General features: G+C 36.9%; 1 protein-coding gene across 1 annotated transcript; it reads left to right on the forward strand.

Annotated features, from left to right (window-relative positions):
• Positions 1–1,049: 1,049 nt before the first annotated feature.
• LOC149802931 (uncharacterized) lies at positions 1,050–117,545 on the forward strand. Its single transcript, XM_089952425.1, has 6 exons — positions 1,050–1,183; positions 23,455–23,659; positions 87,335–87,486; positions 91,731–92,989; positions 102,586–103,437; positions 112,809–117,545. Exons 2-6 carry the CDS (start codon positions 23,561–23,563, stop codon positions 113,090–113,092), a joined length of 2,646 nt encoding a protein of 881 aa, XP_089808551.1. The 5' UTR covers positions 1,050–1,183; positions 23,455–23,560; the 3' UTR covers positions 113,093–117,545.
• Positions 117,546–144,179: the final 26,634 nt, after the last annotated feature.

Raw genomic sequence — 144,179 nt, forward strand, 5'->3', positions numbered from 1 at the left:
GATTACAACCTAATGGCTATATGAAGGTGATTGCACCTAATGGCTATATCAAGATGATTACAACCTAATGGCTATATCAAGATGATTACAACCTAATGGCTATATAAAGGTGATTGTAACCTAATGGCTATATGAAGGTGATTTATTCGAAATATTACAAAAAGATGCATCCTTTACAATTGTTTCGTCAAAGACGGAGTTTTACTGTAGTGTCAGTTATATTTGTTAATTTTGTAACCACGTTATTTAACATTGTTCACATACTATCTAATTTAGATTTCAAATTGACACACATTCCTTACTATATTATTTTTGTCAATGTATATACTATTACAAAAATAAAACAAACTGCATTTGGGGGGTTGTTGTTTTGTATTCAGTCCGGGTTTCATATTTAGCTTAACTTATCAGTGTAGACAGAGGAGATCGGCAAATAATACAGATTTAGGTGGTTAGTAATTGGCAAGTAAATATCACTTCACCAGGGTGAGTGAGGGGAGCAAGATTATTTTCCCTCCTATAGTTTTGAGTAGGGAATCTATTTATTTGACAGGGCACGTATATTAGAATAAACACTGTAGCTGCTGACAGCTTTTCGTACAAGCACATAGTTGGGTTTTGTTGTTGTTGTTGTTGTTGTATTTTTTATAGTTTTTTTTATAGTTTTCTTTCGAACATGGTTTGACAAATATATCAGAAAAATAAATTTAAAGGAGAAATATCACTGCATGTCTCAATTTCGACAAATTTGGGAATACAATAATAAAATACGTTTTTAACTTATATCTTGTCTTCGACTTTTGTGTGAGATCCTAATGGCTGGCATTATGTCCCCACTTGCCTTTGTCTAGGGTGAAATAAAATCATTATCGACCACCAAATTAGTTGTACTTCCTTTCCTACAGTATAATTCTCGAATGCAACCAGAATGCCGACATATTGTTGTAATAAAGTTTTCTTCAAGATTGCGCATGTTCTGATTGTATGCGAGATAGCCTTCATCTCATAACCGCCACAGCCGCTGTGGATTATGTCTATTAATAACTTCACCAATCTCATGTTTCCATATTCGCACCAGTGCTTTCTCTACGAAAAGTACATCATTTCAGAGATTCACCTTCACCGTTTGAGTAGCGCCCGGTTTTCCAGAAAAGAGTGCGCGGAAGGATAGATTCAAAGAGAGGTAAGTCGCTTCGGTATAAAACTTTTAAAAAAATATCATTTCGCGTTCAACTGACGAGCTACTTGATTATCTTTGTTTTCAATGTGGGGCTATCATTGTGCAAAACGCGGCATATTTGAAGGAGTATCACAACGTATCTGGAACATGCGGTAGTCAGGCATGTACACAATTTCTCTGCTGTATCTTCATGTGTGGAAAATAAGCAATATAATAAACTTTGATTTTATATATATATATATATATATATATATATATATATATATATATATATATATATATATATATATATATACTTTCGGTACTTTGCTGCATTTTGTTATCTTTCGATTATTTACCGGATAAAGCATTTTTACAGCAGAGATTGCAGTTGTACACCAGCCTCTAAACTTATAGAAACCCCAACAACAACAACAACAACAGCATCATCTTGCTGATTCTCTTTGACGTTACAAGCCCTGCATAGTTTTAAATGTGACAACCCGTTACTATCACTAATCTTACGATGCACACGATATGCTCATAAAATCGGGAAAATGTACTACAAACTGCTGGATACCTATTGACATTACTGGAAGCGAAAGTGCAACTAACGAAGCCAAAGCTACTTTGCAGTTACCTGTATCCATATAGACTCCATTTAGTGATTTACAATATTATACAATCTTCATGGTGTATATACTTGAAAAATATGTGGAATGATAACTCCACAAACTTCGAAACTTTCGACCGGCATCCCGCATGCGTAACAAATATCATGGGCACCATGTAGTAGCCATCATTGTGCTGAAGTGTCGTTAACTCTCTCTGTCTGTCTGTCTCTCTCTCTGTCTCTCTCTCCATATATGTATGGCAAGAGGGTTTTCCTTTATTATGATGACAATAAGTGTTTTCGACATTATCAACGTATTTCCGAAATGGGTAAACCAAAGATTGTGGTTATTAATTCGGGATATTTCCTTATTTAAATAAACCCAATAGTGCATTAAAAGAAAATACTGCAAAATCTGATTTCGCTTGTATAACATTTATTTTCTCGAAAGAAAGCATACGTACACTTTCACATCCTTTTGAAATAGTATATATTTCTCATTGCACGTGTACAGTTTTTCATCCATTTGAAACATCATAGATTTCCAATAGTATATATACAGTTTCTCATCCTTTTGAAACAGGATACATTTCCCATAGCATGTGTATAGTCTCACATCCGTTTGAAACAAGATACATTTCCCATAGCATATGTATAGTTTCTCATCTTTTTGAAACAGGATACATTTCCCATAGCATATGTATAGTTTCTCACCCTTTTGAAATATGATACATTTCCCATTGCATGTGTATAGTTTCTCATCTTTTTGAAACAGGATACTTCTCTCTTAGCATATGTTTAGTTTCTCACCCTTTTGAAAAGGATACATTTCCCATAGCATGTGTATAGTTTCTCACCCTTTTGAAACAGGATACATTTATCATAGCATATGTATAGTTTCTCACCCTTTTAAAACAGGATACATTTCCCATAGCATGTATATAGTTTCTCATCCTTTTGAAACAGGATACATTTCCCATAGCGTGTGTATATTTTCTCACCCTTTTGAAACAGGATACATTTCTCATAGTATGTGTATAGTTTCTCACCCTTTTGAAACAGGATACATTTCTCATAGCATATGTATACCATTTTGAAACAGGATACATTTCTCATAGTATGTGCATAGTTTCTCACCCTTTTGAAACAGGATACATTTCTCATAGTATATGTATAGTTTCTCATCCTTTTGAAACATGATACATTTCTCATAGCATATGTATAGTTTCTCATCCTTTTGAAAAAAGTATATATTTCTCAATGCATGAGATACGTACGATTTATACACCAATGGTCGATCTTTAACCTCACCACGAAAACTACAATGTAAACATCTATCTGTTCTTTTTTTCTTTCCTTATATCTCAATTATACATTGTAATACTTTCAGACATAATAAGAAAGATATTTTGTGATTAAAATGTATCACATGTAAATTCATCATTTTCTTGTTGCCATCATCGTATGCCATCATCGTGTGCCATCATCGTATGACATCATCGTATGCCATCATCGTATGCCCATCAGATAAGATTCAGGGTGTCAATGCATGCAACATTTATTACTCTTGATGCATAAGCGCATTATTGGCAGGTATACATATACAGCGACGGCATCGTATATGTAAATCTTACTATACATGTCCGCTATTTCTAGGCCCGAAAAGTTAAATATTCGACAGTTATTTGAACAATGCACATCGGCATGTATCACAACAAAACATCCCAACGCGATAATGTATGTATGTATGTATGTATGTATGTATGGATGGATGGATGGATGGATGGATGGATGGATGGATGGGATGTATGTATGTATGTATGTATGGATGGATGGATGGATGGATGGATGAATGTGTGTGTGTGTGTGTATGTATGTATGTATTTATGTATGTATGTATGTGTGTGTATGTATGTATGTATGTATGTATGTATGTATGTATGCATGTATGTATGTATGTATGTATGTGTGTGTATGGATGGATGGATGAATGTATGTATGTATGTGTGTATATATACATATGCAATTCTGTGTGTCTGTATATATCATGGGAAATAAATTCACGGATTAATCGGGTTCAAACCCGAGATACCCCTTACTCGAGAGGCGGTCTCTAATCAAATGAGCGATCCGAGCTGATGCACGAGATCCGTATCTGTGACATATTAAATATGATCACGTGACCTACAGTCTGAAACTCACATTATTGTCGAGTACGGCAGGTCTATAGCGTGATCCCACATCTTCCACCAAATGTCACATTAGAAAAATGCGCTGTCTGACTGGAGCTCGAAAACGGGATCGTTATAACTGTAGTCATACAGTCTGACCACCGTAGCTCTCCAAGCAGGTTCATACAGTCCGTTCCGTATGTATGTATGTATGGATGTATGGATGGATGGATGAATAGATGTCATGTTTGTGTGTTTCAGGGGTCGAGCTTTACTTTATCTTAATATCTTTTTTGAATTCTCGTCAAAACCGTTCTCATCAAAACCATTCTCGTCAAAATACAAGTACTCAAGCGATTGTGAAAGAATTAAGAACGACGGCGATGGTAGTTAAACAGTAATCGTATAGTACGTTAATCCAATCAAGCTTTTTCAATGCACACTACAGTAATCGTAGTACGTTAATACAATGAAGCATTTTCAATGCACACTACAGTAATCGTAGTACGTTAATCCAATGGAGCATTTTCAATGCACACTACATTAATCGTAGTACGTTAATCAAATGAAGCAATTTCAATGCACACTACAGTAATCGTAGTACGTTAATCCAATGAAGCATTTTCAATGCACACTACTATCATATCAGTAGGATAGAACTGCTAGATAATTATAAATTAATATATACGAAAATTTGCAGCAATAAAACTCATCGCCCTATACTTGCCAAGCTTTTACATTACCTGTTTCAGCATCAGTCGTACATACAAATTTTAAACATTCTTTTCTCGTGCACATTTCGTTTCATACTAATGTTGTACCAAGTCTGTATAATTTTTGTCAGCGGTAAGTGTAAGACTTCAGCAGGTTCGCTAGGTCCAATGGGATGGAATTTGTAGTGACCTATATTGTCAGTTAACTTTGACTTGGATAAACACCTTACGGCTAATAGAATGTCTGTCATCGCACAAGTTGTGTCCATATTCTACGGTTCATAACCCGATGGACTAAAAAATAGGCCAAAGAAATGAAATTACTATTATTATTATTACTAGTACTAGTAGTAGTTGTAGTACTAGTGCGTTTTATCAGGCTCAAGTAGAATGTCACAAAACCAGGATACATGAGAGTAGAGGTTTAATAGACATTTGGGAGGGACCAGTTCCGGTTTGCAGTCCCGTAAAACCCTTGCAATTCCCTTAGACTTTTTCTCCGTTAATGTTTTGAACACGTGTGCATCGGTTACTGTAACCCGAGCGTGGATGGTAAAGTCCTATGCCGATTGTTATACGCTGACAACTGTTTTGTCAGGGGTTTTTTTATGGCTGTAATTCACTTACGTGTTTTGGATTCCGTCTTTGTACGTGGAGTCGTCGAAAGGTTTCCATCTCAAACAACACTGTTTCAAATTTCTGCCAAGCAAATACTTTTATCTTTGATAAACATAGAATACAGATTTGAAATTGTACTGAGACTATTTAGTGATTAGATATTTATTCGTTTGTGCAGTCGTAATGAAAAACATCTCCCGTTGTCGCCAGATACACCGGTTACCATCCATATGGCCCTGACAAAAATTCAGAATGGTGTGCCTATGCTAGTCGACATAGTCGTGATTCCTACCACGCCAAAACTAGTAGTTGTCGCGGTAGCGAGTCCACATATTATGAGGCGCCGTAGCGGACAAAAGCTGGTCCAATTAGAAAGTTGCAGTTGAAATTTCAATGTCGTATGTTGAGAAATCCACTATCACGTGTTGTATCAAATTGCATGTCCTTAAATTTCCATTTTCTAGATCGAGATTTTAGATTTTTATGATGAATTATGGAGTGGAAGTTTAAAGTTGTGTTTCCTATGACGACGTTTTACAGCGTACATTTTGAATTACACAGCAGTGGTTGAAATTCCAATATCATATGTCGATAATCCCCATTCACACGTTGTATTTAACTGTTTGTGATGAAAGTTCCATTTCATATGTCCAGTATTTAGATTTCACGTGTTGAATTAAACCGCAACGAGAAGCAGCCTCCTTGTTTGAAAATATCGCGGTCCGGTCGCGAGAGCGACCTATAGCGAAGACATTCATAGTAATTCTCGACCTGTGAATGGTAACTTTCAAACTGTAAATGCGTGAAATGTAATGGCGAATACACGAATGATGTATCTTAATATTCAATACTATTCTGAATTGTTAAATGGGATTTTGTGTAATGTTACTTTTAACACCAACACATCATTTCACCATATTAAAATAACAATTCTGACAAGCACAATTAAATATCCAATCACCGCTGTGTAATTCAACACATACAATCTAAAAACTCAACATACAAAATGGAACTTTCAGCAAAATCAATGTGATTCAACATGTTAAATTGAAACTCTCGACATATGACATCAGAATTTCAACAACCGTCATGTAATTTCGAATATACAATATAAAAACTCTACATTGGACTCAGAATTTTTAACCAGTGCTGTGTAATTCAATAGATGAAATCTAAATACTCATCATGTGAAATGGAACTTTCAACATAAACTCTTTGAACCAGTACGTAAATTATGAATTCTCAAAGTATGATATTAAAATTTCATCCACTGCCGTGTACTTCAAACGACACAATCTAAAACCTCGCCTTAGAAAATATAACTTTCAGCTACTGTTGTTTAATTCAACATGTACAATCTAAAATATCGACCTAGAAAATTGAACTTTAAAGACAAGCATTTTTGATACAACACGTGAAATTGGAATTCTGGACATATGACCTTAAAATTTAAACGGCAACGTTCTGATTGTACCACCTTTTGTCCGCTACGTTGCCTCATACACAGATAGCATCCACGATAACACACGTGTTTATATTTCGCGAGTAGAACGGTTTTCTTGGCGATTTCATCTCGCAGTTGTTCCGCGTCGATAATCCTCTCGCGTAGTAAATTTGCTCAACATATTGGCTTTGTCCAGGTGCAACAAGCACACACAATTCTAACCAATTACCCTTTTTAACTGGTACAATATTCGTGCAATCATAGAAAAATATCTTGCTGCGGAATATTTAAGTCTCTGGCGATAGTTCTTTCTGCGGGCCTGACACCACACCACATTTACTTGATTACACCCTTGACTGGTGTCTGAAGCAATTGTTCTGTTTTTATCCACGAACTGTAAAACGGAAACATGTTTGTTTGTTGAATATCAGTCGATATTGTTCTCGTCTCGGTTGAGTCAATGTCGGTTCAGCATAATTGACGAGGAATATAACCGGCTTGAACTTGTCGGTAAATTCCACTACATCGTTGTAGAAACATTCTCTGGGTGTTTTACGTCTAGTGATGTAGTCTGCGACCGGGTGTTTGAGAATGCCAATACAATGATTTAATGTTGGATTCAGGTTGATATTGGCATATCACTAGTTTCAGCGGTTTATTTCTACTTGGCCAATGACAACTTTATATATGAGTGTATGTGCGTGTCTGGTAACAACGTTTTCACGAAGATACTGATCAACAAGCGTCATTATCTCTCCATCTATGTTAGCATCCACTATCTGTGGATCCTACATGTCGTTTATAAATTCCGCAACATCGTCATCGCGTAGCTGTTCAGAATCCGTCACTTAAATATAATAATTGATATTAAACACAAACGTCAAAGATGGTTAACTACCCGTTTGGATAGACGTTGAGTCAACCGAACTGAATTTCACCTCCTCGGACTAATGCTATGTTTCCACGAAGTTACTACGCGTGGGGGTGTGGGCACCTTTGAGACCTTTGCATCCACGAATTATTTTGTCGCAGCCATGGCAACATTAATATAGCTTTCGATAAAGGTAGCCAACACACTGGAGTATCTAATTCACTCGACTTAGTTAGACGTTTGCAGCTTTAAATTTCGATCTGAAAAATCACAAGCATTTTGGGGTCGACGCAAACAACAACCCAGTTGTTCAACTGTACCAAATCTTCTTTGGTGGCAAATCGGGTCAGATACACCTCAGCGAAGAGTGGTGTCGCTGCGCGTCCCAGAAAATGTTGACAACCGTTTCATATACTATCAATTGTAGCTTCGAGGTGATAATATAAAGTCAATAAGCGCGTGTGGTGTCGGTCTTACCACGAGTACATGCAGTATTTCATCGACAAGATGTCCACACATTGGGCCGCTGAATAAAACAGCGGTTGTCCAAAGCTGGTACCCATAGGAAACGTTTGTGTAAATAATCAACGACTTCACTTGGCGGTGCAAGTCCATAGGGGTCAAATAGAACAGATGTCGAGGCGTCATCACGTATGCTACCCACTGAATTCCGAGCCCTATTGACGAATCCTGATTAAAGATTTCGTTTTCCTTCAAACGAGGTATCATTAACGCAAGTTCATCATGCATAAAGACACATCGGAAATGCTTGACTGCTTTTGTCATTGTGAATAAATCAAATTTAGTTAATGGATGTGCTTTGGTGACCGTCAGCGGCAAGGCTACAACAAGACCTTTGCCTAAGGGTATTTTGCAAGTGGTCCCGGATATTAAAAAACCTCTTCCCTTTTTTGAGTTGTCCCCGGTTGCCGAAGACCTTTTCCTTTCTTTATTCGTCTAGAAGATGCAATGTAGAACCATCCCGCAACCGCTAACAGTGTTTGAATTGCCACTAAATTTGAAAATATTCCACCGTTCTGTATTCTGTGTCAATGTCATCAATCGCAGGGACTTCATCGATCGTATGAAAAAATCCATAGTGGACGACGTTATAACACAGCTGATCTGCCTCGGATGGTGCAGACATTTAGAACCGATTCCATGTTAACCATCGTTTAGTTAGATTCAGCAACAACCGTTTTTTTTTTTTTGACAGAGCTGGCTCGGCCAAAACATAACGCACGAACTGAGTTTGGAAAGCCACGCACCATGTTTTGGTGGTTTGGACTTTGCCAATGCAGAGAAAACCATGACGGAAAAAATATTTTCTTTTATGTGATTTCTTGTAAAATGTCAGTTGCTATTTAAGTTACTAGTATGCCTTCATAGTGTGTGCGATGCCGAAATAAAACATGTACCGCAAATGAAACTCGGATTATGTTACGCAATAACAGAGTTGCAATCGCTGAAACTTGTTTCCATTTTGCAGCAAAGAATTTTCTATTTGCAAAATAAAAACTTAGCGGTGATATCGCTGCTTAGTTAACGAAGCTACCTGTGATACTGTTGAGTAAAGCATATTTGGATCCCCTCGGGACCTTGCTACAATTACCACCAGCCTGAAGCACGGTTAGATATACGACTGAATTTTAATAACCGAACAAAGCCCGGAGAAGAATGTGTAAAACGCCTCGATCCTTCATGTTGCAGACATGGTCTCGAGTATAAAATATCAAAAGACATAGGTGCGCGTCAAAAAATGCGATCCGTTCTACACTCTAAGAAGTATCCGCTAGATGGATCGTCAAGGAGGCATAAAGACCAAGATCAGACTTAAAGGCAAAAGCGCACTAATATAATAAATATAAATTATAAACTGTCCGCGATATGCTACATTCCCCACGATTATTCGAGGGGCGAAGCAGCCGTAGAAAAGTTTACGAATGTGGGAATAGTTACCTCGAACGTCGCCAGAGCGTGGCGCGCTAAACAAGCGTTGTGACAGATTAACCTACTTGATCCAAGGAATATTTCCCTAGAAGAGTTTAATTTTAGAAGCCCAATGAAGTTCACCAGACGTTCACGAACATTACAATACACACTAACCATAGCAAATGTTGCTATCAGATTCAAGGAAGTTAAGCCATTAACTTCCAATGATTCAGCAATTGTCTCAGACACGTTCAAAACGTATATACTCACGTTGACCGCTAACAAGGCTGGAAGTTCTGCAGGTGGATCCAGGAAAATACATGTTTGGAGCCGTTGCTGTGCAGCAGGCGAAACATATGCTGGTCTGCTGTGGACATGTCAGCATGGGAGACACGGCTTCGGTCGGTCATAACGGGGTTGAATGAGAAAACCACACGTATGATTGCGTTAAAATCCGCTAACGCGCGACAGAAAGCCGTCGTTTCCAACAGCGAAGCGGTTTTCAGACACCCGAGATAAAGACTCACTTGGAAACAAAATGGCTAGGTATCTGCATGTCTCGGCGGAATTGGAAGGTGCATAACGTCGTGCTACTTACCCTGTATGGTCCTTCAATATGCTTACGATCTCATATCGAATCAAAGCATGTTCTCCTGAAGCTTACCAAACGTCTCTTCATAGTTTGTATAGTCTTGGGATGACTTGAAGAAAGATCACGAGAGGGCTTGGTCACTTTGAATTCTTGAAAATTTATTAGCTGCGGACCATATATAATAACTTCGTCGGCAATAATTGATTCGATACAGCGACCGTTTTCCTCCTCGGTGACCCTACACGCAATTTCAGCCCGGCTGGGCCGTGGAGGAATTTTAATATTAAACTGCTGCATGATGACTAAAGCTGCTTCTCAGTCGGATGCGGCTCCTCTGAAGGAGGTACTACTAGCGCAAATATACTTGCTTTTGCATTAGTTCTCTGAATCTTCATTCCACGTTTTGCGCCGTTTGTTTGAGTTGATTTACAGTTTTGTTCTGACAAAATTCATCACGCGTCTCGACTCCGATTCACATTTAAAACAGGTCGAGCTCCCGGGCCAGCAAGTAAGAGAGAGCAAGTGGGCTCTTCACTAGTCGTAATGACATGTTCTGTTGCAAAATACTCATTCTCCTATGCATTGTTCTTTACACTGATTGCATCACAGTGACATTATATATATATATATATATATATATATATATATATATATATATATATATATATATATATATATATATATATATATATATATATATATATATATATATATAAACAGATTCTTTAATCTGAAATCATTTTCTTCAATCCTTGAGGAAATATTCTAGATGACTGGTTACATTTTCACGGAGTCCATTAAGTGACATACAATATTATTGTATTATAACGATGTCGACTTATATATTAAGTTTTGTAAATAAGCAGGCTAGTTCATTCCACAATTGTAAAATTCGAGTACAAGACTGGATAAAATTTCCCCTAAGTCGGTCTCAGCCCAGATGAGCTCAGATGATCCATCAACGAGTATTGCACGAACTCGAACACGGCCAGGCTTTATAAGTTTGTATCCAACAATATTAAACATCTCTGAATAAGGAATACATGATTTATATCGAGATATCTTTCATCATCAGATCGATCTGGTCTTGCCATTTCCGGTAGAATTTAAATGAAGGGACACCGTGCATTTTTAATGCGGTTGCAGACTTTATATTTTGTTTAATCGGCTGAAACCATTCTTGTTCTTGTAATGTGAATTTGTCCCTTTTCGTTTTCAGCAATATGATAGCATTGATTCTTATACTGTTTTATAAATCTATTGTAATGATTCTCTATTTTCTTCTTTCCGATTCTTCTTTAACTCGGGTGTTCATTTCCAGTATTCTCTGTTGTGTTCTTTCTATGTCTTGCTGTGGTCCTATCTCCTCCTACCTGTGGTCCTATTTCCTCCTTGCTGTGGCCTTATCTCCTCCTACATGGGTTGCAGTAATAACTGCTTCTGCTGAATTCAATTATGTAATTTTCTATTTCTTATTTTGAGCAATGCTCCATTAATTTTGTACTAAGTGTTTTCAGAGTTTTCAGCTATTTTATTCCACAAAAACTTATGCTATACACACTTGTATGAAGAGTGTAATTCCATGTCAAGTTTATTAAGACTTAGACTTGAATAATTTGCAATTACCCTTAAAATCATGTTTAAAAAAATATTGCAATATAAGTCGAAGGTGGTAACCTACGAAATCGTTAAGGTTGACAAACCGTCAGAAAACGTAACGTTACAAACGAAGAAAGGTCCACATACAGTTGAACTTGGAAAACTACCTATTGAATGTTAGTAAGATTTAAAAGGCAAAAAATAAACACGTTTAAACAAGAGCAATATGAAACTAAGATTGTGAGTGAGACAACTCATGATAGTACATCTTGTTCAAATAAAACGTATTACTTACGGTGCGGCGGGTGTAATTGTTGTATTAGGATTACGTGTAAATCGAGTGTTTTAAAAGTGCTCAACATGCCAAATCGTCTAGTAAAAAGAACCAGTTAACGTAGGCCAAGAACGAGTAACGAAATAGAAACGATGTGATGAAAGCAAATATTTTTTTTTGGTTATAAATTGTAAATGAGACAACAAAATTAACATTGTTTATTATGGAACATTGAAATGCGTTTATAATGTTATTTGCAGCGTGATTTACTGAATATGTTTAAGATGTCGAGTGGTTCACCAGCAACATGCAATTTTAAAAGGTTACATAAAGGTTATTATTCTGATTTATTCGAGTTTACGATTGATTATGAAGGGGTATTACCAGAAACTCAATGGGATAAGTAATTAAGTAATTAAATAGGATTACAACCATTGAGCGAAGCGTATAAATGACAGATAAACCTGACACAGCTCCTGCTGTTAGTTGTCTATTTCTTATCCAAATTGGAGAGAAACTATCAAGTACAAACTAGTGTATCCAATAGTACCTACCGATAATATCGTTTTGTTTCAGTTGATGAAATTTAACGAAATTAAGAATGATTTCCTTAATGAAATCGAATATTCCTAAGGTGTCAGAAAAATCTCTGCTACAAAACAGCATAATTAAACTGAATACAGATGAGCATGGCTGCTTCAGGTGCAAAAAGGTATTGCAGCTGTTTGTATAGGAGTCTCTGGAAAGCAACAGGATTTGTAATCTCTTTGGCTTTTTGCGAGCTTGGTGCAACTTTGCCAAGGTTTTATTTTAATTTTTCATTGAAACGTTGATATACAAAAAACACAATGAGATAGAAACCTCTGCCATAAGTAAATTGAACAAGTTTGATAATATGGTCAGTGAGGCAATATGCGATAATGAAACAAGGCGTGAAGAATTTAAGCTGACATCTAAGCAAAAGAAATCAAATGAAATACCAAAATTGCAATAAAGAAAAAAATCGGTTTAAAAGAAAGCCAAGATAATAGTGACTTAAGGAAGACTATTTTAGAGGCGAGAAAGAAAATAAAGCAGAAGATTTTTAAAAAAAAATTACGGTCAGACCAAAATAGGAACATACAAAATGATAGAAAAGCTGTATAAGCTGGTTGTTTTTAATTTTAACTGTTTTAATTTATCACCTTAGAATGGCAACCTGAAAACGAACCCCATTTTACAAATCTGAATGAAAACAATGACGTTAAAATCTCAATTTCATTACATAGAATATAATTAGTTGTCCAATATTACAGTAATTACAAAGAGAAAAATAATATAATTTGATTATATCAGCAATAAGAATGAAACAATAACTTTTTAATTTATTATGGTTTCTATAACCATGAAATGTTTATGAAAAAAAGTCAAATAGGGAACGACTGCTAGTAATGACAACGAAGAAAGCGTTTATCTAAGTGAATAAAACAAGATTCAAACGTTTAACTAACCCCGAGCAACAATTACACAATGTACATAACCAACTGCAACTGTGAATTGTTAAGATTAATTGGATACAATTTGTAGAGGTTTTAAAACTAAAAATTTACACATTGTCGTCGACCAGATCAATAATACCAAATATTACTCTAACGGACGTTATTCGTCTCCTCCTATTGAAAATGTTTTTCATTGTGTTTTTTTTTACAAATATATAGCCTTAAAATAAATAACATAAAAAGAAATACTATCAAGTTTATTAAAATTCAACAAATAACCTAATTCACTTTTAAAATGAAGATTTAAGAGGAAATTACAGTATTGTGAATTAAATCTCATTTACTTCTAAAAGTTCTTTCACAAAGTCCAAAGGTATATAGTTTTCTGAATGGATCCCAGTGGTTTTCCGAATAAATTCAAAATTGAATATGCTGATGTGCTTATGGTTTTGAATGTCCCGATATACCATTAGTCATGATGAATCGCAATGATATGCTCAAGAATGTCTTTGAATGAGTTCTCAATAATCCCAGAGCAGTGTTTTAGTAAAAATATTAATTAGCGCTTTGTAATTCCAATTAATAATTTTAATGTAAAGTATTCCTTTAAAATTATATCTGAGCACAACAGTGAATACTTTTACAGACTGAAATTAAAGAACGAAGGAATAATCTTGTAGATGTCAACCTGATATAAATACCCACTTTATGTTGCATTTGCATTTTCTGAAGAAGCAAAAAAAAAAAGCTCAATCATCTCATTGGAAAATTACCCAAAACTATAAATAAGTTAGTTTCTAGAACTTATAAGGCCATAATCAATGCTACATCTTGAACTCAAACCCAAGTAAACATCTATTTATAACTTGCAAACAAGACAAAAAACAGGTACGCACTAAAACTCTAGCATCAGTCATGGACAAAGGTCAAGTGCACAATACTTACTAAATATACATAACAACGGTGACATTGTTTTCATACAGTGATATGGAAATTACGAGCTTTTACATACAGTTACAATTACTAGATTAAATATCAACATTAAATACGAAGACGGAAAAGTAAACGATGTCCATGATATGTTCGTAATGTATGTATTTTCGCGTAACAAAAATAAACTGAAGAAAGATATTAAGCTGTCTTTGTGATTGTAGTACAATAAATGAAGAAAGTGTGAACAGAGAACTTAAGTAGCCACCATATTACTAATTTAGCTGATCCGGTACAATACATGATGCAGCTAGTAAAAATTATACAAGAAACGAATTCGCCATCGGATACCTAAACCTAATTTAGACAATAATTTGAAAGATATTAAAATATGTCGAGAACGCACATATAATAAATTAATAGTTGTGAATCAGAGTGGAATTGAAAGAGCTAGTAAAATTGAAAACCTACTAAAAATATACTGTCGAAGACAAACTCACTAATTTTGGATGCACATGACTTTTGTAAGCAGAAATGTACTATCATGTCTAAGTGCTGTAATAAAAGTATAAAAGAAGATATTTGCTAGCACTGCTATATTATCAAAAGTCACTAAAGAAGAATGATTCTAGAGGAATAAAAAGATAGATACTAGCAAAACAAATGTAAGTGATATTATGACTGGATCTATGAGAACAACGTACGATTTATCCATTACTTATTTAATTAAAAAAATCAAATAATAAGTTATCAGACATTACCAATTCTTTAAAATAAACTTACTGCTGGAATAAAGAAAGTCACAAATTGAAAGAAAAGAATTAACAACTGATAAGAACTGGTCAAACATATCAGAGTGGAATAAGGAGGTATGATAAATTAGACAGAAAGGTGAAGCAAATAAGGAAGGATCTAACGATATGGAAAATATTAAAACAAAAACAAATACATTTTAAATCTAAAGGAGATAAAGCTCGTGTATTATGCAGAAGAATAGATACACATAGGTTAAAAATAGAAACAAACGTAAAAACAAAATAAAGATCTAAATACAGGAATTGGTATAAACAGTTTTGCAATCAATTCTGCAGATGAGGGGATTAAAAACATGTTGAATTAATTGGGTGAATTAATTGGGTGAACAACTAATACCTGGATTGAGAGTACTTTGTGACTTTCGCTTTATACGAGTTGAATTTATAACGATTAATAGTGATTTCCCATTTGTATGTATAAATCTAATAGATACACGCATTTTCTTGGATATATTTCATGCTCAAAATTACACCTAAGACAATGGCTACTTCTTATGGATTTGACTATGCTCTGTCACATTTCGCTGAATACAAGTTAGCCACATTAGGTTCCAAATAACATATACCATTCAAATAAAACAATAAGGTTTAGATAAAACTATTAAAAAAACTTAAACATTTTAATTGTCAATAATGTTGCGTTGTTTTACCTTGGATTGTTGGTGGACTAAGTACCTGTTGTTTAATTATTAAAGCTTATTCAAGAACCTAGTGATGATCTATATTTAAATGGTAAATATTACAGTAATAAAGAAACACCTACATATTATCTGGTAAATAAACGTATTTTATTATGCATGATCAATGAAGTTTCATGTACTTAAAATGAGTCTGCATAAAAATCTGGCGGCAGCATGAACATTTGCGACCGTTAGCTGAATGAGTTTGGCAACTTCGCGAAAATCGCACGTTTCGGAGCCCGTAACTTCAGTTTGGTACAACGCAGAAAAGTCAATGATGGCTTGATGGATAGAAAAATATCTCAGAAGTAAAACAAGCCATATAGTATGGTCGCGTGCCTTTAAAGACGGAAATAGCAGAAGGAAATCGAGGGTCATGGGTGGAGCGAAGTATTTGGAAGTTCCGTACCTTCTCTCTTATATATTATGATAGAGAGGGTCCTATGTCAGAACTGGTCATGGGGGTAATCTAAGGTATTTGTGTCACTCGGTATGATTTTTTCCTTTAGATGATTGTTTTTTTTTTCTTAACATCAAGCTCGCGTCGAGCACCTGTGTTTTTGACTAGCCTCTTGCTATTAAAGGCCATTTTTCGCTTCCCAAACGTGGATGCCTATGATATAATTGACAGCCACAGATGCAGACTGACGAAGACTTCAAAACAGATGATTCGCATGACGAAATTATAAACAATGAAAAACATGAAACACAACTTCCTCACAGAAGGAGTTCAAGACCCGAAACTAACGCATTACTTCCTTGATCTAGGACTGTATTCTCACACTTTTCGTTTGTTTGTGCCCACCTCGCTGCACACACACACACACACACACACACCGATTTTAAAAACGGAAGGCATCAAGGATTAAAAAAGCAAACAATTTAGTCACTAGATTCATTGATTTATAATTTCTAGTCTGATTGTCGCCAGGATGCCAAACACTGTCAACTTGTTGGCGTTTCGACTCAAACGGGAGTTTCTTTAGCAACACGGTCGCCATATTTGCTTAGGACAGTCTATCTTTTCATACAACAAATTAGATGTAGTTCACCGTCTTTGAAAATCTCATTAATTCCGTACATTTGGGATTTACATCTTTTTTAAACACATTTAATCAAGAGTTCCTCCTATATCTTTGTTCAATTTGATCTTGAAATATTAAAACTAGATATTGCAAATATTGGTTGCAAAAGACACATTATTTACTGAAATACACTATTCTAGAAACCAGAAACGGACAGAAAGCAGTCTATTTGCTTGTTTACATCAGGAGCTTCCGTCTGCGTTGAAACGCCAGTACTTCGACAGTGTTGGGGACTCCTTGGCGCCAATCATGTTAGAAATTATAAATCAATGAATGAAATGAACAAGTTTTATGCATTGTTATATTCTTGATGCTTTTCGTTTTTAAAATGGGGGTGGGGGTTTACAAAAAAGAGGGTGTGATAGTCTTGTGACATCAGTGTATTGAACTAATTCGGTTCGTTTTATGATAATGTTTTATTTTGAAAAAAGCTATTGAACTGTACACTTGGAGTCTGAATTACGTTTCTGTGCTAAAGTACGCTTCCTGACGACGGGATGATGCAGTCTAAACTAGCTATTGTACCAGACATCAATGGTATCGTTGTGTTTCAAGACTGGGAGTAGCCCTTCACAGCGCAATGTAAGCTTTTGGCGTTATCTTCAGCAAACAGATATTGATATCAACGTATGGTTTCCAGTGATAAACGTCATTGCTCATTGCTAGTTGATTGAACAGACTTGTATAAAAACTTTCCGCCTTTCTGAAAATCTTACTTTAGTTGTTTTATATATATATATATATATATATATATATATATATATATATATATATATATATATATATATATATATATATATATATATATATAATTTTTTTTATTTATTACTTTAACTTCGAACAAGAACGCGCACTTCTCTACATGATTTGAAACAGATACATTTTTCTCGCGCTTTCTCGAAGGAAATGCGGAGATTACGTGGTCCTGTCCGTCATGCATGCTTATGTCGGTGCGTGCAAAAGTGTGTACTTAATGTCGTGAAACTCGTTTTACATCATGTACAGATTCAGAATACGTCTGGGAATAACACGACGATATGTACACGCATAACTTCGATCCACCTCTGGGGGTGTTAAAACGGAGGGTGAAAAGTGGTGCTGGGAAAAGTGACAGATGGGGGATATATATATATATATATATATATATATATATATATATATATATATATATATATATATATATATAGTATTTAGATGTAATAATAATACGTACTCAACCAGTGGCGTACTAACGGGGGCGGGAGCACCAGAGGTCTTGGGGCGCCCAAATCCCTTTGGGCCATCATCGTCGTCCCGGGCGCCATTTAGCCTTAGTACGCCACTGCACTCAACTGCGGTCAGCACAGAAAAGGATCTGTCGTCGCCTTATGTTTTGGCATATCAGCGTCTCTGCTCTTTGTTTGGAATAACAACTAAAACAAACTGCGTAGACACTGATCTCGTAGAATGGGTATAGCAGATATGGCCTGGAGATCATAAAACCCTGACCTTGAGTTTCCACTTTGTTCCAATTTGAAACGACCTTCAAAAAGTAACGTAATTTATGATGGTAGAATTGCACAGTCAAACTGAAGCTAAACATTTTGTTTTCCGCTGACCACACCTGGATTTGTAGCCACACCTGCATGATTCATTATCTTGGCTGGTCGGTTTTATTAGTGATTGTGATAATTTATGTTCAGGAGATCTACTTTCCAGTGACATCAAGGGTATAAAATGTACAAGACTTGGCTTAACAGGTAGCGTTAACATTATCATAAAAAAGCCTTTCAGATTTGTACAAATGATAAAAAAAACTTTCAACGACGTTTTATCAGAAACCGCGGAACAGAATTTATCAAAGATGACAGAGTTCTCTCGGCTTGTTGGATTTGTACAAATTATACCGATCAGCAGTCCGATATGTGTACCGTTGCTAAAATGTATTCACCTGAACTTAATTTCACCTCTAAATCTGCTCAACAGCATTTAAATGTTATATCAATGAAAAGCCTACTAAATTAGACGCTTTATAATTTTGTACAAATAATATCAATCGGCTGTCAAACATGGCCGCCGGTTCTAATAATTTAATATTCAATAAATTTTATGTTTGAAAAGAGGTCTTCATAATTTGATCCAAGTTTTACAGAAAGCATCATAGTATAAAGCCCTTCAAACTTATGCAGAATCAAGGTCAAATATTTCAACCGTTAATTTAAACCATTTTAACTTGTATTCGTCTAAAAAAATCCCTCGACAAACGTTGACTAAATTTGTCAGAAGGTATCTTGGCATAAAGGCCTTTCAACGTTATACAAAAGATGTTGGTTTGACACTGTATATCAACTTTGCACAAACGACGCTGATTTGACAATGTATATCAAATCTGCACAAACGACGCTGATTTGACAATGTATATCAACATTACACATACGACGCTGATTTGATAATGCCCACGGCTGCAGATAGTAAAAATAGAAACACCGTCAAAAATGTTTATCAAAATCAATCGAGGCATTTTGAACCCATTCCGACGCAAAGTATCTAACGGAGATCACTTTGCCGAATTTTCGTACAATGTTCTTACAGAACGGATATCAGGCAGTCGAACGATCTCAGGTCCAATAAACCCTCTCTAAAATGCCTAATCGGCGAGTAAATCGTGTTTACATGTTGCTGTTATTTCTAATTCTTTAAAGAGTTTTCCCTGAATATCATACACTTAAATCGAGGGGGCCCGGAGTGGCCTAGTGGTCTAAAGCGTTCACCGTTACGGATCATTTCCGTCTCACTTCTGTCTGCGTGTTGTCGAGTCTCGGGTTCGGCCAATGTGGGTATGTGATAAAACAATATTCAGGGACAAAAGAAAATATATCCTACTCTATCCAAAGAAATAGTCTGACGAGGATATGGCATGTACACGACGGACACGTTTATCAACTTCCTCATGTTGTGTTACATCTGGGTTTTTTTTTTGTTGTCCTTACGCGTTTTCGAGTCAGTTTGATGAAGAGAATACAGAAAAGAGAACACGTACAAGCATTTGTCTGTGTGACGTTATTAGCGTATCTACTTTTCAATGCTGATATAATAAAATGCTTGCTTATCTTTGTGCAATTATATATATATATATATATATATATATATATATATATATATATATAGAGAGAGAGAGAGAGAGAGAGAGAGAGAGAGAGAGAGAGAGGCAGACAGACAGAGATATCGCTAATAAAATTCATTATGTGACGCAAACATCTTCGAAGCCGGCTGAGTCTTACCAGAGACTTGTACAAATTATACTAGCAACTGCCTCAGTAGGGGCTCGGCATTAAGAGGTTAGTGTTAGGACTGGTCAGTCTGGTGTCAGGATAATGTAACTGGGTGGGACATGATGCTATTTGTCTGCGGCATGATACATCAGTGCTAGACATCACTATAAATTGTCATATCGTAGCGATATGACTGAAAAATTGTTAAAGCTACGTTAAAAATCCATACACACACACATACACACACACACACACACAGAGAACAGTTTTGTTAGGGTTTAATGTTTTTTTTTTAAAAAAAAAAATTCAGTTGTTATTATTTCCTATATCCCATGATATATTTTGTTCATATTTTGGATGAATCATTGTGAAGCTATGAAATTTAATTCAGCCACACGCTTGCTCGTCCCCTTCATCTTGTGGCGCAATGTCATAGTTGTAGAAAATTTACATTTAGGTTATTGTTAATGTTTTTCATTTGCTTATATTTCCTAAATCTTTTGATAGTTTCTGTTGATAGTTGCGAAGAATAATTCGGTAGCAAGACTTGATTTTCCTGCTGAATCACGGATTACGATCACACATGCTGGCAATAGCATGTTTGTTGTTGTTATTGTCTCGGTTTATCATCTTCATCATTATTATTATTATTATTATTATTATTATTATTGTTTCTGTTGCTGAACAATTCATAATAAAAACTCTTCGGTTTGGACCGAAATCGGATAGGTCGGAATTGACAGAATTATGTTTTTTTTCTTCTCCCGATGCTGGGAAACTGGTTGATTTACACAGAAGTTCGGAAATTGTTACGGTACGCTGCATCTACAAGAATGTACAATAAATTGTTCATCAGAAAATAATCCGTTGATAATAAAACGGAGATATTCCAACCACTGCTTTAATTATGTTTTGTAATAAAACACGATTTTATTTTTAAAAATCGTAAGTTTGCGAGTGTTAAATCGGACCGTCGACTATTAAAGCATATGGAAAGTATCTGCTCTCTAATTAATCATGGTAATGATTCGTTGCTTCCTCAACCTCCCCTGCGCTTTATCGTGGAAAGATTTTTGTTCAACAGCTTGTTATAACTGAACGACATGCCAAGATAAACTTTGTTCCAAAAGATGCCTCGTACAATATTCAGTCTGCAGTTGCTATTATGCAAGACGTGCATGGCGTGTCGTCCGTATTTCTGTTCGAAGGGTACTTGCTGAGCACATGTAGTGCTTGAGACCATGTGCAAAACAGATCCATGATTTTGAATGGTGGGCCCAGTGTCAGAAGGTAAATTCCCAGCCACCCACTCTTTTTTCCCCCTGTGGATATGGAGGAGGGGATATTTCTTTAGCAACATTTACTTTCTAACCTACTTCAGGTTTTCTACTTGGGAGGGGGTAGGTAATCTAGAGCCAATTTCCTCTACATGTTTTAAACACAGACAGATTTGCCTCCACCCCAAACAGCTCTCGAAAAATTGACTTAGAATAGACTCATACAACCCTCGAATTTCAACTTCTGTAGTCGTTTTTCCCGGGGGGGGGGAATTACCTTGGAGTGTACTTTCCCACGAGGAAAAGTTTCTTTGAGATAATTTTTCCCCATACAAGATTTTATTGAGATATAATTGTGTGCTGTAGGAAAAATATGAACTGCACAAAGAGATTAAGGCCTAACATTACAGAATTCCATAGATACGTCAGTACACACAAATGTACTTGCACTATCCTTCCTTGCCATTTTTATGACAACTGCTTGATAAATTTCAAGGAAATAATTGGCGCGGTGAGGAAGGGGATGGCAAACAATTGACACTAGAGTAAAACTGACCATGGGCAAGAAATTCTGCTTTTGCGAGGGATATAATCATCATAAAACGAGTTTTCCCGACGTCAAAATAGACTCCAGAATAGTTCTTTTTCCCCGGGGAAAATTACATTTTTTCGGGGAGTGGAGGTGGGGAAGGAAAGCTACCATTAGAGACTGGACACTAACAACTGTGCTTCTATTTTGACTACTACTTAGTATCCATCCATCCATGTATGACCTCTCTCTCTCTCGTTATGCCCTGGAGAAATAAATAACTACAGTTCATGACAGGAAGCAACCTTTTAAGGAAACGCGCGAGTCTGCGAGTTTATTTGTCAGCAACTACACACTAACATATACACTGTCTTCATTACTAATCTCTCGTCCTTTGTCCTCGGGGTCAAGGTTATAGTCAGATAAGTTTTGCTTGAATTGTTGGTTATATCTTCTTATTTGCTTATATTTCCTAAACTGGTGAAGGATTCTACTTAGTGTTGTGATATCTCATTATACAGCAAATACTGTTCAATCTGTGACAAACTCGCCCACCCATTTAACTTTAGGACCAAGGTTACAGTACGAACCAAATTGTATCAAGGTGTTTGGTTACATTTTCTTTTATTTGTTATGTTTCCTTTACCGCTTAATTGATTCTTTCATTCCGTTTTTTATACGTATCATGATGAAGCAAAAACAATGCTCTTCTTCATCCTTTAGGCCTTGGGGCCTTGACCTTTTAGGCCTTGAGGTCAAGGACTAAAAGTCACAAAGTGTATAACAATATATTAATGATAGACCCGACATGCAAACCCTGATCTATAGGTCAATCAAGATAAATGTTATCACAGTTTGCATTTTTTTTTACATAAAAAGTTCACAATAACGTGGACAAACTTACCTCTGTCATGGAAGTATTTAACATCCATCATCCATGCTTACACACATATGAACACATATTTATTCATGCATGCGTACATAGGTACTTATTAGCTATAATGTTTTCTTACTTGTTTTTAACTTCAATTACTATTGTTTATTTTCATTCTTGAGTGTGATACTTGAAGTAGGGTTTTCGTACCTTTTTACATCAGTATTCTAATAATGGTTCTGTCGTTGAAAAACGCGTTTGAAGAAAACAAGTTCCTAATCTTGCCAGCTAGATCGTAAAGCCTTTCCAATCTTGACATGCCGAAATATGCTTTCTTTTCTTTTCTTCCCTTGTCTTCAGCCTAGCCGATAAGAAAGGGCGAAAGGCGCATATCTTCAGGATCGTCCGCAGCAAACGTATAGCACCCATACAGCCTGCTAAAGGGAATTACATACATTGTTTACAATATGTAGGCATGGTATATGGTATATGTGGGATGTATACGTACGATGCCGCCTGCTGTAGACAAGCTTTTTACCTCTATTGCAGGGACGCAAACTATGTGAATCTATTCTTCTCAAGTCGCGTGTTCGCCTGTAAGGCGGAGGAAGGTTAGAGTGAGTAGCTCATCTTGGTATTTTCGGAATCGGTGAGAATGGATAACGGAAACCGGGTGACCATTACCCTTACCGGGGGCGTACCTTGGGGATTCCGTCTGCAAGGGGGTGGAAACTTTCCTTTGGAAGTGGCAAAGGTAAGTTACATATCCTTTTCTAGTGCCACACAAGATGCATGGATAAACATGATTACCTCAACCTACCAACATTTATTTGTATGATAATTGGAACTATTGAATCGTGCACGAAATCTCATCCTTAGTGATGGCGAATTGTTAGCTTATCGTGTAGATAATTCATTATTTTATCCAATAAAACTTTAACACTGACAATACATCTATAAGGTTTTGAACATTTATTTTTGTTCTAACTGCATGCACCATTGGCTTGGTAAAATACATGTTTTCATTTTGTATATATTCTTTCCGAGTTAAAAAAAAATACCTCTTATAATGCCGTTTTATCAAAATCATAAGTGTTATACCACAAGGGAGGATTATCATATGATGCAAGATTACGCCATTAACCAATATGATTGACAATATTGTTTCCTTATTAACGCTTTGAACTATTTTGAATTATATATGCATATATGAGTATGTTTCTACCTCGATTCAGACTTATTTCTCTCAGTCACAACCAACATTTGAATAATAGTTATTTGAATCAAACTGGTATACAATAATAAATTCAAAACACTTTATTGCCATTTCCCAAATACATGATGTCACTGATGTCACCAAATAGGCGCAACATATTGCTATGTTTGTAGTCTGAGTTTCCTCCCACCCTTTTTTAAAGAGTTTTGGACGGTCATGTTTGGATGGAAGTTCAGAACATATTCACTTTTATATGCTTGGAATTCGACTAAACTGAGTGGTTGCGGCATGGGTAGCCATTTACTACCGAGCCGAGCAATCGGTCTTATATCAAGTCCTACCTGCACGGTATTGGTAGGAAGATTGTTCATTTCATTAGACATAACAATTAAAATATATTTTGAATATATAATAAGCCGCCACTAGAGCGCAGAATAGTGTTTACAAACTTTACATCGTATCGGGCCATACATCTTTACTACTTGCTCACGTGATCTAAAATCTTGCGGCCTATATTTTCCTTGCCGTCAGAAGTAAAACGATCACGTTATACAAATTATCCTGCAGGGAAAATGCAAATGGTATTTCGATTGCTTTGAAATTACCAGGCCACAAGAATTGGTTATCATGTGACTGAGTAAATTGTTGCATGTCGGAACGAAATCTTCTCAATACTTGTAATTGGCTGACGGTATGTACTGGCTTAAAAGTTGTCAAACTGTATAAATGCACCCCCCAAATCTGGATCTATGCAGTGAGTAATCAGTAGAACAACCAACATATACCTTTTTCTGCAGGCTCATTATGACATGGCAAATCAAGGTCATTTCTTTGCAGTTTGATTCGACTTAATAGCGAGTACAAATTATATAAATTGACTTATTAAGGTAAGAAAGTCGGTTAGAACTGGTGTGTCTAAAAAGCTAAATACAATGGAAAGTGATGTCAAGCAGGTAGTGTTCGAGTCTCGACATAATATCGCTTATTTATCGAAGCTCCTGCGTAAAACCACCATTCCATTCTGCTACAACGACTGTTTCGGAGACTGCCAACTTTGTTGACCTCCCACCCCGGCATAACTGTCCAGATATCTAACAGTACTGGGAAAAGTTTAGAGAAAGGTCAACTACTATGCAGCAAGTTTGTTAAAGAAAATGCAGCAAGAAATACTATCACAGAGTATGACTTTAAGAAGATGTCTACATGGTTTACTGACGAAATCAAGGTTGAACAATCTTTCGAAAGTTTCAGACAGGCTCCATCAGACTGACGTTTCCTTGGTTGTTTGCAAACCCATGAAAACAGGTTTAGTTATTTAGACGCAGATCTATGTATGGCGTAGAACAGAATGTGCCAAAACTTTGCATTATAGCTTTTGTCATGTTTTTATACTTGCGTGTATGTACTAGTGAAAGGTCATCTGTAATAACCTAAATCACCCCAACCCCCCTTTCTATCGGTGACTTTTGCATTGTTCAGGCAGTTATCAAGAAATAACTTGAGATGAATTCTCTCCAATACCTCTTTTGTTAACTTTTTCTTGGATTCATTAATTAGTTGGAAAATGATTTAATTGTCCAAGAGATGGTGCTTTAACAACAAACAAACAAACAAGTCAACAAATAAGAATGATAACAACCAGAGCTAACAACTTTATCTTCCATATCCCGTTGAAATACTCCTGAATTATATAGTACAAAGTGCATTTATTTCCTTAGAAAGAAATCCGCAGTCGTATAAAAAATGACGGTGTCTTCTTACTTGCTTTTCCTAACAGTTTTAATGAAAAGTTAATTTCATATGCAAATCTTGGAACCTATATAAAGGGGATATTATTTCCCTCCAGTTAGACACTATGGTCTCTGAGATTGCAAATATTGAATAATTTAACTTCAATTCAACCGCCATTTTGACGAACATAGTCTAAAGATGGTATTTTACAAGAAGAGCTAAACATTTTAAACTAAAATTTCGAACCAAACGAGGATCAGATCGGTCATATTTACAGTCATTGTGCTTTTATCTTTTATCATTTTTTTTGTTAAACGATTGAATATTCCTATGTGTTTTAGGTGTTGTCTTGGAAGGTTGCTTGCTTAATTTAGCACAACTGAAACCACCAACATCCATTGCTGTTATCACGGGCGTTTTCAAACACAAATAAGACGAAGTTGGTAGAAAAATTTAAAATCCGTACTTTTATTGGCAAAGAGGGGGCATTTACATAGTTTCGTATCTTTTTATCAGATGTTTGCAACGCAGTTATGACTAAACAACAGTAGCTTCCTGATAACAACCTTGGAGAATTCTTGTTCCAGCGGTGCTCGAGTGTTGATTTAGATGTGTGCCGAGAAAAAAAATCTGCTGTGTGCTCCGCAGGGGTACGGTATAGGAATGATTGTTATTACAGATTTCGCGATGTTCTAAAACAGAAATCTTGAGAATTGTATACCTAGTCCATCATTGCACAATTCCATTGTACATCATTGTCCGCGAAGCCTGAGCATTTTACACGATGCAGAACGGTTGTCACATTCCCTTTGCGGCGCGTCTATTTGTTTTTCCCTTTAGTAGGTTGACCATTGGGTCGCGGAACATTCCATTGCTAACCTACGATCAAATGTTTTGAGTTTTCAGGCAATGTTGGAACGATAAAATACGATATATAGAAAAAAGAAAAGAAAGAACATGCAAACAAACACCTGCAGCATGCATTCTCATTAGGTACACAATTTAAATACACAAACTCAGGTATACAAAGTCTGTCGGGTGATATAGACTTTTGGGACATTACAATGTTTTGTCCCTGTTTTTCATCAAATCAGACCCAAACAAAACAATAATTAAACTTATATCAAGAAGAAAAAAAGGTTTCTTACACGAGTTATCCTTTTATGACTTTCGTACATTTTTGAAAAATTTTGTCCCTTGTATCTTTCACACATCTGTTTAGAAACACACATGGAAGGATTTTTAATATTCAGTCTACAAGTATAAATGTAAAATTTGTCAAGTATAAACAATACATATCACACAAAATATCCAATCGTTCACTTCTGTCTTGGTCAAGTATGCGATATTTGGACAATAAAGTAAAAAATGTTCAAATACTATGTGCCAAAAATGTGAACAAATATCGTAATCATAGAATACATGTTCATTACTTAATTCTCACTCCTACTAAAACTACATTATTCATTATCTAATATGGAAATTCTTTGCAATAATAATTAGTAACGATTTTGTATGAAACAATTGAAAATTAAAAGATATCAGCTTTGTAAATTTCGTATACGTTTTCGCCCGACTATAAATATCAGACCACCCCTAGGTTATTTTATTAGAATTTAATACTTGTACCCAAGTTTCTTGCTTAGAAGTATGCTACTTGTTTGCCTTTTCCTGAAAGATAATTATAAATACATGTATGTGCAATGTATTTTTCCAAGTACTTTGTCCTGGTTTTCAAAATTATTGTGTAATAAATGCTTTGTGATGGCGTCTTTCCATAATTTTGGGATATGGGCAATATAAGAGAAGTATCCCCCCCCCCAAAAAAAAAACACACCCCAAACTCCTGCATCAAGTTTTTAGTTTTATCATTTCAAACGGTATAAAACGTGTATGGTAACATGTCAAGTCATTTTGATTTCGATTCTGATTCTATACAAGATTTGTAAGGATAAAATAGTCTAAGACGGACACAATTTTATTTTCAATTATAGTTATATTGGCTACATTTTGACACTATTAATTGTTTTCTCCAGAACTCTTTTAACTCGTCTTATTTAACGTATTTAATGAAAGAATAAATGCAAGTCATGTTTAACGTATTTAATGAAAGAATAAATGCAAGTCATGTTTAGTCCTTCAATCTCAGGAAATTCTTGGGTGTAATTTTTCGGCTTTACGACCCTTTTACAAACTGAAATAAAGTGCGATTAAGTCCAGTTCCTACTTTTGTAACTGAATTTAAAAGTGCTGAAAAAAGATGCATTCATATGGGCAAGCTATCGGTTTCTTTTACAACAATTACCTTGACAGCTATTATAAGATGTCTTTGACTCCATCTGGACAATATTCTTTATACAGTCGTTAATTTTGACAGGGATGAAATAATAGGTCTGTTTTTATTAAAGTGTATGTATGAACTCGTGCGTGCGATTGTGTGTGTGTGAAATTCAAAATCTATTATTTTTCATCAGCCCATTCACCTTCCACCCATCGAGTGCTTTCAGAGTCATCACGCCTATTGTCGTCGCTTTGTAAAGCCTGAGAGTCAGCTAGCAGCCTTTTTGTTCCTCTTTCTCAATAGTCTCACGGTCATTTCTTCCGGCTGTGTTTACTCGCCATCGTGGAAGGCAATCAGGCCGCTGTCTTAAACTTGTTAGGAGCAAGTCCCGTTCGTCAGACGCATATGACTTACTTTTTATTACTAGCGAACCATTAAATTTATAATTAATTCCATGTGAATGTTTGTTTCTTTAATCTGGGCTTCTGGCAGTCGTGATAGACTGCTCTAGCTACTTTTCCAAGACGGAATCTTTTGCACTTTTATATATACGCATTCTTGCTTTGTAGCAGGAATGACTCCGTTCTGAACAGCTTTCCTACATAAAAGTTAATGTAATATCTATCTTTAAGTACTGCTACATGCCAGAAGAAAGGATACCGTCAAAACCGAAACATTTTTACCGTTGATGCGGAATAATGCCTTGCAAGGGACTTATCAACTAATGATTTTCGACCCGTTTTTTGGGATGGGGTGGGGTTGATGGTTGGAATTGGGAGAAAACACTGTCCGGCCCCACAAATAACATGAACGTAATAATACTGCTCAGATTTGTAGAGAAAAAGAAATAATTATGTCCGTGATATTAATATGCATTTTTTTATATTGAGGCAAAAGACAAAACACACAAAAAAATGTGATTGCAAAGAAAATCTCAGAATCTATTTCCCATCCTCACCTCAGAAATTAAATATCGGTTCCTTATTATACCAAAGTCGTCACATCTACTCAATGCCATCGATGGGTTCGTGTACAGGTCTGCTTTACGACTAATACGACGGTTTTACGAAGCATGCCACTTTTATCATGCAGGTTCACATCTGCTAACCCTTCACACACTGTAGCTATAATTATTCAGTAGACGTTACCCTGTGCATTAGGCTATAATAAAGCACTGTTCCGTTATTTCTACGGTCGATCACCTCGACATTTCTCCATCTAGCTCCTTTCAGCTTGACAGTATATACCAGCATCAAACTGCTCACATTTTGTTTTCATAGAAATATGTATCATTGTATAACATGATATAATTAATTCTCCAAATTGTTCCTGTTTTACCTGTCGCTAAAAAATGTGTCTAACTGGGGTTTAAAGTTCTAACATGGGAATGGAGATAAGGTGCGAATGAACCGAATGCTTGTACTGCCGAGAAAAGAATTTTTACCCGTATAGTAGTCATAGATCATCCCTCACATACTGTTCATGGAAGCCATACAACAACAACAACAACAACAGTAATAATAATAATACAGTGGATTCACTGAATATCGAAAAGTTGGAATTCGCCGACACCATTTGGTGTCGGCATAGGGTTGCAACTTACTAGCCGGCCTAGCAAACTTTAACAACCTTTCATCGAGATACACCTGCATGAAATCGATTGGAATATTATTTATTTTCTCAGAAATTGCGAGTATAGCATTCGCTATATCTTGAATCCGCTGATAGACGAAATCAAATTACAGCGTTGATGAAATTTGACCTGGAACTCGTCATTTGCATTCCGAGTCACATGACTAAGCAAATCTCGCAACCTACATGTCAATGCCATCAGAGGTCCAATAGTCACGTGATATTGACAAGAAACCATTTCCAAAGTTGCTGAACATAGAATTCGAAAATATTTATTAAAAGTCACGTAGTGTTTGTACATAAATATAATGCACACTTAATTCTCAGCATATTTATTCTGAGAACAACGACCAGAAACCTGTCGGTATCGCAGCAAGGTGGAGAAAACCAGATTCATCAAGTACTAAGCACGTTTCAGCGATATATTTTGTTGGTATCACGTGACTACCGCATTGGCATGTGCTCTCCGCTTGGTGAATGTTTTTTTCTCTTCAATTTGCTACAACATTTGCAGATTTCTCATCGTTGTCTTCAGAATAAATATTTTTAGAAGTTCATGTTCTTTAATTTTCTTTAAATATTACGTGACTTTCATTTATATGTTCCATTTGTTTTCCTTTAGCAACATTAAAAATGGTTTATTATTGATATAATGTGACTATTTGAACTCTGTTGGCACTGACATGTAGGTCGCGAGATTTGTGTAGTCATGTGACTCAGAATGCAAATGGCGAATTCCATGTCAATTTTCATCAACGCTTTAGTTTCGGCTAGACTGTCAGTGGATTAAAGATATAATGAATGCTGTACTAGCAAGTTCTGAGAAAATAAATCATATTCCTATCAATTTCATGCAGGCATATATCGATGAAAGGTCGTTAAAGTTTGCTAGGCCGCCTAGTAAGTTGCTACCCTATACCGACACCAAATGTCGGCGAATTTCAGCTTTTTTAATGGCAGTAGACTCAGACCCTACACCCCAACATAAATGTCCAGATATCAAAAATGGCTGGCAAGGGTCAGAGGAAACTCGGACTATACAGCACAGGGGCTCGTATCGTTATTTACAATTTACCTGTCATAGGTGCACTATATAATAACTACAAGGGAGCACTCTTCTCTACTTTCTCGCGCGACCCATTTAAGAATAAACGTCGATCTTATAAGCTACTTTTTGCGTAGCGTAATATATTTGGTACCGATTTTTAGCTTAGGCATTCAACTTTGTATGCATATCCAAAGTTTGGCTTACTATCATGACTTTAAGGAATGCCAGACCATTTTCCCAAGCTACTGCTCGACATGGCTGTGATAGCGCCCGCTTAATATGCAAGTGAAATCTCGGTGAATGGAATACTGTCCTCTCATTGGTTACAAGAAAATGACGTCCTGCATTTATTTATAACTTATTTTCAGTTGGCCAATGAGAAGGTAGTCTTCCATTCAGCGTGTTGTTCTTGCATATTAAGCGGGCGAGATCACGGCCATGTCGAGCAGTGTGACAGAGAGAAATTCATGGTCACAAGAAAGTGCGAGTAAACGAATGGCCTCAGAATTTTCAGTGCTACAACACAGATTTCACAAAAGTATTCTTACTTTTATCCGCATTAAAGGAATTAGATATTAATTTGAATAAAGCATTAGGAAAAGCAGCATAAGATATATCCGCCATTTTCACGATATTTTGCTATAACTGATTTGTTGTCTTTGGTGTTTCCAATATCAGAGATATTTTGAAAATTATGTCAAGGAGTAGAATAATAAAAAAAGATAGAAAAGGTCAATTTGTTCAGGTACTGTTCAATTCGGGGGGAAAATTAAACTTGGTTGGCGTATTAATTTTGGATGGCACTTGTCCCCTCAGGCAACAATTAGGTAATTTTTGCATTTAGTACAATCACGAAACTTTATGGGTGTGTTCCTTTCTGGATGGTACTACTCACAATGGACAACAGTATATCAAGTTGTGATCCACTTTTCACACTCCAGCGATTACGGTTTATTTTGCATTTATCTTTGTTCCTAGGACAATTTTTTAATGTACATTCATGCAATTTCAGCAGTGTATGTATGCTATGAATATTAATCACCTAAATGATCTACTGTTTCAGTCACAGTGATCAACTACTATTCTTGCAATCGAGAAGCAACATTCTCCAGAATTCATGTTCTTAATTATTTTGCGACCGCCTTCTGACAGAATTCAAACTGACCCATCCCAGCTTTGTTTGGAATATGGGACAACCATTCCCTGGTTGTTTCACATACTTTGTGGACGGTTTAATTTATGTGCGGTTAATGAAAAATACATCAGTTTATTTACACATCGGTTTATTTATATCCTATCACTTAAATGCATCATTCTTCTAGCCGTGTCGTCCATTTCATGACACAAGACATATTAAAGTAAATGTGTCTGGCAGTAATTATTGTTAATTACTGTGACCTCAATTTCTCTCTCTAACCTGTCTTACCTTACAATTAGTTTATTCCATTTTGTTATGGACTTTCCACCTTGTCTTCCGCATTTACACTGCTCCTCCTCTAATTATGTACTGTCCACCATGTATTCTACATCCTCAACTTTTTACGTTCTCTCCATCGTGTCTTACCTATATCTACACTGATCGTCAGCTTGAGAGTGTGGTCATACTGAATATTAGACAGCTCAGAATGAAAACAATGATAAACATGATAATAAATCTATAAATATTGTACCCTTGTCCATCCCTTTGAAGATTTCTGGTTTGTTCATTTGCAAATGCAAATTATTCAATTTGTGAACTTGACCAAAGAGCCATCATTTCACCTTGAGTGCAGATTCTAGTTGTGGTATAATGTTTATCCGCTACTTTTTGGATAGTTTCTAAATCTATCTACATTACATCATTTCTAACAAAAATAATGAAGGTGTCTGTCACTTCAGCTTTCCATTTATTCACCACTTTTTCACAAGGGAAATAAGTACAAAAATAACGACAAAGAGTTATATGTCAGTAAATAAAAACCTCTTCCATGTTTTAACTTTTCATACTAACCAAGTATGTCAGCTCAAAGGCATCTTTTAAAATGTGTTGATATTTGATGCATGCATTTCTCGCTTGAATCATTTTTGTTCCGCCCACATTAGTGGCAAGCGAAATTAAGCGGCTACTTTTTCGACGGCGGCGGTGTTATGCACGGTGAAGGTTTTGGTTAGAGTTCTTCATTTCCGAAACTCTTTCATCGAACCTCATCATACTTGGCACGAATCATTTATACCCGAGACAATTATTTCTTCGAAATAACCTCTCCTCTTCTACCTTGGGGGTCAAGGTATTTGTCATAAAACATTTGCAATAAGGTTTTGGTTACATTTTTCCAGTTTGCTATTTTTTTTTATACTCTCCTTATACTTTGCATTGGTCATCATGAAGATTAGTCAATACATTCTACTGTACGCTTACAATTATTTACGAAAGTTCCTCTCTGCGCACGGTAAAGACAATTTATTTCGACTCGTCTACGGTGTTTGGTGCTGGCACATGCACAGAAAAGCGATCGCTCATCCAGATCAGTAAATCTTTTCGGCCACTGTGGCTTTTTTCTCTTTGATTTTAAGGACCAGACGATATATTAACGCTAATATCTTTCTTAAATTGTGTTTTATTTGAATATATCGTTAATTAAAAGTGCAACAATTGTAATTAAAGAAGTACACCTTATTTTTTTTCTCAGCCGGCCCGTTTCGGCTTTCGTCGCCTTATAATGAAAAGCCGAACCAGGGGCTGGCAGACATATGCAAATTATCAATGCAGATACAGTCTGGGTAGGCCAAGACTATTTTATATCGATTGTACAACAAGTTAAAAAAGCGCATGCTGAGCGTTTTGTTTCTCGGTTGGTAGCGTGTGTGCGTTATTTATTTGAAAGGAATCAAATATCCCAGAGGTTTTACCATCTTATATGGTTTTGGGATGGAACCCGAGACTGTACATGTCTCGGAAGAGCATTATTCTGCTGTGCTTTACACGACTTCTTCAGGATTTTCGGGGGGAGGGGGGAGGCTGCACCAGTTGCTACAGTGAACCGGTTGCCGCACGATTAGTACTTATTCTTAATAGTACACAATATTTTTGGTAGTAGCATATATATAAATAATCCTTGGCTGTAAGAAACGTTTTCTCTGCAACTAATTAAAACACCCCACAGACTCAAGAATAAGCAACCAGTGCAGGCTTACAGTAAGTTAGAATTCATAAAAAGTCTATCTATCATGTTTTCGAATAAACCTGAAGTTAGTCATCTTATGGAAACAGCAGTAAAAAAAAAAAAACATCAACAAATGGAACGAGTCGTAACTTTATATGACTTGTATGGGAAACTGAAAGAAGTGAATGACTTGACCTTTTGTTCGGACACATGATTTATTAACAATTGCGATAACTTGTTGTCATATCTTTTGTTTCAAAAGTAAAACAAGAAAATACTTGATCTTAAAATATGAATAAACATTTTCTCTTACGTATATCAAATTCCTAGAGCACTTTAAACAATGATAGATCTCACAAAACAGTGGGTATTAAAAGTTGTCGTTGGAACCCACGTAATGAAGTCCAAAGAAACAAGCCACGTAATGAAGTCCAAAGAAACAAGCCATGTAATGAAGTCCAAAGAAACAAGCCACGTAATGAAGTCCAAAGAAACAAGCCACGTAATGAAGTCCAAAGAAACAAGCCACGTAATGAAGTCCAAAGAAACAAGTCACGTAATGAAGTCCAAAGAAACAAGCCACGTAATGAAGCCCAAAGAAACAAGCCACGTAATGAAGCCCAAAGAAACAAGCCACGTAATGAAGTCCAAAGAAACAAGCCACGTAATGAAGTCCAAAGAAACAAGCCACGTAATGAAGTCCAAAGAAACAAGCCACGTAATGAAGTCCAAAGAATCAAGCCACGCAATGAAGCCCGAAGAATCAAGCCACGAATCAGGATATTCTTCACCTGGTGTACAAACAGTGACACAACAATCAATCAATCAGTGTAATAATTAAAAAATTCAATGAATGCATTAATAGTTCAATAAATTAATGGACAAAAGAATAATTTATTAGTTGAATGTTAAAATGAATAAAGGACTGAATACATTGGTAAATAAACAAAACCGAACGAGCAAGCAATTTAAAATAAATATATAAATAAATATCTGTACTGATGTAAGATATTGTTGAATAATCTGTCTGTAGTATATTGTCTAAATGTTTTCTTTCGTGTGGTCAGTGTGGCACATAAACATTAAGACTGGTGTATTGTCTAATCCCGCAATAAATTGCTTGAGGCATGAACTGAGTTTTAATTAGGATTCGCTCGTTAACAGTTTTGAATAGAAAAAGGTGTAATGTTAATGTAGGGTCATAATGGTAAAATGTCCAGAATTTATATAAACCAGGGGTGAATTGTAGGAAATTGTGGTCCATTTGAAACAGGTGTCATAAAATAATATTTGCGAGAGTAGTTGTTAATAAAAGCACAATAGGGAATTATTCTGACTTCGTTGAGAGTGATCGAGGTTTTGGCGGGTAAAGTAGTGATCCTGAATGGTTACACTAAACGAGAGTTTGTGCTCCCAGACGGTATTCATGGATTTTAGAATAGAGAACTAACTAGTCTAAGTTTCTGCAATTAGGCAAGAAGTTGACTCCGGGAAATAATAAGTATTTCTCGTTAGATGTCCTAAAACGGCGGGTGTCGGAAAGTGAGAGACAAAAAATGGGAGAGATCCAACTTCATAGGGAGGTGCGAATCTCAGATAAAGCATAAGGGGGAAATACAGGAAATATTTAACACCCACACCTGGCTGCACAGTGGGAAAGAGAGCGCAGTCAGCAACTTAGATCTGATGACCCGAAGATGCTAGTAAAAAGAGAGAGAGAGAGGCCGACCGATCACCAGCAGTGATTTGGGAAAGGACCGGAAGCACCAGGTGATGATGTCATGCCGGCAATTTGAGTCGATCCGTCAGTCACTCGATCAGATGGTTAAATTTGTTCTATCAGTAACAGAACGACTCAGTGAATTTAGCATAATTTTGTAACTTTCTGACAGAATGCGAATTATTCACACGTCATTTTGTTTATGTAATTGATTTAATTTTTGTACTTTACATATCGGAGCTCGTGTTGTTCTATTCTACATCTCTGCTCAGTTCCCAGTATTCCATCCCTTAATTTCATATTTTATGTTATTAATTACTCGATCCGGGCGATGACACCGTGGTCAATCATATCCAAGATAACGATAACCAAAACCATACACACACCACGTATCAATACATATTTCGCTTTTTTTCTTCTTAAAACATACAACCGTCATAAGTATATACACAGCGGGAGAGCTATCTCAAATAGGTACACTGCTCATCTGTTAAAACTAAGTAGTTTTTTTTTTTTTTTTTTTTTTTTTTTTTTGCGGTATTCCGTGGTGTTGGTACAGTGTTGCTTCCCTTCTTCTCCGCAATAGGTGATTGTATTGATGGCTATGTAACGTGATCTACCACTCGTTGCCCACAGCGCTAGGTAAACATCATCAACCAACCTCGCTCTTAATCTTTATGCCGTCTAAATGGTGATAATTTCTAATCAGACGAATCGCCATAAACAAGGGGATCTTTTGGGATATTTGACTCATTATTAAATGTCCTTATTAGATAACAAAGGGAAATGTGCTCACTTTAAGACCAAAGATAGCAAACTGCACTCATTATTTGTTCCGTGTACCGTTTGACACGTAAAATTGTGTATTATCCATTCCTTGTAAATGTTCATAAAATAAAACACGTATAATGTCCAAAAGTTGTTCAAGTCAATAAAAAAAATGTGTATTGTCCAAAAGTGGTTCAAGTTCAGAAGAACTCGAGTATTGTCCAAAAGTTGTTCAAGTTTTTAAAAAAAAACGAAAACTAGTGTATTGCTGAAAGTGGTTAAAGTTTATAAAAATCACGTGTATTGTCAAAAAGTAGTTCAAGTTCATAAAAAAACACGTGTATTTTCTAAAAGTGGTTCAAGTTTTTAAAAAAAAACACGTGTATTGTCCAAAAGTGGTTCAAGTTCATAAAAACACGTGTATTGTCTAAAAGTGGTTCAAGTTCATAAAAACACGTGTATAGTCTAAAAGTGGTTCCAGTTCATAAAAACACGTGTATTGTCTAAAAGTGGTTCAAGTTCAGAAAAAAAAACACGTGTATTGCATACGAGTGGTTCAAGTTCATAAAAACACGTGTATTGTCTAAGAGTGGCTCAAGTTCATAAAAACACGTGTATTGTCTAAAAGTGGTTAAAGTTAATCAAAGAAAAACTACTGTATTGCATAAAAGTGGTTCAAGTTCATTAAAAAACACGTGTATTGTCCAAAAGTTGTTCAAGTTCATATTTCCTAATTTTCTCTTCACAGATGAAACTTAGGCTGAATATTTGATAGACAATATTTATAAGAAAGAAGTTTTTATTTTTTAAATTAATTTGAAAAGACGTTTGATTATTTGTTGACGAATATTTGAATGTTATTATTCCTCCAGTTTGAGGAATCACCCATTCTTGGAAGATGTAACATGCGCCATTACTTACCAGTCAGCCTTCTTAATACTCGTTTCATTCTTTAGATCAGCTATATTTATGTATGTATGTATGTATGTATGTATGTATGTATGTATGCATGTATGTATGTATGTATGTATGTAAGTATGTATGTATGTATGTATTGAGAACATTGCTGAATTTGTGATAGTGCTACCAGACAAACACTTATACAGCGCAGGCGCGAGAATATTCTCTGCAATCATACTCTAAAGAGCATAGTTCTATGTGCTTAACTTTGATGCAAGCATCTGTTTAAAAGGACATATCCAGTCTTTGAATGGTTTCACCTTGTTTACAATGGACAGAAGTTAAATTAATGAACAAGTTGATATTCCTTCGTGAAACATCCAACAGCAGCAAAGCAAACATGAAATTGTAACCTGATAATAAAGTAAACCGTTTTGAAACATTTCCTGAAATATTTAATGAACTTTAGTCATTATAACATAAAATGATAATGCTTTGATTTCAGTTTATATTGTATTTGAACCCTTTGAACAGTAGTCATTTTGAGGTTTCAGAAATTGCTTAGTTGTTTCAGAAGTCAAGTAAAACAACAAAAGGACATTCGGGGATTCGTGTTTACCTTTTTTCATTACTATATGTAATTAGGAAACATACAGCATATATCTGTCTGGGTGGAGCTGCAAGATGCATTGGTAAGTAATAGTCGGTTTTTGCAAGGTAAACTGAACCTGTAGCTAGTTCTGTAAATATATCAACACCATATGATTTATGGCTTAAGTGTCTTTGAAAACAGCTGATTTTGGGCAAGGTGAAGGAGTGCTAAGATCTGGAGTGAAATGAAGACTATCCTACGGATCAACTAGACTTACGTAGAGAGAAGGAAAAAATGCATCATAGAGATTATTTCATGTTGATTTTCATACAGTTTAGTAGATATTTAGGTCAATTAGACATGAACCTTGAGTCAAGTATTTGCATGTGCAAATGGCAGTACGTATATCTTTCTAATCTGAAATCGTGGTCAAATAGGCATAAAATATTTCTTATAAACAAGTTATTACACCTCTTTCCAACCAATAAATCAACACGATAGTATGCGTGTTCCCCGCGTCAAAATCTGTGGTATCATTGTTTGTGTCTGCAGGTAAACTTAAGCATCAAAGTTCATGCTTTTTTAAATATCTTTTTTAATTATATTTTTATTTGTTTTAGCCCAGAGTGACAGTTATAAGTACATTTAGTGTTGCCCTTTTATAGCCCAGAGTGACAGTCATAGGTACATTTATTGCTGCCCTTTTATAGCCCAGAGCGACAGTCATAGGTATATTTAGTGTTGCCCTTTTATAGCCCAGAGTGAAAGTCATAGGTATATTTATTGTTGCCCTTTTATAGTTCAGAGTGACAGTCATATATACATTTATTGCTGCCCTTTTATAGCCCAGAGTGACAGTCATAGGTATATTTAGTGTTGCTCTTTTATAGCCCAGAGTCACAGTCATAGGTACATTTAGTGTTGCCCTTTTATACCCCAGAGTGATAGTCATAGGTACATTTATTGTTGCCTTTTTATAGCCCAAAGTGACAGACATAGAGACATTTAGTGTTGCCTTTTTTTTAAGCCCAGTGTGACAGTTATAGGTAAATTTAGTGTTACCCTTTTATAGCCCAGAGTGACAGTCATATGTACATTTAGTGTTGCCCTTTTATAGCCCAGAGTAACAGTCACAGGTACATTTAGCATTACCCTTTTATCAGTCAATCCATCCATCACTGCTTGGTTAATTTTTGGATTTAGGACAATTTTCATACGGTATGATGGGAGTACGCCATGTTCCATGAACATATTCATTTTAGTTTATTTATTGTTTGTGTGTGCGTCTTGTTAACATTGCATAAATGCACTTACAGCCACATTCACAAACCACAGTCATTGTGGGTGGGGTTCAAAATTTATTTCCAAGGTAAAAGGGTTTCTTTTTTGTTGTTTTTTTTTTTAATGGCAGCCCGTCGTGTGTGGCTCAAACCCAAAAGTCAGCCTCAAGAATCCTTTAGAGTGTGTGCACATTCAAAATTACAGTCACATCACTTAATTACGAAATAGCTATATGAAATGGTAATACGTATCGTTTCTCTGTTTTGTCCATGCCATGTAGGTAGGTATTTAATACGTTGGATTATTTCTATTTTGCGATTGACCGATTATGTGAATCCCTTTCATTTCGTGTAAATTTTTCCATTCTGTCACGCCAAAGACGATGAAAAGCAGTCCTAGTGTGCCAAAATTTATTGATTACATCATGCAAATTTTTGAAAATAGTGCTTCACATGATCCATAATGCAACATTATTGAAATGATACAGTTTTACAAATTTTTACACAGTTATGTCCTCAATAACATTGATGATTTTTTTAGACAATGGCGGGTGAAGGGCAGTCTATTTTCAGCAGTGTAAAACAATAAAGTTTTATCCATGTTATTGTACTCACTATTTTCATCGAAATTGGACGCAAAAATGGCACTGACAATATGAAACGAGGCTTGTCTCTGGATCAAACACTATGTACAGATAATGTACTTTAGCAAAGACATCCGGGAGCAGTTTGAAACTTGTCAGGTTCATCAACAGCAAGCGCGTATGGGTTACTTCCTTTTGAAACGCATTACAACATCAGTGGTTAACCGTATTTTGGATTCTTGGCTTAATTAGCATCGCGTGTCGAACAACTTTTCTTTGTTGGGGGTGGGTGTAATTTGCATTATAAGGTTAGTGTTAGGACTGGTCGGCCTGGTGTCAGAATAATGTGGCTGGGCTGGACATGATGCCATATCTCTGCAGCTTGATGCCCGAGTGCTAGACATCACTTTAAACTGCCATACTGCAGACGTCGTAGCGATATGATTGAAAAATTGTTAAAGTTACGTTAAAACTCCAATCACACACACACACACACACACACGCACATCATTCATGGAGGACGTGCTTATGAGCGATGACTTAAAAGTACGGGTTGGTCAGCACTGAGTTCAAACTACCTACGCTGTACAGCACCTAACAGTGTGGTGTGTGTGTGTGTGTGTGTGTGTGTGTGTGTGTGTGTGTGTGATTAGGATTTTTAACGTAGCTTTAACAATTTTTCAGTCATATCGCTACCATGACTGCAGTGTGGCAGTTTATAGTGATGTTTATTTAGTACTGGGGCATCTAGTACTAATATTAGTACCTTTACTCGTACCTCGTGGACAGGGTACTAACATGAGCATATACGTGTTAATGGAGCAAACCGGGTGTGATTCACACCCGGCGCTCTTTTAGCCTAATAATAACACTTTAATCATATTCCTTGCATATATTTCCAATAAATTGAGTAGTCCTCTTATTTAATACCGGAAGTATCGAAAATCATTGTAGAAATAGTTGTAAAAGCTCGTTTACCTTTTTTAGCCGATATTTTCGTTTAGATCGTCCGCCATATTATTTCAAATAATGATTACTTCCGTTCTCAGCTCGTTTGTTTGTATGCCATATAAGGACATTGACGCCTTTTTTGAAATGTAAACAAATCGTAGTAAAAATTTGGCCCCTTTTGGGTCAGAAATTCTGCGCATTAAAAGTAAATACGGTTTATCGGCAACTTTGAAATTCCACCAAGAAGCGATTATTCACACTTGATTGATAATAATATAGCGTAGAATATCCAAAATATGGTCTGGCAAGCCTTACGTAGAAAAGGGGTCACGGCGAGAGTCTCGCGTTATCTGTCATGGCGGACAGAATAAGGTTAGAGTTACCATGCCAATTTATTTTACCGTGTAAGGGCTTAATAAATTCAAAATAAGCCAAACTTCTTTCACAACATGATTATACTTATGTAGTTGATTTCTACACTGTTTTTATCACTTTAGTGATGATTTTTTGTGTGCTCCGTTACATGATATGGGATCAGTTCGTAACCTCAACCACAACAAACCAAGATGAGGCTACGACATCGTAGCTATGGGGCATCATGCCGCAGACATGTAGCTTGATGTCCCATCCAGTCATATTATCCTGACACCAGGCCGACCAGTCCAAACACTAGCGAGGCAGCTGTTAGTACCATTTTTGTAAGACTTTGGTATGACTCGGCCGGGGTTCGAACCCAAAACCTCCCGCTTCCTAGGCTGACGCTCTAACCAATAGGCCATCGGAGCGGTTCCGTGTGTTGTGTACGATAATACCTAACTATAAAAACATGTTTGGAAACATTAATGCTCAAGTATGGCCCTTAATTATACTTGGTAACCCCCTATCCAGTTAAACCTAATAAGAGTCCGATTAATCTGCGCAATCACAATAGAATTAGTGTCTAAGAATGGCGTCCATGGAGCCAATAAGATCAATTATTTCAAGCAGATTATTTTTATTTTCTCTCAAGATCACGCATTTTGTTTTAAAACTTGTTTTATAATATTCTGCCGATCATCTCCCTCCTTTAACTATGCATGAACAGGAAACGGAGAGTTGACATGATATCAGAGAAAAACTGATTATCGTGTACAGTGTACAATGTTCAGATAGCTCTGTGAGTGTCGGGTAAACCATTCTCCTCTTTTATTAGTCACCCTTTTTCTTGACGGATGCTAAGAAATATATTATCGGGCACACTGTTCTCTTTAGATCGTTTGTGTCAGGTGCACCATTCTCCTATTATAGTTTAATATTTTTTTGTATTAAGTTGGGAAAGGCATTCCAAGAAGGAAATAATCTTATACTTTAAGTAATAGAAGCACCACCACCCCATATGCAGCAAAGCAAATCTAGTAAGTCCGTTGATATCATATAGTATAACTAATATGACACTCATTTTTCTGAAGAGATTTGTTCAACAATTAATGTCACCTTTAGCCGTACTTTGTCGGTGACGGAAAAGTCAAAACTTTTAATTGGTAATACAAAAAAATAACTTTCCTTTTCAAAAGAATTTTTAAAACTTTTATGACATGAGTAGGTAGTTATGCTTTGTTCGAAGTAATAAAAGCAGTTGTAATTCCAACAAAAATATCAGGCATGTGACCTATATAATATCAAACCCTTGTCACATGATAAACATTGGTCGCACATGACACCTTGTATTTAAATAGTATACTGGTCTTTTGAAATTCAAATTAGATTTTGTGTGGGTTGATCATTACATGTTCACAATATAAAAATTCGAAGGGGGGGGGGGGTCAGTAGCGTTCTCGACTCAGTCTGAACGGTACAAGATACAACCTTTTATTAACAGGGTTGATGATTCGATTATGTCCTTGCCAGATTGCTTCAGCGTTAATACCTTGGTTTCCTGTTTGGAGTAAATCTTGAAGTGGATTTCACAAAGAATTACTTCTTCTTACACTAGATTCAACGTATATTTTATTATTTTTTTATGTTTTATATTGGTCAGTTTCCTAAATCGAATTAAAAACGAATATTCTCAGATTCTGTTTTAAAAAATGGATCAAGAAGGACAACAAAATGGAATATGATACTAGAAACATTTGTTCAAATCTGCTCATCACTTGCAAACAGTTTTCGTGTACTTTCTAAATTTGTGTCATGTATCTACTTCTCTCTGTCGAAGCTCTTTTAAATGGAAGGAAGTAAATTCTATCACAGTCAGTCAGTCATAAAGATGAATCAGGTTCAATTAAATTCGATTAAATTTAGAAAATTACATCGAATGTTTATTTTTATTTTTTGCTGACCATAGTCCAGAAAGGATTAGATTATGACATAGAGTCAGTCGCCTTTCGTTCGTTTGTTAGCAAGAGTTTGTTATCGCTATTTCTCCTAAATTGTTTTGAGGATTACCAAGAAACTTTACATGCATTTTAATCAACAAAGTCTAATTTGTCCGAACTTAAAAGGCTCACGTTATTGCAGCCAGTATGTCTGCTACAGCGAAACTATTGCTATCTCTACTCCTTCTGAACGGACGGTCATATCACCGTTGGGGTTTCACTGAGAGGTTTTTCGTCATCTCTAGTTGCTCCTGTATGAAAATAGTGCCAATCCTACTTGTTATGTATGGTCATATCAACAGGGGGATTTCACATCTCTCTGGTTTTAAATGATCCAATATGGCCGTCATCGTCACCATCTTGAAAATATCGTTATCGCTACATCTCCAAAAGTCTTTTCGACGCGGTATTTTCGTCAGAAGACTTCACATGGTGTCTGGTACATGTGAGTTAGATGATGGGTGCGTTGCTTGAGGCGCGCTGTTTCAGTTCCTTCTTGGAACGAATTGTAAATAACTTATTTCATTATATTTGTGTCATTGTATATAAGTACTGCATTACTAAATATATACGTTATATATTGATTTAGCAAATTAAATACATTAAGTAACATTTCAGTTAAATGTTAAAGTACATGAAAAACTGCTGATTAGATTAAGCAATCAGTTAATATGCGACAAAAAGATCGAAGTACTAGATGGACAAAAAAGTGAGATTTGCAACTGAGTGAATAGCAAAGAACTGTATGACAAGTATCCATATATACTATAGCGACAGTTCTTATTTACTTGTTATGTATATTTAATTTGCTTTGTTTGTTAGTTATTTTTATTTTATTTTATTTCATTACATGCTATTGTAATGTAACATTGTATGTTGGAATTGACCTTGTCCAAATTTTAGTTAATTTCTGCTTGACCCAAATATACTTTTTTATTTTATTAATTATAAGCAACTAATACATAGCTAAATTATTCTCTCTATATATGGATTTAAAATTAGTATTATTATTATTAAAGAAGAAGTAAATATGTTTATTTGGGTCAAGGTTTGGAATTTCCTAAATTAATTACACATAATCCAGGTTATTGTTTTGTAAACATCAGGATCATTTTAGAAGGTTATTTTCCATTAGGTAATTTATTTTAGAAAATGATAATTGGGACCTGAGGTCAAGTAGAGAACTATATACTCTTGCAACGGTGTGGACTTGGTTATTCGTGTTTTAAGTTTTAGCAGAATTAAGTTGTATGTTGTGTCCAGTATTTATTTTATTTCGGGCAGGAATCTTTTTCTTCAAATTATTTAATTCAAGTGATTATTTTCTCTGGAAATACAAACGTGCTCTGAGAAAATTCTTTGGTAAAGATATTCAGTGGAATTTATAGTGTATTCAAACCTGGAATTATATTTATGTGATTCAACAAAAGACTATTGGCACATCAACACACTAGGAGCTACAATAGACACACCATCACCGTCAGTTTTTGAATTTATTCTGGACTTGTACTGAGTTTTATTCACGACTTTAAATTATTAGGACTTGTGTCAGTAATTCTTGGATTATTTTGGGATTTAATTCGTAATACTGTAAGTTCTTTTTTCTCATTTTCACTTTGTATTCTAGGGAAATTAATTATTTGTTAAACCTTGTTGTCTTTCACCCTTTTCTGTTACTTCTTTTAAGAGCATAGACTCGTAACCAAATAAATTATGGTTGAAATTAAAACAAAAATAGATCCTCTGCCAACTCATAACACTCTCAACGTGCTGGCGGCACAGGCATCACTCTCATAAATAATTTTGAGACTAACTACATTTTCTTGCAATCGAGTTTGACGGGATTAACCCTATCCCAGGGCATTTTAGGCTCAACGTTATTTTCATTCTCTCTTTAACGAGCCTGTCGTTGATAACGCCCAGATTTACGTAATCGAACGTGATGTGCTGTTTGGCAAACACATTTATACATCGTGACCTTCAGGGGGAAAAGTATGAAGCATTGATAGACCAAGGGCATCTGCCGTTGCCATATGGTTGATTGTACCCATGCTTTGAGATCGGAGCAGCCTATGGATAAGTATTTAACCACAGCTGTCAAGAAATTTTTGTTCAGTCCATGCGTACATGACATAGAACAATGATGCAGAGCAATCAAATAGCGTGAAGAAATGCGCCTAATTACGGCAGGTCCGTGTTTACTAACAATCAGAAACAGTTTTACAGAATTCGCAACCTTATATACAATTAAGGTTTGTCACTAGCAGATGTCTGCAATTAGCTTCAAGATTTCATTATGAACGGAATTACCTGTGGTCGACTGATCGGTGATATGTGGGGGTGGGAGAGCGGAGTGGGAACCATTTTATTTCTTTTGAAACATAAATTTATACTAGTACTCCACATTTACGTACTTTAGAACCCTTAAATACGCACAGTTACTTGGTATATTTTTTACTTACAGTGTAACTTTGTTTATAAATACTGAGTAGTACTGATACGTACCGAGCATTCCTTATTTTAACTTCTACGGCATTTTCGTTTTGCTTTTGTTTCCTTATCTCCGTAAGGCCAAGTGATATTGTGGCTCTGCATCCGTCATTTGTTCGTCAGCCAACAATTGCTCCACCTCTCAAACATGGCTGGACTAGTCTAAGGCAAACTTTACACGGACCCTTCTGGCATCAATCCCATTCAAAATTGTGCACATGATGTTAGTCATCCATGAAATATGACAGCCGTTACTAAAAACAGAAAACCTCAAAATGACTTTTCAAACATGATTGAGTTGAATTTGAAAAGGCACAGATTCTCATCAAGGCATTAGTTTTGTATAAATTACGCTAATCAGCCGTGAAATAAGGTCAACGGTTATTAAGTAATAACAAAAGTCTATAAACGACTTCTTAAAATTCACCAATCTGAATTCAACCAAACTGGACAGCATTATGACATCAGTGTCGTACCAATAATGTTCATTCACCACAAATATGGCCGTCGTGCCCCCCCCCCCGAAAAGATCATGTAAATGACTTCTTCTCTAAAACAGCTAATAGAGACCTTATTATACATGTATTTTGAGATCTTTTGCGACCTCATTTTGTTTATACAAATAATGCCGATCCACCATAAAATCGTGCCTCCAATTTCACGAACTAAAACTCTTAAACGACATCATCTCAGAAATCGTTGGTTAGAACTGGATGGCAACCTGAAATCAAGGCCTTTCAGCTTAATACAAATGATGCCAATTCTTCATCTAATGACCGCCCTTTCTAAAAATAGAAAATCTGTTAAGAACCGTTTTCTCAAAATCAGCTCATAAAAAACATCCAACAAATTATGAAAGGGGTCTTGGCATTAAGCCCTTTGTAGTCTATACATGTGATACCAATCCGCCGTCAAACATATACACCAATACTAATTCAAAATATCTTGCCATTGCATTTGGCTACTGTCCGCCAGGTAAGCTATCTCGGGTTTATTTGGGCCTCTTTTTGAAGACGACGAAGCGAGCCTATTCAACTGGGATCTTTCTTTAAAAAAAATAGTAAAATCAGGGATAAGTAGAGTAAACGTACCCATAATACCATTTCAACTCCTGGGAGTGCTAATTATCCCCTAAATGTTCCAGAGTTACCATCCTCAATGTTTCAAGCGACCTTACTTCTTCCTATTTATCCTACTGTTCCTCACTATTGATGACCTCCCTATTTTATTCTACTTTCGTGTCTAAAATGTATTTCACCTTGTGTACTCGCTTATGAGTCGAGTTCAACTGCCAACAACAAAGATCATGTTCTGTCAAAGCTTAATGCGTCTGCAGAGCGGGGTTTATGTTTGTACTACTGATTACTCCTAACAAATTGCTGTTTGGCTTGACCTATAAGCCAGTACATACGGAACTAATCTAGCTACCATTTTATAATGGCTAGCTCACCTGGTATAAATCTGCGTCCGTCGTAAGTCCCTCCCTCCGTCCCTATACACTTGACTATTACCACTCTGGAGGCCAAATTTCTGATCGGATTTTGATCAAACTTGGAACATAGGCATAATTCACCAAGATCTTCGAGGTTTCTATAACGAGAGAGATCCAAGCATAAAAATCAGAGGATCTTGCATCTGATTGTCTTAGTACACAGCCATCCTGGAGGGCATATTTCTTATCTTTTAGGTCAGACTTGAAATATGGACTTATATCGTCAATAATATAGATGTTGTCAATGACGAGTGAGATCCACATTTATTAATTCGTTGATCGTTTCATTTCCTGAGCCTGTTACCACTCTGGAGGCCATATTTATGGCCCGATTTTACTTAGACTAGAAATATAGGCTTATGTCATCAAGATCTTGGAACACTTTGCTAGTGATCGAGATCCTTGCATATTAATATCACCTGATACGGTCAAGTAGGGTCTTTTTTCAAGAGCTAATCAAACTTATGGATAAATAGAATAAATGAAGCAATAGAACTTATCGTAGACTTATAGCGCACAAACCTGTCCAACGCGTTACATTTATGTCTTTCCACCGGCCCTACATTTTTCCAGGTTATTGTACTTTTTTCTTACCTTTTTATTACTTCCCTAGTTTATCCTATCTTTCTGAAATAAGCACCCTACCACACCCCACCCCACCTCCCGGTCGATCTTGAATTATAAGATTGTATCATCAAGATCTGGGATTATTTTGATAGTCAGCGAAAGCAACTGATGTTAATGAGATTCTCTTTTATCTGAATGACTGAGTTTGTATACTTGAACTATCTTCTGTGTTGAAATTTCTTGCAATCCTGCCATTTTATAAGAACTAGCATTTTCTTCTTGCATAACAGTTTTAAAAACCTTTCTTGAGACTTGATTTCTGACGAATCCATGTAACAGTTTAAAAAGTGATCAAGTGTGCCATTCCATTGACGGCGCATCTACAGTTTGCTTGATACGGACCAATGTGGTTTATTCCTAAAGAGTACATAAGTATGCTGCACAGATCTAGTCAAGACGCGATCTTTGGCATCACTTCAAATCAGAAATATGCAGTTACAATGTATGGGGCCTGTTGTAGATAACAATAGAATTTGCATCGAAGCCGATATTAATAAATATATTAGCATTGGGTGAAAAAAAATCAGTTTGACGAACAGGTTGCAATGAATTTTACTGTCCATAATGTATTTGACAGTCCATGATTTGTGGGCGTTTCCGTTTCTTGTCAATACTAGCTTTCACATTTGTTATTTGATTTTAATAATATTAACTGTAAACTTAATCTTCAAAAGGTTTCATACGAGCTCAATGATCACCGGACGTTGGACATATTGATAACATTACATATTTCATTAGCTTGTCAGCCCACTAGCATCCACATTTTTAAGCTCACCCGCCCGTAAGGTCAAGCGGGCTTATGATATGTCCATGCGTCCTCGTACGTTATATGTCCTTAAACGATTTATATTTTCAACATCTTCTTGAAAGTCACTAACCTAATTTCAGCCTAGCTTGATGACAACATTCTGGCGCAAAGGTCTTTCGAGTTTCTACAAATGATGCCCATTCGCCTACAAATATGACCGCCGTTAATACAAGCAGATACATATTTAAAACTTCTTCTCAAAACCTGGTATACATTGTTTAACCAAATCCGTCAGAGAACAATCGGACTTAGAAGGCTTCCATTTTGAACAAATGACAACTATCTGCGATCAAATATGACCATCGTTACGAAAAATACACAAATCCTTCAACATCTTCTCAGAAACCGCTCAAGAGAATTTTACTACATTTGACAGAAGGCATTCTGGTGTAAAGTCCTTTCATATTTTTTGGGGGTGGGTGGGGTTTACAAACCATGCTGATCTACCATAAAACGCAGTTACTAAAATAAAAAATAAAAATAAAACAGATTATAAATTCCCTTGTAAAACATCTTTACACGACTTCTTAGAAACTACGTTGCTTAATCTCACTAAGTTTGCCATAATGCATTATGGCGTGAAGGCTTTAAAAGCTAAACACATATCTTCAAAAACTGATACAATTTGAAAGAAATCATCCTGGCATGACGTGCTTTCATGCAAATTACAAAAGCCTACCATCAAATATGGCTGCTGTGTTGCTAGAAATAGAAAGTTATTTTTAAGTTATTTCTTTCCAGTGCAAACAATAGTTCTTACACAGCCTATGGTGTCTTCTTGTACTAAAACTGTACGTATCTGCCAAGCTGTTATGGCTGCCGAGGTCCACTGAAAAAAATTAAACATGGAATATTCGCTTCATTAGTTCTGTCCTAAACTATTGATAGTGTTTCCTAGTTTAAATAATTTCAGTCCTACTTTATTTCTTGCCTTTTCTTTACAAAAGGGTCCTGGAAAGTTGTTATTGCTCCTTCGCCTTTCAATTTTGTTTCATTTCTGTGTATCATAAGACGAATTCTTTTGTCACACAGTTTGGATGGTCCATTATGTTGTACATTACAGATACGTATGCAGTTAGATTCGCATTTTTGTGTGGACGGTCGTAACTGTGTGTCCGTGCGTCTGTCCTTTACTTCACTGTCATTGGAATCTGATCATAATATTCATAGACTGAGAGAAGGTGATAATGTTTGATGTTATGTTTCACGAGTTGGTTAAACCCTACCAAGAAAGAATAGGGATGGAGGTCAACATTTATATAATATCATCTTGCATGTAATCTGAATTCCCTATTTAGTGGGTAGTACGTCTAACTCACAACCGGAATGTTGCAGATTCATTTGCTGCCATTGGGTCAACCCAGGTCGGCTACCTTGGCTTATTCTTGGGAAGGCAATTTATTCCGATTGCCTATGCACTAAAATGAATAGACTACTTGTGTTTCCGTGACGTAAAAACAGCAGATGAAACTAAACCGTATCCACTGCTTGAAGTAGGAGACGAGCATCGACTATGATGTTGCCCTGAGATGATTAGCAGAAAACAACAAAGGTGTACCACGGGGGGTGGGGGGTGGGGGTGCCGAGTGGTTTAAAGCGCTCGCCTTTGCCGATTACTGCCATCTAATCTCTCCGTGGGTTCGGCCAGTGTGGGTATGTGACAAAACTGCCAGTAGCTTCCTGTAGATCAGTGTTTTTTCCCAGGGATTTACCGTGTAGCAGGCCAAATTAACCCCTGCCCAGATTAAACCCGGGTATAGTTTGGCCCAGGCCAGAGTGTACTCCGGGGGATAAAGTGTCCTAGGCTAAACTATGCCCGGGGGTGTAAAATAGCCTGGGCCAGACCATACCCCTTCAGGCCAGAATATGCCCCACTTGTATATTAAATTAATATTTACTTATCGTTCTGATGTTTACTTGTAGCAGGAAAACATGAACAGCAATCATCAACGCCTTTTCTGAGTTTATTGAGGTATGTTTTAGCTTCAGCTTAAAGAAATAAGAATACCATTGTGATTTAAAAACTAGAACATATTGATGGGAGTGTTGGAAATATAATAGTTAATCAATACAATTGGACTGGAAGAATGTGAGGTATATATTGTATCATGATTCTTGATTCCTTCTTCAAGTTTTCCACAAAAAGCTCAAATTTTTGTGCATTGACACTACCAAGATAGTGTACCACATAATTAACACTGTCTCTGGACATGAAGAGTATATATATATATATATATATATATATATATATATATATATATATATATATATATATATATATATATATATATATATATATATATATATATATATATATATATATTCTTATCTTGTATGTATATACCTTGACAGACTACAAGTACGACTGAAACATGTCACTTAACTTACCTGACAAAGCTGAATCCTCAATAAAATGTTGAAAAATTAAGTAATTCTTGTGTATATCGCTCAACACTATTGATATCATAGGGGTATAATTTGGCCTGAGGGGTATGAATTGGCCTAGGCCATAATATATCACAGGGGTATAAATTGGCCCAGGCCATACTATTCCCGGGTATAATCTAGCCTAGGCCGCTTTAACCCCAGGTATACTCCGGAGTGGGGGTATACTATTGCCTGTTGCTACGGGTTCTTCCATCGCCAGTTATTCTGGCCGCCATATATAGCCTATATTGCGCTGAGAAATTGCTTAAAACCCGAAAACAACAACAACAATAACAAAGGTTTTGACTTCTTGATGCAGCACCAGATTCGGTAATGGGAGTTTAGAAGGAAGAGAAAAAGGAAACGAAAATCGTGTGTAAAAATACGAATGAAACAAAATGTTACAGTAATAGCGATTGCTTCAGTCTCTATTTTCAGTTACTTCTTCGTTTGTTCTACGCACCCATTTCTCTTCCTGTTGAGGGACCGTATTTGCTTTTCATAGAATATTTTATTATTTTCTATCACAATAAATCTTTTGCTATCACATTATTTAATTTATTTGTATGTTGTATTCACATGAAAGTTGTCGAGGACCTTCACTTCGATTAAAAATATATGGGCTGTTTGACGAGTATCATGTGTGCCGCTGTTGAATTGCTAAATATGTTGAAGGAGTTTCACAAAAGCGATATACTTGTCGATTCATTTTGCTTAATTTTGTTCTCAAACATGATATATATTTCAGCTATCCTGTCTTCACAGCTGTTATTAAACAGTTTATGAAAATATTTATGTTATTTCTTTTTCTGTAACGTTACATTTTATCATAACTACTCTCCAAAAGCACAGCCATAATTTGATAATCACTGTACAGAAAGAAAAAAAAATCAGCAAACTAGTCAGTCTGTACATAATCATGCCAGGTTTAGTTGTTTTTGAATCATGTAGTTGTTTGACCTCAGGCGTATTCGGATATAGGCGCGTGATGCTTAAGTAGTAATTTGTATCACATTTTTTAAAAATGTACTTGGTATGCAATTTACGTATTGAGCCATTAATCATACATGAATATCTATTTTTTAATTACATCCAGCTGAAAAAGAAATGCACTATATCAGTAGATCATCTAACTAGTAATAGGGGTTTCAGGGGTTCAATGCCCGTCCATACCAGCCTGGGTTCAGAGCGTCTTTAGAGAAAAAGCATTTAAAATCCTATTTCCTTGACTGATATAGCCCATAATGCACTCAATTTGCCGTTAAAACCCAGCCAGCAAACCAGCATCTTCGCGACGATGACAATAAATACTTACTGCATATGGAATATGTATTATTCTCATAATATTTAGTTCAAGGGCATCGACTTACTATGGTATTCAGTGCAGTTTGATTTAAGGTTATATAAATATTCGTTTGTTAACATTCATGTCTTGACACGAATGATTTTTGTGCATATAGTGTTTTCCGTATGCATTTGTCGAGTGAAAGGTTTTAAAGTTAGATCCGTTTTTACGCACTGTGGTGTAACATTTGTTTTTCTAGTTCTACTCCTAACACGAGCGCCTCTGTAATACTCCTATACTCGTGTTAATTCCAGTTATTTGAAAAAGATTTAGTCTTTCCTATAACATATTGGTATAAAGAGCAATGGGAAGGCTGATAAAGCAGCCAAAGCTGCCCTGCAGTCTTCCGTTTCCGACTGGACGATTGCATGAAATGAATTCAAATGCTGTGTAAATCAACATGTTCATCATTTTTTGGTCAAATATGTGGAATGAAAACTCCATAAGCAAATTTCATAACATCAAAACCCACTTAATGGAAAGCAACGTTCCTCGTATTGAACAAAATAACGGTGATCGAACACACATACCTGACTTATGCATACCTCTTGAAATGTGAATCCATAGCATTCCGTTGTCCTTACGTTGTAAGGATTTGATATGTGTTACCTTCATGTTTTCTTTTAGATGGATTGTACAGAGTTTTAAAATCCTTGCGGTGTATGTTATTTTGTTGTATGTAGATTTAGGTCAGGTTTACATTTATTTGGAATGATTTATCTTCCAAATTTTGATGCAGTGTATGTATGTATGTATGTATGTATGTATGTATGTATGTATGTATGTATGTATATCTTTGGTAGGACTCGACCGGGGTTCGAACCCGCAACCTCCCGCATTCGACGCGGACGCTCTAAACCACTTAGGCCACCGGGGCAGTCAACTCTATTCTATGTTGTTGTTTTCTTAAAGCATGCATTGTTTTTCTAAAATATTCTGGGACTAATTCTTTACAAGGAAACCTTTTTCCTCCTCAGTTTCTTTAAACTTGTCACCATTTACATTTGTAACACTTTTTCCCACATTATTATTATTATTATTATTATTATTCCAGGCATTTCATTTCCATGTCTACTCCGAGGTATAATTTTGCAAGTACACGTTTTTTATTATAGCTTTTTGTTTTATTATTGTTTTCTCAAGAGTCGGGAAATAACAATACTGTCTGGAGAGGAACAAGTGTATTCCATTGAGTGGCAGAGCATGCCCAATAGATAATGTTACAATGTTGGTGGTTGGTGTCGGCAGCAAACAGTTCAGCCCATTTTCGTCCGACAGGTTTCACTCTTGCCGCTTTTATAATGGTACATTTGTTATTGAGATTACCGACCTACGAAAACTACCGTTTTTTTCTACCATCGTCTTGCACAATTGGATTTGTGGGGTTGCTTGCTTGCTTTTTACAGTCACGCAGAGAAGGTTAACATAAATGCTTAGAAAAGTTCACAAGTGACGATTTGTATCGTACACATAAAAATATATATCGCCCCCCCCCCCCACCACCACCACCAATTACTGGACATGGCGGAACGAACATTCCCTTTTAATTCGAAATTTAAATTTAAATTCCATATTGTCATATTTTTCTCACAGTACAATTATCAGAAAAAAATCGAATTAGTTCTTGAGAATTTTAAATACCGTCTTCCATCATGATATCTAGATACGTACTTTTCGACGGTTATTAATGCCATCGGTTACCACAACACGTAGAGTGGTATAACTGAATCTCGAAATGCCAGAATTATATTTCTAATATTCTTGTTCTTTTTAATTTAACGCCATTCTTCAAAGCATTATAAGCTATACATAGCTGACAGTGTATATAAACATATAGAGTTCCTATTTCTGATTTTGGTATAAACGGCATGCCCAAATCGAAAATTGAGGGGTTTGTTTTTCTTTTTTTTTCTTCTTTTTTTTAAATTCATGTAAGGGATCGTTCTTTACCGTCGTACACAGATGTCAAACTATAATCATTCAACTTCATTTGAGTGTGTGTGTGTGTGTGTACGCGCGCGCGTACCATGTCACCTCTCTCCAAAGTCGTTTAAGTGATTCATCAGTGAAACTTGATATCAAGTGAAGTTTTCATTTTTCTTATTAATGCTCTTAATAATACTTTATAAAGAAGCAGTGATTGATAACAACGAACCTTCTGCACCTTTAACAAAGCGCGCCTGACCTAGGTGTATATAGATCAAATAATAGGTGACGGCATAATTAAAGGTGATTCGTATTCTGGACCTGTCAGTGAAAAGAATTAGTACCTGATGTATGTAGATAGTCTGGTATATTTTAAGTGCTTTGCGTCTAGCATGATTTATTATTGGAAATTTAATGTAAGATAATACGAAAACATTAAACTGAGTCTCATTTTATAGATAACAGTTTTGTTATAACATAAAACATGGCCTGTTTTCTTTATCAATCAGTGCACAGTAATGTAATGAACCCAGTACGAATGTGGCATTTAGTACATTCCTGGAGCTCTTTTACACAAATGTACGAATGTGGCATTTAGTACATTCCTGGAGCTCTTTTACACAAATGTACGAATGTGGCATTTAGTACATTCCTGGAGCTCTTTTACACAAATGTACGAATGTGGCATTTAGTACATTCCTGGAGCTCTTTTACACAAATGTACGAATGTGGCATTTAGTACATTCCTGGAGCTCTTTTACACAAATGTACGAATGTGGCATTTAGTACATTCCTGGAGCTCTTTTACACAAATGTACGAATGTGGCATTTAGTACATTCCTGGAGCTCTCTTACACAAATGTACGAATGTGGCATTTAGTACATTCCTGGAGCTCTCTTACACAAATGTACGAATGTGGCATTTAGTACATTCCTGGAGCTCTCTTACACAAATGTACGAATGTGGCATTTAGTACATTCCTGGAGCTCTCTTACACAAATGTACGAATGTGGCATTTAGTACATTCCTGGAGCTCTTTTACACAAATGTACGAATGTGGCATTTAGTACATTCCTGGAGCTCTTTTACACAAATGTACGAATGTGGCATTTAGTACTTTCCTGGAGCTCTTTTACACAAATGTACGAATGTGGCATTTAGTACTTTCCTGGAGCTCTTTTACACAAATGTACGAATGTGGCATTTAGTACAAAACATTCCTGGAACTCTTTTACACAAATGTACGAATGTGGCATTTAGTACATTCCTGGAGCTCTCTTACACAAATGTACGAATGTGGCATTTAGTACATTCCTGGAGCTCTCTTACACAAATGTACGAATGTGGCATTTAGTACATTCCTGGAGCTCTCTTACACAAATGTACGAATGTGGCATTTAGTACATTCCTGGAGCTCTCTTACACAAATGTACGAATGTGGCATTTAGTACATTCCTGGAGCTCTTTTACACAAATGTACGAATGTGGCATTTAGTACATTCCTGGAGCTCTTTTACACAAAATTTGCTTAGGATAAATGTTTCTACGATCCACATTCCAACAAAAACAAGGACAAATACAGCTTTCTTAGCAGCATTTTACTTGTATAGATTTCTTTATTATTATTATTATTATAATATATATATATATATATATATATATATATATATATATATATATATATATATATATATATATATATATATATATATATATATATATATATATATATATATACACTACATTGTGTACACTACATTGTGTCCAGAATAAATGTGAACTGAGGCACAGATTCATCATGGTTACGCGGGGCCCCCAGTGGCCGAGTGGTCTAAAGCGCTGTCCGTCACGGATTACTGCCATCTCACCTCTGTCTGCGTGGGTTCGAGTCTCGGGCTCGGCAAATGTGGATATGTGAGAAAGCTTGCCGGTAGCTTCTCGTGGGTCGGTGGTTCTTTCCGGGGTTTTCCCGGTTCTTCCTCCACCATTAATACTGGCCGCCATGTATAGCCTATCTTGTGCTGAAAAATGGCGTTAAACCCTATAACAACATATAACAACATCATGGTTACGGATCGGAAAAATGTATCTTCAGTGAACGAGAATAACACACAGGTTATAGACTTATCTTTGTGTTGCAACAGACTCAGTTTGGATTCATTATGGACCCACTACTTGTAGCGTCTATTATCAGATTAGAACAGGGATTTGTTCTCCATTTTTTCACATTTTCTCAGTTTTATACTTGTGCTTGTTTATAACACACACTTTGTTAAAACTATTAAAGGTCACCGGCCATACTCCAATATTTTTCTTTTTACATCATATTTGCACTACATGATTAAAAGTAGTTATACTCGCACAAAAAGAACAAAAACATTATCAACTGTAAAGAAGATGTGTCTGCCCTGAACAAGGCTCTCCAGGACCTGCCTGAGTGTGACGCTACAGCCAAGTGGAATGCCATGAAGGGTGCCATCTACAGTACGGCTATGTCAACGTTTGGCAAGAAGGAACGACCCAGCCAGGACTGGTTCAATGCACACCTATCAAAGATGAAACCACAAATCGAGGAGAAACGAAAAGCCTTCATAGCTTACAAAAAATGCCCTAATGAACGGACGCTTGCTGCTCTCAGAAGTGCCCGAAGTAACACCCAACGCATTGCTAGACAGTGTGCGAACGAGTACTGGCAACAACTGTGTGAAGGGATCCAGCGCAGTGCCGAGTCCGGACACATCCAAGGCATGTACAGTGGCATCAAGAAGGCTCTAGGCCCCACGGTGAAAAGGGTCGCTCCCCTGAAATCCCTGACGGGAGAGAAGATCACAGACCGTGGGCAACAGATGGCCAGATGGGTGGAGCACTACTCAGAACTATACTCCCGAGAAACATCAGTCACTGATGCAGCCCTCAGCAGCATAAAGAATCTGCCCACCATGGAAGAGCTCGACAAAGTGCCAACCTTAGAGGAGCTCAGCAAAGCAATCGACTGCCTTCCAAACGACAAAGCACCAGGTAGTGACAGCATCCCGCCCGAAGCTATCAAACGTGGAAAACCAGCATTGATTAAACCACTGCACGAGCTACTTTGCCGCTGCTGGGAGGAAGGAGTAGTCCCCCAAGACATGCGTGATGCCACAATTGTGACCCTCTACAAAAACAAGGGCGACCGCAGTGACTGTAATAATTACAGGGGGATCTCGCTCTTGAGTATTGTTGGTAAAGTGTACGCCCGCATCATACTCAACAGGCTGCAGTTGCTGGCAGACCGTGTGTACCCGGAATCACAGTGCGGCTTCAGAGCAGGCAGGTCGACGACAGACATGATCTTCTCCCTACGACAACTCCAAGAGAAGAGCAGAGAGCAAGGTCAACCACTCTACATGATGTTCATCGACCTCACCAAGGCCTTTGACTTGGTCAGCAGGAAGGGCCTTTTTGAACTTCTGAGTAAGATCGGTTGCCCCCCAAAACTCCTCAGCATGATAATCTCTTTCCATGCAGATATGAAGGGAACAGTCCTGTATGATGGATCATCCTCAACTTCCTTCCCAATTAACAGTGGTGTGAAGCAGGGCTGCGTGCTGGCACCAACACTTTTTGGGATCTTCTTCTCCCTGCTCCTGTCCTATGCCTTCGACACGTCCACGGATGGCATATATCTACACACCAGGTCCGATGGGAGGCTGTTCAACCTGGCACGACTGCGCTCAAAGACCAAAGTGAGAGCTGTGCTCATCAGGGAGATGCTTTTTGCAGATGACGCAGCTCTTGTGGCCCACACCGAGGAAGCCCTCCAGAGACTGGGAGACCGTTTTGCTGTTGCCTGCACGCAGTTTGGTCTCACAATCAGCTTGGAAAAAACAAATGTCAGCGTGCAAGATACCACCATTGCCCCTTCAATCAAAATCAACGGTGTCACCCTGGAAGCAGTCAACAACTTTACCTACCTAGGGTCAACCATCAGCAACACTCTCTCGATTGATATGGAGCTGGACAGAAGGCTTGGAAAGGCAAACACCATCATGGCTCGATTAACAAAGAGGGTTTGGGAAAACAACGCGCTGACAGAGCACACCAAGGTCCAAGTCTACCAGGCCTGCGTTCTCAGCACCCTTCTATATGGAAGTGAGACGTGGAGTACCTACATGAGGCAAGAACGCAGGCTCAACTCCTTCCATATACGGTGCCTAAAACGCATCCTGAAAATCAGCTGGCAAGACCGTGTTCCACACAGTGAGATCCTGCAGCGTGCAAGTACCCCCAGCATGTACTCCCTGCTAATTAAACGCCGCCTTCGATGGCTGGGTCACGTCCGACGCATGAAGGATGGAAGGCTGCCAAAGGACATCTTATATGGACAACTGGCCACTGGCACAAGAAGAGTCGGACGCCCCTCACTCCGTTTCAAAGATGTGTGCAAGAGGGACATGAAGGCATGCAACATTTCACCCGATGGCTGGGAAGAGCTGGCTGAGGACCGAGGCACCTGGAGACTGATGGTAAACAATGGCATATCAGTCGCTGATGTGAGGAGAGGCCAGTTGGCGGCAGAGAAACGTAAGAGAAAGAAGAACGCAACAGCAACCACAGTAACACAGACTTCCCAGTATGTCTGCACCAACTGCAGTAGGGACTGTCACTCACGTATAGGCCTGCACAGCCACAGCAAACGATGCCAACGGAGACAGACAACACCCCTAGGGCGCTATTCGCATGGTCTTTCGAGACCGAGTCGCCAATGATGACTCGCACAAAAAGAACAAAAACATTATCAACTGTAAAGAAGAAATAATAATTTAATTACTCGAAATAGAAGTAAACAACGTTGTTACTTCCCCTTAGTTACGTTTTCTCACCAATAGAGGACGCCAACAGGAAATGATGTTCATTTATCCCCACAGGACAAAGTACATGCTTCTTGTTGTCGAAAAATAAAACACTATAAACTATGGAAAGGGAGCATTTAGACGAAACTACTGAAAACTAATTTACTGTTTAGCCTTATATGTATGCACGACGCACTAGATTGTGTCACTGTTAAATTTATTTTGAACAAATTCCCGTTAATACAGGTAAAAAAGAATCAACGCTGGCCGACTTAATAAAAAAATAATGAAATCGGCACATTTAAAAGAAACCAAAGGAACCAAACTTGGCTTTCTTATGTCGGCCGACTTTATAAGAAAAAATTGGCACACTTAAAAGATACCAAAGTCAGTGTCCGGAGTTGATTTGCTCTGTAATAAAATAATCTTTATATTTGATATCCCGTCTGTAAGTTTAAGCAAGGAGTTTATTGCTGGCTGCCAGTTGTGTTTATTCATCACCAGGGCTTCTATTTGTTCGCTATATGCAAGCATAATTGTTGTTTGCAGGGCAAATACTATACACAACAATAACTTGCTTTATTATTACTTCTGTAACCCATGCTAGCGAAAAGATTATCAGTGAATGCATTTTAAAATAATGATTATTATTTGCGAAATACCATCGTATAGTTAACCTGTATACAATACAATCGTGGTCAGCTTGCACATTTTAGCTTATCGTGCTTGACTGACAGGTGTTTTCAAGCAGTCGGGTAATATTTTCGTCTCTTTTGCAATTTTGTCATCTGACATAACCAATACACACTACAGTAAGGATGCATACGTAAGCCGGCATCCGCTACATATACGAAGTTCGTGGATATATATTTTCTTTAATAAATTTCGCATGATGAAAAAGACGGAATAAAAGATAACAATGCAAGTGTTTGTTTATCAATCTTATTGTACCGTGCGGGGGTGGGGGAGGGGCACAAATTCAACACCAAATTATTTCCTTTCTTAATTGTATGGAATAATGGAGTAAATATGATTGACAATATTGACTAGTAATGACAAGCTTTCAATTTACGCGTGCACACACTAAGATAACTTGAAAAATAAAAACAAACAATAAAATTGACTGGTAAGAGCTTCATATTGCAGCAACTAAACACTGACAAAATGCTCAACATTATTCTCTCTCTCTCTCTCTCTCTCTCTCTCTCTCATGTGTAATCGAGTGTGTATTATACGTAGCAGTGTTACAACCTGGAGCCTAAAATTAAATATATTTGTTATAATATCTCATGTTCGCTACCCTTAGAAAAATGTGTACGTATTATGTCGAATATTATCTGCTAAGTATTATTGTCTTATAAATCAATATTGATAATTTGACCGGACGACTTAAATTGAGAATGTCGTTGTACAGATGTATATATTTTTTTTAGCATGAAAAAGAAATGTATATAAATATTTAATTATAACGGGCAATATAAGTCAGTTTGTGTTTTCTCTCATATATATGTACGTTGCGAAGTATGATTAATTATTTTCTTTTAAAGAATATCAAGATAGTTTCGTTTGTTTAAATGTAGTTTTCTCTTTCTTTCTAAAACCTATTTTAATTATAATCTACTTGTTGTTTGAAGAAAAAGAACTTTGTGAAGTGGCAAATTTTACGTCGATCTAACAAGAATACATTGGTTGAGACCAGAGAACCATTAATTAGATTTATGGAGACAAGCGCGTATCATATCGCCATACTACCGTGTACGGTAATGTCCTTTAGAGGGAGAATTCTGTTCCTAATTAAACATTTGTTTATACAGCAGCCGGGCGGACAATTTGGGACAAGGAAAACTTCATTTTCTTGGTAAAGTTGTCACAATTGAGAGATCGCAGAAACTCTGTTACTCAAACTACCAGGTCAAGCTGACCCTGACTTTGGCGCCTCTGGAAAAAGGCGGCAGAGATATTTGATTCTGATTGGTTACGTTAAATGAGAGGGCGTGTTCCAACACAAAATTTCATAGGTTTTAATATCGCCGGCATCGAATTTTAATCAGTCTAAGCTTTTCCTGCAAGAGGAGACCCAAAAAGTAGGACTCCGTGAATTTGCAAGAAATTTCCGTAAAACAACTGTTGTCCAAAAAGGGGACTATTGTCGAAAGGAACCGACGAACTAATTTACCGATTAGAGGGAGGAACGTTGAAAGCAAAGGGAGAAAATAGCTCCTGAGACGCATGAGACGTATGAGACGTATTATCCTGTGACGCAATCCTGCGACGTGTTAATTCCTGAAGACGTATTCTGAGAATATCCTGAGACGGATGGTAGAAAGTATCATCCTGAGATCCAAGAGTCTCAACAGCTACAGAGGGAGCAAGCCAAACTGAGGACGAGCAGGTTATGAAATCGTACAAGACGTTGACTTCGATTGTCCACTCGATCCTATGATGAACTAAATCTATCAGTAAATAGATCGACTATTTTATTTAAATCTATTTGCATTTTCTTTGTATTTCGGTGAAAGTTTAAATTCCTAAAAGCAGAGTACATTCCTGATGTAATGAATTTTCACAGTGTTTGTATGTAATTGATTAAATTGTTTGTTTACATGTACGGGGGCTCGTGTTGGTTTGTTCTATATACCTGCCCAGATCTCTATCTATTTCACCTATAAGTTTCACCACTTATATTTACAATTACTCGAACCGGGCAATAACATCGAGGGCGGTCAACCCCTAGATAACGAAAACCAAATACGGAGGGACAATCACTCCCCCCGTTTTAACAAGTTGGGAGCTTTTGTCCGGGATATCAGAACATTTTCATTCGAGTAAAAGAGTCTGAGCAAATATAGAACAAAATCAGTATCTAGATAGTGATAATTCCATTATTACTATAAGAAATAAGGATCAGAGTGAATCGAGTCATTGTCTGCTATTTTGTTTATATATATATATATATATATATATATATATATATATATATATATATATATATATATATATATATATATATATATATATATATATATATATATATATATATATTGTGCATGCTAATTTCTTGCCATTTCTTTTCATATTGTGATGAGAATATTGTAAGAATTGAGACACATACCTTTGCTATCAAGACGTATTCTAAATTTGTGGGGTAAAGTGGAAAATTTCCTTTGTATTCTCTTGTGAGAAGAGATATTTAGGCATATCCCGCAGTAATAAATTACGCCTTGTTAGTGGGTACGCGCTGCACTAATTTGGGGAGGCATTTCAGCTGCGTACTGCCCGTTTATTTATTGATTGATTGGTACAGGGACCGTCTGGTTTGAGTCAGGCATACAATAACTACGTGAGGGGCTATTTTCAAATAGGGAAGTAAAACTTAAGTTATAGGTAAAGGACTTAATTCTTGTGTCACCTTACAAGTAGACCAGGATGGCGACAGACAGACAATTAGTTAGGGAATTTAAGTCAATAGGAAAAGAGGAATTAGGTTACGACGGGACCCATTTAGCTGAATTTGTCGAACGAAGTGTTAGGGAACACAAGGAGCAATTAGCCGCGGAACGTGAGAAAGACAGACAAGCAGCTGAGCGTGAGCGAGAGCTTGAATTAGCCAGATTGCAGGCCGAGGAAAGGGAACGAGAGAAAGACAGAGAAGCAGCTGAGCGTGAACGTGAGAAAGACAGACAAGCAGCTGAGCGTGAACGAGAGCTCGAACTAGCCAGATTGCAGGTCGAGGAGAAAACTAGAAAACGCGAACATATGTTAGCCATGGAGAGACTGAGGATCGAAGCCGAGTTCAGGAGGGGTGAAGATCTGAACGAACGTCCAGGGTACACAAGTAGACGATCTGAAGACAGGCGACCAATACAGATCACCATGCCCATGTTCAATGACAAGGACGAAATTGTTGACAACTTTCTGACACAGTTCGAAAAGTTGGCACTGGTTCATCAGCTACCCAGAGACCAGTGGGCTATCAATGTTTCAGCATTCTTACAGGGAGCCGCGAAAGACGTCTACCACAATATGACACCGGAGGAGATAGACGACTACGACGCTCTGAAGAAAGCGCTACTAAGGGACTATAAGCTGTCGGCAGAAACATTCCGGAAACTCTTTAGAGAATCGTCGAAGAGAGCTACCGAAACGCACGCGCAATTTCATAGCCGAGTACGCGTAATTTTTGATAAATGGATGAAAGTGTCTGGCACCGCGCTAACGTATGAAGGCATACGCGAAGAAATTTTGAAAGAGCACGTCTTAAGTACGTACAGGAAGGATTTAATAGTATTTTTAGCGGAGCGTGAGTTCTCGACCTTGGATGACATAAGCGTGATGGCCGAGCGCTATGAGAGCGCGCACTCGCGTCCAACCACCTGGGGTGGCAGGGACCGACCTGGAATCGGCGAGCATAGAAAGACCACTGAGGTGGCACCCCAAAGACGGAATGGACAGAATGGTGGGAGGCCAGGGGCCGGAAATCTCAGCCGAGAACATTTCCGTGGGTCGGGGAAGACTCAGGGTGTAGAGAAAGATGCCACGGGGACGAAAGGTGAGCCGGTGTGTTACGGCTGCAACAGGCCAGGCCATGTCGTTAAGGGTTGTAGGAAGTATCGTCCGACAACGATTAATTCGGTAACTCCGAATACTGTTTAGAGACAAGAAACAGAGGGGTTGACTAATACAGCGGTAGCTACGGTTAACGGTGAGAGGGCAACCGTACTGTATGTTACTGGCTGCAATTATCCTGCCTTGGTGGATAGTAAGTATGTCAAGCCTGGGGATTATACAGGTGAGACGGTTGAAGTCCAGTTTGCTAACCGGACGAAGGATTCGCTTCCGGTCGTTAGCATTGATCTTGATTCGCCGTATGTAAAGGGACGAATTCAAGCAGCCTGTTTGTCGGGACTGTCTCATGATGTAATATTAGGGTGTAGGTATGTGTTGCCGCAACCTAACCCTATGACGTGTACGCCTGTATACGTCGGGTCTGTTGAGACGAGGGCTATGAAGCGAAGGTCAAGGTCAAAGCCGCTAAGACCCACGACTTCGCCCATAGACAATTTGCTACCTGGCGAGTTGAGGAAACTTCAAGAGGAAGATTTGTCTCTCAACAAGGTACGCAGGTACGCAAAAGATGGGTCTATACGGAGAATGCCAGACGGTGAGGTAAAGTTCGCGACGAAACGCGGTATTTTGTATCGGTACGCCAAGAAAGGGACCGATACGTTCAAGCAAGTTGTTGTGCCCAGAGCGAAGCGAGCAGAAGTGCTTAGGCTGGCACATGAGGGTCTACTTGGAAGCCACATGGGCGTGGCGAAGACCAGAGATAGGTTGGTGAGGGAGTTCTACTGGCCAGGTGTGTATGGGGATGTTCGGAAGTATTGTTTGTCGTGCGACAAGTGTCAGCGGGTGGCACCCAAGACCTCCCATCGCCCGGTGCCACTAGGAACCACCCCACTGATTGACGAACCTTTCTCGAGGGTGGCGATGGACTTGGTAGGTCCGATAAAGCCGGCGGCAGAAAGCGGTAATCGTTATATATTAACGATAGTAGATTACGCCACTCGGTACCCAGAGGCAGTGGCCTTGAAGAACATTGACTCAGTCACGGTGGCTGAGGCCTTGTTTGGAGTTTGGTCTAGAGTTGGTGTCCCTGAGGAGATAATGACTGACCAGGGGTCGCAGTTCGTGAGCCAGGTGATGGAAGAAGTAAATAGATTACTATCTATTAGACACCTGACGACTACCCCGTATCACCCACAGTGCAATGGTTTGGTGGAGCGTTTCAATCGGACATTGAAACAGGCTCTGAAGAAGCTATGTGAAGGTCGACCTAGGGATTGGGATCGATACCTTCCCGCGATACTGTTTGCGTATCGAGAAGTGCCACAGGCAAGTTTGGGTTTTTCACCTTTTGAATTAGTATATGGAAGGACAGTCAGGGGACCCATGGCTGTGTTAAAACAGTTATGTACGGATGAGAAAGCATCTGAGGAAGTGCGAACAACATACCAATATGTTGTTGATCTCCGCAACAAGCTGGAAGAGGTTTCGAAATTGGCTCAGGAGAATCTCTGTGACGCAAGGGGACGTCAAGCCAAATATTACAACAAAAGGACGAAGGAACGTCACTTCGAGGTGGGTGACAAGGTGTTGTTGTTGCTACCGTTAGAACACAACAAACTTCAAGTCTCATGAAGGGGACCATTCGTGGTAACGGAGAAAAAGGGTGGATAGAACTACCGTATCCGGGTAGGAGACAAGGAGAAGTTGTACCACGTAAATCTCCTGAAACGTTACCGTGAAAGAGAAACACCCACAGAGTTCGTGGTAGTTACGGTTGTAACAGAAGAAGTCGACGACAACGGAGAAGAGGCGGAAGTACTCCCTAGTTGTCCTTTGACGAGGGAAGAAACCTACGTCGACATTGTGCTTGACGGGACGTTAACGTCAGAGCAACGTAAGGAAGTGGAGTCGTTACTCCAAGATTATTCAAGCGTCTTGACAGAACGACCTGGCAAAACGGAGTTGGAGGAGTTCACCCTGAAATTACTGGATGAGAAACCAGTGAAGTTAAAGCCATATCCGCTACCCTATGCAAAATTAGAAACTGTCCGAAATGAAATTCAAGCTATGTTAGACTTGGGAGTTATAGAACGCAAGGAGTCGGCGTATAGCTCTCCTGTAGTGTTGGTGCAGAAGATAGACGGTATACACAAATTTTGCGTCGATTACAGGAAGTTGAACAGGATCACGGAATTTCAAGTGGAACTTTTGCCTGACCCTGAGTCCATATTTGCCGGGGTGACCAACGCGAAGTATTTTTTGAAAATCGATCTGTCCAAGGGATACTGGCACATACCAGTTCGAAGTGAAGACAGAGCAAAACTCGCCTTCGCAACTCCTGATGGGACCTACCAGTGGGTAGTCATGCCATTCGGGGTCCAGAATGCGCCGAGTGTCTTCACACGTATGATGCGAAAACTACTTGAACCATTAAGTGGCACTGGTGTTTCTAACTTCATGGACGATTTACTCTTAGCGACAGCTACTTGGGACGATCATATCATTCTATTGAAAAATGTTTTGGAGCGACTTCGACAAACGGGACTGACCGCACGACCATCTAAGTGTCATATAGGGTTTAGAAAACTAACCTACTTAGGTCATACCCTCAGCGAAGACGCGTTAACCCCAGATAGCTCAAAGGTCGACCAACTTAGGGACGCAGTACGATCGACCACTAAGATGGAAGTTCGATCTTTCTTGGGACTGGCAGGGTATTATCGTCGATATGTTGCTAACTTCAGCGCTATTGCAAGCCCTTTAACTGACTTAACTCTGAAAAAAGCTCCGACTAAAGTTGTATGGACAGACGCATGTGAACGAGCATTTCAGACGTTAAAGGACAGACTGACGTCAGACGCAGTAGTGAAATTGCCGGATGTAACCCGAGATTTTGTCTTACGTACTGACGCTTGTGATAGAGGTTTAGTGGCAGTGTTATTACAAGAGCATGACGGAAGCTTATTCCCAGTTGCTTACAGTAGCAGGAAATTGTCGACTGCAGAACGTAATTATTCGGTCTCTGAGAAAGAATGCTTGGCAATTATCTTTGGGATAACTAAATTTCAACGTTACTTGTATGGACGAAAATTTATTTTGGAAACTGACCACCAACCACTAGCTTATCTAGCTCAAGCTAAGTTGACAAATGGACGACTAATGAGGTGGTCGTTATTTCTACAGCCGTACCAAGTCCAGGTACGATACATTAAAGGCAGCGAGAATGTAGGAGCTGACTGCTTAAGTTGACTAGGGACGTCTGAGGTGAAGGGTTCACCTGAGGTCGTATAACTGAATAAGATTAGATCTCCTAAAATTTGGAGAGCAAAATCCCTGATTTTACTCTTCAAGGAGGGGCCTATGTGAAGTGGCAAATTTTACGTCGATCTAACAAGAATACATTAGTTGAGACCAGAGAACCATTAATTAGATTTATGGAGACAGCGCGTATCATATCGCCATACTACCGTGTACGGTAATGTCCTTTAGAGGGAGAATTCTGTTCCTAATTAAACATTTGTTTATACAGCAGCCGGGCGGACAATTTGGGACAAGGAAAACTTCATTTTCTTGGTAAAGTTGTCACAATTGAGAGATCGCAGAAACTCTGTTACTCAAACTACCAGGTCAAGCTGACCCTGACTTTGGCGCCTCTGGAAAAAGGCGGCAGAGATATTTGATTCTGATTGGTTACGTTAAATGAGAGGGCGTGTTCCAACACAAAATTTCATAGGTTTTAATATCGCCGGCATCGAATTTTAATCAGTCTAAGCTTTTCCTGCAAGAGGAGACCCAAAAAGTAGGACTCCGTGAATTTGCAAGAAATTTCCGTAAAACAACTGTTGTCCAAAAAGGGGACTATTGTCGAAAGGAACCGACGAACTAATTTACCGATTAGAGGGAGGAACGTTGAAAGCAAAGGGAGAAAATAGCTCCTGAGACGCATGAGACGTATGAGACGTATTATCCTGTGACGCAATCCTGCGACGTGTTAATTCCTGAAGACGTATTCTGAGAATATCCTGAGACGGATGGTAGAAAGTATCATCCTGAGATCCAAGAGTCTCAACAGCTACAGAGGGAGCAAGCCAAACTGAGGACGAGCAGGTTATGAAATCGTACAAGACGTTGACTTCGATTGTCCACTCGATCCTATGATGAACTAAATCTATCAGTAAATAGATCGACTATTTTATTTAAATCTATTTGCATTTTCTTTGTATTTCGGTGAAAGTTTAAATTCCTAAAAGCAGAGTACATTCCTGATGTAATGAATTTTCACAGTGTTTGTATGTAATTGATTAAATTGTTTGTTTACATGTACGGGGGCTCGTGTTGGTTTGTTCTATATACCTGCCCAGATCTCTATCTATTTCACCTATAAGTTTCACCACTTATATTTACAATTACTCGAACCGGGCAATAACATCGAGGGCGGTCAACCCCTAGATAACGAAAACCAAATACGGAGGGACAATCACTCCCCCCGTTTTAACAAGTTGGGAGCTTTTGTCCGGGATATCAGAACATTTTCATTCGAGTAAAAGAGTCTGAGCAAATATAGAACAAAATCAGTATCTAGATAGTGATAATTCCATTATTACTATAAGAAATAAGGATCAGAGTGAATCGAGTCATTGTCTGCTATTTTGTTTATATATATATATATATATATATATATATATATATATATATATATATATATATATATATATATATATATATATATATATATTGTGCATGCTAATTTCTTGCCATTTCTTTTCATATTGTGATGAGAATATTGTAAGAATTGAGACACATACCTTTGCTATCAAGACGTATTCTAAATTTGTGGGGTAAAGTGGAAAATTTCCTTTGTATTCTCTTGTGAGAAGAGATATTTAGGCATATCCCGCAGTAATAAATTACGCCTTGTTAGTGGGTACGCGCTGCACTAATTTGGGGAGGCATTTCAGCTGCGTACTGCCCGTTTATTTATTGATTGATTGGTACAGGGACCGTCTGGTTTGAGTCAGGCATACAATAACTACGTGAGGGGCTATTTTCAAATAGGGAAGTAAAACTTAAGTTATAGGTAAAGGACTTAATTCTTGTGTCACCTTACAAGTAGACCAGGATGGCGACAGACAGACAATTAGTTAGGGAATTTAAGTCAATAGGAAAAGAGGAATTAGGTTACGATGGGACCCATTTAGCTGAATTTGTCGAACGAAGTGTTAGGGAACACAAGGAGCAATTAGCCGCGGAACGTGAGAAAGACAGACAAGCAGCTGAGCGTGAGCGAGAGCTTGAATTAGCCAGATTGCAGGCCGAGGAAAGGGAACGAGAGAAAGACAGAGAAGCAGCTGAGCGTGAACGTGAGAAAGACAGACAAGCAGCTGAGCGTGAACGAGAGCTCGAACTAGCCAGATTGCAGGTCGAGGAGAAAACTAGAAAACGCGAACATATGTTAGCCATGGAGAGACTGAGGATCGAAGCCGAGTTCAGGAGGGGTGAAGATCTGAACGAACGTCCAGGGTACACAAGTAGACGATCTGAAGACAGGCGACCAATACAGATCACCATGCCCATGTTCAATGACAAGGACGAAATTGTTGACAACTTTCTGACACAGTTCGAAAAGTTGGCACTGGTTCATCAGCTACCCAGAGACCAGTGGGCTATCAATGTTTCAGCATTCTTACAGGGAGCCGCGAAAGACGTCTACCACAATATGACACCGGAGGAGATAGACGACTACGACGCTCTGAAGAAAGCGCTACTAAGGGACTATAAGCTGTCGGCAGAAACATTCCGGAAACTCTTTAGAGAATCGTCGAAGAGAGCTACCGAAACGCACGCGCAATTTCATAGCCGAGTACGCGTAATTTTTGATAAATGGATGAAAGTGTCTGGCACCGCGCTAACGTATGAAGGCATACGCGAAGAAATTTTGAAAGAGCACGTCTTAAGTACGTACAGGAAGGATTTAATAGTATTTTTAGCGGAGCGTGAGTTCTCGACCTTGGATGACATAAGCGTGATGGCCGAGCGCTATGAGAGCGCGCACTCGCGTCCAACCACCTGGGGTGGCAGGGACCGACCTGGAATCGGCGAGCATAGAAAGACCACTGAGGTGGCACCCCAAAGACGGAATGGACAGAATGGTGGGAGGCCAGGGGCCGGAAATCTCAGCCGAGAACATTTCCGTGGGTCGGGGAAGACTCAGGGTGTAGAGAAAGATGCCACGGGGACGAAAGGTGAGCCGGTGTGTTACGGCTGCAACAGGCCAGGCCATGTCGTTAAGGGTTGTAGGAAGTATCGTCCGACAACGATTAATTCGGTAACTCCGAATACTGTTTAGAGACAAGAAACAGAGGGGTTGACTAATACAGCGGTAGCTACGGTTAACGGTGAGAGGGCAACCGTACTGTATGTTACTGGCTGCAATTATCCTGCCTTGGTGGATAGTAAGTATGTCAAGCCTGGGGATTATACAGGTGAGACGGTTGAAGTCCAGTTTGCTAACCGGACGAAGGATTCGCTTCCGGTCGTTAGCATTGATCTTGATTCGCCGTATGTAAAGGGACGAATTCAAGCAGCCTGTTTGTCGGGACTGTCTCATGATGTAATATTAGGGTGTAGGTATGTGTTGCCGCAACCTAACCCTATGACGTGTACGCCTGTATACGTCGGGTCTGTTGAGACGAGGGCTATGAAGCGAAGGTCAAGGTCAAAGCCGCTAAGACCCACGACTTCGCCCATAGACAATTTGCTACCTGGCGAGTTGAGGAAACTTCAAGAGGAAGATTTGTCTCTCAACAAGGTACGCAGGTACGCAAAAGATGGGTCTATACGGAGAATGCCAGACGGTGAGGTAAAGTTCGCGACGAAACGCGGTATTTTGTATCGGTACGCCAAGAAAGGGACCGATACGTTCAAGCAAGTTGTTGTGCCCAGAGCGAAGCGAGCAGAAGTGCTTAGGCTGGCACATGAGGGTCTACTTGGAAGCCACATGGGCGTGGCGAAGACCAGAGATAGGTTGGTGAGGGAGTTCTACTGGCCAGGTGTGTATGGGGATGTTCGGAAGTATTGTTTGTCGTGCGACAAGTGTCAGCGGGTGGCACCCAAGACCTCCCATCGCCCGGTGCCACTAGGAACCACCCCACTGATTGACGAACCTTTCTCGAGGGTGGCGATGGACTTGGTAGGTCCGATAAAGCCGGCGGCAGAAAGCGGTAATCGTTATATATTAACGATAGTAGATTACGCCACTCGGTACCCAGAGGCAGTGGCCTTGAAGAACATTGACTCAGTCACGGTGGCTGAGGCCTTGTTTGGAGTTTGGTCTAGAGTTGGTGTCCCTGAGGAGATAATGACTGACCAGGGGTCGCAGTTCGTGAGCCAGGTGATGGAAGAAGTAAATAGATTACTATCTATTAGACACCTGACGACTACCCCGTATCACCCACAGTGCAATGGTTTGGTGGAGCGTTTCAATCGGACATTGAAACAGGCTCTGAAGAAGCTATGTGAAGGTCGACCTAGGGATTGGGATCGATACCTTCCCGCGATACTGTTTGCGTATCGAGAAGTGCCACAGGCAAGTTTGGGTTTTTCACCTTTTGAATTAGTATATGGAAGGACAGTCAGGGGACCCATGGCTGTGTTAAAACAGTTATGTACGGATGAGAAAGCATCTGAGGAAGTGCGAACAACATACCAATATGTTGTTGATCTCCGCAACAAGCTGGAAGAGGTTTCGAAATTGGCTCAGGAGAATCTCTGTGACGCAAGGGGACGTCAAGCCAAATATTACAACAAAAGGACGAAGGAACGTCACTTCGAGGTGGGTGACAAGGTGTTGTTGTTGCTACCGTTAGAACACAACAAACTTCAAGTCTCATGAAGGGGACCATTCGTGGTAACGGAGAAAAAGGGTGGATAGAACTACCGTATCCGGGTAGGAGACAAGGAGAAGTTGTACCACGTAAATCTCCTGAAACGTTACCGTGAAAGAGAAACACCCACAGAGTTCGTGGTAGTTACGGTTGTAACAGAAGAAGTCGACGACAACGGAGAAGAGGCGGAAGTACTCCCTAGTTGTCCTTTGACGAGGGAAGAAACCTACGTCGACATTGTGCTTGACGGGACGTTAACGTCAGAGCAACGTAAGGAAGTGGAGTCGTTACTCCAAGATTATTCAAGCGTCTTGACAGAACGACCTGGCAAAACGGAGTTGGAGGAGTTCACCCTGAAATTACTGGATGAGAAACCAGTGAAGTTAAAGCCATATCCGCTACCCTATGCAAAATTAGAAACTGTCCGAAATGAAATTCAAGCTATGTTAGACTTGGGAGTTATAGAACGCAAGGAGTCGGCGTATAGCTCTCCTGTAGTGTTGGTGCAGAAGATAGACGGTATACACAAATTTTGCGTCGATTACAGGAAGTTGAACAGGATCACGGAATTTCAAGTGGAACTTTTGCCTGACCCTGAGTCCATATTTGCCGGGGTGACCAACGCGAAGTATTTTTTGAAAATCGATCTGTCCAAGGGATACTGGCACATACCAGTTCGAAGTGAAGACAGAGCAAAACTCGCCTTCGCAACTCCTGATGGGACCTACCAGTGGGTAGTCATGCCATTCGGGGTCCAGAATGCGCCGAGTGTCTTCACACGTATGATGCGAAAACTACTTGAACCATTAAGTGGCACTGGTGTTTCTAACTTCATGGACGATTTACTCTTAGCGACAGCTACTTGGGACGATCATATCATTCTATTGAAAAATGTTTTGGAGCGACTTCGACAAACGGGACTGACCGCACGACCATCTAAGTGTCATATAGGGTTTAGAAAACTAACCTACTTAGGTCATACCCTCAGCGAAGACGCGTTAACCCCAGATAGCTCAAAGGTCGACCAACTTAGGGACGCAGTACGATCGACCACTAAGATGGAAGTTCGATCTTTCTTGGGACTGGCAGGGTATTATCGTCGATATGTTGCTAACTTCAGCGCTATTGCAAGCCCTTTAACTGACTTAACTCTGAAAAAAGCTCCGACTAAAGTTGTATGGACAGACGCATGTGAACGAGCATTTCAGACGTTAAAGGACAGACTGACGTCAGACGCAGTAGTGAAATTGCCGGATGTAACCCGAGATTTTGTCTTACGTACTGACGCTTGTGATAGAGGTTTAGTGGCAGTGTTATTACAAGAGCATGACGGAAGCTTATTCCCAGTTGCTTACAGTAGCAGGAAATTGTCGACTGCAGAACGTAATTATTCGGTCTCTGAGAAAGAATGCTTGGCAATTATCTTTGGGATAACTAAATTTCAACGTTACTTGTATGGACGAAAATTTATTTTGGAAACTGACCACCAACCACTAGCTTATCTAGCTCAAGCTAAGTTGACAAATGGACGACTAATGAGGTGGTCGTTATTTCTACAGCCGTACCAAGTCCAGGTACGATACATTAAAGGCAGCGAGAATGTAGGAGCTGACTGCTTAAGTTGACTAGGGACGTCTGAGGTGAAGGGTTCACCTGAGGTCGTATAACTGAATAAGATTAGATCTCCTAAAATTTGGAGAGCAAAATCCCTGATTTTACTCTTCAAGGAGGGGCCTATGTGAAGTGGCAAATTTTACGTCGATCTAACAAGAATACATTAGTTGAGACCAGAGAACCATTAATTAGATTTATGGAGACAGCGCGTATCATATCGCCATACTACCGTGTACGGTAATGTCCTTTAGAGGGAGAATTCTGTTCCTAATTAAACATTTGTTTATACAGCAGCCGGGCGGACAATTTGGGACAAGGAAAACTTCATTTTCTTGGTAAAGTTGTCACAATTGAGAGATCGCAGAAACTCTGTTACTCAAACTACCAGGTCAAGCTGACCCTGACTTTGGCGCCTCTGGAAAAAGGCGGCAGAGATATTTGATTCTGATTGGTTACGTTAAATGAGAGGGCGTGTTCCAACACAAAATTTCATAGGTTTTAATATCGCCGGCATCGAATTTTAATCAGTCTAAGCTTTTCCTGCAAGAGGAGACCCAAAAAGTAGGACTCCGTGAATTTGCAAGAAATTTCCGTAAAACAACTGTTGTCCAAAAAGGGGACTATTGTCGAAAGGAACCGACGAACTAATTTACCGATTAGAGGGAGGAACGTTGAAAGCAAAGGGAGAAAATAGCTCCTGAGACGCATGAGACGTATGAGACGTATTATCCTGTGACGCAATCCTGCGACGTGTTAATTCCTGAAGACGTATTCTGAGAATATCCTGAGACGGATGGTAGAAAGTATCATCCTGAGATCCAAGAGTCTCAACAGCTACAGAGGGAGCAAGCCAAACTGAGGACGAGCAGGTTATGAAATCGTACAAGACGTTGACTTCGATTGTCCACTCGATCCTATGATGAACTAAATCTATCAGTAAATAGATCGACTATTTTATTTAAATCTATTTGCATTTTCTTTGTATTTCGGTGAAAGTTTAAATTCCTAAAAGCAGAGTACATTCCTGATGTAATGAATTTTCACAGTGTTTGTATGTAATTGATTAAATTGTTTGTTTACATGTACGGGGGCTCGTGTTGGTTTGTTCTATATACCTGCCCAGATCTCTATCTATTTCACCTATAAGTTTCACCACTTATATTTACAATTACTCGAACCGGGCAATAACATCGAGGGCGGTCAACCCCTAGATAACGAAAACCAAATACGGAGGGACAATCACTCCCCCCGTTTTAACAAACTTGTTCCAACTATTGTTAAGTTGGGACGAATTGTCTTTCGAGCTGGGCCGAATTGTCTTAATTTCGGCCCAATTTGAGCCGAATTGTCTTGGGCCGAATTGTCTTTGGGCCAAATTGACTGTAATCCGGCAGAAATGATACGACTTTCGCATCCCTCATCCCATTCGATCCCACAGCTTCGATCCACTTTTTTTCTTCTGGTAAACAGGGTCTTTCGGAAAAAGAGAGAACCCTTTTGTCCCTTCATCACTTTGTTGGTTACATCCATATGCAACACAGTGCACCATATTTGCTGTACAAAAGCACGATCGTAAGATATATCACATAGACATTTACGTGGGGAAATTAAACACTTGAATGGCTAGGTCGAATAGAAGGATAAATGCACGCGGGAACTACCGATTGTTCACGGAGACTGTTGAATAATTGTTTAATTAAAAAAAGCGGATTTTTAAGTCTAATTAAACATTTTTTTGGTGTGCATACATAACAAATGCGTTTTGTTTATGACTATACTAATATCACACGTTTGTACAATACAGGTGGCTTGTGACTTTTAAGAAGAATTCATACTAGGTAGACAAAATGAAAGTCTATATTCATGTCTGTATGAAAATGCTCATAAACTGATTCGATTCTTGTGCAATATTCAAAATTTGTCTAAAGTTTTGTGATGTATTGGATTGCATTCTATACTCAACTTAAGGTTCTTCTGAATAAAGTTCTTTTGACGATTTACAGACGATGATTATTGGAGCCCATCGTTAAAAGTTGCATAGTTAACTTATCTACGAACGTAGGAGGGAGATAGTTGGATACATGGGTTGCAACATTCTGTTTCGGATAATTCCTAGCAAAAATCATATACATCTCTGGCACCGTGACAAATGCATTGGCTAATGGAATTTGAAGCCATGGAAACAGTTATGTCGGCGTTCAAAAATTGAGAGAATCGTCGAGAGAGACAGTTAGCATTATTTCAAAAGATGCCACTAGATGTATACTTTCCATATTGCATCAACGAAGAACTTTTAAGTACATTCCTTGAAACACTTGCACTAGAAAATGATCATAGATATATCAGAACTTTTTGTACAAATTTTCTTTCGTAGCACGCGCTTCACCTGATCATACACGTCATAGCTGATAGCAGACGACACCTATCAGCTCTCACTTAAGAACAATCTGGAGATTTCAGAGATGGCACATTACTTTCCGTCAGTTAGGGCACTGAAATAGATAACAGATAGGCAAATGTACATACTTTCTTTTTATTCTTCTTATTCTTCTCCTTTTACCCATTAAATGGAAAGACAAATTAGCTTCATCTACGTGTATTTTGTGTATTTATTTATACGCTGGGATCTTGTTCAGCTTTAGCTTCTTACCAATGTTATCATCTGTTACCTTGCCAATATGCCCGCAGTTGCGAAGGAATGTGGGATCTTTATGGGATAACTTGCAGACATTAATATTTAAAAGTAGCATTATCGAACGATCCTATTTATTATTGTATAAGAAAAAATATTGTAAATTGATTAAGCATACAGTGTTGGGTGTTGTACGAAGCTATAAAATTGTCCAAAAGTGTTATTTGATTACCGGTACATTCTATTAAGATGGGACTTTTCTGAGAATTTGGCTGTAGTCGAGACTGGGTTATCTCTGCCTCAGATATCGCTTTATTATTATTTATCTATTACTGTCCATTTCCAAGATACAACGTGTTACATGTAAGTCATATGTGGATAAGTTCGGGATAGGACATTGATGGCAGATATTTTAAAATGGTTTTATTCTATTTAGGAATACGCTGTAAGCCTGAACATCTGGCTTCACTTCCTAATACCTGCCTTTCCGTCCAGCGTGAATCTCTCTAAAATTATGTTTTTCTTATTTTACTGACTTAAAACATCCTCCGAGTTTCGATAATCGTTTTGAATCTCGCTCCTAATACTAAAACAGTGGTTTACTTTCTATGTTGTATTATGACTACTGATAGTCATTATTACATTTAACAAATAGGAATTTATGTACTTTATATGACATGTAAATTTCGTACTTTCCTGCACGTGTTTTATATGCACCGTGATCTTTCTTAGGATTGGACAGCAGTAACCTAATAATAAAAAGAGAAGACAGTAATCGCCAAATAATAACAAAGCGATTTTCAGAACAGAAGAAACTAGGTCTAGTGGTTTTCATCTTACTCAAACTTTGTCACTGGTACTTTTCTCCAGATTACACTTTTTACAGAAATAAAAAAAATTATTACCAAATCGCAAATGCAAAAACGCATTTGCACAGTTTTAGAGGCTTCTATTTAAAACCGTTCCACTGAAAAATGAACGTGTTCTTGTGTTGCACTAAACATACATGTATCACAGATACAGATCTGAAATGAATCCTCTGATTAGATTTATATACACATCTTGCATAAATTTGCAGTGTACTTGAGAGTATGCTCAGATTATTGTCTTACCAGCGTACGGATGATGAAATATAGAAGTCACATTTCTGGTGGCAGCAGTGGCGGCGATGTAAAAATTCTTAAAAATTTTGCGTTAAGGTTTTTAAAAGTAACATATAATCGGCGTTAGTTGCTGCATTCAAGTAAAACCATGTGATAATATCACTGTATGAATATAGGTCTAAAGTTTATGCCATGATACGCTAGGAGTTTCTATTTCATTTTCTTGTCATCTTAAGCAATGTTCATGTTTTGAGTTCAACTTTATGAAAGTCATCTATTTCATCAACTGTGACTGTATTCAACTGAAACTAGGTATACTATTACAGTAGATCTAACGTATATATGCATATTATAGGAGTTCCAGTCTTGCTTGACTCACTTACCTAAGTCAAAGACATATTGCATGGGCATCATCATAAAGAACGAAGTAATTTTGAAAGTCATATCACACATTTATAATATTGCAATATGAATAACGTTTATCCGATGGTACGTTGGAGTTGCTGTCTTGCCTGACTCGGCATTATCAGCAACAACGTTAATGATTTGTGGCATACTTTACAAACGTTAGACAGAGAAAAGTTACATAGACTGGCATATAAACGCAGGTGAAACACAGGACTGTGCGAACACTTGTTATGTTAGGTATATACGAGAATAGTTTCTGACTTTATCCGATGCATCACAGAGTCACTTCATTAGTAGATGCAAATCAAACCAGCGCTAAATCCTTTGTTTTGGCCCGTGCAAGGGTAAATGTTTACGTAACCAAGGTCCGTGGTTTCCTTTAGGTTCCTCTAATATCTCTCGCCATTAAGGATGATTAAATAATTGATCGGCATTTAACGGCAGAACTGAACACGAAAGACAATCGGAATCAAGAGCTTTGCGGACAGACATACCACAGAAGCTGACCATTCTGAACAGGATTAGAACCCATAACCCACTAATTGTGAGTTCAGCACGGTAACCTAATGAAACACCTCTAAAAGACCACTTCATGTCAATACATGTGCCCCCTTGAGTGAATCGGAACATTGTCGGCTTTTTGTATGAAAAGAAAGTATCGAATAAAATCTGACGACATTGAGAACTAAATAGAGAAATCCTTTCAATCACAAAGTACAATATAGGAATGATAATCGGAACATCGTCGGTCTTTTCAGTCGTGTCTTTAATCAGCCAAACCGCTCACATTTATTTGTATTCCTTGCCTATGAGATGAAGGCAGCTGGGTGAAGGGAGTGTTTTAGATGGAAGAGGACAGAGTTGTTCCGATTTTTGAGAGTACGTGTAATAACTTAGTATAATTCGTTATAGAAGCTACATTAAATAGATAGCGAACTCGAAATCGAAACACTTACATTCTCAAAAGTATCATTTTAGAAGTCTCAACAGTAGCATCAGCTTCTCGATTTATCTCTCTTGTACAAGTAAACCATATAAACACCTTGAACTATTTAACCCCTCCATAGATAAAATGTTCGGTAGGTTTTCAGTGTTATCTATGTTTAATGTGCTTATTTCGACTACACGCCAATAATGCTCGCGTCAAAGGTAAACGAGAAGATAGACTGGAAACATTAGACTTGTTTAATTTGTAATGGTGGCTAGAGTTTTGAGAAAGTTATTTCATGGTATGTAGCTTGCATTTTTAAAATAAATAAGTCAATCGTACTACTACTACTACTAATAATAATAATATTAACAACAACAAAATACTACTACTACTACAACTACTGATAATAATAATAATAATAATAATAATAATAATAATAATAACAACAACAACAAAATATTACTACTACTGATAATAATAATAATAATAATAATAATAATAATAATAATAATAATAATAAAATATTACTACTACTACTACTACTACTACTACTACTACTAAACATTATGCACGTACATATAGCAAGTTATACATGTTGACTGATTACACTAACAGAAACTTACTTTTCACAGTGATAACATGAACCAGACCTATTACGCCCCTCTCCGTTCATAGATATAAAAACAAATTACTTCCACGACTGGAAAGAGAATGGATCGGCAACACGGATGATTATTTGGCTTAATTTTCGTTTACTTGTTAAGACCAGAAGATTCATTTGACCTTTTTCCCTATTTAACACAAGTTTAGGGTGCTATGTAAAGCACTGGCACATGTTGAAAATCAAATTTCACTCCATATTTAGCTTTATAATCACTTCTGTTGGAATTATTTTAAAGAATCACTATGTTTTTTGTTGTTGTTGTTTGATTGTTAAGTTTTTTTTCACGTTTGTTTAATTAATTTACAGGGCATAAAAATGGTTACTGTGTCTGCGCATCATCAATTATCGATAAGCGACTGAGAGTTGTCTAGTTTTGATGCAGGATAGTTGCACAGATTCTGACCGATGGTTAACGACGTTCTTGGTACTGGCATCGACCAGCGACTGAGAGTTGTCTAGTTTTGATGCAGGATAGTTGCTGACCGATGGTTAACGACGTTCTTGGTACTGGCAGTGCTCGTTGTTTTCTCGGAGTTGCAATGTCGACAACATGACTGAATTCTGAGCTGATCATAATGATGAGTTGATTGTGATTCCAAATTCGTTTGTGTATAAATGTGTCTGGCCCAGCCTCAAAAACTGATGGAGGTAGAATACTGCACATACTTGCCTATGATATCCATCTAGGTCAACGGATAGTACTTGTACTTTATTGGTCGTTAGGTCTCGTGGTAACTAAAAATCTTCACAACTATAATTGAAAGCAGACAGGTAATTCGCAAGGCATGACATAGTGGCTAAAATGTTTGTCTGTCCTCCGTTCTTCCGTCCAGCGTGATTTTTGTTTTGGGCTACATATATTTCCCAACGAGCAATATCTTTGGTTTTCATGCGTGGATCATGACAGTGGTGAAGGAAAGCTCCTAGATATTAAGTCCAATAGAGGCAGGGTCAAAAGAGGAATTATTAAAATCTTAGATGAGTGGTCAATGGTTTTAATTTTGGAATCTAACAATGTTATCTACTACTTCTGTGGATGGATTGTCTTCAGGCATAGTAAACATATTGGTCATATAACATAAATAGGTAAGAAGGGGAAAGGTTAAGGTCATGTGTTACGTTGTTTGAAGCGCCACAAACCTATTATAAACTTAACCAGTGCAATGGAACATCCCTGGTGATGATAATTCAACAATTGAAGGTCAAACAAACTTGCAGTATAAATTGTTAGTGTGTGTGTGTGTGTGTGTGTGGGCAATTGTTGCATATATATATATATATATATATATATATATATATATATATATATATATATATAATGTTTTCCTCGGATTTCTATCGGAAGATTAACAGAGGAAATTACCAGATAGGCAAAAAAAGTGTCTCAAGGGTCAGAGGTCAAAGTTATATAGGTTATTAGACAGAGCATTACTAGGGTTGAAGCGACATCGTCGCAGGCGAGATAGAAACCTTTCGGATTTGTTTCTGTATCATAATCACAAAATGTTGGACAATCGAAATTTCACAACTAATTTCATGGAATTTTCTTTACGCATTTGCCACCACCATCACGCTGATATTAAACGGTGCAACAAGACGTTGTGCTTCTCCTGTGCTGTATATTGCCACAGTTTTATATTCATTGCATTACTGATTAATTACTATGGTTACATGTTTATAATGATTAAAAAAACAACATCAGCATGATTGCCCCAAATAAATGCATATGCACGCAGAAACACAGCCGTTGGGTCAATTAAACGTTAATTAAATACGTGCTTTATACAAAAGCTAGACAGATCGTTCAAAAATCTGATGGGTTTGATACAAGGTTGACTGTTATGATCTTTTAAAATAAACAAAAAAAAATTCTTCGTTGTTTTGATGTTTGTGCAGTTGTAACAATCGATCCATGTCACCGAAGTTGGCTACAAAGTATAGGCTAGAATATGTTTCCTGATCTAGGTCATAAAACATAGGTTACAGAGGAAGAGAAAAAGAATGATAACTGAAAGCCAATTTAAATCATCTCATTTTCTGCACTGGATATATAGGAAAGGCGTAGTGGTGGAATAAGTTGTATTTATGATTACGTCTGTTTTTGTCACAATGATCTGGGGTGTGTCTATATGGTCGAAACCGAACACCAAACAATTAATAAAATGATACTATGTCTTAATCCTTATCGGCAAGGTTTCTTTAATTCGTCATCAAACTAGATGATTTGATCCTTGGTGTGTCATTTGTTTAATACTATCTGGGAGCCGACATGGTTCGATGGTTAGCACGCCAGACTTGCAGTCAGTGGGTTGGGGTCCATATCAAACAAAGACCTACTCTAGTAATCTGTCTTGGTATCCCTCTGGATAAGACACTTTATTAAATAACCTGTCATGTGTTGATGTGTCATTAAACACTAGTCACTATATAAACCGGTCTTGGGTATGACCCTCCATCAAGCAATATTAGCAGAAATATCCAAATCCTTCCAGAAGAGAGTTGGGCCTACTGGTTAGACGTCCGCTTCGGTTGTGGGAGGTTGCGGGTTCAAACCCGGGCCAAGTCATACCAAAAAAATTGCCAAATTGGTACTAACAGCTGCCTGGCTAGGCGCTCAACTTTAAGAGGTCAGTGGTAGGACTGGTCGGCCTGGTGTCAGGATAAAATTTGACTGGGTGGGACATTATGTTACGTGTCTACAGCATGATGCCCCAGTGCTAGACATCACTATAAACTGCCACAATGCAGACATGGTGGCGATATGACTGAAAAATTCTTAAAGCTACGCGAAAAATCCAAATCAAACACACACACACACACAGAAGAGAGTAATGATATTAAAATTAAGACACTATTTTATAACAACGTAAATATGAGTATCTAGCATTTCACCACATATATTTAGATTGCTACATTAAAACTGAAGTTCTGGGTTCATTATGGCTTAGTTAAAGAAAAAAGTTATCCATCGATATATAGTATATGTTATGTTTACGTCAAAACGGTAGTTACACACAGCGCTATCAGTTAACCATTACTGACTATATTTCTGTTTAAATCATACGCTTTTTATGTATCTTAGTGTACAATACATGTAATTTTCTATCTCATGTATGATAGTAGTATTATACATGTTTGGATTGCAGTGCAGAATATATATATATATATATATATATATATATATATATATATATATATATATATATATATATATATATATATATATATATATATATATATATATATATATATATATATATATATATATAAGGATGAAGAGAAAAAAACTGATTTATACGAGGGAGAAATACCATAAGCAATTCTATGATGAGTATCTTCGTGATGAAATTTACCTCTATCGCTTTTATGGAATATGTAAGGGTAGCTCAGGAAGGGTCAGTTACAATCCTAGCTATTTATAATTTTGTTGTTTTTCTCTTTTTGGCGGAATTTGAAGAGGAACAGACACCCCAAAAGACATATGCGTATTTTAATACTGGACGGATATATGTGAAATATGTCTGTTATAACGTTTTTCTACTTGGTTGAAATTATAATGTTTGCGAAACACTTGTAATTTTAATGCCGACTTCTAGATATTATCGACATTTTTCAGTCAGTCATGTTGAAAAATGCAACTGTTTATAATGTTATACAAAAGTAAGCTGTTGTTGTTTAAATTTAATATCAGGAAGTGTAGCTTCGTTTCACAACAGAAAATAATGACTTCATTTTGTTATTAGTATGCAACATTACCTGCCATTGTTTGTATCAGTTTGTTTGGATCAATATTCCATTATTTTAAGATCACTATTCATGGACATTATACTTCACTATTATTGACTGATTAATAATACTAATCATCTGTCATCGGCAAAATGTCTGGAACAATGTAGAAGATATGGAGGATATTTTCCCTTCCTTCGTTAATACACGGTATATTCATTTCGTACCAAAACATGATATTTTAACGAGAAGCGAAGCCACGAATTAAAACAGTTTTTGTACTATAAGATGAAATATATCCGGTATTAACGTAGGAAAAGAACATTTTATTACATACCAAACATGATCCATTATTGAAGTTTAGAAGATTGATCTCACTTTTCGGAACAACACGCTCACCCCCACCCTTTAATCGCAAATCCACCTCACTTTCATAGTCTGCTCGTATAAAAATACACGTGACTTATGAAAGCGGTAGGACTGATTTGACCTAATCTGTCACAGTAAATTACATTTTTCTCATTTTGTAAACTATTTGACCCTACCTGAAAACAATGCAACTCCGATTCAGCAATGCATCAAAGTTGGTTTTTGTCGTTGTTGTCAAAGAAGTAAAGGGAAATAACTTTAGAAAGACATGAACGGTGTCCCGACATATATTTTTATCAAGGTTAATTTCCATGTCTGAAATGTAAGCCAGTTTCTATTTGTTCTAGCTGAAAAGGTACTCTTTTTGTTTGATTGTTGCAGATACAACTTTTGTAGGCACACACAATCAAGCGTCGCATGGCATGATGGGGAATCTTATATTTTCACATGTGAAAATACAAGTGTATTTTTTACACGTGAAAATATAGGAATTATAAAATATGAAAATTAATTCGCCAATAGGTCTAAATATTTTACACTTAAGGATACAATAATACCAGTTATATCATTTATATACTTGAGGAGTAATAGGGGACATAGGTCAGCCTTCAGCTACACAGGCGTGAAGTAGCCGAAAGCTAGATTAAGATGTATTCAAAAACCCATTTGACATCCGTTTAAAGATAATAAGAAAATCTTACTCCATCATTTTTAAATTTTGTTATAGAAATTTATACCACACGCAATTAAGTCCTTGGCGACACTGCATAAAACCACAAACGTGTCGCACCTGTTATCAAGTGCTCCACAAATGCTGTCATTCATTTCTAGGAGTTAATACACAGTGAAATGATCATAAAGAAAAGAGATTGACATTTGCAACATCATCAGTGTTTAAGCGATTATTAAGATATTTCAAAATATATCCGTTCATTGATTTTCACCAAGACATCAAAATTAAAAAGTATATTGGACTATAATTAAAATGCAGACTTTTTAAGCTTTCTTACGTAAGGGTACAACTTGAAATTTTTCTTCATATTACTCTTCATAATCCTGGCATGAGAACAATTAAATAATATACACATAGGTTTGGCGATTGAGGGTAGCTCTCCTTTTAGAACTGGTGACTACTTTGATCATTTCGACATGCATTTATGAGTCTATTGTGACCTTAAGACATTTTGTTCAGACGTATTTATATTATATCATTTGTCATGTTTCTGTTTTTCTATTTAAGGAAGAATTATATTTTAGTTATCTACAGTTAGAAAAATTATGCTTCAAGCATAACCATGTAACTATAGTCACGAATCTGTATCCGAAAGAATGTAACACTAATCCTACACTACACACGAGAAGCAATACGTCTTTTTGTTCCTTTTAATAACAGCAACATAGTGGCAAAATAAAACTAGTTCTTACCGTTTTTGTCCTACATTTTGTGATTATGATATAGAAACAAGTCAAAAGATTTGCTTTCTCGCCTGCGACGATGTATCTTCGATTTAGTATTATCCTGTCAAACCACCTTTGTGACTTTGACCTCTGATCTTTAAAACAGTTCTTTGCCCAAGCTGATTCAAAACACACACACACACACACACATTTCTTCAGAAATTACATTCTTTACGATATTAAGACACGAAAGATCCTTGATGTTCTTCATATTCGCATTAAAGAGGTCTTTGTTTTTACCAGGCAGAATCAAAAAATATTTTTTCATATATAAAAATCACCTGCAATGATAATATATGCATAATCCCAAAGTAGTGTTCGTTCAGTAAGAGGACTGTAAATAACTTATTACAAATAATTAATTTAATTTGGTTTTTTATACTGATATTTCAGTCGACACGATATATGGTTACGGATCTGAAGACTGGACCTTAATCGAAAGCTTTATATTTGTCAGACCATTACACTACCACCACCGTTTGCCATATCCTTTCTAACTGGTTTCTAAAACCCAGTAAACACTCGACATCTGCGATATTTTTATCAAGATGTGTTTGTCTAAGAACAATAAAGTACGAATCATCCAAATTACACGAAACAGAGTTTTACTTACGACGATCTGACTTTATATGAAGCTCTACCAAAGAAAGAGTGCTGTCGGAAGTCGAAGTTATTTATAAGCAACTACTGTACTAAATTCGTGGATGAAATGGTACCCGAATTTAATTCCATATCCAACGCTTGAATCAATAAGAGCAACGTCCGTGATAAAAACACAAATGATCACCAAGATATCATAAACAACATCCTCACTCGTTTTTGTTATATCATAATTGTTCTTTGCATATTTGGGTAAAATGCTCATTAGATATTGCGTCAGCTCTAGTAGAATGAATAACATTGGACAGAAACAGAGAGGATACACACAACTTTATGAGGCGCCGTAGCGGACAAAAGTGGGTCCAATTAGAAAGTTGTTGTTGAAATGTCGATGTCGTATGTCGAGAAATCCAATATCACGTGCTGGAACAAATTGCATGTCCTTAAAGTTCCATTTTCTAGATCGAGACTTTAGATTTTATATGTCCAATTATACGATGGTGGTGTAAAGTTCTATTTCCTATGTCGACGTTTTACAGTGTATACTTTTAATTACACAGCGATGGTTGAAATTTCAATATCATATGTCGAGACTGTAACTGTGATGAAAGTTCCATTTCATATAGTGAGTATTAAGATTTCATCTGTTGAATTTCACAGCAACGAGAAGCAGTCTCCTTGTTTTAAATTTAACGCGGTTCGATGACTTGACCGACTCTAGCGAAGAAATTCATAGTAATTTTTGACCTATGAATGTTAACTTTCACGAATGATGTATCTTAATACTTGATATGATTTTGAATTGTTAAAGTGGACATTGTGTAATGTTACTTTTAATACCAACACATCATTTCACCATATAAAAATAAAAAATGCTAACAAACAATAAAATGTCCAACCACCGCTGTGTAATTCATCCAATACATTCTAAAAACTCAACATTACGAAATGGAACTTTCAGCATAGTCAGTGTGATTCAACATGGTAAACTGAAACTATCGACATATGACATTAAAATTTCAACAACCGCCGTGTAATTCAGAAGATACGATCTAAAAACTGGATATTAGACAACGAGTTGTCAACCACCGTTGTGTATTTCAACAGACGAAATCTAAACATTCAACATATGAAATGGAACTTTCAATATTAAGACTTTTAACCAATACGTAAATAAGGAATTCTCAACGTATGACATTGAAATTTCAACCACGGCCGTGCAATTCGAACGAAACAATCTAAAACCTCGACATAGAAAATATAACGTTCAACCACTACTGTTAATTTAACATATACAATCTAAAATCTCGACCTAGAAAATGGAACTTTAAGGACAAGAATTTTTGATACCATACGTGCAGTTGGAATTCTAAACAAATGCCATTAAAATTTCAACGGCAAATTTCTGACTGGACCAGCTTTTGTCCGCTACGGCGCCTCATACAACTGCACCAGCCTCGCACGCGAACCATTGAACCATCGCGTCTCCTTCTTACAGAAAAAAAAGTGGAACTAACAGGATAACATTATTCACCAAATTAGAACCAGTACAAAACTGTGAAAACTGTAAATCCTGTTATGAGGAAACACTACATATACACTTGTATATTAAACACCACTATCCAAGGTGGTAGTATGCTCTAGAACAACTGTTCCATTTACTCCGTCTTTAATCTGGCCTTACCACTATACCACAGCACGATAACAGTGTTTCCATTATTATCTTGTATAAGACTAGCATAGCTTTAAACTGTTTGGATCTTTAAGCTGACTGAATGTACTGACTGATCAGGGTACGAGCTGCACTCTTGAATACAATTTTACAGCGGCAACATAGATTCCAAACTGCTGGCGCATTATCCGGCGGCAGTTCATGGTGTATGATGTTTCTAGTTGAATGGTCGTTACTCGCAAATAACGACGACAAGAAATTTTTAATTGTAATAATGATATTTAAATTTTTTAAAAAGTCACGCTTGATATACAGTGCAAAATATGTCCTCATTAATTAACCGCAAGAAGAATAATTGCGAAACTTACAGTAAATAATACATATATTCGGAAAGGTTAAGAAATATCACATAAATAAGAAGGATAACGCATGGGAATGGTCAGTAGCACATGGTGTCCACAGGGGAGTGACACCGATTCTTTCAGCTTCATTTCTTATATTGATCCCTGATATCGTCATAACACGACGTTAGTGACACTCGATGTGACCACCTCAGCATCTTCATAAACCTATACATCTAGGAATGAAGCCATAGCTTCACATTCATAGTACCATGTTATCTGTATGATAATGGTTGAATATTTTCTATTACCAGGTGCGCAAAAAGAGCAAGGCCCATGCATGTGACCTTCAGGAAGGTGACATTGTCCTTAGCATCAATGGTGTCGACTTGTCTAACAAGAGCCATAAATCTGCAATGGACATCATCGACATGGCGTCAGACAAACTTGTCCTGGAAGTTTCCAGGTAAGGCATCATGGAAACGTACGTTGTTAGACATGAAATTGACTATTCCAGACGACCCTCGTCCTTGACCTGTTGGGCATAGCTAATTTCGGACAAAATGAGATTCTCAATAACAACGGCTGATTTCTACCTATCGTGAGGTCTTATATTATAATTGTCAAAACAAAACAAAACCAGAAAACATCAAACAAACAAACAAGCAAGTAACTAACAAACAAGCAAATGCATATATATTGTCACAGTCATATTTATGTGATGTAATCACAGTCCATGATGCATACGATTTTGCCTCATTGCTTGTATCGTTGGCAATATAATTCACCATATGCTAGCTAATACTTATCTGAATAGCTTGAAATGCTATTTCAATATACAAACGGAATCTTTTTTTTAAAATTCCCTATAGGGCTCCAAGGATTGTACGGATATCCGAGTGAATCGGAGTCTCTGTGCAAATCTGATGAATTTAGGATGTGGCACTTATTCCTTCCCCCAGGAACATTTAGCATCCCGCTGTGCTGGAATAAACCCGTCGCACACGCCCTTCTGGGCGCACGCGATGTAAATCCAATCAATCAATCAATCAATCAATCAGTGATGAATTTTGTATGTCCTTTTTCACTTATTTAATGGACAGTTAGTGACAGGGTATATTTCAGACGCTTTTCTGTTATGAACTTTACTTGTGAGTCGATATTCATTATTTAAGACTTCGTGCAAGAAATTGCACACCAGTGTATAAAGTTTATGTGTGATATTGTATTGCTTTAATGATTAGCTGATTATAAATATATATTTTATAACGGTTAAATAATCCAAATTTCACAAGCTGTGTAAGAATATCTAAAACTGAAAACATCACCGGGTGTAATCCAAGCGTTGTTTATACATTGACTACGCGCAGGACACGCTCCAAACACGCAAAGAAATGTTCATGACAGGTATGTTTTGTGGCGGTTCTTTGTTCAGTTTTATGTTTCTATATACAGGTTGGTTCTAGCCCACTATCACTATATTCTCCAAAACGCCATTTGTGATTAATACATTGCGTTTTTTGACATTGCTTCAACGCTTTGTGCATGGTGTGTTATGGAACTGGATTTGAATTGAAAATTTCATCAAATTTACTCTTTGATACTAATATACATAAATAAGTGATTGACATGACTGAGTAAGGGCAGTACATAATTTTGGTCAGTTTTGTTGCCGCTTACTAACGATATTATGAGATATTTTACGGTTACGCTGAGTATTACGTTTTGTTGATTGCGATGGAAACGATGGCAAACAGTAATGTCTAGGTTTTATTGTATTTCACTCCATCAAATATGTCAAAATCACCGATTTTCCTCTTTAAAGTACATTTTTGAAGTTGAGAAATTGGATTTATTTTTTAAGTATGATATGGCAAACACCTTCGTTACGTCACTGTGCGAATAGAGGGCGAAGACGATAAAAGCATAGGCAAAGAAAAAGGAAACACTACGAGAAAATTAATTAGAATATAAAGCATGATCAAGAAAGAAACGAGATATAAGCAAATGATACTCTGAGAGTCGGAGACAAAAATAGCACCAAATTAATTGTTGAGGAGGACTACCTTCTGAAACCCATATTGAAAATATTGTATAGAGAAGCACTGTCATAAGTTTTTCTCATCTCATTCGCAAAGATAAATATACTTTGAAATAAGCTTTCTATACAAGCTATGTTACCCTCAGAAGCAGAACAATATCAATTTTGTCCCCTACTACAGATATAAATTCGTTATTAATGGGTGACATCTTGCCAATGAGATCTTCAAGGCGGTCCATTCCATAAGTAGATAATTACAACTTAGAGATTTGTTTGGCCACTACTTATGTCTTCACTCTCAGCTTTTCTGTATCCGGTACGTATTTAGCTATTATAAATAAGTACCATTCGAGCTAAAGTTACGTTCTTTATACCCTACTCCATAAATGCCAATCCCCCTGACATAAATGCCAACATCTTCATAGTGTTTCCCTCAATTTTTCGTTTGTTGATTTCCACGTGTACAGCTACATGTTTCTGCTGTAAATCCTTATAAGTTGTAGTCGGACATAGTGTAATATTCTTCGTGCAGTTTCTTTTAATACATCATTGGCATGTTTGAATGTTTACAATATTGTGTAATATCATCCACATTATAAATGTATATATTATTGTTAATGAGTCTGAAATAAGCTCATGCTTGTTACTCAGTCGTCTGTATCTCTTGTCTGATTTTATGTGTTCTCCACGGTTTGTGGTACAGCTAAGAAACAGATAAAAATGTATTATAAAATAAACCGATGATTATCCCACCGAAATTATTTTCCTTTTATGAGTTAACTACAACATAGGTACAAGACAATAAACGAGGAAACGGTTGAAATTGATTTTTGTTTAGATACATTGCATGTCAAAATCATTTTTACACTTACAGTAAGTCAATATTAATTTAACGTTTGATGAGAGATATTAACACTGACAAAGGATGTGTAAATTAGTTTACTAAAATAAATTCCGAAAAGTATAAAAATTCTTTGAGTAAGTAAAAGGTCAGAATTTTAGTCGAAACCCGTTTATCTGAAGTCACGATATCACGATTCCACTGAACCAAAAGCTTCCATGATTATCAGAAATATTTTACTTATTTAAAATAATCTTAGTTTAAAATGCTTAAAATAATTCAAGACTGCAATCAACATGGTAGATCCGATTGAAAGAATGTAAAAGCTGGCATTGACAGTGTTGATTAGGCTGTTGATATGAATACTGACTATGACCACTAGTGTGAGCGTGTGAATATCTTGTATTGAAATATTATTAAAAAGGCAACAGCAGCAGCAACACCGCCACCATCAACAACATTACTAATATACATCCAGTTGATACTGTATTATCGCTTGGAATAAGCGTAAGCAGTAAGTACATGGGGGAGACTCGCAAAAATCATTCTGTTCGGAAGCGCACTTACTTTGTTAGACAATTTGCTCTTACTCTTGAAATGGATTGTCAGATAATAATCTGATTACTCGAAGCGGACTGGCTACAAACTATTCATATAGGACACACGGTACTAATTATACGGAAGAACTGTGAACCAGTCTAGAAATGGGTGAACAAATAATAGAGTATTTACGGGTTTGATGGTCCATAATTGGTTAATAATGAAAATTAAAATTTTAGTCAAAATATTTTTTTAAGACCTTATCCTACATGTACTCAATAATGAAACTAGCACCTGATTCATTTGGTGCAGAATCACGAACACGTGTTTCATGCACATTTAGATAAACAAAATGCCGCGGCTCATATGGTGTTCTCCACACATAAGCTTGCACAAAGGTTAGTTGTGCATGGAGAATTATAGGTCTCACCATCAGCACCCAGAAATGTTAAGTTATTGAATTTTGAATATGATAGTGTTTCCATGTGTTTACTATTGGAGTTGAATTAGTACCGTGAGTCCTATAATGCATCGGTAGAGAAACGTGTATCCGGTACAGCGGCACTGCCTCAAGTTATCTCCAAGTATACTGTGTTTTGCAAAACGCTGAATTCGTCTGCTTGTTGTTTATTGGTCCATATGGTATGTTATTACAAGGTGGTTGATATTGGTATATATATAACAGTGATAAACATAATGAATTTTTAAGGGGCCTTTACGTGAACACGTTTTTGAAGAAGGGTGCGTGTCATTTTGAAGGAAAAGAGTGAAATGATATCAAATCCTGTTGTTATTTGACCGTATAGCCAACGTAACTAATGGAACATATTTACTCGGCGTAAATAAAAAAAAACGATAAAATCGTCTGTAAACGGCAACTAAATCAAATGGAAACTATGAATTACACTTTACTGGCATTATCTAACTTTAAAACGTTTTTACGCTACTTATTTATGTATATTAAGAAGATTTATTTGATGAAACAAAAAGGAATTAAAATTGATTTATACTTTACTTCAGACACAAAATACCGATGTAACGTTGAAAATCGCACATTATTCATCGTAAGTAATTCACATTTAGGGCACACTCATTCTTGAAATATAAAGTCAAAGGAGAAGAAACGCAAGACATGCCTTCCATGACAAATTCATCACGTGTTTGAGTTTATTTCGCATATATGTATATTATTCGGTGATACATGTGTATATCAGATCTACTTACTGGACGACTTTTTTTGTATTTTGTAATCAGAAATTTAAATAACATATTTCCTCTTTTTTTACAGAGGAAGTGGAAAATCCATTATTCTTTGCCAAATTGACCCACAGAGACAGCTCCGGGTGTCTCCATCGATAAACGGACCTAAGAGATCTCCCAGCCCCCTGGGTCAAGTAAGGGTCATCCCAGCTATGGGCGGTTCAAATGGTCGGAGTCCCAGCCCAGGTCTCGTATCCAGGACGGCCACTACCCTATTATCTCCAGACGGAAGTTTCAGACGTGAGGTGCACACCGAGGAGTACGAAAGTGACGTCGATGGAAAAAAAATCACTCGCATTGTGACGCAAGAGAACGTGACTCAGGTGAAGTCACCAGTCATGTGGCAGCCGAAAAATGTCACCTCTGCATCAAGTCCGACTCCGTTGCAAATAATTCAAGCTGGGGCGCAAACCAAGAAGTCCCCCGTTATGTGGCAGCCACAGAGCTCGTTCACTCCCGTTCCATCCCATCGCACGGTCACAATAGAGATAAAAGACAATCGACACCTAACATCTCCAGCTACATGGCAGTCGAAAGTATCACCGCAACCTGAGCCTGTATCGCAATCTCAAACTACGACTATTAAAGAACAAGCGAAAACGAGTTACTTGGTGACCCCAGCCACTAGGCAACCCAAAAGTGTCTCACCTATTCCAGCACAACGGGACACCTTCCAGTCCCAAACGTTGCAAAGTAATTTTGAAGGAAAAGAGAACATAGCTCCTGCTCAAGGTTCTAATCAACGAGCACCTTCACCAGCAGCTCCTATGTTTAAAGTAAGAAATGTTTTATCAGAACAGCAGCAGAAACAAACAGCTACCTGGCAGCCAGGGACGCCCTCTTCAACAGGTAGTAGGTCAGCAGAATTTTTAGATGACGATTTGTACCCAAAGTTTGAGATGCCCAAACCTACATGGTCTCCGATGAAGGATGTGAAATCTCAAAGTTCTCCGTCATCTCAAGTACCAACAACAGGCAAGGTTCCTCCTCCACCTCCGCCTCCACCGCCCCCACCTGTTCCTCCAAAGCCATCCAAAGCTGCCAAAGCATGGCATCCAACGTTTACCTCTACACCTAAACGTCAGATCTCATACATGGACGAAGAACTTGCCGAAATGCCGGAGTCGGACATTCATCCCACTCCTGACCACCTTCCGATTTTTGCGCCACCTGTGGAAATTACTTGGGATGACAGTGGCATTCACGAAACTATTCATACGATAAGAGCACGTTCCTTGAGTATGGAAAGCAGCGAAGCGTCCTCAACACATCTCAGAACCAAGCAAAGTAAGTTCGCTGCTTCGCTTTAACTTCCTTTAACGATGAATATTCACGCCTTACCTTAGAAAGAGACAACGATGAAGATAACAAATCAAATGTACAAAATCAGATCTGCGTGATAGTCTTGCTGAAATTGGCACCTTAAATTCTTGATCAAATTAGAAAGCTTTCTGAGTATTTTTGTAATTTATTGCACGTATTAAACTTTTCCTTAGAGAGTTATCCTCGCCATCTTATTGTAGAAACAATTTGTTTTTTACTGAACGTCTTTTGCTGAGAAGAAAAAATAATTTTCATTCGTGTTTTAAGTAAAGCATGTACAACGTAGGCCCCAGACATGGTTTTATCCGCTTATTTACATCATAGTGTGTGACTTAAAAATTGCTTATCCTGCCTGCCCTGAGGAAGTTGCGCATGTCTGTTTTAATACATTATTTTCTATACCGATAATATATATCAACCAGTGAATGATTTAATAAAATATTCATTAATTTATCCATTTCAGACACGTGTCCCTAGGTGAAATTCTTTAACTTTAAAATACATGAAGTACATAATGCAGCCGATATTATTTTAAATAAACCCACTGAATATTTATAATTGTTAATGTATTCTATCCAGTTAACGACTTCGCAAAAACTACAGAAATAATATTCAAGGCACGTAAAATCTATATTCACGATCCCTTTAGTTTGCCTAATATATAACTGCATGAACTAGAATTTACATTTATATATTTCTTATTTATTCATTCCACAGATTCCATCAAACATCACCCGGCATTTAAATTATTTGAAATGCTGGTAGATCAGAGAGGTAGTTATTTGAAAGAATAGCCAATCAAATATCGAATTATTTTGCTTTTCCTGCGATATTACAAATCTCAGTAGGGAAAAATATTAACCTCTGAGATGGAGAAAACCAGGCTTCACGTATATTCTCAAAACTTTCCGTCAATTTGAGATTTGCTATCGTCGTTAACATATCATTGTGTACAAACTTACGATTATAATGAGGCATAAAAATTAAAACAAAAGATGACTTATACATTTTATACAAACGTTAGATCTGTAAATAGTCAGGTAAATACAATTATATTTTATCATTCAAGAAACTTGATTTTTAAACGAATTTTAGATATATGAAATTAACTTGAGCCTTTGCAGTAATTTCAAGTGCAATATAAATCGAGTGGCTAGACATTTATTTTAAAATTAAAATCGCAAGGGTTCCAGAGTAATCAAGATGAATATTGTATCTCACTGGGTGACGTCAACATTTTCCAATGGAAGCAATGAGAAACATCTAAGTTTTTGACACGAACTATCCAAATAATCAACAGATTGATTATAGCCCAGTATCTGGTTTGCAAAAACTGTAGGTTTACTCTAACCATATTCGGATTCACGTGATACAATTATAATTGTATTTATATTTTTTTAATATAATTGATAATTATCAGCATCCGAAACTTGTGAACTGTTTTTGAAATCAAATGATGACATAACCTCACAATATTAGAACATGCTGACAACAATATTTGCATTGGCTCACTAAGACGAGAATCTTCACCATGCGTTTTATGATGGTGAATGGTTCCTAGCTACACCCAAATCAATGCTGCTATTTTTACACTTACTGGCTTCAACCACATGTTCCTATTATTTTAGTGTCAGCTGTTTGAAGTGATTGGCGGAGGGTTTTTCTTTTCTATTCATTAATTCTGGCATTACAGTATTTATACTTTAAAATATTGGTTCAGATATAAAATGTTATTAAATTATTACCCGTTCGGTTTATCCAGTTTAACTAAGTGATCGTTTAACAAGCATTCAATGCATCAAAGCTACCAGTATTTGTTTTATGTACCATTGAATAATGTTACAGCAGTGTGTTGTTCTTTACAATCAATTTAGTTTGAAGTTGATTTTGTGTTTTTCTTGCAGTGCAACGTTTCTTGATATTGCTCGCATTGTTATTCTGATTTACGTGTGTGTCAATTCAGCTATCGTCTAGAACGAGGTGTTTCATCGACTTGATTGTATAACCGACCAACCAAATAATTTTTGGATGGTGGGTGTGGCTGGGATTTAAAACATATTCTGCTGAAAAGAACACTATTTTATGATAAAAGAAATAAAATATTTGAAAGACATCGCGGATTCTGTAAAAATGTCATGTCGTGTCAGCCAAGCAGTCATCCTAAACGAGATGATTCATTGACTAAATTATATAAGGGAGTAATCATTTAATTTTTTCGGGTGGTGGAGTATGGCTATGATTTGAAACAAAAATTAAATTTTGGTTGAATAGAACACTATCGTACGATAAAATAAATAAAATATTCTTGTCTGAAAAAGTCAATAGTCAAGTTTTATATTGTCCTTATCAAAAGTATAGAAAATACATCGAATAAATTCATTTCGCGGTTCGATCATTCAAAAAGTGTTGTCATTTGTTGTTTAATCTGAATTTTTGAAGTTCTGCAAATGAAGTTCGATATTAAAAACCGGTGGACTTAGCTAGTTAATTCGTTCCAGTACTCCACGAGTTGAATTACGTCTCAGAAGTGAATGGCAACGTAGGTATGTGATTAGGAAAACGTATATGGAGTATTGTATCGCGGTCTGTTACATTATTAACTCTTGGACATTTAGTACGAGTAACAAGATCTTTGACCACTTTGGCGCTGGAGAGATGAGTATATCTCTAAAGTACGAAAATTCTGCAAATAAAGAAAAGCATTTTAGCCTGGTGAGATAAGTGGGATATTTTTGCTTTCTCACGCAGCTTGTTGTTACTCTCAGGTAATTTAACTGGAAATCATTGTACAGAAGATGACGTCAGTTACTCTTTTGAGAATTACAGATTTCCACTGTGCTGTAAAGAATAAGAAACCTACTGTGTCTGGAGAGGAAAGATGCAACATAAATTGGCGTGTGGACGTGGGATAAGAGAATAGAAACAAATTGCTCTAATTCTCTTGGCATATGAGGTTTGGGTAATAACAAGTCATGTATTAATGCTGAGAAATAAAATCTGTAAGTGTCTAAAGAAAGCGATAGTCATTCAGACTCGGCAAAGATAATTGATTGTGCAACAGACGGTTGTATTTAACAACCAACTAAGCTCAGAAATAGTTTTATCAGTACAGTACACATGGGGCGAAAGATATAAACGGAAAATATACCTATTAATGACGAGAACTGTATGTGGAAAACTTTTATGTGCAGAGACTGAAGTAAGATGTTTTGGGTTTAAATACCTCTCATTGTTGTTATATCAGGCACAGGCGCCATTTATGGCACACTCTAACAATCGATGTTGTTTACGCCAATTGCTTTATCATGGTTCTCAATACCAATGGTCATCAGACCGGCTTTTGGAAATAACAAACACCCAATACCGTCCTAAGCATCCTTTTAGTTTAGTCTGGTCTTTTCCGGTTTCTTTTTTATTCACAAGTTTAAAAATGGGGAATACATGATATAAACGTTGATGTTAGTTCCAAAAGAATTGATAGCAGGTTTCACTTGCTCGAATCGACATGGCCACCCCACCCCCACTGTAGCTGATACAAGGCTCATGTTAAAACAAATCAAAACAAACCTGTTTAGAATATATACTGTAAATAGCCTACTTTCTTAAGTGTAACTAACACCAACAACATATACACCGAAGATAAGACTTGTCAGGTGTAACCATTGTCAGACGAACAAGTAAGGCTTCTGGCTATCGTTCAACAAAACAGGCCAGTCATAACGGTAACCTACATTCAACAGCCAGTTTTTACATGAAAACAAGTGCTACGTGTTGCGACCTAAATAGTTAGCATCCACCTTGGATGCGGGAGGTCGTGGGTTCAAACCCCGGCCGAGTCATACCAAAGAATTACAAAAATGGCACTTGCAGCTGCCTCGCCTGTCGCTCATCATTAAGAGGTTAGTGTTAGGATTGGTTGACCTGGTGTCAGGTTATTGTGACTGGGTGGAACATCATGCTACATATGTGCGGCATGATGCCCCAGTGTTAGACATCAGTATTAACTGCCACACTGCAGATTTCGTAACAACATTACTGGAACATTGTTAAATCTAAGTTTAAAATCCAAATCACACACACACACACACCATTCGAGCTGTTTTCCCTTCTGATAATCTTTCTACTTATTGTATTCCCCTTCTCGTTCCTTTCAGCAATCAATTTGATCGTTTTATTGATTTGTTATTGATTTCATTATCTCCACCTGGTGTAGCAGCCTCGTTCCTTTCAAAAACCAAAGTAGGTTACTGTTGGTTATATTTTGTATGTAACATGTAAACTGGGCATTTTGTTAGCTATCATTAAATTTACTGTGTCTTTCTTAGAGAATAGCGTGTAACGTGTTGATGTTTCACCGACTCAACGTCGTGTCTATATTTTTCGACTTACCTTCGATAGACATGACCGTAGGGTCGGTAGTGATTTTGCAAAAAAATATCAGTGCATTAAAAGTCGTACGTGGCTATGTTTGTCACATTTTGATGTATCCAGGGTCTTGGCTATAGGGTGGCTAATTTATTTGCCGCCCAATCTCAAATATGCCAATGTATTCGGAAATTCTTCGTAAATGGCATTGTTTTTAAACCCTCCGGCCATCATTCAGACGGTCAGATCCCAAAAGGTTTGTGTTTTTATACAAACACCATAGCAGTTCGGATATTTATTTTAAAAGTCAGTTGACTTTAGATTATAACATCGTTGATAAATTGATTTGGGCAAAGTAGTGTAAACCCCGAGAGTAAGTTAAAAACAGTGTCACCTCAGTAACACTGGGTAGATACCGGACGAAATATAATCTTTGAGATAGCTGAAGATCAATGGTTTTGTCTACACTGCTTGCTGCTGAGGAATTTTTATTTGCTCCTCTTCGTAACCCTGCTTCTTTGTGTCTGGCCGTCCATTCTTGTTGGCTTGTCGGAATATATTAGGCATGTTGCTGTCTGTATCTACATGACAGGGTTAGATTTTCGCGCTATGCAATAAGTTTGGGCCGAATTAGTAACGCATTTTCGACTTAACGGATTGCAATGGATGTTTCTCTGTCCGTTTAGTGCCCGTCTAGTGTTAATACTCAGGTATGGGGATGCATTTATCATTTTCTCAGACGCAGATTCACAAAAATTGGTATTTAAATATATCATATAGAGTGTTATACCTTTCCGTGAAAATTAGGTTGCTGTGACATATTTTAAGGTCCAGCGAGTTTCATTAACATTTGCATTTAGCTAAGTTTTTCAACTATTACTACCAACTGAGCTGCATAACGTGTTATGTAATTGCGTCATGAGTAGGAAGTACTACATCCATCAGTAAAAACTATGTCGTTGTGACCTATACTTTCATGGTTTAGTGGTTTGGGAGGAGCTCAAGTTTTCTACGCTAGAATTTGCATTTAGGTAATTTTCTCAGACACTGAGTTTATTTCTCCTTGAGTTAAATACGTTGATATTTAAAACTTGTTCTGAAGAGCACTGCACCCTTCGGTGAAAATTAGGTCCTTTTAAACCTATATTTCACAGTCCATTGACTTTGTTGGGCTCATGGTTTCGTTTGTTGCTTTGGGGGAAGGTTATTTGTTTTAAGGATTCTTGTAATCGCTGACGTTCAATGAGCTTTAACTGATAAATATCATTCATATTACCATTTTAAATGCAAAACCAATAGAATCTGACTACTGGCAGTAATATTAGTAATACTATTAAACTAAGTCACTTTCTGAGACGAATTTAAATACTGATTACGTTGCATTATGGGTAAGCTCCAATATTTTGTTGATGTTTTTGCTCCAACAGCCTTGTCAAACCACAATGCTGTCTTAAGTAGTTTTCATACACACAGAGGAAGAACAATACTGTACATGTATGTTCACCGTGTAGAGGGAAACAAGATCAAACACGGAGAGAAAGCATAATACATATATGTTCACCGTGTAGAGGGAAACAAGATCAAACACGGAAAGCATAATATATGTATGTTCATTGTTTTTTTTTTTTTTAGGGAAATAAGATCGAACACAAAGAGAAAGAATAATACACTTGTGTTTCTTTTTTGTGTTCTTGATTTTTAATTTTGATGTAGGTTTAACAATTTTTCAGTCAAAATTGTTACCATGTCTGCAGTATGGTTGTTAATAGTGGTGTCTAGCACTGGTGCGTTATGCTGCAGACATGTAGCATCATGTCCCACCCAGTCTCATTATCCTGACAACAGGCCGACCAGTCATAACTCTAGCATCTTAATGTTGAGCGCCTAGCGAGGCAGCTGCAAGTACCATTATTATAAGTCTTTGTTATGACTCGGCCGGGATGCGAATGCGTGACCTACCGCATCCGAGGCGGACGCTCTAACCACTTCGGCCACCGGTGCAGTCGTGTATGTTCATTGTGGAATTGAAATAACATCATATACACAAAGAATAATACAAGTGTGTTTATTGTGTAGTGGAAACAACAGGTTTTTGTGTGCCTAAGACGAATGCCTGCTTTTCTATGATCATTGTCATCATTGACCAATTAACCTCTTTGATAGCGGTTTCACAACGTCGTTTATATGCCACCCTAGCGATGGAATGCTTCAAGATGGATATGTATCGAGAATAGTTACTAACCCGGTACTGAGGTTGCCAAGATAGTGTTTTTCTTCTTCTTCTTTTCAATACGGTCATATAACTTGAAGCTGTAGTATGTTTGGCTTTCAGAGGTAGATTAAATCGTTCACATCATGCTTGATCACAGTTTAATCCCCCACCCCACCAGTTTTCCTGATTTTACTCATTAGAGAGGTAGTCGTCACGGTCAACCATCTAAAGACGCTGATATACTCATATCTTTGTCTTTCTTGTCTTTCTGTATATCCGTATTTGACTCAGTGGTGGTCAAGGCCACATGTCAATATTGTTGGTTTCAGTTACGTTTCCCCATCTGCTTTAAAACGTAAGGACTATGTAAGATAAGTCGTTGAAACTTGGTATTCATATATACTGGCTACTAAGGATGTTTTGCGCTGGATCTTCTGTGTCTTATCATCAGGGTGAAAGTCACATATCAATGGTTTAAAGTTTCCTATGTTGCTGCTTTACATGATAAAAGCTGTTTAGGTTACATGAATAAACCATGCTATAATTATGCTTCTCAGTTTGATGGCATATCGTGTTTCACAGCCAAGGTTATATCTTCAAGGGCGAGGTCACAGATACAATTGTTGTTGTTTTTTTTCCTTTTCTGCACTTTTCCTTAAATGCCCTTTAAAGGCAGTGAAACTTGGTTACTTTCCGTGACTACTCAGTAACGTTACAACTCCGGAAGTCAGGGTCAGATTTCATTATTGTAAACTTTTATGATACGAACATGATATGTCGCTGACAAAAATTCACTGAATTTGCTTGTTTTTTTAAATATCAAATATTCAGAAAAAAATATATAGTTGTCAAGGATGCACGTGGTTGATTGTTCATTGACATATAATAGAAATGTTTGAATTAACTAATTTGATTCTCTATATCGTGGCTAAAGTACTGCATTTACAGTTCGGTTTGTTAGATAAGACAATGTGGCTTATAAAGCAGCCAAAGCTGCCCAGTAAGTCATCCGTTTCCGACCGGAAGATTTCACATATAGACTTCAAATGTATAAATCCACACGTTTTGTCGTTCTTGGCAAAATATGTGGCATGAAAACTCCATAAGCAAACTTCGAAACACCAGACCCACTTACTGGAGAGTGACATCCTTCGTATCGAACAAAATCGCAGTGATCGGACACACATACCTGACAAATGCTTACCTCTTGAAATGTGAATCTTGACCAGAGTGCGATAGCATTCCTCCGGTGTTACCTTTGAATGATAACGACTGTGTTGATTTCAACCCTGGGCCACAGAAGTATTTTGAGGGGATTCTAATGAATTAATTGTAAGATGTAATAATTAATTGTAAGATGTAATACCCAAGAAAATCTTGGACATTTTGAGGGATTGCAGTTTATGTAACAGATGGTAAATTCACGATATACGGATTGTACATGTCACATCTTTATCTTGAATTTTAGATGCGTTGTGCTAAGCTTTAACATCTTTAACATCTTTACGTTGAATATTTAACCATGTTGTCGGTCAGGTTTACATTTATTTGGAAGGATTTACCTATTTACAATGTTTGTCTTTACATTTTTCGAATTTGCCTTTTGTTGTCACCATATATCTCTTGCCCTTTTGAGGTGCCATAAAATTCTACATACATACATACATACATACATACATACATACATACATACATACATACATACATACAGACAGACAGACAGACATATATTTAACCTACGTTCATAGGTACTAAATCTGTATGTAGTGCTAAGAAAAAAATCATCAGGATCACCTTACAAAAATAACGTAGAAATGTAACATCGTGTTCTTGGCTGCATATAAAGTTTATGTTCTTCCAAATAAATGAGTCAAATGTGAGGATTTAAAAAAAAAACGTGGAATTTATACTTCTTGTCATAATGAAAATATGGCTTCTAAATATCATATTACTGATGCTAATTAGTACATATTTTTATGCAAGTAGTAATGATACTGGTTAATGTACCTTTTATATAAGTAATAATTATTATAATGTATGCAATTTGTATTTAGATATTGATGATGATAGCTCATATGCCTTTTATATAAGTGGTCATTATAATAATTAATGCACTTCTTATGGAAACAGTAATTATGCTAATTTATATATTTTTTTTATTAGATAGCAATGATGATAATTAATGTACCTTTTATGTAAGTATTAATTATGCTCATTTATGCACTTTTTAGATAGTAATAATGATAATTAATGTACCATTTATATAAGTGGTAATGATACTAATTAATGTACCATTTAAGTAGTAGTTATTGCTAATTTATGCACTTTTTATTTAAATAGTGATGATGATAATTTTATGTAAGTGTTGATAATAATTAATGTACGTAGTAGTTGATCTAAATTTCTGCACCTTTCATGTAGATAGTATTGATGATAATTAATATACCTTAATGTAGATAGTCATTATGCTAATTTATGCTCCTTTTATAAAAACAGTTTTATTTTGTATATTTTGAGTGATTGCAATTATTTGATATATAAACAGTGTTTAGAACTATTTAAGGCTGATCAAAAATAGTTTTATTTACTTCTTTTTGATCAAGCAAAAGAATATGTTCATACCCGACTATAGTGTATACTTAAACTTTGCGCTTAGTACCAATTTCAGCCACTTTGGCTGGCTCTCGTGTTCCATGGATGCATTTCTAGTTGAAGTATTTCAACGTAACCAGTACTAGGGAATTCAGTATTTCTTCTGTATTACTTTCAACAATTAATTTGTTTCAAGTAGCTTCCTTTTTTCAGTTAGAAACAAGACACTGTTCGCAGAGTCAGCTCAATTACATTTCTCTGTATCCCATCTCGTTAACGCTGAGATGTTTTACCTAGGGCTGATCGGCACACTGATTTACCTGTGTCAGATAGATAAGTAAGATATACATAGAGCTCTCTACCAGGTATGCTTTCTGCTTGTGTATTGCAGGAAAGCTCTACTCGGATTCAGCCTTTTACGATGATCCTATTGCCAATTATCCAACCATCCAAGACCAAATCAGCATGTGCAGGAAAATCGCCCAATCGCTGACGTCCGCTGCTAATCGGAGAGCTCGCGGCGCTAAGATGTTTGCCAAGCGCAAAAGAAAATCTACAAAGTGGGTGCACGAAGGGCCGTTCTCCGTGAGCAGTGAATACTCATCGATCGCTGGCGATATCGCAAATATCAACGATCTGGATAACGAACTGGATCCAAGCGAAGGTGGCACTCGACCACTCTTCACGTTCAGGATTCCCAGTATCCGGACTCAAGTAACGGAGCCGCAGAAAATGAGCCTGACGCGAGAAGAGTTTGAGAAAATGCGACTTGGACGACAAAAATGCGAGCACACTACGATGTCACCGCAAGATTGTTTTACAATTGCGGCTGATCTACATTCAAGCCGAAATAGAGGGGCAAGGCTTTTCCAGAAAATACAGGCAAAGTCGGAGAATTGGGTGGTGGATGAAACGACAACAAGAAAGCCGACACCACAGATCTCGAAACTTGAGCAAATGTTGCAACAGGGTGGAAGATCCCAGACAACCCCCTGGGACGCAGCCAGCGGAAATCCATACGGTAACGTTAACGCGGCCTTTAATAATGACCCAATCAAAAACAAACTTATAATGCAAGCCAAACCGCCACAAAAAGAGATTCCGTCACCCATATCCCCACCTCCACAACCAGTCGTCAAGCATTGCCTAAAACCAGAAAGCCAACTTCAAATTTTGGAAGGCGAAAACTTCAACAGAACAGCGAGAGGATGGGCTGTTACCCAAAACCATTCAACGAGCAAGGGTAAGTTTTTCTTCTTTTTGTATTTTGTAAAATTATATGCACTCGAAGTTTGTTATCTGGCAAAACTTTGATCCTAGGAATCTTCTCGATTTTATATAAATATTTGTTTCTATCTCTATTTAAATTGATAGCACCGTATGTACTCGCTTATTCATCGAGTCAAACTACAAACTGCACAGCATTATGCGCCGGCAGATCTGGGTCTATGCAGTTTGTTAGGAGTAATCAGAAGAATAAGCAGCATAGACCCTGGTCTGCAGGCACATTATGCGATGGTAGATCAGGATCTTTATGTTTTGAAGTTTGACTCTACTTATAAGCGAGCAAAACGGTATGTAATAATAATCATAGACTCCTAACTCAAGTTTATGTGCCAGTTCGTTTGTGATTTTTAAAAAATCCTTGTACAACCTTGTGCCAGTAATTTCGACAAATCTAAGATTAATTATATTCAATATAACTTTACTATATTATATAAACTGTTAAATATGTATATTGAGATATTATTGTTTTCATGTTTACTACCTCTAGAATCAATAATTTGAACTCTCGTTTTGTGTTTACTATATATTCTTGAAACCTTTAATAAATAAATAACATGGCACGTTTCAGTCATCATAATGATCACCGTAATTCTTGGTTTTCTCGTTGCCATTGACTTCTTTACTTACGTGTTTTCTCTGTACAAAGTATATGTGCATACATTCTCTGTTTGCAAAATAATATGTGAAGGTCAAAACAGCAATGTGGAAAGGCATTATCACAGATAAATCATATCCACGTGGGAATGCACGTGATGCTCGTAACAAACAGGGTGTACCCAGGTCGTAACAAAAGTTATGCAAGATGCAACACATCTGTACTAGAACCCACTGATAACTGTTTGGAAAGAGATACACGTTTGTTAATTACAATATTCATATGAATTAAGGCAACGTTTTCATTTTAGAAACCTAAGAAGGTAAAACGGTAATTGAATTAATCTAATAAATTTAAGAAATTTAAAAAAAAGTAATGGTCACAAGAATTAAATGTAATGTAGGCACGTAGGTGTGCATGTATGAATGTACGAACGTACGTACGTATGTATGTATTTATGTGTATACGCATGCTTGCATATGTATGTATGTATGTATACATGTATGTATGCAGTACGAGGAGTCTATTCACAACTGTTAATGCAGATTTTCTTGCCTTTTATATATATATTGTATGTACGTATTTGATTGAAATATCTTCCTTTAGGTCCAGAAATAATCGACTCGTCAGCCTCTTGAGAAGTTGGTGGTAATGAATATATTTAACCTATTCCCAAAGAAGCACACTAAATGCTATCAGCCCGATTTCTCTTTCCCATATTTACATTTTTGTAACTACTAAAATCCCGTCCCTAACTAATCTCTGTCCCACGGTTTTTTTTTTTTGTCACGCCCGCGAGTATAGGCTACCACTTTTACATCGGCTGTGTTGTTGTTGTTGTTGCTTGTTTGTTTGTTTATAATGGAGAAGATAATGATGATAATGTCATCAGCATTCAGTTTTTGAACTCATCGTGACAGGTCAACTATGATATGATGTTGTCAGTTGTTCTATTTACCCATGATGCTTTACTTTTCCTATCTCCAGCTCGTTGCCGTGCTAGACTCGGAGTAATGCTAATGAAACTACACACACATAAACACACTAATAACAACAACAACAGCAACAACAAAATAATAATAATAATAATAATAATAATAATAATAATAATAACAACAACAACTACTACTACTACTACTAGAATGTGTGTTGTATACGACTGTCATGTGATCAGTGATCGAGGTCATAGAAACGAAAGGAAAAAAACTCTATCTGCCTTGTTCGCCTAATGGTCACAGCTTTTGAACTGCTGCAGATAATTCGACTAAACATTTTCCATATTATATATACGACTATTTCACGGCGTACCATGTAAGGTTTCAGTCTTAATGACGAGGTTATAGAAAGAAAATGTGTCACATGTGTCCGTGTGATCTATTTCCGTTGCACTATATCTGAACCACCCGAGTTTTTTAACGAGTCTTTGGCTCATTTACACATCATGACGAGAGAGGGCGTCTTCTACCAAAGTCAGGTCTGTAGTTCAAAGGTCAATGTAAAAGTTGATAGCAAAAGGAAACGTCACATTCGGGTCGATTAAAGGTAATCAGTCTCCGTTTTCGATCTGATTGTTTTATATTACTGGAGACCTTTTAAGTTGTACCGAAGTGTACATGATGACTTGATGGTGAGGTAGAAACCATCATCAGGTCTCTAGAATGTATGATAAGGTCATATAAAGGGAAAACGTAATTTGTTTGACCTGTTTCTGCATATGAACTGTAAGTTTCGAATTACTGGATACACCTGGTCGAAATTTCACACTGATATACTTCATGACTAGCTGGTGTATCATTTAAGGATTGAGGCTCCCTAGCCTAAAGTCAGGGTCACCACACTGGAAAATGTAACTTTATAGCCCATTTCATGCAGACTTCGGTGAACTTCGTAATTTGCTCGGAATTTTGATTACGTGGCGGGTGGTCAGCTGACCGTAATTAGGTGGTGGGCAAAATATGGCTAACGCTTCAGCATCAGCATTAACTTCTGTAACTACTTCAACATCGTTTATCGAGTTGAAAAATGCATATTCAACAGCGATGCTACCGCAGATATTGACGAAATTTCATATTGGAACCGTCCTGTCTTAGTTTCTGGAAACCAGGGCGGATTTCAAACCCATACGAGAGAGTAGCTTTGAGCTGTTTACATCGGGACATGTACATGTAAGTAAGGAAACGGTGTCGAAGTAAACAAATTTAATCCTGGCAATCAAAGAGCAAGTTCGAACTATTTCTGTGCATCCGAAACGTCACTATAATAAAATATGTTTCGTATGAGTTTACCAGATTTGATTTTGAAAGTCTGTGGATAATTTACATATAAATTTCAATCATTTAATTAATTTTATTTCTGAAATATTTCTAAACAACAATGGACGCCATTTGTTTATGTACATGTACCCACCAGCGTTTGATTGGCTGGAGTATAAAGTAACTCGGGAGGTTATTCGGATAATTACGGAGCAACTCGGTTAAATTCGGTATGAAATGGGCTATGGTCTGCTTTTGGGTCTTGATTGGGGCTGTTTACATACTCAACGAACCTTAATGACATTTTACACAAGTCATATACTAGAACATGTGCTGTATACCATAATAAGGTCTCAGGCTAAAACGGTCACGGTAGTTTCAATAAAAAATTCGAAAGATAGGATTATAATATGATGCTTACGGTACTTTTGTTTTACGTAGCTGAGTTTCTCTGAAACTTTTCCATTACAGTCCTAATTTGATATACTCAGAGACATAGAACAGGTTACAGGACTTGTTATACTCAACTATATTATCAATTTGTATTGGATTATCATTCTCTGACTTTGCTGCATTCACATTTATCAAACTTTGCAGGTGTAGCAATTTTGAAGAGTGTTGGTCGCGGTTTCAAAAAGTGGGTGTTTGCTCAAGTAAGCTGTTTTAGGTTTTTGTATAATGCTGTAAGGAAGCAGTCGAGACCAAACATTATGCAGACATTATATGGACATACATAACAAACTATTGCCATATGGTTCCGGAATATCGATCTCCACACTAGGAATTTGACTCCAACGTACCGAAAATTACCATCTTCTTCGAAGGCTAACATCAATCACGCTGAAAATATGACCCTTCCTAAAGAGATTCCGCTCCCCCCCCCCCTTTTTTATATATACAAAAGTATTCTTATTATTATGATTATATTTCATGGTTATTGTTCCTGACCTTTTTCCGAAAAGCAGAGGGCATCGTTCGTCCGTCTGCCCGTCTTGCCATCCATCATGATAGTTTCGTTTCCGCTGTATAACTTTCAAGCAGTTACTGATTATGAAAAAAAGCTTGGATTATTTTCTCCTTAACCTCGAGGTCACGGCCCTGTATTTTAAGATTCAACACACTTTCCATTAAAGCTCTACAACTTTTAGAACCATTTGAGATTAATGGGTAAAACTTGTTATACTTATATGTAATACTTATAAGTGTCTCTTACCACATTGGGTGTCCTTTCTTCAGGGTCAAGGTCATGACTATTTTACGTCTTCCATCGTATTTTACATCTGCTCCATAACTTTAGAGGCAGTTAAGATTAAGAGATGAAATATAGTATCCTAATACATCTTCTTTAGAAGGTTTGTCGCGTAACTCAATGGTGGTCCCTACCCTTAAGGTCAATGTCACAGTTTAGTATTTTAAAGTTTTCCATCAGACTTTCCATTCCGCTTTGTAACTTTAAAGACGTTTGAGACTAAAGAACGAAACTTTGTATATCCATGCATCGTCACTGGAAGGTGTGTTGCGTGCCAAATTTAGATTTCCATCTGTAAGGTTAAGAGCACAGCTCGTTATTTTAATTATCCACTGTACTTTCTTTTCCGATCGGTAACTTTAAAGTTGCGTGGGATTCTATCTTGAAGGTCAGGTCAAAGGCACGGCTCAATCTTTGAAGTTTGAAGTCTTACGCTCCCTTCCGCCAAGTATGTTTTCTTTAGAGTTTAGGAGACTCAGGGATGGAGCTTGGCATACTTATCTATTTTCATCAGAAGATATGTTGTGAACCAGATGTGAGCTCTTGTCTTCAAGGTCATGGCACAGTATTGTATATTTTCCAACAGTTCCTTTCCACACTTTAATTTTAGAGCCGTTTGAGAATGAGGGACGCAACGGTATAATTGTATATAGCATCATTAACAAGTGTGTCGCCTTCCAAACTGGGGGTTCTATCTTCTAGGACAGTGTAATTGCGTGATTTGTTGTATTTTCGATTTCACTTTCGTTATGGCGCAATAACGTCTGATGCATTTTAAATGAAGGGATGATACTTGGTGTAGTGATATATCATTCGCCAGAAGGTGTGTTGTTTACCAAATTGTGGGTCGTGGGTGGTGGTGGCTATATTACAGAGCAAGGTCACTTATAAATATTTTGTTTTTTTGGGTCACATTTTCCCTTCACGTATCTAACTCAGCAGGTGTTTTAGTTAAACTGATGAAACTTCTTAAAGTTTTTATGTCTTGTCATCAGAAGATGGGTTTTATTGGTATTTGAAGGTCAAGGTCATAATCAGGGACAATATTTTAAGGTTTCGTTGTTTCTGTTTTGTATCGTAAAGGTTGTTTAGGGTACAGGGAATATCCATGATATAGATGGGCTACTCAGTATGTCATCATCTTATGTAATACAGTCAGGGTTTATTTTCTGTGTCGGTTGCAGTTATGGTTTTGTTATAAAAAAAAAATCTTTCTGCACGGTCACTTCTATCGATAGGGCAGAAGTAGTTAGCTGCTTTCCGTCTCTTCCCAGTAACTTTACAGTTCTGTCTTAAATTTCACATTAAGGTTAGATTATTGGGAACTTTTGTGATGTCACGACAGCATGTGGGGGACGTAAATTATTTTGCATTGGTTTGTTTGTTAGAAATATATGTGAAAATTAGTAAATTTAGAGGATATAACATCAGTAAAGAAATGTAATGTTATAAAGATTTTATGAAATATTGACCGTAAAACAATGAAAAAAGCATCGACCCTCCTTGATTTTGTAAAACTTCGAGTTCGTATTTTACTGATAAACAGTATATGTCTATCGGTTTTCCGATTCGGATATGTCCTCCAATTGTTTTCATCTGTGAAAGATTTCAAATCATCGAGCGACATATTGATTCAACCGTTTCTCGCGTTGCTACTGAACCCCTTTTTCTTTGGTTTTTAAAATGATCACATGTATTATACCTTATGCATACTTCAGATTTTAAGTACCGTCTATATTCGCTTTTAAGTCCAGTCGAAACTGCAAACAACCTAGATTCTGATTTGCAGTAGCATAATGCGCCTGCAGATCAGGGTCTAACATGTTTGTTCTGCTGATTACTCCTAACAAACTGCATAGATCCAGATCTACCTGGGTCTGTGCGGTTTCAAGTTGGACTCGTCCTATAAGCAAGTATTGGCGGAAGTCAAATTAGTCAGTTTTACTAGCCAAAAATACCGTCTCTGTTCCACTATTTAATGAGTCTTTTTGTAGAATGCAACGTATAAAAGCGTACAATCTCGAGTCTGTTTTGTTGCGGCTAGATAATCTGCCTATCACAATAGCGTAAGATATCGAGTCTTTTTTCGTTTCGCTAAGTAAATTGTTTAACACAACATCGTAAAATCTCCAGTCTGTTTTCGTGCCGCTATATGCTCGAACGAAACAGTAAAATCTGCATCCTGTTTTCGTGTCGTTGCGTACTCTACCTAGTACGACAGCGTAAATTCTTGCCCATGCGACAGAGAAATCTAGCTGTTTTGCCGACTTTTCTTTTTCTATCTCAGTCTGGTTATCTCTACTCTAACACGACATCGTACATTTTCAGTATGTTTTCATGAAGCTAGGTAAACTAACACAACAACATAAACTATCAACACGACATCGTAAACTCTCCAGTCTGTTTTCTGAAGCTAAGTAAACTCTCTAACACAACAGCACAAAATTTAGTGTCTGTTTTCGTGCTACTAGATATCTGCCCATCATGACAGCGTTCAATCCCCAGTCTGTTTTTGTGCCGCTAGGTACTCCGCCTAACACAAGAACCATTAACATCTGTGATATAGAAAACGCTGTTGCAATACGCAGAGATAGCATCACATGCTCTCAATACAAATGTCATGCTTACAGATCTTTCCAGCACAAGGTATAAACGAACATCAAGATGGATTGCAGAGGTTAACAATAACCTAGATTATCGATGTGTATCACTTGCATTAAGAGATATTGTTACCTCATTTGAAATTTTCAAGAACGATCATTTTAATGTCAGCATTAGTCGTAACATTTCTGGATTCTTTTCACAAACATTTTGGCAATTTAAGTGGAGTTTCGGACTTTGACACTGAGTGACCTTGGCTTCCGATGTCAAAGATTAACTAAAACACGTTAGACTCAAAATCAGGCTCGTATCCGTGCGCAGCACTATAGAGCATGACCATTTTGATATAATCATCTCCTACAACATAGCTCTTATCTCGTAATCAGTATCCTTCACGGTAGTTATCGTTTTTCCAAATGCAACACTGAGTGTCTTGTCCAAGAACAAAATGTGAAATTAATGGCTTGAATTGGACTTATTAGGAAAGCCAGAATTATCTTGAAGTTCTTGGACATTTTTCGTCGGTATTTGTTCCTTTTTGTAGTTCGTCGTTTAAGAGAGTTATTTCGTTTAGCTAACATATAAGAATTAGGGGGGAGGGGATGATCATTTGATGTTGGAGTTTTACCTTTATTGGTTGACATGAATATTAGTCTGTCCTGAACATAAGTAAATTGAATATACATGGATTATTTGTAAAGATCTGAATATTTTGTTATAACTTTTTGTTTCTTTGAACCTGTTAATAAATTTAACTCCGATAAACGGACAAAATAACAGTATTATTATTATTATTATTTGTTTGTTTGTTTCAATTAATCTTATGGATAAGAGTGGACTTTATTTTTGGACCTGTTCACATTTGTATCATTGCGCAAACTATCAACTCAGACGTTGTGTATTGTCATTGCCGTAACCGTTTCAATCTCAAATCTTTGAGAGGTAAAATGTGTTTAAACGTCATTTAAAGTTTCAACTGAATTTTTCAGCGTAAATCTAACTTTTTACGTCCTATCTTAAAGTAACGACATTTTAATGGGTGTTTTGTTATTTGAATGTGACATCAGTATTCACAATACGCCATGCCCAGATACGTAAAAAATAGATATCTTCATTATGCTTCAGTATAGGATCAGAAAACTGCACTCTAGTGATCAAAATTCTGCTTCAGCCACGAGTCTTTGCCGAGTGTCTGACACAAAATTCTGACCACCGGGTGGAATTTTCCTATCCAACACCGAGGGGTTTGAAATATTCTATTCTTCACCTTTCCAGCGACGTCCGAAATGGAAAAAAATAAAATGTTTAAAAAAAAAAATTAAAAAATGTCACGCTTCAGACACTCTGATACACCGTAACGCTTAACTCTTGTTTCAGTTATAATACTGATTCCGCCGAGACCCAGGTGGCCGAGTGGTCTAAGGCGCTCGCCTTAACAGATCACCGACATCTCACCTCTGTCTGAGACGATTTGAGTCCCAGGTTCTGCCGATGTGGGTATGTGATGAGAACGCTTACTGGTAGCTTCCCTTTGGTCGGCTGTATTTTCCTGGTTCTTTCTCCACCAAATATACCGGCCGACATATGTAGCCTATCGTGTGCTGAAAACGTCGCTAAACACAAAACAACAACAACAACAACAATATGGATTCTATCGAGACACATGCTTCTTAAAGATCTCAGTAAATATTTTTTGCAAACCAGCAATTTCGAAAGTGTTTCCGAGAAACGTGTATAAATATCTAACCAGTAAAATCTCGTCATTGATTTTAAAAAAAGATATAGGAACCATAAAGTCAAAGCACAAACCACTTAAGGTAAATACGTAGGCATAGATCGCTCCTTCCTCTTTCTAGGGACAATATACAAAGGTTGGCAGAAAAAGAGTTATTTCGTCCATAAATTCGTACATAAACGAATTAGTTGTGTTGAAAGAGGATTATTTTACTCTTCTAGATTTAGGTGTTACATTTTTATTATTCAAATAAATATCGGTTATATGGATTGAAAGAAAAACAACGTTGTGACTGTTGTCATAATTTGTGGCTTTAAGAAATATATTATAATGAATAAAAAGTCAAATATATTGACTTACCAGTATTTGATATATTGAATATTCCCGGAATCGATAATGCCTTTATTCAGACGTTATATTTTAGAGCAAGCAATTATTCACAGAAATCCGCGTCGCTTAAAATGACATATTCAAGTACAAATGGAAACGTTCTATCGACAATATACGTGTGACAAAGAAAAAGTGAGCGAAGAAATGAAGTTGTTGTTGTTGTTATAGGGTTTAACGCCGTTTTTCAGCACAAGATAGGCTATACATGGCGGCCAGTATACATGGTGGAGGAAGAACCCGGGAAAACCCCTGAAAGAACCACCGATCCACGAGAAGCTACCGGCAAAAAGCTTTCTCACATGCACACATTGGCAGAGCCCAAGACTCGAAAGAAATGAAGTAATGTTATGGCTCTAATTTATTCATAGTAACCTTGTTAATTGTCCAAATTGACCTGGACCTCGAGCTTTAGGTTACCTGCTCCAGTAGTTCGAGATTAGGGGTCCCAGATATAAATGTGTAAATGAAACGTTTTAATTCTTATGTCATTCTGTTGTCTTTTCAGTCTCGTACCAGTCAGATCAGCCTATTTCTTTGTCGCCGTCCATGTTAAGTCCCCAGATTCCACCGCCTCCACCAATGCCAACGCCAACCAAGATGTTCGGAAATTTTAATCCAAAACTGAAAGCTTGGAAACAACCCGAATTGAATAGTTCTGACGAGGAAGAGGATAAAATGGATTATTACGGAAGTTTACATAGAAAACAGAATATTAGTTCATACAATCATACATATGCTTCACAGAACTATTCGGCACCTCAACCGTATATGCCCGCGTGTGATTTCTGACCTCATAACTAAACTATGATCCATTCATTGGATAGATGAGTGATTTTGCCCTTTGTTTGAATGGCGATGGTTTGTTATGTTTTGTTGGTTACGGGCAGCTGGAAACGCAGCGACCAACCCATTTGTAGAGATATTGGAGACCTTCTGTTAAGACTCACACAACAACATGCCTTAGCCATGTGTCGTCACTTATTTAGTCCAAAGAGAAAGGTAGTTCAGTCGACTCAAACTGAGCAGGCTGCTTTTGGTTCTGTTATCGTCACTTTTGTCGAATATATTACTCATTTCTGCTGATTCAAACATTTTGCTAAAGCAGCACTATAACCAGATACCTCAACACATGAGGACGAAAAGTCTATGCTTGGTAAAATTTTCAGGCATTAAGAAAAGAATTGAGAGAGGCAGAATTTATAATGATGACAGTGTTTTCGTCCTCATCATAATCACTACAAAATGTTTTATTGATGGTGAATTGATTTGATTTCCTAATAATACTAGGTCCAGAGAGAAGCATGCATGCATTACTAAGTAATTTCTGCTCATTAATGTGTGGAGACAATTCGTAGATTTATGAGTCAGCTTTGAAAGGGTTATGTTTTGCAAACCGAGACAGACGATCTCATACTGTTATTTCACATGAATCGTACAGATATATCAAAAATACAGATGTTGAATCAGTAAACATAACCGATCAAATACCCTGCTTGATACGAGTTCATTTAACTACGCTTATCATAGGACTACATTGTTTCTACCGTTTGCTGATAGAGAGTTGCCCGTACGTAGATAAATTATTCACGAGGACATACGAGTGTCACCAACAGTTGCTCAGCTACGTTTCAGTTGATGTGTGCCAATGTAGTTATTACAAAACTATTCCTGAAATATCAGACCCGCACTTACAGGTGTAATAAATTTTGCAGCTTTACTATTTTAGTAGTGATTGAAAGTTTCGATTTGTGGATGGAACAAGGCAGACATATCTAAGGCGATTGATGAAACGTTGTTGACTTTATTTTTTAAAATAAACGTTTATGGCAATCAATTGGACGTACACATAACGAATTTACATGAACGAAAAGGACTGACAGATATGGACAGTTGTTAGTACATTTGCAAGAACTGCTTTGTACGCTTGTGCGGGGTTTCTGGGATATCATCCTTGGCTTCATCTGTCTGTCCGTCTGCCTGTGTATCTGTCAGTAAACAAACTTAAAAATTAATCAGACTTGGTACATAGGTTGCCCATGTAGTGACGATCTGCGAGAGGGGTTATAAAGTTTGATCCCAGGGTCCTGGGTGGGGTGGGGATCAAGGTCTGATATACACAAATTGCATTTACAGTGACATTTATAGATATTATTGAGCCAAACCATGTACATGCATTTGTAACAGAAAGATACCTAATGACGGAATTTTGTGTAACGATTCCTGAGTCGGGGGGGGGGGGGCATGAAGAGTCAGCGGTAGGGGACTAGAGGTTGTTCTAATATTCTAAAATGTATTTGGGTATTTGGATTTGCCGTTGCAAGTTATTTAAGTACCTCTAGTTTATAACTGAAAGCCTCGTCTTTCAAGTCTCCGACGAATTTTCTGTAGATATTCTGACAATTTAACGCAAAAACGTTTTGAAAAATAATTATCAGAAACTTAACCCCCAAGATGTGATCTCCGTCAGGTTTAAGCGAAGGTCCAAATATGGCGGCTACTACTGATGCCACAATCAAAGATGATCGAAATATCTCTTCTGGCACATCTATATAGCAGACGATAGACAATCTTGGGCTGCTGCTTCTTTACCTGCGATCATTTCTTCGAGGCTCGGGGGGGGGGGGGGGGGGCTTAAAAAAAACGTAAAAGCTTTTCTTGTACATTTCTCTCTGATTCAGTAATTATAACTTATTACCAAGAGTCTTTGATGGATAGTAAGGTTATAGTTGGATAATTCAAAAGCGATGCTAATTTAGCTGCGTAAAAAGTTGTATACTTTTGCTTCATTCGTAAAAACCTTATGGAAACCCCTCCATTTATTTTCTGCAGCCTGGATCTACATACCTGTAGAAATACTTGTCATAACATTAACTTGATAGGATACAAGTTGGCTTCCATTTTTGTGCGGATTGTGTATGATGCCAAAACCATGTATGTAATTAGGAACAGGCCGGCGTTTGAGGACGGACTCAGCACTCACTTTCATAACAGCATTTATAGAATGTGCTATAACAAGTGTGCAATATACATGATGATATTTAGCATGTTTTTTATTCACATACTCGTAAGTGTGCATACCCATAACTGAACAGCTTTGCTCTCTTAATTAACACATTTTTAAGAGTATTTAAATAAACAGCTTTGCTCTACTTAATAAATATTTAAATAACAGCTTTGCTCTCTTAATTAACAAATGTTTATTGCATTTAAACAAACAGTTTTGCTCTACTTAATATGTAAACAGCTGTGCTCTATTTAATATAAAATAACAGCTTTAATCTACTTCATATGTAAACAGCTGTGATCTATTTAATATAAAATAACAGCTTTGATATACTTCATATGTAAACAGTTGTGGTCTATTTAATATAAAATAACAGCTTTGATCTACTTCATATGTAAAAAGCTGTGCTCTACTCAATCAATATTTAAGTAAACAGCTTTGCTCTACTTAATAAAGATAGATCTAAAGCAAATGTAAGTTGTCAAAAGTAATGAATTGCAATAAAATTTACTACCTGAATATTCATTACCTATTATAAAAAGGTAAACGGCTATTAAATAATGCCGATTTCACTGAAATCGTCCATAAATCAAATTTGAATAATGCTGAATTCGTTAAATATTTCAGAACTTGTATCTCTTCTTTTATGATCAAAGTATACATTTTCCTGATGTATCAAACGTCTGCATCAAACATCAACGTAGTATGGCTTTGCATTGACAGACAGTACATTTATAATGTGTTTTTGTTGAAATACTTCTTCAAATATGTATTTACGGTTCTTTAGATTGTTCTGTTAAATAACGTATGCATGTGTACATTTGTTTTCTACATATCTTTTCAATTTACTGTACATATAGTGTAGCGAACCAATATACTTATTCGATTGTTAAGTCTTTTCTCGGAACCGGTTTGATTGAATTTGTTGACTTATCTATTGCGTTTGTTACTGTATTTATTTGACTGTTTACTCAAAGTGTGGATTACAAAAGTGTGGAGATTTTATTTCTGTGGAAAAATACCGAGGAAGTGCATTTGGATTGGAAGCAGAATCATTTCAGCAATTGATGGTGTCATGACGACAACAGTAAACTATGAGATTACGTGTGTGTGTGATACACACCATGTTAGTGGTTAAATGGAATCGTCATGGAAGAGGAAAACAGGACATATGAACTGATGGACTCTTATGCTCCACGCCCTCTTTCGACCATTTCGACTGCCAACAATAGACCTTTTGGCAGGTGCTTGGATCTTCACAGTCATCACTGATTTTTGCCACTCATGTATTACGTAAGTTCTGTAATGGATTGTTCGACTCGTTAACATGATGTAGAATTCACATCCGTATCATATGGGAATGTTTCAAACTTTGCAGTAATTCCCTTTCTTGAATGTAGAATCTGACCGTTTTCTTTGTCTAAACAAGTTGATTTCCGCTTTCTCCATTCCTTTGTACAGTTAGGTTTACTTTTTTTATAGTTCAGATTAATCCAGACGAATTACTGAAAACAATTATAATATTGTTATACAGCCTATTGTTTTACACATTTATTTTCCCGTGTTGATGTCTGCTCCTTGTTATTTGCATAGACCGAGACCACAAATTATATATAGAAATCGAAGTATGATTCAGTGTCGGTGAAGATTTTATGCCGAAAGGTTATAAAGTACCCGTTTGTGATTGAGCGAGAATACGGTTATATCCTCTAGAAACTTATGCACCGTTGACTGAGGATTTCCAAATGTTTCTAAAAATAGTCCGCACTTTATACATTCATTTTCAGAAATGAATAATAAATGAAAAGTAATTAAACGAAAATGTGTAAAATGAGTATTATAAGTCCCCGTATCACATCCGTAAAACAAAAGAAATTAAAATAAAACTGAAAACGTCTATAACAATCCCAGAAATATGTTCTTGGTTTATTTGTTTTGTAGATGTTGTACGACTCCGAAGTCTCTGGCAAAAATATTCTTCTATCCTGCTTGCTTTCGTAAAGAAACTCGTACATCTATCGATTCTATCGATATTCATGGCATCCAATATAATTGATTCATACATACAGGTCTTGTAAGAGCAGTGCACCAAACGATAATAATCGAATGCCTATTTACACATTATAGTTCGGTCTGTGCGAAAACTGTCTGGGCGGAATGATACATAGGTTCAATCCGTATTTAAAACCAAAGAAGATAACCCGACTTCTATTCTCGACAATAAAAATCCAGTAACTAGCTGAAGTGTCTGTTGCTTTCTATTGACTCATATTTTCTTGTTTTTTTTTTTTTTTCTTTTCTTCTGTGATAACGAATAGCGAGGGCATATTGGAAAGGTCATGAACCATATATACTTAGCTCTTGGTTTATTGAATACAAAAAGTCACCTGCCCATAAAATAGAGTAATTTCTGGACCCGTAGTACAGAATCATTTTCAGCAAGTGTGAAAGTTGTACATTCTATAACTTTCGGTATAATGAACTTAAAATCATAACACTCTCATCATCTTCTTAGCTTTGATTGTGAAATGTTGAATTTAATCCCATAAGTACATGCCAAGTATTGCAATCTAATTTCGAGATTATAAGCTTCGGTCTGAGTTTCATGCTTACAAATTTTCGAGGGGCCTGGTAAAATAAACTGATCCACCGATCTGAGAATACGGGGCCTGGTAAAATAAACTGATCCATCGATCTGAGAATACGGGACCTGGTAAAATAAACGGATCCATCGATCTGAGAATATGGGGCCTAGTAAAATAAACCGATCCTTCGATCTGAGAATACGGAGTCTGATGTAATAAACTGGTCTAGCAGTTTGAGAATACTGGACCTGATGATAAAATATAGGGATCGGGTGTATAAACTGATATAGGTGTTTGGGAATACAGTACAAGGCCTGATGATAAAACCGATTTAGCGGTTTGAGAATACAGGGCAAGGCCTGATGATAAAACCGATTTAGCGGTTTGAGAATACAGGGCAGGTCCTGATGATAAAACTGATTTAGGGGTTTGAGAATACGGGGCCTGATGACAAAATCTGATCTAGAGGTTTGAGAATACGGGGCCTGATGATAAAAGTGATTTAGCGGTTTGAGAATGCGGGACCTGATGATAAAATGTAGGGATGGGGTGTATAAACTGATCTAGGGGTTTGGAAATACAGGGCAAGGCCTGATGATAAAACTGATTTAGCGATTTCAGAATACTTTGCAGGGCCTGATGATAAAACTGATTTAGCGGTTTGAGAATACGGGGCCTGATGATAAAAACTGATCTAGAGGTTTGAGAATACGGGGCAAAACTGATCTATCGATTTGAGAATACTCTGTCTTTATCCTACATGAAATCATAGAGTTTATGACATTGTTTTGAATTACTGACCATATTATGTGATGCACATTTTTAACCATATTGTGAACGTGTTTCTCTTTAAATAATTCAACAAACTTATGTATATTTTTATTTCAGTACAACTTGAATTTTGTTTTTAAAGTGTAGAACGCCTAAAGCAAAGGATCGAGTCATTTCAATTGCCTCAAAGGGAGACAACAAACAATGGCTTATTACTTCACTAAAATCTAACCACACCCAAAGGATATTTTCTGTTTAAAACCAAACAGCACTACAGTTTTCATATTTTCGTATTGAAATTATGTCCATAACTATTGTCTGAATATCTAACTTACAAAAAGAAGGTCCATTCTGAACAGTCTAGGCAACTTCCAGAGGTGATATTTTCGTTAAAACTAATAACTAATAAGTCAGAACTGCATAGAAAACGACCATTGTTCTTGTTACGTAAAGGCTGTCAGACGAAATGCAGCTTCTACTTGAATGTGCTTCTTGCATGGTTGTCCAGCATTGTTCAGTTGTCTCCCGCTTAACGGCGTCACATGAAAAGACTCTTCTTAATGATAATAATAATAATAATAATAATAATAATAATAATAATAATAATGGATATATTGTATTGTATACAGGTTTTATCTATTGTTATCCCTTAGAGAAATTGACCCCCCCCCAAACCTCCACAAAACAACAAAATAAAAAAAATCAATATGCTGTTTACATTTAATTTTTTTAAACTAAAAGCAATAATACAATTCAATATAAACACTTATTTTACACCACGGCAAAACATTATTTTGTTTAAGATTCGTCTAATATTCAGTACGAGATGTATGAAGTTTAGAAATACGGATCGACTGTTTTATTTGAAGATTTTCATGTTTGTTATTAAAAAAATACCCAACTTCAGATCTTTATCTCGGAATCTTTATTCGATTTGCATTTTATATTCCGATTATTAGGCACAAAGGTAACAAAAACAACCACTAACACCACCAGTACCACGACCGCAACAAAAAAAAATCAACAACACAACAAACAACAATAATAATCGTAATAATAATGATAATGATAACAATGACAATATCATAAAAATGAAATATGTACAGAAGACGATTATTATTTATTATCATTATTGATTGTATGAAAATTAAACTTTCAAAATACTAATTTCAATAAATATTTGGTACAAAATATGAAAACGTTCCATATTTTCAGGCTGACTGTGGAATGAGAAAAAAATCAAATAAAATAACAATTACAAAAGATAGAAATACAACCAAAAATAAATATGAGCGAGAGATAAACAAAGAGAAAAACTTAAATGAATAATCTGGAGTTTTGCTTGTAATGGAATTGTTGTCCTTTTTTTTAAATAATTTAAATCACTTCTATAAAATTTAAATAAGACGGACTTTGTAAAACCAATACATTTATTTCTAATATATGCGAAATTTTTAAAATAATTAAATTCTAAAATAATTTGAGTTCTAACAAGACATGTTTTATCCTAAGAAAGTGCTGCCATAGTGACAGATTGTGTTGCAGTAAAAGAATGGCTCGATCCCCGCTACATCACCCCCACATGGACCAGAATGGAACTTGACTGGAACTAAGCGGGTCAACTGTGAAAGCAAGGACACGTAATGTGTCCGGCCGTGTGTTGCGCATACGTATAGTATTCGCTTACCCTCCGGTTTGTTTGTAACCCTCTCCGTTGATTTATAACGAAAAGCATCAATTATTTTAAACAAAATGCACAAAACGTAATCATTTTATGCATCAATGTATCATATTTAACCTGGTTTTCGTCTGGTGGCCTCTAACAGTGTCATTATGGTTGCCTTTCAATCCAAATGGTGTATTTTCTATATCATTGACTGCTTTCGTTTTTCAATCGGTAGGTGGGTACAAACAAACTGGAGGGTAAACGAATAATATAGGTCATAATTTGATAGTGGAAAGAATACTATGATTTTTATTTGATCAAAAGTTGTCTTCTCCCCCCCCCCACGTCTCTGCATACTCATAAGGCAGTAACATGGAAACTAATGAAGTAGTCAACTCTAGAAGTGTATGCAGCGTTCATTTCATGCGTTAACGTCAGGACGGAAAACTATACCGCACAAATATGCACACCATATATTACACATCTGGTAAGATAAACTGATTATAACTTAAGAAGAGACGATTTCATCATGAGCAAGAAAACAGGAAAGTCAGATTGTACTTTGAAGAAATCATCCCTCGTCAATTTGAACATAAACGAACATAAACACATTTTTTTAAGTCAGTGATTTTAAATGAAATAGTGTTGTTATTATCACACACACACACACACACACACCATAATTCTGTTATTTGTTCATAGAATACTCGTCACTTGCGACGTCATATTCGATATATCTTACCCCATGAGGAGCTTATGAGTGCTTTAAAGATATTACAAACCTCTGAGAGACTGGCTGGTGTAAAGTGAAGTTGTGTACATTTGTAACACGCACAATGGCGAGAATGTTCGTATACCTCTATATTACTATCATGTACTGTGGCTGAAATTTCTTCGGGTATTGCACTTGTGGTAATTGTACATGATTTAAGCTTACAGCTGACCGAAATGTATGTTCCCTTGTGCTCAAAAGATCAACCTGAATTAATCTAAAGTATTCTATGTTTAGCAGTTATTAAAACAGGAAAATGAATTTTGCCAGACTAGACAATACCAGCATATGAAAGTGCTATAAATGAATTACAATATATCTAAAATGTGAAAAAGGTTATTTTCTTTTTCTTTTTTATATAGAATTTACCTCTGAAGGACAGGAATTGAAAATGACCAAGTGGAGCTAGGAGTCTTTTAAAGGAGCACATCTGAAGTAATGCCAAACTCTATATTCTGTAACTCATATTACACCTATCAATCACACACCAAAACAAAGGGAATTAAAAGATATACAACGTTTTCTTTTAAATAGCCAGCAAAACCAGCGAGGAAATCTTGGGGAAATCTTTTTCTTTGAAATTCTAATAATATTCTAATCGTTTTGCAAAATACTAAATTGTAGAGCGCCACCTTAAGTCCAGCACTTTTAAACAGCGATTATGTTTACGTCTTTGGACCGGTCTATCTTAGAAAAAAAGGAATGGCTGGTTGTCCATATATTAAAAAAAAAACATTGATCTTTTCTGGCAATTACTATCTGCAAAGTTTTGCAGTCTAAGGTTGGTATTATTTATTTAATTCAAACGGTTCCTTTGGTTTGTAAAAGTGGTTTCTAATTTGGAATCCCTGCGAAAAGAAAGGTTTGTGCACAGTGTTGGCGGCGAATTCATATTTTTTGATGCCCTATGGGTTCTGACCCTGACCATGTACCAGAACATGAATGTCAAAATATCTAAATTGAGGCATGAAGGTTCAATTGTTCTCATGTTGTTGTTGTTGTTGTTGCTATGGGGTTTAACGTAATTTTTCAGCACAAAATAGGCTATACATTGCGGCCAGTATAACTGATGGAGGAATAATTAATGAAAACCCCGGAAAGACCAACCGACCCACGCAAAGCTACGCGCAAGCTTTCTCACGCACCCACATTGACCAGGAGAGTAAGAGGAAACTCAGACTACACACTGAGTATGACAATAGATGAGCATAGAATCCCCATCTACGCGGCTGAAGGACTCGCGGTTCGAATGAATGGATACATGGGAACCAGTCTAGAAATCGTTGATAAAAACAAAATAGAGCATGTGGGTTTTGCTGGTCAGAATTGGCTGATAATAAAAGCAAAATTGTAGTAAGTAGAATCTTTTAAGAGTTTATCCAAATTGAAACTGCAAAAAATAGAGGCAACTTTTTATTGGTGGAATTTAAGTCCATTTACAGACTCGATTTTGGACAACTCATTACTAAATTTAGCATCTGACTCTTTGGTGGAGAATTGAAAAATCGTGTTTCAAAAGCGTGCAGATACCGAAAATGCCGCGACTCATATGGGTTTCTCTATGGAAAGCTTGCTTTAAGGATCTGTCTATACTGATAAATATTGGTTTTATTAAGAGCATGAATAAATTAAAAACCTGAATTTTATCTATCATGATGTTTCCATACCTTTACTATGTGAACTCAAATAGTACCGTTTGTCCTGAATGAGCGTGCTGATAGCACAACTAGTTCGTCGAGCTGAATGGAGTAGAAAAATTAAAAATAAGACTGACATATGGAGCTTATAAGCGGTGTGATCGTTTACAGCTACAACAAATATTCGCTAACTGTTAAAAGGAACGAATGAGTACACAAAATCTCACTGCAGTTTTGGTGGGGTTTTCACTGAAGGTAGAGACGTAAATATATCTTGTTGAGTTTTGTTAATTTTGGAACTTTTGGAGCTTTGTTAAAAAAAGAAATCAATTAAAATATGAAAAGATATTAATTCGTAGCAAGCAAAGGTGACATGCCATTCCCATTCTACACATTTAAGATGCAAAGAAAGTCCTTAAATAATACTTCAATATGTTATTTAAAAAGAGCAGTAATTCGAGAATTAAGCAGGGCTGGAATGCAGAATATTTGTTGGAAAGATTCAAAACAAAACTCCTCAGCGATTGGCATAAATTTTATAATAATGGTTACGCGTTCATTTGAGATTATCAAGTTGGTATACACATTATGTCATTGTGAGAAAATTTATAACTACAATCAACAATAAAATTCTGATGCTACATGTGAAAACGAAGACCATTTGGTAATTAATAACATCTTATAATCAATCATGATATCTGCATCTAAAGAATACGTATCTTTTTATCACCAAATATTTTGCATGATAAATAAGATATCAACGTAGATAACTTAATTTATAACATGTCATATAATCTAACGCTTTTATTCTTTTATCATGTAGAAAACATAACAAATGAGAAATTATATATTATTATCTAACTGCTGATGAAATGTACAAGAACAACCAGTTTTGGTCTCATGTCGGAGTTATATTGCACACGTATTTGTAACCCACTGGCTAACAAAATATCCAGATAGGAAATAAAGTTGTGGTTGGTAATGTTAATGGCGAACAAGATTCCGAAACGTATGAAATTTATACTATCAACAGAGTTAATCCATTGTTTACATTTCACTTGTTCTTTGTCGATTAACAGCATATAGCTATGCAAATATTAATTCGTAGAACTTAATATCTTCTATTATTCTCAGTCGGTCCTTCTTAAAACTCGTAAAAAGATAATGGGGAAAAGGCGTGGTTAAATATATATATATATATATATATATATATATATATATATATATATATATATATATATATATATATATATATATATATATATATATATATATATATATATTAAATCGGTAATTATATGAAAATTCTAAATTGATCCGTAAAGTATCTCAGAAATTTCATACATTATAAAAAGGTCGCCCCATCAGATCTGCTGGATGTTACCATTGTTTGCAATTGTGAATCCTGAACGAAGTTTAACGTAACATGGTCAGCGACGGAATGTTTGACAAGTATACAGGGACCATTTGTATGGAGAGATTTTGAACTCATTTTTCGATTTACTTTCTTATACATACATACATACATACATACATACATACATACATACATACATACATGCATGCATGCATGCATGCATGCATGCATGCATGCATGCATCCATACATACATACATACATACATACATACATAATAATAATAATAATAATAATAATAATAATAATAATAATAATGAGGACTTTGTATAGCGCCTAATCTTTAGAAGCTCTAAGCGCTTTACAACATTAGACAACACCTATAAGATAAAAAACATAATCATATTATTACAAAAACAAAAAACACGAAATTAGAAAAACATTAAAAAATAAAAAACATGCTGAGAATATTTCAGGTAGGAAACATTATAAGGTCTTTAAGTTTGTTCTTGCAGTCGAAATAAGTGAGATTTGAGAGCCCTCTTGAATGTGATCACTGTGTCTTTGTGTCTAAGTTCAGTGGGCAATTCATTCCACGTTGCTGGGCCCTGGTATGCAAAACAACGCTGTCCATATGACTTTGTTTTCATAGTGGGAATGATGAGTATACGATTGTCAGAAGAGGAGCGTAAGTATCTTGCTGGTGTGTACACATGGGTGAGATCATATAGGTATGTTGGACTGGAGTCCGACAGTGAAATGTAGCACAGAGAACAAATTTTGTGTTTGATTCTGGATCGAATGGATAGCCAGTGTAGGGTACAGAGCAGCGGGGAGGTGTGCTCTGATCGTGGTACTCTAAGTATGATCCGAGCAGCTGTGTTTTGAACTTTGTGAAGTTTCTGTAGTAGATATTTAGATGAACCAGACAGAATTGAATTACAGTGGTCCAGTCTTGAAAGTACTAATGAACACACAAGTGTTTTAGTGGCCATCAACTGAAAGATATTTGCGAATTGAGCTGATGCGTCTCAGCTCAAGATATGCAGCCTTGCATATGTTCATGACATGTTGGTGCAATGTGAGAGTACTGTCCAGAGTAACACCTAGGTTTCGTACTGATTGTGTGAATTTAATGTTGGCATTGCTGATATTTATTGTTTGAGGTAAAGGATGTGAATGAGAAAGTCTTTGTGTTGTGATCAGAATGGCCTCAGTTTTATCATCATTCATCTGCAACTTGTTACAAGTCATCCATGATTTCACATCAGAAATGCATCTCTCTACACCTTGGATGGTAGCATCAACTTCAGTTGGGTGGCTAAATTTGTATATTTGGGTGTCATCAGCGTACAACTGGTGAGACACTGGATGATGATCTATGACACTTGAGAGCGACTGAGTGTACAGAATGAAGAGAACAGGTCCAAGAACAGACATCTGTGGAACACCACAACATAGATCAACTGGACTGGAGTGTATTCCATTTGCAGATACAATTTGTGTCCTGTTGACCAAGTAGGACTTGAACCACAGTAAGGCTGTATTATGAATGCCAAATACATGCTGGAGACGGTGAAATAATATCTCATGGTCTATTGTGTCAAATGCTGCAGACAAATCAAGGAGGGTGAGGACTGTAATCTTTCCGCTATCCAACGCAGAGAGAATGTCATTAACTACTTTTAGAAGAGTTGTTTCAGTACTGTGGCAAGGGCGATATGCAGATTGTACATTGCTAAAAAGACTATTTGAATTTAGATGAGATACAAGCTGTGATAGAACAACCTTTTCTAAGATTTTTGAAATGAATGGGAGATTAGAAACTGGGCGGTAGTTCTTTAAATCGTTATGGTCTATTGTTGGTTTCTTCAGCAGAGGCTTTACAATGGCAGTTTTGAAAAATGATGGGAATTCCCCAGATGAGAGAGAGGTATTAATAACATCAGTTAGTGAAGGCAATACTGGATCTAAGCGCTCAAGCAGCACTGATGTTGGAAACTATATCACTTTTAAATACTGATTATAAGATTGCTTCGGGAGCAATTGCAGCTAGGATTAAAAAGGTTCTTCCATCAATAATCAGCGATACTCAGAAAGGATATATGAAGGGTAGATTCATTGGAGAAAACACCAGACTATTATATGATATCATGGACCAACTTGAGAATGAAAACAGATATGGTTTATTATTGTTAATGGATTTCGAAAAAGCCTTTGACTCAATTAACTGGATCTTTGTGGAAGAAGCTCTACAATCTTTTAATTTTGGTGATTCCGTTTGTAAGTGGTTTAAACTGTTTTGTAATGACTCTAATAGTTGTGTTATAAATAATGGACAGATGTCATCTTTTTTTAGACTTGAAAGAGGATGTCGTCAAGGAGATCCCCTTGCACCTTATTTGTTTATCATTGGGGTTGAGATTTTAGCTATAACTTTAAAGCAAAACATGGATGTACGGGGAGTAATCTTTGACGCCAGTGAATATAAATTGGGTCAGTATGCCGATGACGCTTTTATTCTTCTTGATGGATCTAGTTTTTCTCTTGAAGCAACTATGAATATCTTGCAAGGTTTCTCTCTATTATCGGGACTTAAATGTAACATAACAAAAACAAAAGCTATTTGGATTGGAAACAGGAAATTTTCTAATGAAAGAATATGTCCCGAAATGGGCCTAATTTGGTCCTCTTCGAACTTTACACTCCTTGGCATAGAATTTTCTCCAGATTTACAACAGATGGTGGAAATTAATTATATGAAGAAACTAACAAAGGCAAAACGAATACTGGCAAGCTGGAGTCAAAGGCATCTGTCAATAGTTGGTAAAGTAATTGTTGTAAAGACTCTTGTTCTGCCCATATTCATACATCTTTTTTCAGCACTTCCTAACCCATCAGCAAAAGTTGAAGCAGAACTAAATCGCATGTTATTTAAATTTGTATGGGGTGGAAAAGTAGAGAGAATAAAACGTGATATACTAGTTTCCCCAGAAAACGAGGGAGGACTAAATATGATACACATATTTTCATTCATTAGGTATATTAAGATAAGATGGGTTAAAAGATTGCTGGAAAAGGAAGATGGAACGTGGCAGAACTTAGTCAATACAACTATACTCAGAAATAAAAAGGATATTTGGAATTTAGGGAGAAGGAAATTAGAAGAATTTAGTAAGTTCATTAAAAACAGTTTTTGGAGAGATGTAATTTTGGCAGTATCTAAATGGAAAGAAGAACCGCAAAGTCCTAACGAGTATCTATCCATGAGTATTTTAAATTTTGTCCCCCCTAAAATGATTTATCAATACAAATCCTGGACAGAAGCTGGTTTTGAAATTCTGAACGATCTAGTAGATGACCACGGTAATTTAATACCTTTTGAGATAATAAAACAAAAAACTGGAAGCGATGATTTCTTGAAATACTTCTCCTTAATATCCAGAATTCCTAAAGCATGGAAAGATGCCATAAAAAACCACCTAGTACATAATAATTTTGATAAGCAGGAGGATAAAATAACGAACTTGCGAAAACAAGATTCACTCAAGTATGTTTACAAAGATCTTTTACAGGAAACTAAAAGGCAACACACTGCGAAGCAAGAAGCTTGGATGCAAGTATTTAATAAAAATATAAGTAGTGAGGAGTGGTCTGATATATACAGCCGGGCAAAACGCTGTACCAAGGATACCAAGTTGATCTCTTTTAACTTTAAATTAATCCATAGAATAATCGCTACTAATGATTTTCTTAAAAGAATTAACATATTTGATGACAACAAATGTACTTTCTGTAAGAGTGAAACTGAAAGTATTCAGCATCTCTTTTATGACTGCAGTATTACTTCACAATTTTGGTACCGTTTTATTGAAGATTTTGCACCTTTTTGCCCAAATATTGTACATCTGTCCAAAAAAGAAACATTTTTAGGAAGTGAACAACTGGACAGTTTGGGTAATTGTCTGCTTATTTTGGCAAAATATTATATTTATACTTGCAGATTCAATATGAAAAATCCTTCTATTTTTGCCTTTAAGCAAATAGTTGCAATGCATAAGAACATTGAAAAATACAATGCTAAGGTAAATAAAAAAGAGGACCAATTTCTTCAAAAATGGACCTCAACAATGAACATTTAACTTGTCTCTGTCTTGATGGTAAACAGGAACAAAATATTGTAATATCACAAAGGCCATGTCACCTAGATTGTGTGCCATATGCATGTGTATATGCGTGTGTGTGTGTGTGTGTGTGTTTTCTTTTTTACTTTCTCTGTAGATTATATTTATTATCCCTAGATTATCTGATAACCAGAAATGTTTGATTGTAAGGTGACCCTGGGATGGTTCCCCGACCCATTGGTCAACCTATTACGGGGTTAATAAAAAAAAAAAAAAAAAAAAAAAAAAAGCACTGATGTTGGAAATGGATCAAGTTCACATGACTTTGGTGCACTCTTCATCACGATTGTACGTACGAAATCCATAGAGACAGGTTCAAATGGTGCTAATGGTTGCCGCTCAAATTCTGTATCCCAACTGTATGGTGACGACGAGTCAATTGAAATTGTGGTGTCAGGCTTATCTCTAATGGTTTGTACTTTTTTCACGGAAGAAATTTGCAAACATGTCCGGAAGGTCGACTGGAGAGAAAGTAGTTGGAAGTGGTGTTGATTTGTTCCTTGACTTTAGCTTGTTAGTAATCTCGAAGAGCTCTTTGCAGCTGAAACTTTCCATGATCTTAGTAGTGTAGTGGGCTGATTTCGCTGCATGGACTATATTTGTGACATTCTTCTTAGCGACTTCATAGATTTGCTTATGAATAGTGAGTCTGGTGGAAAGCCAAAGCCTCTCAGCTTTACGGTGGTCTCTTTTAGCAGTACGAAGCTGGTCCCTAACACTGCTATACCATGGAGAACACTTTTGAATTGATACTCTGCACTTGGTAGCTAGGGCATGTTTCTCAAGTAATGAACGCAGACAGTTATCGAGTTGTTCTGCGGTAGGAGGTAAGCAAGTTATTAGGTTAGCTTGGATGTCGTGCATTAGTTTGGTTCTATTTATCATACGGAGGTTTCTCTTAGTAGCAGATAAAGGTGGAGGGTTAGGGACTGATACGTCAAGATGGCATATAATGCAGAGGTGATCTGGTGCAAGGTCATGGGATACCAGGGAGGACCGTAGAATGTCATCATCAGGTCTATGAAGAATCCAGTATAAAATGTGACAATGTTTATGGGTGGGTTGGTTAACTGACTGTTTGAGGTTGAAAACATTAATGGAATCTATGAGTTTTGATGTATTTGAGTTTACGGGACAGTCAAAGTGAAAGTTGAAATCTCCAAGAATAATCAGGTTGCCACCTATTGAATTTCCAAAGTCCAGGAGATTCGGAAACTGCTCCAAAAAGAGAGAATCAGCCAGCTTGTTTATTTTTTTTTACTAGGAGGAGGGCTGTATAGGCAGAAACAATGGACTGACCTTTGCTCCAGTGTGAGTGTGGTTTGGACTAGTTCAAACGATGTGTGGTCGAAATTGAATGTTGTGGTATAATAAAGATGTTTTATCATGGAGTTCTTTGTGATGACAGCAATTCCACCTCCGCGAGAATTACGAGGGAACGACTTGATGGAGTAACCAGTGGGTGTTAGATCCACACACTTGGGTTCATCGCCTGATGTTTTTAGCCATGTTTCTGTCACAAAAAATATGTCAACATTTTGGTCGTTGATAAAATTAACTATTTCTGTGCGCTTTTCCGGTGGTCCTACTGACTGGGCATTGAATAATGCAATGCGCAGAGGTATTTCTTGGATAGTTGACACAAAGGTTGACGAATTAATTGGCATTTGAATTAGGTCATCTAAATTAACGGTCGAAATTTTTTTAATGGTTGTGCCGAAATAAGGGAGATAACTGGAATTCTTCTTCCTGTTCTACGCCGGCCAGCTTTGAAACAACGTTTCTTTTTTCGGTTCTGTTTACATTTAGGTAATGATGAATGTAGTCCCAGTTCGTTTAGTCTAGAGCACAATGTAGTGTGGAGAGCCAAGGAGTGAACATTTAAAGTAATTAATGAGGGTCCATCGTAGCATAAACGGGTTGACTGGCGAGTATCACGTGATGGCGGTTTGTTCAAAAACATTGGAGCAAGACAGCTGAGAAAAATCTAATTATTCTCGTTTCCAAAACAAGGAGATGAAGAAACACATACGAATTTAACAGCCAATACATAATGAACACAATAACGGAGATGAAAACAGGCAACAAGCACAAATATCATGAAAACGGCATTAAAAAACGGAACAGCTGCTTCAAGCCGGTTAAGCGATAACGGCCATCTTGTTCATACATACATACATACATACATACATACATACATACATATTGTGTGCCTGACATTTGCCAGTGATCGAGGGTAGTTGGGGCCTATCTGATTATTGTCATGGCTGAGAATTGTGTCTACCTGACTTTAAGTCATTGTTTTAAAACGATGTTTACTTGCATTTAACTTCAAGGCCTGGCCTTTGTTCACGAATTAGCGAACATTTTCCAGTAGAATTAATTAGTTTTCCAGAACATTCTGTTATTCCATAGGTCAGGTGACAATCTGTATAGAAATTAAGTTTATTAAAAAATTCTTCAATCCTGCTTTAAGTTCAGTCTATGGAATCATTAACTGTTGTGATCAGATATAATATGAGAGGAGTCATTTATTTAAATTATTAATTGTAATTACAAAGTGTGCTCATTGACATTTTGAACAAAAAACATTTCATTAGAATTATTGTGAATTCAGTTAAGGACGTTCTGAATTATTCTCATTATATCATTGTTATACATAAAGACCATTGGTACATCACCATATTCAAGTTTATCGGTAGATCAACACATTCAATATTGGAATTCATTCGGAAGATTCTAAACATTTTAATCTGTGATCAAAATTTAGGATTATTTGAGATATGATTAATAAAACTGTAAATTCCTCTTAAATTTTTACTTTGTAACTTAGAGAAATGATTTATTTCTTAATTTTACTAAACCTGTTGGTTTCGCTGCTTTCTGACACTTAGTTTAAGACCACAGAGTCGTAACAACTTATATACATATTGGTGGTGTTTTGTTGACATTTCTTTGCATTTGTATTAAATAGTGATTGGTCTTGTTTTTGTTTGGCATTTGAAGACTTTGGATCAGTCATTTTGTATCGTGCTATAATTTAGTCATTCACAAAGACATGGGGTGGTTAGAGCGTCCGCCTCGGAAGGTCGTGGGTTAGAACCCCGGCCGGGTCACACCAAAGACTTACAAAAATTGTAATAACAACTGTCTCGCTAGGCGCTCATCATTAAGAGGTTAGTGTTAGGACTGGTTGACCTGGTGTCAGGATAATGTGACTGGGTGGGAGATCATGCAAGATGTCTGCGGCATGATGCCCCAGTGCTAGACAGCACTATAAACTGCCACACTGCAGACATCGTAGCGATATGACTGAAAACTTGTTAAATATACGTTAAAAATCCTAAAAATCCTAATCTCTCTCACACACACACACACACACACACACACATGGGTTAGAAAGAAGATCTAAACCAGGCCATGTAATACCAATGGAGGTAGAAATCATAATAAATAGATGCAAACTATAAGGCATTTGTGTGAATCAAACGACGAGAATGTGGAATAGTATCAGCGTGCCAAAATTATGATTGTCCACCATATTACCATAATTACTCTCTTATAAATCAAGTCAAACTGCAATCAACAAAGACCCTGATCTGCTTTAGCATAATGTGTTTGTAGATCAGGATCTATATTGTCTTTTTCTACTTAGTACTCCTAACAAACTGCACAGACCCAGATCTGCCTGCTCATTATGTGCAGTTGCAGTTGACCTCGTCTTATAAGTAAATATCCAGATGAAAGGAATATCTGCTGAAGAGAAAATTATCAGCATTGTTGTACACCGCATTTCATTTCAGCTTGATAGGGTTTCTTTGTATATCATCAATATAATGAAAAGGCTATGTTTGAAACAGGGTTTGGATACATTTTTGGATGAGTACAGAATAATAGTGTCCTCAACAGCATCTCTTTTGTTACGACTCTATGGTCATAAACCTTTAACAGAAAAAAGCAAAACCATCAACTTTAAAAAAAATTAACAAAAAAATTAATTACCAAAGTTATAAAATGAATATGTTAGAGAAACTTACACTATTATGAATTGAATCCAAAGTAATCCTAAAACACTTTTGTTCCAGTCCAAAAGAACCGTATGTACCGAATGAATTTCCTGTTCTCGAATGTACTGGTCTTCCAACAATCCTGATGTATAAAAAAGCACTGTCAGAACTCCTTAAACTGATTCACAAGAATCCCTGAATAATATTTTACTCCACTGAGCGCTTCGTGATTCCAACGAATAAGCCAAGAAAATGTTTCCTGTCAAATAACATCTAAACACAACATCACATACGTCTAAAGTCTGATGTTACAACAAAAACATAAGAAATAAGACTGACTAAAATTATCTAGCTTCACTTCTTATATACAAGCATAAGGGGTAAAAACGCATTTGTTTGCTATTACTAGCTACGTGACTTTTTCCAAATATCCCGTATTGTAAAAAAAAAAACTCACATGACCTAACCCATCCAATGGAAATTAACTTAATTCTTACTAAAAACTCACCTGATCCCACCAGCCAATGAGAAATTACCCAAAAGTTGCCAACAGCTTTTATTGTTAATATTATTATTAATGATCGTAAACACCAACGTCAACAACTTTTTATATATCTTACGCCTGGGTGATTGTAGAGTTTAGCAGCAGTCCTTTAACTTTGCGCACTGAAGTCATAAATGGTGACCAGCGAGTATTTGTATAGTGTATGTTCCATACTCGCAGGACAAAATTTAGATGAATTCAGCCATGTAGGGACATATACGAATAGATAGATACATATACATATTGACAGACGTACAGCGTGCACAGAAAGACATTCAAACACAGATTATTAATATATTCCATATTGATCAACTTGGGGATCACCATAATGCTTGTCATTGACATTATTCATGTTAGTATTTTGTTACGAGTATATGCTCTTAAAATAAGTAACAGAAAAGAGTGAAGACAACAAGCTTTGCGAAATTTAATGAATAATTTATTTCCCTAGAATACAATGTAAAAATGAGAAAAAACTTACGTTATCGCGAATAAAATCCAAAAATAAAATAAAATCCAAGAATTAAGGACACAAGTAATAAAAAGTCCTGAATAAACCTTAGTTCAAATTCCGAAGAGATCCAAAATTGAAGGCGATGACGCGTCTGTTATAGCGTATGAAGTACTGATGTGTCAACAGTCTCTTGTTGAATCACAGAAATATTATTCCAGGTTTGAATTCAGTATAAATTCCAGTGAATGTCTTTGTCCAAGAATTTTGTCAGAGCACTTTTGTATTTCCTGACAAAATAATCACTTGAATTCAATAATTTGAAGAAAATAAAATTCATCCCAAACTGGTCACAACATAATACAGCTTCAAGTGCTAGATGTTAAAGCCAGACTGGTAAAATCCTCACAGTCACAAGATAATATAGGTCTCTGCTTGACCTCAGGTTACATTAGCATTTTCTAAAAACAACCATTACCTAATTGAAAATAACCTTCTAGAATGATTTAATGAGCCTTGTTTATTTACAACACAATAGCCTACTAAGTTCACTTAGGAATCTCCTATACCCGGACAATACTCAAAATATTTACCACTTTTTGCAAGCCTAAATAATAATTCGGTTAATAAGCTCATACACACAGAGAATAATGAAGCTTTTATTAGTTGCTTACATGAATGAACTTAAAAAAAGTCAACCAGGTCAAGCAGAAATTAACTCAATTTTGGATAAGGTCAAGTCCAGCAAACAGTGTTACCTTACAATAACATGTAATGAAATCAAAACATTTAAAAGTAACAGACAAACAATTAAGTTAAATATACATAACAAGTATTACCAGCAGACATGTACAGCTGTGTTATTGTGATTCTCATAAAATTATGTCGAGGGTCAGTACAGGCCTCACTACCTTTTATTAGGATCTAATTCCTAGGTTTTCAGGACTGAGTAAATGTCTCTTATTTGCAAACAGTATGTGCAGAGAAATAGCTTATGTTCAATTTCTCAAAGTTTTAAAGAAAATCCGCTGCTTGCTACTCAATGGATTATTGATAAATGTCAGTGACATTTTTGTTTTATTGCATACAAATTCGATATGGACGTACAGTGCTTCAAAGCCTGTCGACAAAAAAGATATGGGTGTCTTTTTGTTTCATTGTAAGTTATTCTTTTGCAAACTCACTTCTAAGCATTGCAGGATACATTCTGAAGGAAATGGGACATCACTAAATATATAGCCATTTCTTCACAGTTAGAGTAACATCCCATGTGTGATAAATTGTGCATTACCAATAACACTTAAACATCTGGCGACACACTATTTGCAATCATGAAGAGAAATATAATCCTTTCAAATTATTTGTTCCAACTTATTTTGATATGTAAATAATAAGTGATCATATTTGCTGCTTAGTAGACTCACCCGACGCTCTTTCGGATAAAATAAAAATGACCGTTAAGGTGCATCATTCACCGAGTTTAAACAAGAATCTTTAAGTCGTGTATTAGCCTGCCTGGATTCAGACGGCTAATCAACTTAACGAATTTTGAGGCACGTCACTGATGGCACTGAAATATTTTCAAATGCATACGTTGTTTTTTTTTTTCTTCTTCTCTAATTATTAATTATTTTTTAAAATCTCTATTGTTACCACGAGCCGAAAGAAGTTCATTTTACGAATCATCAGGTAAACATTATTTTAAATGTGCACATATATTATAAGAATGATTTTAACACATTACAACTGTAATTAACTCATAAACAAAATTGTAGGACTAGGTTTGGTCTAATTATCAAGATATAAAATATATTAACTAAAAATATATTATTCTAGCATGCTGTAAAAACTGACAAATTCGTAACTAGATCACATGACTTACAAGCGTTACGTAAGTAAGTTACATGATATATGGCAATTCACAACTGTAATTTGAAAGTTCCTGTTTTTTCCGAAACCGATCACTTCCATTTAGGTTTTATGGGATTGCGGACTACACGGTCGGATCCAGAGATATCGAATAGTAGTAAGCGATGTGTATATGAGTCAGAATCCCTGATGAGAGCACAAGAAGGCGAAGCCCACAGACACACCTGCATTTGTAGTATTTCTGGATCATAATGTTAACCATATGACTGTAAAAAAAAAATCTTACTGTAGGAAACGTTGCTTTGCGTTCGTGAGCGTAGGCTTCGTCTCCAACCCACCTCACCCGGCCCCAACGCCAGACTATCCGCCCCTGCTTGACAACCTACATGAACCGCGCAACTCCGAAATTAGAGAATTTGACAACGGAAGCATGGGCAAGTTTGGAATTTACAAAGGCTCGTGTCAACAAATATTTAAAAAGAAGTTTACTTTATTCAAGTTACAGTCAAGGCATATATTGGTCTGGCTTCAACTAAGTCATCATACCATACAATGTAAACGGGTCAAGTATGTTCTGTTATTAGACTCTTAACATAAATGTGTGTCCATCGAGTCGGTCGGGGCAGGGATAATGTACAGAATTATGTAGTGAATCGCCAGATAGCACAGGCTTTTAATTAGCGGCAATGGTGCAGAATGATACATTCTTTGGTAAAACAAAATGGTGGATAGCGTATGCTTCTTCAGTCAATATGTAAATATCTAATTTAAAATACAAATATATCAATATTTATATCTATACATATATTCATGGTCAGTTGTTCGGTATCATTTCTGGAAATGGTCCAAGGGAAGTAACTGCTACAACTTGCACGAATGGTAAATATTCATCTGCAAAAAACAAAAACAAAAAATAAAAAAATGGTACAAGGAGATTTGCAACCACACTAAAATGTTATTTTGGGTAAAAGAGTTAGTGTTGAGCCTAAAAGATTTAAGAGGTAATACATTCATTACTTGTTAGTTTACCGGGGTGATCAGACTGTTTCGATCTTCAAACTCAATGCTCCTTCAGACTCCAGCTCACGGTTTATGGCAGGGATCTCAAACACGCGGCCCGCAAGGGCATATTGTGCGGCCCGCGACGCATTTTGGGATTTTCAAAAAATTGACTATTCATTTATTTCTTTTTCTCTGGCCGCCTTTTGAACTTTAACGTTAGCGGCATTTTAACCATAAGAAACTCTGACTTATTTATTCGTAGTCTTTCTATTAATTGTCGCCCTTAATGCGGACTTCCTGTTCCGGTTTTTTAGTAAAGTGATCGAGTTGATGTTGAATTATAAAGTTGATTTTGCTGCATTTTTATAAACATAAAAGCCTGTATAAATGTCTTCTGTTTCGAAAAAAAGAAAACTCGCGGACGAAAAGAGAGTTTTTCAAGTCAAATGGAAGGATTTATATTTTGTCACCGAGGTCAGCGATAAAATTCAATGTCTCGTTTGTCAACAAACGATAGCTGTTCCGAAGGAGTATAACGTGCGTCGGCACTACGAAACAATGCACCATGAGAAATATGACGCTTACGCGGGCAAAATTAGAGAGGATAAAGTTATGCAACTTAAATCAGCATTATGCAAACAAAGAAGTTTCTTTACCAATGTTAGTCAGTGCAACGAAGATTCAGTAAGAGCAAGTTTCGCTATAAGACTGTAGAGTAGGGATCTCAAACACGCTGCCCGCTCAGCCGTATCCTGTGGCCAGCAAAACGATTGGCGTCACAAGGTGTCATGAGAGATAACAAAGGTGGTGCGGCTTTTGGGCCATTGAAAATCCCCTCATGCGGCCCTCAGGGTGGTTTGAGTTTGAGACCCCTGGTTTATGGGGTTCAAGACTTTTATATACAAACTTGTACACCTTGGTTAAAATAGCACGTAACTAATAATATTACAACATTTGTCACGTGTAAATGGAAACATAAATGTAATGGACATCATATCAAATATACTTGCCATTCTTAACATGTTTTGTAGCTACTCGGTCTAATTAAACATATCGAGATCTCACATATACTGATTGATAGGATCCGACCTTAATCAGATTGTCTACTTAATGTATTCGTCAGGTTTAAGAAAATAGCAACGTTAAAATATTTGCTACATATAGCGGCATTGGTTAGAAGAAAAAAAGCAATACTTTGCTTTATTTATTTTTATTATGTCTTGGCGGAAGCTCTCCTGAGGCATCATTGTACGTGTCCGTAATTCCACATACCCTAGATTAATGTCAGTGTGGAAGTTTTTGGTTTAATTTATAGCTAAATTAAATGTATGATATACGGAAGAGGTATCTCTTGTTTTAACGTCACATTTACCTTTACAAGAGAGCAGGCGTTCAGGTATGTAAATCGTGTTTTAAGTCGAGGTGTTCGAGTACTTAAACATGTCTACCCGGCGCATGCATCCCCATTACATAAACATATGCAAATTTCCTTTTCAGACCAGGGTTTTTCAGCTATTTGAACATGTTCCAAAACAGAGGAGGGCCGGTGTGTAAGTAGTACTGTTCTGAAAGGTTCGAGAGCGCTGTGTAAAATACAAATGGGGAAACATACCCATATACTGCGTATACAATTCGCTCGCAAAATGGTGACCGTTGTTTGCAAGACTCGAATGACACGGCTAGTAGATAAGGAGATAAACGGATTACACTGACTTTGGTAACCGTCCCTATTCGGCTTCTCCCCCCCCCCCAATAATGTCATCTTATATTTTTAAAGCAAAAGCACGTATTCGTACTACAAAAAAGGGTATATGGCTCCCTAGGCGAACCTTGCACCATGCTACCCCCCCCCCCCCTTGGCATCTCTTGTTAGAAACAGTTCATTAGAATTAATACACGTTCGGCTTTACGATTTATTAATTTCATTATTTAGTCTACATTGTAATGATACTGAATGAACAACCTGACCGTGTACTTAGTTTTCGGTCCCCTCCCCCTCCCCAAACAAATATTGGAGCCATAGGCAGAGCCTAGTTGGCCTAGCGGTTAAACCGGCCCAGAAGAAGTAGTCGCATAAGTTATCACAAGAAGAGACCTCTGTCTAAACAACACCCACACAAGTGGCACGGCTTCTCATGCACGCTCTTCATTTTGAAGTAATCGTCTTGAAGTGCCTCACTGTGCAAAGGGAGTTGAAAAATTACATAAAAGGGAAATTAAAAAGAAAAACAACCGAATATCAAGTGGATATTTGTCTCTTAGTTGTACGATTGGCTTTAAGTTCCTTTTCCCGATTTCTAATTGGATCAAGGCCATTACTCGATCATTTGTGCCATAACAAAATATGTTGTATTATCTGTGCACAAAGACGCCGAGATACCAATGCACCGCAGCAACTTGGAGATGGCCACGAACTTTTAATAAAGCCGTAAGACAGTTGAACAACGTCCCACAAATTCTGGAAACAATTTATCAGAAAAAACTAAACGAGATTGTTGCAACTATTGATGGCAAGAATCCCCTAACATCGTTCGATATGATGGAGGGGACAGAGAGCTTTGCAAAAATATGCCACATCTATCCAATTGTGTCTGAGTTGACACCTCACTAAACTAGCAACGTCTTATCCTGACAAAAAGACGATAGGAATTAACGACGGACACGCTGTCGCCATGTAAAGGTGATTAAAACTTCGTTTTGCATTCAGTGAGAGCGGGCTCGGGGTTAAACAATAGGCAATACAGTCTGTGTAACGGAACTCGTGCGAGGGGCAGTATGCGAAACCTCTGGAAGCTCCTGCATAGTAAACATTTCCAAGGCCCAATTGTAACCATCTAACAGCAAATAAAACTTAACCTAGGAAACATTTTGGTTGTTTCGTGCTCATACTGTTGGACGGTGGGAGGCACCTCGTAAGATACACAGATCTTTGCAGCGAAGATGAAACCAAAGTTGTTTGTCCGGGAAGGACAATAGGCTATGGCTTTCGAAAAAGTCTTTATACCAAAAGCTCAGGAGCAAGAATGGAAGCTGCCGGATGGCTTGCACTGCAACTACAAACTTTGAACTAATTCACACAACTGCACGCTCTGCTTCTTTACAAGGCATGCTACTAAATTTATGGAGCTGTATTATACTCAAATCTATGTTTATTGACCTGCTTATATACTCTGATACTAAACTGGTAGGGCTAGTCTTTTACTCTAATACTAAGCTAACTGAGCTGCCTTACAGACCCTTAAGTGACTTAAAGCACTGGGAGATAGATGATGTACGGAACGAGCATATGAGATCGGGGCTAAAAACTGATAGAAATGATTACAAATCTATTACATGCGATACAAATGTTTTTTGTTTTTTTTTTAAATATATATATATATATATATATATATATATATATATATATATATATATATATATATATATATATATATATATATATATATATACCATTTGACTGGAAAGATGGCATAATTTTACCAACGAACAAAGGCGGAGGAAAGTATACAAATGACCATGACAACTACAGGGTTGTATCTTTGCTACCTGTTTTGTATATATTAGACTAAACACATGGTGCAAAATAAAAATGATATATTTCCCTAATACTCAACAGCAGGGCTTCCAAAAGGAATTAAGTTGCATAAAGGCATCCTTTAACTTACATGAAGCTAACGTGAAATTAGAATCAAAAGTCTATGTCGCATTTTTTGGACATAAGGAATACCCTAATATCTATAGCATTGTAAATATAAATGACATTAAATCTGAGCCTATATCAATCAGGCAAGGTGTTCGCCAATGAGGGGTGCTTTCCATGTTTCTCTTCATGGAATATATCAGTGATATGTTACAGTTAACAAATTGCAAATTAGGAATAATCGTAAGATGAATTTCTTATGGAAAAGCTGATGATGTGACCCTTATAACGACAACATCTGCTCATGTATAAGCAATGCTTGATATCGTTCACATGTACTGGAATTTTAAAATCTATGAAAACATGAGTTGCACTGCCATTTTCTAGCGAAACAAACAGAAGAATGATTGCAATTTGAAGTGGAAAATTGGCCCAAACTTTATTCCGATTTCTCCGACTACCGAACACGTAGTTATCCCATTGAGCGCTGACATGAGCTGCGTAGCAAAAGTGGAAGAGGCATGTTCACAAGGAATAAAATCACTATATTCTTATGTTACTTGTTTAGGCTCGAATAAACAGCAACACAAGAAAGAGTGAAAATAACAAGCCTTGAAAAATTTAACAAATAATTTATTTCCCTCGAAAAATACTGTAAATATGACACAAATACGGTTTTTAAGAATCAAATCCAAAAATAATCCAGGAATACAATTTTAGAAGTCCTAATATTGAAATGTTCCAATGAATTCAAGATCGAGTCCCGACGAAGAATCCAAGATAGAAGGCGATGACGTATGCTGTATCCTGTACTGTGTTGAAGTCTAGAGTTCCTTGCAGAAACAAGAAATATCACTCCGGTTTTGGAAGTCCGAGTAAAAATTTTAAGAAATGTCTGTTAAAAAATTCTGCATAAGCACACATAATTCTACAGGAAGAAAGAATTAATCCTTTTGAATCCAAATAATTTGAAATAACTCCAAACTGACACAACAAAAGAACACATTGACTTCAAGTGTTATAAGTCCAAACTGATTAAATTCTCTCTAAGCATCACTTATTAAAACTAACTAATGCGCAATTTCGGATCACGTGATCATTTTTACATATCAAAATATCACGTAGCCCCAGTATGACCTTGATAAAAACCAACCAATTTCCTCCGAGAAAAAAGATGTTTACTTTACTAACATTATTTACAAGCCTAGGGTCACGTATTCAATACAGCCTCGATCTTACTCTTATTACTCCCACAATAAAAATAAATTTTTAAAAAGAACTTGTTGACGTGACTGTTACTAAATTTGAATGAAGGTCGGGAACCGGGTCAGCCTTATGTGTTTATAGAATTGAACAGTCAAGGTCAAACTATTTTCTAGAAAAGTACGAGTTTCTATTAAACAGAACTACATTATTTTGACATATACTGAAATTTTAAAAAATTGAAAGATTTTAAAACTTACAAACAATTAAATCAGATATAAAATAAATCAAATATACATAACAATATTCTGTTATGGGATTTGGGGAAATAAAATGTAAAATAAACCCCATAACCACTGCAAGTCTATGTCAGAAAATTGTTATTTCAACAGCGCTTTATAGGTACAAGGTTTGGTCAAAGATTGGATCGAAAGATATTAAAATATTTGATTATTTCAGTATCAATGTGTTAAACACATTTTCAAGTTAGACAGCAACAAATATGTTTTGGTTTAAGGATACTGGATCTGCTGAGGCGAACATTCTAGTTTTTGAAGATTCTGTAGGTGCTGATGCAGTCGGTATTTGCGGAGACATAACAAATGATGTCGCAAATAAATGCACAAGCCATTTCAACGAGGGGTTTAACTTATTGCGGAGGGCGCTATGGTCACAACGCTTTTGCCGCTTGCCAGCATCTTTGGCTTTTGTCGGGATTACAACAAGGTGTTTCGTGGAATCAAGCACACTATAACACTTAATAGAAACTTGCAAAATAATATATTAATAAAATAAAACGGTGCTGGAGACGGACAGCTAATCTCTCTGGATGACAAAGGTTGTGCCGTCGATTACAAAGTAACTTTAAATAAAATCTTAACTCGCCAACTTTACAAGAAAGGTTTATTTTCAACAAAATGTAATTTTTAGCAAGCTTATTTCTGGAGCGGCAAGTTAGACTTGGCGAGTGACAACAAAGCAGTCGGATCAGATGCCACGGCATGTTTTTGCTGTATTTCAAACAACGGCCAGAACTAATCCAGCTGTTGAAATGCAAAATAAGCAGATTATTTACTCACAAAAAGTCAACCGAATAATAACAAGGATTAATTCAAGACAGTATCCAGAAAAAAATGCTTATTTACAGTTTTGTTGCTGGCGCTGATCGAAACATCTCACTAGCTTACATCTTGCCGTTGAAAGGTATGCAAAAATGTCTGGATACCAATACAGGTGCGCAGAATTTGCTGCAGAAGTTTAGAACCACATAACCAATATTTCATTTCTATCTAAGCAAGCACAGCGAGCGGTTGATAAACGGCATCGCGGATATTGAGGTTACTTGGTCGCTTGGTGGGGCACAGGGTGCAAATTATTATGCTTACGCGCTGGTCACGTCCGACAGATACCTCACATTGGACGTCGTTAAAGGAAGAATGGAATTGCGAGTTTAGTATTAAACCATCATTATAACATGTTGCATTTGAGCGAAGAAATAAGTTTGACTGAGGTCAGATTACAAAGCTGATGAAGGTGATTTCTGCGCGCGAAGAAATCCGACTAAAAATTAATTTTAACGTACCGACCAACACCAAGCTGATGCTAACAAAGACCCAAGTGACAAATATAAAAGCGAGAAAGCCATTTGTTCTTTAGTTATCAAGCGTACAAATAACCGCAAAAAGCAAAAATTTTGAAAGTGATGACAGAGCGCTGGGACCGATAATTAGCTGCGCTGGTAAAAACGCTTTGCCAAAGGTACTTCTAATGTTAGGCACGTTAGGACTTTTTGCGGCATTTGGGACATCGCGGTAAAATTGTGTATTAACGATAAAGTATAATGGAGATTTACTGCCTACAGTGTAAAGCAAAAATAGATAGTGCTGACGTGACCACAGCAACCACAAAAAATAATAGTCCTGTAACGAAAGCGAAATGCGTCGTCTGCGGCAGCAAAAAAAGCTAAGATAATGTCAACGATGATAAACGGCTTAGCAACGGAAGGGTCTGGAGTACTAGTCGTCAGACCAGACTCGCTCTGCTGAAAAATTCATCAAAAACAATATATAAAAAATAATAGAATTTTAGTCGTAGGGGCGATTTATATTCATTAGCTTATTGGGAAATTATCTCACCCAAAAGGAGGTTGGACATTACCAAAGCATAAATACATCGGTCCTTGAAACCCCTTCCTTGGATCAGCAGCTTGATGAGCATAATAACCCGCTGCCACGCCAGGAACCTTATAATCAAGTTGATGCTAATGCCATGAAACACCGATATTTTCTATTGCGACAACCCTCCAGATAAACATGTCTGCGATAGAGAGATGCTTGATCAATTAGGTTCTATGAAGTCGCATAATCTCAGAATAGAATTGATCGGAAATTTGTCCAGGGAGGCAATTGGTGCAAAATATAAACTCTGGCTAGATTCGGGAAGCCTTGCTTACCTCGTCGCAGAGCTGCACAAACCCCAAAAATAAAATAAAAACTCTTGGCCGGCGTGTTGTAGCGAATGCTGCGGAGGACATATGGGCCGTAGTATCTGCTCAGTGCGGTGGACATGCAGGGTTGAGAGCAGGCCAAATAAAAAAGTAAAATGTGCGAGCATTTGATATTATTAACTCTCTAGCGGCCGGCCCAATAAAATCTGGACTCACCACGGTGGAGAGTTTTACAATATAATATCAGTAAAATAATAAAATAGAGACAAACAGTCATACCTACAATTATATTTTTTATAAAGGACATACAACATATCAATTTTTAATTAACATTTTATTTTAACATTTTAGGATACAAAGTCTCTAACTTATGAATCCAGCTTTTCCGTTTGATCCTGGAATAAATAGATCATATTAGTTTCGTCGATTCTACGAAATTTCGTGATTATGGACTGGATTTATCTGTGCCAATTCTACATGAAATACGTCGGATTGAAGCAGCGAGGGAGAAGCGTGTTGACATCTGCAAGTGTATTTCGGTTCTGTCATTGAATGTTTGAAATCATAATGTGGGAAAATATGAAGTCCTTCAATTACAAATATCAAAATGACGCTATGGAATTTAATTGTTATTTCATTCTGAGTGCAGTATGGAAGATTTAATTGCACTTGAAATGAAGTCGAAATTACAGTACAATTTCAAAATGTGGGATAAGTTTGAGAACCCATGACATGGCTC

The sequence above is a fragment of the Sinohyriopsis cumingii genome, chromosome 3 (assembly GCF_028554795.1).
Source record: "Sinohyriopsis cumingii isolate HCF-2022 chromosome 3, ASM2855479v2, whole genome shotgun sequence".
Taxonomy (NCBI): Eukaryota; Metazoa; Mollusca; class Bivalvia; order Unionida; family Unionidae; genus Sinohyriopsis; species Sinohyriopsis cumingii.

Excerpts from the sequence above, each read along its gene's own strand:
- LOC149802931 (XM_089952425.1), top strand. The coding sequence starts at position 23,561 with ATGGATAACGGAAACCGGGTGACCATTACCCTTACCGGGGGCGTACCT. Across the intron at positions 92,990-102,585 it reads ACATCTCAGAACCAAGCAAA|GAAAGCTCTACTCGGATTCA; the intron begins GTAAGTTCGCTG and ends TGTGTATTGCAG. Across the intron at positions 103,438-112,808 it reads AAACCATTCAACGAGCAAGG|TCTCGTACCAGTCAGATCAG; the intron begins GTAAGTTTTTCT and ends TTGTCTTTTCAG.